The following is a 142,082-nucleotide window of genomic DNA, read 5'->3' on the forward strand; positions in this document are numbered from 1 at the left end:
GGCATGCGATATGCCGTACGAGGCAGGAGCATCATCGTCGTTCTTTACAACTATAGTTATATTCATTATAACACCATTATCCTAAAGTGCAAATGGAGAAAAACAAAAGCAAAAGCATGAAAGGTACATTTAGATGCATAAAAGTACATTTATATTCATTATAACACCATTATCCTATCTTTTTTTTGATCGGCCAGGAACTATCTATCTTCAGAGCCCATACTTTTCTTTTATCAAATGCCCCCCCGATTGCTCCTCTTTCTATACCATCCAAAAAGTATACCAAGCAGAAACTCCAATCTGATGCCGAAAACACTACTTTAACACTTCAAATTCTAGGACCAAAGCCAACTTCCCAACGAAACTAGGTGGCTAAGGCCAATATTGCTGAATTTTTTAAGCCACCACTGTAAGTCCCAACTGCCAAGCTTATGCAAAATACTTGAAAAAGTCTGCACCTTTTCGGATTGCACTTGGCCATGTGAACTCAACCGACCAAAAACCGTTGTGAGTAGTTATTCAGTCAAAACAGGTACTACAATTGCTTCCACCAACATCTTATGAATCCCACAACATGCACCATAATTTTATGTTTTCATCAAGGAATTTTCTAATGGAGAGAAAAACCATAAGACGCAGACAGAAAATCCAACGTGATAAACTCTGAGCCACCAATCCAAAAATCCTCCAAGTTCATAGCTGATCTTTGAAACTGATTTGTGTATCTCTGATTTATCTTATTCCACTGAAGGAGAGCCAAATAGCCAATCTCCAACAGTCCATTGGTGAAAATAATCAACTATTTTGGTGACTGAGATTTGCCATGTTTTCTGATTCTCTGGGGAAAACAGCGGCAGTTTCTTTCTTAGCGGTAACTATTTTTTGTGTTGTGCTTGCAATATTATGCCATACAGCTTGAGATTGTACCTTTCTAACGAGAACAATGAGGGAGAAAGCCATTTTGCCTTCAAATTCAGGATATGCTATATGCAAAATTTTCTCTGTGGTGATTAACTAGAGGCTTGTGTCCTCTCTCTCTCTCTCTCTCTCCACATCGAAAAGGATGATTGTGCTACAGTCTGAAAGCCAATATATGTGGAGGGCATATTTTGTCGAACATGTGGCGGGCGAAAGATTTCAATCAAGATGGGGAGGGGAGAGCGTTTTACACAGAAGTACATAGCAAATATAGGAGTAGTAGACTATTTATTACCTGTTCTGAGATTAGGATTGTTGGAGGCGGCTACTGGTCTAGTGACGCGTATTGATTCCTGTATTTGAATTTCTAGAGCAAGCAGAGGTGGCCGGAGATGGGGAACGCACCCTCACCACTCCAGTCGGCGAGTAAGTCGTGATGATTGATGGTCATCGGTTGGCAAGAGAGAGAAAGGAGGAGAGAGGAGCAACGAGATGGGTTTCAGAGAGCAACAGAGAGAGAAATAGGGGGGTTTCAGTTAGCTAGGGTTTCACAGAGTGATTTGGGTTGCGACGGAGGGAATAGAGTGAACGACGTCGTGTAAGAGAAAGGGTATTTTTGTCCAGGTCTGTTTTGAATTCCATGTCTTTGGAATTAATATTCTCCCTCCCATGATTTATGAATTTCGAAAAAGTAGTCCATGTGTTGGGCATTTTTTGCCCCTCTTCCCACTGTCCGGCAATTCTCCCTAAAAAGTAGTCAGACTTATTTGCCCCAACGGCACTGAACCGTAATTCCCCCAAAATTGCGAGTAAAGATGAAGAAGGCGGCCATTATCTCCGACAGTGGGACCATCGACGATCACCTTGGGAGTAACCTTCCACTGGAGATCGTAACCGACGTACTCTATCGATTACCGGTAAAGTCTCTCTGCCGATTCAAATGTGTTTCTCCCTCATGGAAAACCCTAATCTCTTCCCCCCATTTCGCTCAAACACACCTCCATCGAAGCAAAGCCAACCACCACCCACTTAAAGCCATTCTCTTCTACTGCCCTTTCGATCTCTACTCCGTAGATTTCGCCGATGTGAACCCGACTCCAAAAAAGCTTGATCATCCTTCGTTCAAACACATGAGCGTGTCCAGGTCATTGAGCTCTTGTAATGGCCTCGTTCTAGTTTCCGATAAAGGTTATGTCAATTTCTTGTTCAATCCATCCACTAATGAATACAAGGAACTGCCTGCCCCTTTTCCTGAATATTCTTCGGATGATGTCTTTTATCCACCCGGGTTGGGTTATGACTCTTACACTGATGATTACAAAGTTGTGATGCCCTTTTCTATTGAAGGGCGAGTACCCAATGATGCCGCTGTTATGGTTGTAGCTGTTTATTCCCTAAAAACTAATGCTTGGAGGACGATTCAGGATTTCCCTTATAGTCCAGTGGGATGTCGTAGGGTTTGCTTTAACGAGCGTCTCCATTGGCTATGTCGGAGGACTGGTGGTTCGGATTATTCTAAAGTTGTTGTTGCCTTCGATTTGGCAGATGAGATTTTCAGGGAAGTGCAGATGCCAGCCTCGTATGATCATGAGGAGTTTACGCATCATGACATGGTGGTTCTTGAGGGTTGTCTCTCTTTGCTTGTCTGGTCGCAAGCTGGCCGAATTGATGTTTGGATGATGATGGAGTATGGTTTGAGAGAGTCATGGACAAAATTTTTGAATGTTAATCTTGGGAGTGGGAGGTCTATATTGAATGTGTTGTGTTTGTCGGTGCAAGACGAACTTGTGTTCAGGTTGTGGGAAGAGAGATTCAGAGTTATCGGAGGAAGGGTAGAAGATGACGGGGAGAAACTAATTCTGTCCAATCTGAAAAAAGGAACACAGAGGGAAGTGGTGGTTCCTGGCATTCTAACTAAAAATGTAGTTGGGGACCACTACATCGAGACCCTCGTCTCTCCTAATCATGGAGGACGGATTTCGGAGACGATGTGAAGCTTCTTCAAGTAGAAGTTCAAAGAGTTATCAGGTATGTTTCCACTTTCCAACATAGAAATGACTCAAGTCACTTCTTTTGTGGATTAAGTATTGTATATATCATGTATTACGTGATCTTCTATGCTTGAAAGGTTTTTGGAGGTTGCAAATCAACATATTCTTTCTTGATACTTACAGAGATGAGTCTCAATTATACAAGGCGTTGGTTAGTGATACAAGTATTTTGATTAATGCTTGATCATACACAAGTTGCTAGGGAGCTCTAAAAAACCTAAATCGATGGAGTCTAATGTAGGAAGCATGGCTGAATGAGCACTCATAAAGGGGCGTCATGTCCGTATATGATGCAGATACTCCTTGGATACTCACTGGCATGTATTTGATACTCCGTACACGTATCCATAAATTGTAAATAAATTTTCTTTATTCTTAAAGAATTGAATACTCTTACGTCACGTTTCCGCCCTTCCATGATATAGAGCTATGCCATTTCTTACGCAATATTTTGTTTACTCTGTAGAGAAAGAGTAGTTTTTCACTAATTTATCATCCATTTGGGGATTATACAGACTGTTTGAGAATGTTTGGACACATGGGTTGCTGATATGATTGTTTGCCTTCTATTGGCACTTGGCACATCAAAATCTGAACTCGTTAACAGTCTTCCCCTCTGGACTCAATTGTGTTACCCAAATTATGCAACCTAGAGGGGGGGTGAATAGGATTGCTAGTAATAATTACCAATAAAAATTTATCTCTAACAATATATGCAAACAATAAGTATGCAATCAAAATAGAGAGAGAGAGAGATAGAACCCGTTTATAGTGGTTCGGTCCGGATTTGTCCACGGTCCGGCCCTACTCCACTTCTCCTCAAGCAATTACTTGAAGGTTAGACTAATCTTTAAAAGATTACAACTTGTAAGTCTTGCGGGTGCTTACAAGAACCGAATGCCTCTAGCTTTCCCGAGGAGCTAGCACAACCGCAAGAATTTTCTCCGAAAACTTCTCAAAAACAATAACACCCAAATTCCAACCCGAATTTGGTCTTCTAAGCTTTCAAGTGTTTGACTCAAACACTCACTTAGGAAATACAAGTATGTGAAGAAGGTATGAAAATTATCGCTCACGACTTGTACAAATTTTCTCTCAAGAATAATATGAAAGTGGAAGAACAATGAGAATTTTTGGCTTTGATCTTTTGAGAATTTGCTCTTGCAATAATATGGAATGTTGTAGCTTGTGTATCTTCTCATTAATGAGTTCTTGATGCCTTATATAGCCATCCATATGCTTCCTAGCCGTTGGAAACTAGCCGTTGGAACTAGCCGTTGGAAACTAGCCGTTTGAAACTAGCCGTTGGAAACTAGCCGTTGGAAACTAGCCGTTTGAAACTAGCCGTTGGAAACTAGCCGTTGGAAACTAGCCGTTTGAAACTAGCCGTTGGAAACTAGCCGTTTGAAACTAGCCGTTTGATAGAGTGGTCATCCGGGTGGTCGTCCGGTTGTCACAGCTTTCTGTTCAGACAGCCGGCTTGTCAGCCGGTTCGTCAACCTGTGGCTCACAATTTCATCTAAATAAACCGTTAAAGCATGTATTGAGCTCAATAAAGTCTTTGTAAATATAAATCATGAATCCAAGAGACTTTATGCTATATTTCAAGGTCACGAAAATATTTAATTCGGGAATCGACTTTTCGATAATTTTGTATTTGCCGAATAAAAATATCATTGAATTAATCATCAAAATAATTAATAGAGATGCATATAAATTTTCACAAATTATAATGCATACATTTTTCAACAATCTCCCCCTTTTTGATGATGACACAAAATGATAGTTTTTATTCAAGTAGGAGTTATGCCAATCTCCCCCTTAATACATGCACCAAAGCAGTTATCTATGATCAACGAGTAATAGCAATAATCATCAGATCATAGCAAGCAATTTTTTAAATTTGCCCAAAATGGCAAGATAGATCAATTAAAACTTAGCTTTTTCTCCCCCTGTGACATCATAAAAAAAAAACTAAAAATAGAAAAACAATAGGGCCATGGTTCCAGCACCATGCCGCTCTTGCCCTGTAGCACTCTATCTTCGTTCATTGAGAGCTTGGCGTCCTTGATTTTCGTATTCTCGAATAATGGCTGCTACAACGGCAGCTATAATGCCAATCCAATACCACAGAGTATCCACATTTACATTCCATCCGAACCATGGTGGTATTCTCATGGTAAGTAACGCACACAGCAGAATGAAGATAAAGAGTTGCATCCAAATGGTTTGGATAAACAACCTGAACTCTGCTCGTTCGGCATCTCTTTCGTAAAACTCAAACGGTAACGCTTGCGGTATGTTTGCCATTGCTTGATTTGGAAGGATAGAGATTTGGAGAGATTGATAGATGAGGAGATAGAGATTGTGTTGTTGAATTTATAGAGTATGAGATTGCCGAAATGTTTGAAATGCTGCGCCGAATTGTTTGAAATTTGAGATTGAGGATATCCGAATTGTTTGAAATTTGAGATTGAGGATAGGGGATGCGGTAGGCGCCGAAAGAGATAGGATAGGGGCGGTGGAGATGCGGCGCCGAAAGAGATAGGATAGGGGATGTGGCGCCGATTAGGACAAGAATAGGAGAAGAAAATTGTGTTCGGGTGTTTATTGTTGTGTCCCCTTAATACATGCTCCCCCTAAAAGAGAGTTTTTTAAAGAATGCGAGGGGTATTACCGAGAATGATTATCCCTGCAAGCTTAGAGACAAGAAATTCATATCGGCGAAGTATATAAGAGACAATTTAAGCACTAAGCCATGAAGTTCATACAAACTAAGTGTAACAGACTTAATAAATCAGAGTTAGCAACGCAAAAGCTTGAATAAGTCTCAACCTCACGGTTGTCCGGTTGGACATCCGCTTGGACATCCGACTGACAAATGCAGGTTAAGTCCAGAAATCGTTTAAGAGGAGTAACATTAAAGACCATAAAACTGATTTTCTTCATACCAAACACAGGAAAATGAAACATATGATAAAATGTTTGGAGGGTGATTTCTTTATCAAGATCATTTGTACTCTCCATCAAGTATGATATTTACGAATTCAATCAACTCAACATTGAATCCAAAAAAAAAACTTTTGACATCAAGAACACAACTTTTTCATAAATGATTAGACATGCCGAGTTCTCGTCGAATGAAACAAAATTGTTCTTCACCAAGGGGTTTTGTGAAAATGTCCGCCAATTGCTTGTCGGTACTAATAAAGTTAAGTTCAATATCCCCTTTTTGAACATGATCTCTTATAAAATGATGTCTAATCTCAATATGTTTTGTTCGAGAATGTTGAATCGGATTCTTGGTTAAGCTAATTGCACTGGTATTATCACATTTAATAGGAATATGATCATATTGCAAATTGAAATCCTCCATTTGTTGTTTGATCCACAATATTTGGGCACAACAACTTCCGGCCGCTACATATTCCGCCTCGGCGGTAGATAGAGCTACGGAATTTTGTTTCTTGCTATGCCAAGACACTAGAGAGTGCCCTAGAAATTGGCAAGTCCCACTTGTACTTTTACGATCAACTTTGAAACCTCCAAAATCCGCATCCGAATAACCAATTAAATCAAATGCAACTCCACGTGGATAAAACAATCCTAAGTCATGAGAACCGCCAACATATTTAAAGATACGTTTAATAGCTTTTAAATGCGATTCTTTAGGACATGATTGAAATCTAGCACACATGCAAACACTAAACATTATATCCGGTCTACTTGCAGTGAGATAAAGTAATGAGCCGATCATACCTCGATACATCTTTTCATTGACGGCCTTACCATTCTCATCTTTGTCTAGCTTAGTTGATGTGCTCATTGGTGTGCTCGTTGGCTTTGATCCTTCCATGCCAAACTTCTTAATAAGTTCTTTCGCATACTTGGCTTGGTTGATTAGGATCCCCTCATTAGTTTGCTTGATTTGAAGTCCGAGGAAGAAGTTAAGCTCCCCCATCATACTCATTTCAAATTCACCTTGCATACACTTAGCAAACTCTTTGCACATATTATCATTAGTGGCACCAAAGACAATATCATCAACATATATTTGAATAATGAGCATATCTTTACCTTTGGCTTTAATGAAAAGAGTAGTATCAATTTTTCCACGAGTAAAGCCATTGTCAAGCAAGAATGAACTAAGTCTATCATACCATGCACGTGGTGCTTGCTTCAAACCATATAAAGCTTTTGAGAGTTTAAAAACATAATCGGGGTATACATGATCTTCAAAGCCGGGAGGTTGTTTGACATAAACTTCTTCATTTATGAACCCATTCAAAAATGCACTTTTCACATCCATTTGATAAAGCTTGAAATTTTTGAAAGATGCAAAGGCAAGTAATATGCGAATAGCCTCTAATCTAGCTACCGGTGCAAAAGTTTCTTCAAAATCAATACCTTCTTCTTGATTATAACCTTGAGCAACAAGTCTAGCTTTATTCCTAACAATATTTCCGGATTCATCTAGCTTGTTACGAAAAACCCATTTAGTACCTATAATAGTGTGATCAAGAGGCTTAGGTACTAATGCCCAAACTTTATTCCTTTCAAATTGATTTAACTCATCTTGCATGGCCAAAATCCAATTTTCATCATCTTGAGCTTCCGGAAAGTTTTTAGGCTCAATTTGAGAAACAAAAGCTTGATTTTCACAAAAATTTCTATGAGACGAGCGAGTGGTTACCCCTTTCGAAACTTCTCCAAGAATCAAGTCCTTTGGATGGTTTTGCACGAATCTCCAATCCTTGGAAAGATCTTGGTTGTCTCCCATGGCATCTTGAGGTTGATTAATAACTTCATCTTCTTTGATTTGAAAGCTTTCTACTTGAGTATCACCATCAACTTTTTCTTGAATTGTCAAGTCATGAATCTCATGTGTAATTTCTAAGTCATCATTATCAACAACATCCTTAGTAGCACAAGGATTAGATTCATCAAAGGAAACGTGAATAGATTCTTCAACAAGATTAGTGCGCTTATTATAAATTCTATATGCTTTGCTAGTAAGAGAGTAACCGATAAAGATGCCTTCATCCGATTTTGAATCAAATTTACCCAAGTTATCTTTTCCATTGTTTAATACATAACATTTACAACCGAAGGCATGAAAGTAATTAATGTTGGGTATTCTACCATTCCAAAGCTCATAAGGAGTTTTCTTGAGGATAGGCCTAATTAAAACTCGATTCAAAATATAGCATGAGGTATTAACGGCTTCCGCCCAAAAATATTTTGGCAAAGAGTTTTCACAAAGCATAGTGCGGGCCATTTCTTCCAGAGTACGATTTTTTCTCTCTACTACTCCATTTTGTTGAGGAGTACGAGGTACGGAAAAGTTATGACCAATACCATGTTCATCACAAAACTTTTCATATAAAGAATTGTCAAGTTCTTTTCCATGATCCGTACGAATGTTAGAAATAACAAATCCTTTTTCATTTTGAACTCTTCTACAAAGTTTAGTGAAATTAGGATAAGCTTCATTCTTATGAGCTAGGAACATCACCCATGTATATCTAGAGAAATCATCAACAACAACAAGACAATAATAGTTTCCACAAAGACTTGGAGAGCGAGTTGGTCCAAACAAATCCATATGAAGTAATTGCAAAGGTCTAGTAGTTGAGACAACATTTTTGGACTTAAAAGAAACCTTGGTTTGTTTTCCTTGTTGGCAAGGACCACAAAGTCTATCTTTTTCAAATTTGATTTTAGGAAGACCTTTTACCAAATTTTTTCTAGAGAGTTTTGAAATAGCATCCATACTTGCATGTCCTAGGCGCCTATGCCAAAGCCAACTATTTTCACTCAAAGCGGAAAAACATTTTATATCACAATTACTTAAATCATTGAGATTAAAAACATATACATTTTCAAATCTTTGTCCAACGAAGAGTGTCTTGTTGCTTTTGTCATTTTCAATGATACATTTGGATTTTTCAAAGATAACACGATTTCCTCTATCACATAATTGACTTATGCTAAGAAGATTGTGTTTTAAACCATTAACAAGTAAAACATCTTCAATAATAGGAGAATTACCTATATTGCCGATTCCTATGATTTTACCTTTGTTGTTGTCTCCAAATGTGACATGTCCACCATCTTTAGGCGAAAGAGAATTGAAAGCCCTCTTGTCACCGGTCATGTGTCTTGAACATCCACTATCAAGGTACCAACTTCCTTCCTTGAGAGAACTTTTGAAGCATACCTACAATAGCACATCAATTCTTGACTTTTGGTACCCAAATCATCTTGGGTCCTTGAAGGTTAGCATTGATACGGTTCTTAGGAACCCAAACCTTTTTTGCATTAGAAGATGAGTATCCTTTCATAGGACATGTAGGAGAAATATGACCAATTTTACCACAATAATGACATGTCAATTTAGAATGGCTAGAAGGAGGAACATCTTTTCCAAAAAGATTTTTGTGTTGAGTGGGATTATAACCAATTCCGGCCTTGTGAAAAGAAACCATTTGTTTTCCAAGAAGAATGTCTAAACTTTCTTTTCCATTAGTGAGTTTTGAAAGAGAATTAGTTAAATCATCAATTTGTTTTTCTAAAGATTCGTTTTTGGAAGTATCCTTCAAATACTCTTTTTCTTTTTCCAAAGAGGTTCTTAAACTTTCATTTTCTTCCTCCAAAATATCTTTCTCTTCAATTAAATCATCTATTTCTAGTGAAAGATCTTTAGCAACCTTTTTAAGAAATTTGTTTTTAGAAACAACCTTTTCAAATTCTACTTTCAACTCTTTATAGGCAATAAGTAATTCATTAAAGGAATAGGATGAGTCGAGATCTACCTCGTTTTCTTCGATGGCCATGAAACACAAGTTAGCGACCTCTTGTTGCTCATCGTCCTCATCGGAGCTACTATCGTCACTATTGTCCCATGTGGCCATCATAGCTCTCCTTTTGTCCTTCTTTGAATATTTTTTGGCATATGGACATTCACTTTTGATGTGGCCGGGCTTCTTGCACTCGTAGCAAATGATTGGATCCTTTTTACTACTTTCTTCTTTGCCTCCATCTTTTCTTGAAAATCCTCTGCCTTTGTGAGATGCTCTATTTTTGAGGAGTTTCTTGAACGTTTTTGTGATGAGCGCCATTTCATCATCCTCACTTTCGTTGCTTGAATCCTCCTTGCTTTTTGATTTGCTTGTTGTACTTTTGAAGGCAAGATCCTTAACTTTCTTCTCTTTTTCACCCTTGAGGTTGTGATGCATTTCCTCCGTCATGAGAGATCCCATGAGCTTGTCCATCGTGTATGTTGAGAAATCTTTGGATTGTAGGATGATGGAGGTGGTAGTGTCCCAATTGGTTGGCATGGAACGGAGCACCTTCCTTGTCATTTCGGATTGACTGTAAATCTTTCCAAGAGCTTTTAAACCGTTAGTAATACTAGCAAATCTAGCAAACATTTGAGATATAGATTCATCCGGTTTCATTTTGAAGAGCTCATAGCTATGCACAAGAATATCAATTTTGGACTCCTTAACTTGACTATCTCCTTCATGTGACATTTCTAACTTATCCCATATTTCTTTAGCCGATTCACATGCGGAAACACAATCATATTCATTGGGAGTAATAGCACAAAAAAGAAGGTTCATAGCTCTATAGTTCTTTTCTATTGAAGCCTTTTCCAAATGACTCCACTCATAATCTGGTTTAGGCATAGTCTCTTCTCCAACTTTCTTAGTAGGAATAATGGGACCATTTTTGATAATTTTCCATAGATCATAATCCGTGGATTGAATAAAGATCATCATTCTATTTTTCCAATGAGAGTAATTTTCTCCGGTGAACAAGGGAGGTCTATTGGACGATTGACCTTCGATACAAGAAACATTACTAGTGGTTGCCATGGATCTTAACTCTTAGATGGTTAAATCTACAAACAAGAGCCGAGGCTCTGATACCAATTGTTACCCAAATTATGCAACCTAGAGGGGGGGTGAATAGGATTGCTAGTAATAATTACCAATAAAAATTTATCTCTAACAATATATGCAAACAATAAGTATGCAATCAAAATAGAGAGAGAGAGAGATAGAACCCGTTTATAGTGGTTCGGTCCGGATTTGTCCACGGTCCGGCCCTACTCCACTTCTCCTCAAGCAATTACTTGAAGGTTAGACTAATCTTTAAAAGATTACAACTTGTAAGTCTTGCGGGTGCTTACAAGAACCGAATGCCTCTAGCTTTCCCGAGGAGCTAGCACAACCGCAAGAATTTTCTCCGAAAACTTCTCAAAAACAATAACACCCAAATTCCAACCCGAATTTGGTCTTCTAAGCTTTCAAGTGTTTGACTCAAACACTCACTTAGGAAATACAAGTATGTGAAGAAGGTATGAAAATTATCGCTCACGACTTGTACAAATTTTCTCTCAAGAATAATATGAAAGTGGAAGAACAATGAGAATTTTTGGCTTTGATCTTTTGAGAATTTGCTCTTGCAATAATATGGAATGTTGTAGCTTGTGTATCTTCTCATTAATGAGTTCTTGATGCCTTATATAGCCATCCATATGCTTCCTAGCCGTTGGAAACTAGCCGTTGGAACTAGCCGTTGGAAACTAGCCGTTTGAAACTAGCCGTTGGAAACTAGCCGTTGGAAACTAGCCGTTTGAAACTAGCCGTTGGAAACTAGCCGTTGGAAACTAGCCGTTTGAAACTAGCCGTTGGAAACTAGCCGTTTGAAACTAGCCGTTTGATAGAGTGGTCATCCGGGTGGTCGTCCGGTTGTCACAGCTTTCTGTTCAGACAGCCGGCTTGTCAGCCGGTTCGTCAACCTGTGGCTCACAATTTCATCTAAATAAACCGTTAAAGCATGTATTGAGCTCAATAAAGTCTTTGTAAATATAAATCATGAATCCAAGAGACTTTATGCTATATTTCAAGGTCACGAAAATATTTAATTCGGGAATCGACTTTTCGATAATTTTGTATTTGCCGAATAAAAATATCATTGAATTAATCATCAAAATAATTAATAGAGATGCATATAAATTTTCACAAATTATAATGCATACATTTTTCAACAAATTGGAAGGAACCCAATTCGACCTATCTCTTTCCTACTTTCATTGCCTCGAGTTGAGGTGTTTTTTACTTGGCAATTATCTTTGCATCCCTAACCTCAATCCTCTGTCTTTTATTGCCAATCCTGCAAAGCTTGGTAAATCATTTTGGCTTTCATGAGTACTGGACTGAACTAGTACATCAAGAAAACCCGCTACCTCTTAGTCTTTAGGTTTAGCAACCCGGTTATGCATAATATCTAGGGCTCTATTTATGCAGTGCAACTTCTTGAGAAATTGAAGTCCTGTTGTGGAAGTGTGGAAGTTGTATTTGATTCTTCATGTGAGAATTAAGTCGGGGTGTGGAATGATTTAGGATAGGAATGGAATCTTCATTCCTTGGCTGAGCAAAGTAATGACCATTCCTTATAATTGTGCATGATAGTTCCATTCATATTGTCTGCCATTTTCTTTTAATGAACCCAATCACGGAATGGACATTATACTATAGTGAACCAAGCACAACCTTAAGTTCTTTATCTACTAGACTAGATTAACCTTGACAGGGAACGGGAAGGAGAATTCCATGGGCCCCACAAGTTGTTTGTATATGATTAGAGGATCTTAATTTTGTTATAGTTATTTATTTAGATTTTAGGATTTTCATGTGCAGTTTAAGTTGTTATTTATCCTATTTTGAGTCTAGGTTAGGTTTCTCATGCTTATCCTTTTGTTATCTTGGAAGAGCCTATTTAAGGACTCTACATATGATGTTTAAGTTAGTTTTATGAAATATATGAGTTTGATTATGATTTCAATACAGAGATATTATTACTTCCTTGGACACAGGGATGTCTAGGGGTCCTGAGGCAGAGGGATGCATAGTGTTTTATCTTTGTTTATTTATTTTCATTAATCGTCCTGCATCAAACCTTAATTTCTTACCTTTGCCCATTGTGTCCTAGAAAGGTGGAAAGGTTTTCCACTTGAAAAAGTGAATGATGATTCCATTCGTAATGTGTATTTTTTATCGTTTTCTTTGAATTAACCAAATGACGGAATCAACATTCCGTTCAAGTGAACCAAACACAACTTTATGTTATTTATCTACCCGATTAATCTCAATTTCTTACCTTCACCTTTTGTGTTCTAGTAAGGAGGAAAGGTTCAGCTACCTATCTTGTCATTTGTCAATGCCATTTATCTCAGCTTATTCAGTGTGACGCTTCCTTCGACTTCAGATTTGATGATACAGCCCTATTGAATGCCAGTGATTTATTGCTGCATTGGCTAATCTATTTAAACAATAATGGCAACTGGAAGTATTGAGTTAATGTTCAAGTTTCAGCTTTCTACTACTCACAGAGCTTCTAGCCATCTTTTTGCCATTTACCTGGCTATTACTCATTGCTTTTACAGCCCCTTTTGATGATGAGAAAGGATGAGAAAAGAAAACAGAAGAGAATCTTGCAACTTATTTGGATGGTTAAAAGAGATGAGAAATGGCGAAAAGGATGATAAGTAGGGGAAAAAAATGAAAAAAGACAAAGACAAAGAAAGATGAATCGTTATTGGTCCCATCTCACAATTCACCAAATTGCATCACTTTTGTTCAAGTTTCAGAAATTCTGCATTTTTATGATATAACTGTGATTTCCTTTGGTATTTTGTGTACACCTTGACTAAACCTTTGTAGTTGATAATGGAAATGTTAGACTGTAGGTCCTAGAATCCTTGACATCTTTATTTCAGTCACTTTAGAATTTTAGTTTTAACGTTCAAATGAATGTACGCTAGTAGCCTCAAGTCTGTCTGAGTATTTTTCGCTTTTGGGCCAACATGTTCGATTTAAGCCATGTTTCAGTTTATTCGCCAGAGTTTCGAATGAGTATTTTCGGGCATGTTCAGCTCTGTTATGAAATTGTTATGTAATGTACTTGCATTCAACCAGGATGGTGAGGGACGAACATGCAAAGTTGAACACATACCAGACGTCACCAATTCTCTCGAGCAGATTGAAGAGCTAGTGGAAGACTTTCCGGCTTGACATTTGAGACTCCTTTTTGGTTCTGGGACCACATTTGGGCTTGTCATTTCAGACTTGGATGAATGGATTGACTTAGCATGATTTGTGGTGATGTTGCTTTTGATTCTACACCAACTTTCTAAGCTAGTTCTATCATTATGCTTTTCTTTTTTAAATGTATCTGTTTCTTTCGTTAGTGAAATCTGTTAGAAAAGACTTGTCCCTGGACATTGAATAAGGCCGTCCTTGTCTGTTTGTGCAGAGGAAGTCTTTGTTTCCAGGTGAAATCAACAAGCGAAGCAATCTGTCCTTCCTGTTTACTAAGATCATATTTTGTAATGCACTTTGATTCTCTATGAACCAAAAGGAAGAGTGAAGAAGGAGAGTTTGCTATCTGGCGTAGGCATAACTTTCACTTGACATTCAGTCTTCTTTCTTTGGAATGCTGGAGCAGTCCAAGCTAGTCGAGATCTTCATAGCAGTTCTTTCAGTTCTGGGATATACTAGTTTCGGGGAAAGATTTAGATGAAATTAAAGGATTAAGTACAAGAAAATAAGGGCCAAGTACTAATATAGCAAGCAAGGTCATCTTTAGATAGAATAATACCCAGTCCCCCTGGTGGCTGACTTGTTCACAGAAAGTCATCCACAGGACACTCTCGATTGATCCGATCGAACCTACTTACGGCTTCTAACCCAATCAGAAACACAGTAGTTCTCCAGTGACCGATCTATCAAAGTTTCATTTCCCGGGAATTCGAATTGAACTTCTATTCATTCGTTCCAAGAAAGCGGCCGTTCATGTCAGGTTGTTGATGAAGTTCCTTGTACTTTTCTTTGTTGAGATTGGGTTGGTCTTCCATGTACCTGAGTACAAGATCGAAAATAGATAACCTTGCCTTCGAGGATTTTCAAAGGTATTCTCGCTCGAATCAAGTCAGTTGCGGAATCAGAACATATTAGCAGCCCTTCACATGTAAACTACGTTAGAAAAAAAAAAAAAAAAAAGGTGATGTAAACAAAAAGTTAAGCTGTTGTGCGCTGTTGGACGATTCTGCCAGTGCATTCTTGATTGTCGGGACTCGTTTTGGGGCTGCTGTCAGGTGGTTCATGCTCCCAGAATGGTTTGTATAAAAATTTCTACTTGGTGATAGTTATTAGAATGTCTTCTGTGGTCTTTACCTCTCTGTTTTTATTGTTCTCTGTTTTAGAAACCTTTGTATACATTAACAACGCATTATGTACCTAGTTGTGGGGTTCTCTTAAGTGTGTGTCTGCATTGCTGTTGTTGGAGGCCTGGTTTCTTCGCGGTTGTTGCTTTCGATTTGGTTCATTTGAGGGATCCCATGTCTGAGAGGTTCGTCTCTCCTAATCATGAAGGGATTGGGATTTGGGAGGCAATGTATGAGAAGCTTCGATAGGTATTTTAGGAAATATAAATGCAGTTTATATCCATGCAGTATACCTATACTCCCTGGGTACTCACAGGTGCACATGTGGTAGTTTCTAAATGTTCCCATAGACTAAAGAATCACATTTCTGGTTCTTGAAGAATCGAATCAAACACCCTTTATCGGGACACAGTTTCGGGACTAAAATGGTTCATGTCCCCGTTACCTCTTCTTCCCCATTTGGCCATCCGTTTTGTTGCCCAAGGATACAGATCCTCGCGGAAACAGATTGACCCCCGGTTCTAGGCAAAATGAAAAACAACTACTGGTTGAAACCTAAGAAGTACTCAATTCATGTTCGTCTACTAAGATTGAAACTTGTTCGTCCACCTATCTCAAAAGAAATCTGTTCCCAGTTCAATTTGCTCATCACTGAATTCCTAGTATGAAGCAAGCACTGTCCACATTCATAACAATAGAAGGCAAGCATTGCTGATAAAAAAATAAAAAAATAAAAAAAAATAGAAGGCAAGCATTTAATTTGTTAATTAAAAATGGAATCGAGTTTTCAAATCAATGGTTTCGATAATGAAGCTGAATGCGGGTCTTTGGTGAACAAAGGTATATTAGCCCATCTTTCGGCTCATCGTAGGCGACTGATGCTGGCAGCAAAGGAAGCTGCAATGAGGGAGGTGCATAAATGGCAGCCGGGGCTTTTGGGGAGAAAAGAATACGCACCTTTGACACTTGCTTTAGGTTGGAGATTTTGTTGTTTTCTCTTCAATCAAGACAGAACGCACCTTTTAATTTTATTGGCCAAAAGATTTTACTTAAAAGAACTCGACAAGGGTACACCGAGAAGAAAGGCAAAACACCTGTTTCATGATATTGATACATGAAGCAAAATGTTAAACAAAAAAAAAAAGCGCAAATAGTTGAATGAAGAGTTACAGAAATTAAAAAGGCCATGAAGCAGGGCTGAGATTTTGATGAAGACTTGGACCCCAAAACCGAAATCAAACAAGGCCCAAGACCTTGATGTATTGGTTCATCTCGAAAACCTCACTAAAAAGAACAAACATGCAAAAAGAAAATTAGCTTGATTGGCATCAACAGATATACTAACTAATCTTGTCTTGTCTTGTTTTATAAAATGGACGGGGGATATAATATAAAAGTAAGCATTAACTTAGTACCATAAGACTTGCATGATTAGTTGATATGCCTTTCGATGTTCCGGTCAATCTACCATAAAATATTTAATTTTTTTTGTCCTTTTATTCGAAAGATAGAAACTTATTCACTGTCCAACCGTGAATAAGCTATTTACAGCAGTAGTGAATTACGACCCTAGTTTGTGTCCCGCTAGCTGCTATGAGATACTCTCTGTCCTACAAATAAGTTCCGCTAGAGTGCTGGTCTATGGGCTGATGCTGTGCTGTGCTGTTGTAATGCTGCTACTCCTGGTTTTGGTTTTTCTGCTGATATACGTACTATGCCACTTTAGAACGATCCTTTGTGAAATAGAAACAGCTTATTATTTAAGAAATAGATATCTAGTTTTATTATTTTGGTAATAAATTATTTTTGAATATTTGGTAATTATTGGGTTAATTAGCGATTTACCAAGATTCAGCTTCCTGTTTTACTGATTCATTTTCAGTCTTAGTTTTCTCGTTCCAATCCTAACTATGGCCGGAGGATGTGCTGGAGGTCGAGGTGGAAGAGGAGGTCATACAGCTTATGTTGATGAAGTCTATGAGCGAGATGAAGTTGCTCGAGATGCTCGAATGGAGGAAGGGTTTCAATGGCTAAGAGTGAAACTTGAGACGGTTGTGCAATGTCTTGAGGCTCTAGAAGTTGCAAACTGGCTTCGCCGTCGTCCGGTTCAATCTCGGTTTTCGAAAGAGGAGGAGGTGTCGGATGATGTTTTTATCACCAAACCTTTGGCTGGTAATCATCAGACGATGAGGAGGACAATGGTAAATGAAATTACCATTGGCCATTCACATCAAATATTATTCAGGATCCAATTGTGGATTGGAGTAAACCACTAGTTTTTGACGAAGAACCGGTGGAGAAAATTACAAAAGGAGAAAATTAGAAAATATTGGGAAAAAAAATTGTTACCATGCTTGAAGGTGGTAAGATTGGTTTGGGTAATCAATTTGAGGATTCTTTTTGGGAATATGCTGAAGATGTTGTGAAGAAGAATATTTGGATTGCGTACTTAGTGCAAGTTGTGGCAAACAATATTGCTTTTATTTTTCCTGACTCATCTTTACAGTTTGGCGTCCGAAAAATTAATTTGAGGTATAAGATTGATGTGGACAAGTTACGCCAAATTCAACTTTATAAACTCGAGGATGAGTTTCTTCAAGACGGGGAGAATGATGCAAAATGGAAACAACTTATTATTTAAGAAATAGATATCTATTTTTATTATTTTGGTAATAAATTATTTTTGAATATTTGGTAATTATTGAGTCAATTAGCGATTTACCAAGATTCAGCTTCCTGTTTTGCTGATTCCTTTTCGGTCTTAGTTTTCTCGCATAAAATAAGTTGTAGGGTGACATTAAAAGTTGGTTGTTATTGAATTAATGAAAAATTGAGAGTTTTCTCATTATCATGTGTTCGAAGAGAGAGTACCTCTGGTTCATACCTATTTGTGTTTATGTTTCAAAGAAAGAATCTTTAACATAAGCAAGTTCGTGATCTCTTCTTGCAAAATAGTTTCGTAAAAGGAGGCTGCGTTGCATTACACACACACTCCCCCGCCCCCCCTTATACGCTTGTTGCTTGAGGAGGATGCGTTGCATCACACACACACTCCCCCGCCCCCCTTATAAACTTGTTGCTTGAGGAATCGTAACATAGTCCAGAAACTAATAGTTGTCCTGGTCACGAAAGGGTCGAAAATACGATAACACTTTCTTGAAGTGTATTATATCTAGTGAGTGGATTCTAGAGGAACAAGTCCTCCTCGTCAATTACCAAAAGCAACAAACCACTACATGAACAATTTATGTGCCGGTAAGACGAACTCTCTGTCCATGGTTTACGAGCCATTTTTTCATCCAGGAAAATGTGGGGAAACCTAATAAACGAAGTTGGACATGGTGAAAACTCTCAATCTTCTAGTTTTTTTTTTTTTTTTTAAATTACTCCTAATATTAAGTTGTTTTGGGTACCATTGCGTACCCAATGGAATTACACATAGCATAAAAAATTCCTGTTTTGAAACAACGGATGACTTGAACTAAAATATTAAGCAAGGTACTTCAAGTACTGACTCCTTAAAACCAACCACTTGTTTCTAGGTATATGGAATCAGTGAGAGAAACTCCCATGTGCTACTAATCCTTTAGTTTTGCAAAAATATTCTGTCAAATTTTGATAAAACTATCTCCAACGGGAAGTCAAATTTTGGCAAAGTCATTCTCCGTGCCAAATTTTGACGGGAAAATTGACTTCGCCAAACTTGCCATGTAACCTTTAAAAAGAGTTCCCGCAAAACCAATCCTCCAATTAATCCGACAGCCAAACTAGATTTGACGCCAAGAAGTGAACAACACAAGGGAAAAAAAAAAAAAACACATTTTCTTGTTTACCACACAAAAAAACCGTTGTTTAGCGATGTGAAGAAGCTTTGGTATGAATGGATTTTGGCATTGAATCTAAATTATTTTTCTATCTATTTTCTAAGAAACTTGAAATGGTTAAATCACTGAAATTCAATACATGTCCACGGCAACACCAGTTTATCTTTTCTATGTAAAATATAAACATTCAGGCTCCATTTGTTTCGAAGTAAAATAATTTACGATGTAAGACATTTTCCTTGAAAATGATTCCGTAGGCAATAATTTTTCCCATTTTTGTTTTGCGGCGTTTAGGTGTACATGAGAAATATTTTCTAGAAACAAATATTTCTATCACGTCCCCCGTTTTTTTCCTTAACGTGACTCGCTTTCAAATGAACTGGAATGTAAACAATAGAGGCCTCCCTATTGTAGAGAGTGAACATAAATGTTGAGAATTTGGGGTTTTGTTTGGGTGCGTAGGAATTTCTATTTTTCTTCTAAACCCCTCTCTCTCTCTCTCTCTCTCTCTCTAAAGGGAGCAAACTCTTAGAGGGGCGTTAAGAACAAAGTCAAAGTCTTTTGGTACGAAGTTGCCTCTGTTTCGAATTCATGTATATGCATAGTGCTCACCGGGAGCCATTAACCAAAAACGACTACAGAAATCTTGAAAATAAATCATTTTACATCCAAACAAACGTAGCCTAAATAGCACCGGTTCAAAGCAACAGAAGATCAGGTAAATATACTACACACCCGATCTCGAAAACAGTAGATGGACTCAGCCATTAATGCCCCAAGTATCCTGTGGTCCTGTTTTTCCTTCTTCTTCTTCTTCTTCTTTTTTTTTTTTCCTTCTTTTGCCTGCTTATACTTGACAATTGACTTCATTCTTTGAATGCTCTGCACCAAATGAAAGGACTGCATTTTTTCTCTGTTGTACAATTAGCAAGAGTTAGGTTTCTGAAAAGATTAATTGATGGATATAACCAATTGTTTTCGCCACACAAATAGAAGCATAGCAGTTCCATCTCAAGAAAACTAACCTTAGACGTCTGAAGACAATGTAAATGAAGCTAAAAACTAGAGAGCAAGGCAGGCAGAATACGACAAACACGTTTCACAACATTCTTCAGCTCCTCTTCCTTGTTATCGATTGTCTAATCCTCTTCATACTCCGAGTTTCTTCGGCTTCCTCTCCTTTAGGATCTTCTAACAAATGCCACTTACTATCCCCTTTTCCCTTGGTCATTATCGTTGGAGAGGCCGAAAGAAAATGTTCCTCATATGTTGCTATCCCTCTTCGCTCCTCGTTTTCCCACTTGTAGCCAGTAGGCTTAACCAAACTTTCCTCATAAGCAGCTGCCTTCCAAGAGCTTGCGTAATTGGACAGCTTAGGAACATTCCCATCCAAATCGCCATTAGAATTGTACACATTAACATGCCCACTATCACACCCAATGTGTTCTCTCATTAGAATTTTACCATCTTTTGTACAACATAGCGGCTCGAACGTACTACAAACCCTGAAGGTCTTATTAATGACGACTTAATGTTCCACGATTTTTGCACACCGTATGCCTCCCTCACCCATACTTCGGCATTGTTTTGGCGATGACGAATCATACAAAGGCATCCATCCAAAACCCCCAACCCAAGCAAAATAAATTCATCCCCATCATTAGGCGGGTTCGGCATTGGTGGAAATTTTGAACGAGGAAGATGTGGAAATGATAGAGGAAGAGGAAGAGAAAGGAACAATTTTCAAAAGTGGAAACAATTTTCAAAGGGGAAACAACTTTCAAGCAAGAGGGAATGATGAGACCACTCAACCAAGGTGTGGAATTTGTAAAAGGGGTAGTCATGTTGATAAAGATTGTTGGTTTCGAGGGAAGCCACAATGTTACAACTGCAACAAATTTGGGCATGTCAAAAAGGATTGCCGAGTTACAAACAATCAACAAGCTAATTACTCCGAAGAGCAAGAAGGTGGAGGGTGCATGTTTTATGCTTGTCAAGCGGCTTCCGAGCAAAAGAATGATGTGTGGTTCCTTGATAGTGGTTGTAGTAACCACATGATCGGAGATGAGAGTATCTTTGTGAAGATTGATACTTCCTCTAATTCTCAAGTAAAGATGGGGAATGGTGCCTTAGTCCAAGCAAAGGGAAAGGGTACTATTGCCGTGGAGACAAAGAATGGTACAAGGAATATATCGGATGTGCTACTTGTTCCGGACTTGGAGCAAAACTTGTTGAGTGTTGGGCAATTTATAGAGCATGGGTACACCGTTCAATTTGAAGGAGACTCTTGCAAGATTTATGACAAAGGGGGGAGAAATCAAGTTGTAGCAAAAGTCAAGATGGAGAAGAATATAAACTTCCCTCTCACTTTTCGCTACTCCAAAAATGTGGCCTTGAAGGTGGATGTGCTAGATGACTCATGACTTTGGCATAGAAGATTTGGCCATTTGAATTTCCAAAGCTTGAAGAACTTACAACAAAGGAACATGGTGTATGGCTTGCCAACTATTCATGAAGTCAAGCAAGTTTGTGAAGGTTGTGCACTTGGAAAGCATCACCATGAGTCATTTCCAAAAGACAAGGCGTGGAGGGCTCAAGCACTATTGGAGCTTGTTCGTACCGATGTGTGCGGGCCTATGGATACGCAAACTCATGGAGGTAACAAGTACTTTATCATTTTTATTGATGATTTTTCTAGAATGACATGGGTTTATTTCATGAGCCAAAAATCGGATGTTTTCTCAATTTTCAAAAAGTTTCAAAGCCTTATGGAAAGACAAAGTGGCCATCTAATGAAAGTTTTGAGAAGTGATAGGGGTGGTGAGTACACTTCAAATGAATTCCATAAATTTTGTGTAGACATTGGCATGGAAAGACAACTAACGGTTGGATACACTCCACAACAAAATGGAGTGGCCGAGAGGAAGAATAGAACCATAGAGGAGATGTCAAAATCCATGCTACATGAGAAGGGATTGCCCAAGACTTTTTGGGGTGAAGCTATCTATACGGCGGTCTATTTGATGAATCGATGCTCAACAAAGGCCATTGAAAACATTACTCTATTTCAAGCTTGGAGTGGGAGAAAGCCATCCGTGAATCACTTGAAGATTTTTGGGTCCATTTGATATGCTCATGTTCCAAAAGTAAAAAGGAGCAAGCTTGATGAAACTAGTCAAAAGTGTATCTTTGTGGGTTATAGCTCCCAATCAAAGGGCTATAGACTCTACAATTTGAACACAAACAATGTGATTATTTCTAGAGATGTTCTCTTTGATGAGAAGGCATATTGGGATTGGAAGGGGAATGTAGTGCAAAACCAAGTCCCTTTCAATTATGAAGAACCGGAGAGTCAAGAAGATGAAGAATGTGATGATCTTGAAGCTCCAAATCGAACTCCAACTTCTCCATCAAGCTTAAGTTCCTCATCTCCAAGTTCAACACCAAGAAGAATGAAAAGCCTTAGTGATGTGTATGCGAGTTGTAATTTTTGTGTTGTTGAACTGGAGACCTTTGAAGAAGCAATTAAGGAGGAAGCTTGGAAGAAAGCTATGGAAGAGGAAATTCATGTTATCGAGAAGAACAAAACTTGGGAGTTGGTGGAAAGGCCAAAAGACAAAGAAGTTATTGGTGTGAAGTGGATTTTCAAAACATAGCTCAACCCCGATGATTCCATTCAAAAGCACAAAGCAAGACTTGTTGCAAAAATGTATTCTCAACAACCCGAAATCGATTTTCAAGAGACATTTGCACTGGTGGCTCGACATGACACAATTAGATCTCTTGTTGCCATAGCGGCATCAAATGGATGGTTCTTGTATCAACTTGATGTGAAATCGGCCTTCTTGAATGGTGTCTTGGAGGAAGAAGTGTTTGTTAATCAACCTCAAGGCTTCATTGTCAAAGGCAATGAAGTGTACAAGTTGAAGAAGGCTTTATATGGGCTAAAACAAGCACCCCGGGCATGATATAGTGAGATTGACTCTTATTTCAATGAAAGAGGATTTCAAAAAAGCAAAAGCGAGCCAACCTTGTACATCAAGAGACAAGGTAACACCGGTATTCTCATTGTTTTTATCTATGTTGATGATTTGGTTTTTACCGGTAGCAATGTGAAAATGATTGAAGATTTTAAAAAAGACATGATGAAGAAGTATGAAATGAGTGATTTGGGTCTCTTGCATTATTTCTTGGGCATTGAAATTTATCAAAGCAAAGAGGATATTTTCATTTGTTAAAAAAAGTATGCAAGAACTCTTCTTGAGAAGTTCAAGATGAGAGAATGCAAGCCGGTTGCAACTCCTTTAATTGTGAATGAGAAATTGTCAAAAGAAGGAAGCAAAAAAGTGGATGAATCCCTTTGTAGAAGCTTGGTTGGAAGCTTGTTGTATTTGACTATCACAAGGCCGGATATTATGTATGCTACAAGCATGTTATCCCGATTCAAGCACAATGCAAGCCAAACTCATTTTGGAGTGGCTAAGAGGGTCTTGAGATACTTACAAGGTACAATTGATTATGGCATTTTATATGAGAAGAATGTTGATTTTGTGATAGTGATTGGGCCGGATGTGTCGATGATATGAAGAGCACTTCCGGATATGCTTTTTCTCTTGGCTCGGGTGTCTTCTCGAGGGCATCTAATAAGCAATAAACCGTGGCACAATCTACTGCTGAGGTTGAGTATTTGTCAGCATCATTGGCAACCTCTCAAGCAATATGGCTAAGGAGGATTTTGGAAGATGTTGGTGAAAAGCAAGGAGAGGCTACTCCAATTTTGTGTGACAACAAATTCGCAATTGTAATGACAAAGAATCCCATCTACCATAGCCGCACCAAACACATTGCCATCAAGCATCACTTCATTCGAGAGGCCGTGGAAGATGAAGAGATTCAACTCAAGTATTGTGCAACCGAAAGACCAAGTGGCGGATATTTTCACCAAAGCTCTTTCGAAGGAAAAGTTTCAATATTTTAGAGAAATGTTGGGTGTTATGTCAAAACATTAAGGGGGAGTGTTAAAATTAATGCGTTTGTCTTTTATTACAATGTTATATAATGCTTATGTTAGTTTTGTAATTGGTTAAAGTGTGGTGTCCATTTTAGTCTTTTACCTCTCCTCATGTAAAGGGCTTTGCCCTAGTATTTAAGTAATGAAAAAGGTGAGAAGCAACAAGAGAGAAAGCTGCCCCCATTTCGTGAGATACAGTGCCGTACATCTCTCCTCCCCTGTTCTTCTTTCCTACTGCTGCTGCTACTGTTTTTGGGCCAGCCATTATTTGTTCCCATTTTTGCTATTCTCTTCACTAAAATTCTAAGACTAGGCTAGGAAAATGCCGACAATAACGAGCCATGCGTGGCACCCTTTACATAATCTAAGAATTAAGGAACTAAAACCAGCGGGTCTAAAAAAAACTTTTGAATCATGTAAAATATGTAAATCGGTACTTATTTTTTACATGTAAATCGGTACTTATTTAAATCACGCAATGAAAAATACTAACGGGAACGGAAAGTACTATTTTGAGAACCAGAGTAACCTATAAAGATAGTCTTACTGTGAATCTTATTTTCTATATCCGGATCAACTATCAAGTGTCACTGGACCATGAAGTACCACTTAGACTTAATAGAGATTGGTTTCTTCTTCTTGTTTCCCTTAACTCACATTGTATAATTAGATGCAGATTCGGAGGCAATGCTGGGTGATACTGATATGTGTCACGGGGGAGTACATCTAGACACGCTTTTCTGATGAAATCTAAACTGAAATCTGAATTGGTTTTTTCCACCCTATAAAGGAATCTTTTGGGATGAGTACTTCCCCGAAAAATCAACGACAAATCAAATCAGTAAACAGGCAGGCCACGGCTACCTTCAAGTTCAACTTTGCAGTGCCGACCCACAAAATTGAACTAACCCGTGCTGACCGGCGCCAAAAATCATGGGTTAAAATTATGAGCGGGTTGGGTTGAACGGGTGAAACACAAATTATCAATGGGTCGGTTTGGGTGTGGGTAAAATTTCTCTATCCCACTTTCAACCTGACACAACCCTCCATATTTATTAGGTATATGAAAAAAAATACTCCCTCCGTCTGTTCTCCGGCGCGCAAACCTATGTCTTAAAAAAGATGCATGTTTTTCATTAAAAATCTAATAAAACTCCGTGCCATCTATTGATTTGTGAAGAAAGTTGGATTTTTTAAACGAAACAAATGCATCAATTTAAAGGCTTAGATTTATGCGTTGGACACTTATTTAAAGGCGGATGGAGTAACCAATAGGATACTATCATGTCAATGTTAAGGGTACACCCATTCAATTTATCCAACCGAATTATATGAAAATTTGATCCAGACCTACGGCCCCACATCTTTTTATTTTTCCACCTTTGCCAATATATAATGTTGGTGCCTAAGAAATGTCCAAGAGGTAGTTTCCCAAAAATGCTAAAAGTTTTGTAGATATTTTCTGAAGAAAAAAAGCTCCACTAGTGATGAAAAAAGCACTTTTAGTTAATTTGGAAAACTACCCCTAGCTAGTATTCTACGGAATTTCTAGTCACCGCCGCCCCAAAATACTCTCTCCGTCCCATTTTGTTAGCCTTTTTTTTGCACCAAAGTAAAAATCTTGATTAGTTCTTTAATTTGTTGCGAAGAAAATAACAAAATTGTGACCTAAAGTACTTTATGGTTTATCCAAAAATTTTACATATTTTTGTACAGGACTATCAAAATAGGCCTGAGGGAATGTAGAATGAACAAGTTATCTAACTATTTGATATATCTAAAAACTGAAATTAAATTAAGTACTAAAAACTGAATGTTGAATTTTTAAAGTTGAGAAGCTATTTGATATGGGCTGAATTTTAAGCACTGAATTACAGTAAATAAGCTGATCTATACAAGGAGCTAAAATCTTAAATTTACTAATCTTCCTACTTTGCCCTTTTTATATTTATGCTGAAATGCTAAAACGTAATCAATTAAAGAGAAAAACTTACATTTACCAAAATCACAACAAACATACACGAAAATATTGGCAAGATAATAAACAATTATTCAAAATATTGTTTGTTCATCGAGAGTTCGTCAACTATCAAAATAACAAAATTGCATTGGACACTCGATAGTGAAGTAGTTTATAGCTAGGGTTCAATTGCATTGCAAGTTGCTTTGTAGGTCAGCTTGGGTCGATCTTGGCCTCCTCCTGCTTCTAAATTATTCGCATGTCGTGGATCAACATTGCTATAAAAAGCATTTCGATCGTTGAATTCGTCAAAAAATGTATCTGAAATGCAAGTTCTTCGAATACGATTGGGCACGGTTATGCAAGCAATTACTACTATATTTCTTTGTACAACGAATTAGGGATATGATGACATCTTTTTTAGTATTAGAGATCAGAAAACAAGCCTTCTGAAATCCGAAAGCACGTTCAATCGAGTTTCGTAACCTACATATTCATGTGCTAAATCCATGAGTATGAGTAGGAACGGAGCCAGAATTTTACCCAAGCGGTGGCGAAACACATATTAAAAAAATAAAAAGATGAATTGCAATATGAATAAATTCTTGCATTGGCAAGTCTATTTATAAGTTGGGGATAATTTTTCTTCTACATATAATAATTGCATTTGCTAAAATTCTTGCAGCGATGGTCGCCTCTACTTGACCCTTTGGCTCCATCCTTGAAATGAGTATATGCCGCACCACATAAAAAATATTTTCATGCAAAAGAGAAGAAAATTTATGCTTCAAAGGAGAACCCTCAAAATTTGGGCCGTGTGGGCTACCCGGCTGGCGCGCCCGAAGAGTCTCCACCCGGATTTTTGAGATGGATGATCTGAGTAACTAATGGATTTTCATTTGAAAAAGAAGGCTTTTGGTCTAGCGAAAACATTGAAATTTTGGGTTCGGAAGTCACGTTACGAACAAAGAAGGTTTTGTTTAAAAGCACTCCATTCGTCTGGTAAGAACCTGTCTCTACTAGACATTTTTAAAGGGGAAACTTAAAACATCTTTCTAAAGATTAAACTCTTTAATAAGCAAATAAGGGAAAGGGACATGGATTGAATATATCACATTGGCGTGCTCGTGGTGCTCACTGTACAGGGAATGATAAATGAATGATGTGCAAAAACAGAATGACATATTAACAACAAACTGCCTTGATCACAAACAACACCGTGCAACTTACCAGGATACCACGCGCGATTTCTCTGATAAACCATACGGTATTCTAACTCACCATCAGTCTACTATTATTACTCAGAACCTCACACGGTATGCTGGCTGCATCGTACGATGTTCCTCAAAATATCGTACATTATAGCTCCTGACTCGTTTCAGAATGGTGCCATATCTTTAAACCATCAATCCAAAGCAGCTTTCTTATTGTTTTCATTGTTTATAAAACAGTTTGTAAGTTCTTCAAGAAAGCTTCTTTCGGAAAGTAAAAATATGTTTTTAAGATAAAACCTCTTTCTGAAATGCACCTGCAACGATATCTAAGCGAAATTAACAGACCTAACAATGAGTGGATGTGATCGAGACAGTCGGAATAGATAAACAATGAACATTAAAATAACGTACGCGTGGTGGGGTACACTACATCGTGCGGTGTATTATAACACCGCATTGTGTAGTGTCTCCAGTACAGTCACTGTTTTTGTTTTTGAAAATGATTTTTAAGTCAACACTTAACCAAAAGGATCAAGTGTGACTGCAGAAAGTCCCCTCAGGGCCAGAACAGAGCCTAGCCCAAGGAAACTTGCTTTATACCTTTGGCTTTGTGCTTGGATGAGGATGGATGAGCTTAGGTGAGTGTTGATGAGCGTGGGTGAGTATGGATGAGTGTGGGTTTAGAGTTTTGTATAGTGAGGTTCCAAAGCTAGTAGAGTATAAGCCTTGGAAGAGGAGAAGGATGAAATGTTTGTAGAGAGAGAAAGAATGTCAAGAGAATGTCAGAGTAACTTTCTCAAGACTTGGAGTAGAAAAAATGAGTGTAAGGGCCTTTTCACTTAAGATGAGGAGTGTATTTATAGGTAAAAGCCAAGGAGTATCAATGCAAATGGGGGAGGTATCTTCTAGGCCGGCTAGCAGTTTATCTCATGCTAAGCCGTGTTTGATCGTCTTTTTGAGTAGTTTCGAAAAATGCAATTTTCAGATAGAGAACAAAAATGGCGGTGGTGCTGTGTTTTGATAACCCTGAAGCTCTGATAACAATTGTTGCGGAAAAACGATCGAACCAAAATACACACGCACACCAAACAAACACAAATACAGAATATACGTGGTTCTTCAAAATCGGGTACATTCACGGACAGAAAAACACATTCATATTCTAATATGGAGACAAACTTTGCAAGGGAGTTCACTGAACTCACTACACTCTCTCTATTCATATCTAACCATTCTTATTCTTACTGATTCATATTCTCTCTCACAGCATACTCACTAGGGCTGCACAAGGTCCGGATCGGATTGGATTCCTATGAATTCAATCCTAATCTGAGAGTCACGGTTTTTTGAAAATGAAATCCGTGTCTGGACCAAAAGTCTCACAGTTCGGTCCCGATTTTTGTCTACGTACTGCATCAACCAACAATCAAAAACTGTTCAATAGTTCAATAAAAAAAAAAATTCCAGTAAGCTAAGACACGATTTCAAGTTCTAGCAAAGTCGCCAAAGTATATGATTCCAGGTTTTAGCAAACTAGCATAGTACTTGAATAACAAAACAGTTCCAGCAAACAACTTCAACAAAAAAAACAACAACCAAGTACTTCATTAAAAAAAATACAATTCCAGCAAAGTGCTTTAATAAAAAAAACATCAACGTATGTCTTCCATGCTCTAGCGTGGCGTGGTAACCGGCAAGATATGAAACTCATTCTAGAATTGGATTAAGAGAAACCTTTTCTAAAACTGCAATGATTGATACAAATGCGCTAAATTAGATCATAGTAAAATAAAATTCAAAGCTTTTAGAAGTTATAGACCTGAAATACAAAAAACAGAATGAAGTTCAAGTTACCACCTAATTCAAGCTCTTGCATTTCCTCCATATTCTCTTCCACTTCAAATGGCAATGGAATAACACGGAACCAATCTTGCATGCAAATTAAATAGTTAAAATTAATTTATAAAAATAGGTGTAACATTATAATTATTTACTTATATGTTACATATATATTATATTTTTTTATTTTTTTAAAATACCTCACAGTCTGGTTTGGATAATCCGCGATTTTTAAATAAAAATCCAATCCTAATTCGTATCTCACGGTTTTTTAATTTTTGAATTCATGTTCGGACCATTAATCCACGGACAAAATCCAAAAAACACGAATCAACTCGATCTGAACCAATTTCATAGTTCACCGAATTTTTTGTGCAGCCCTAATACTCACTAATGGGGAAAAACCCCAAAGGGGTTCGCACGTTTTTCTCTCTTCTCTCTGCTTTCTTTTCTTTCTTTTTCACACTTCAATCACAAAAACATACACATACATTTGCAGACAAGTTGGTGTGGCCCTCTCTCTCTTTTTCCATTTCACATGGCAAGCATCCCCACATGGGCAACCTAACACATGCAGTCAAGCTTTCCACATAATCCCATCTACGGCTGTCATATTCTTCTTCAAAGTCATGCAAAAATTCCAAAGGATATGATCCGATCAGATTTGGAAGACAAATCCTCCACATAGTCCAAAGCTTCATTTAAGAGGATGGGAGCCACCATGGCCCCAATAGTGAACATTGCATTATTGCGGGAGAGGGGAGGCCCATCTGGTGCAAATTTGTCAATTGGGCATTGATCTAGGGGATCTACATCTTCTGTCTCTAGCTACTTCCTCAAACTGGTGCCCATTTTCTCATCACTGTCTAATCTCTCGTAGTCTCTCTCTCTCCTTGCTGCTGAACTTGTTGTGCTCATTTTCCTTGCTTCGGTTTATCCCTGTGGTGATCCTTCTCTCTGTGTGTGTGTGTGTGTGTGTTCCTGCGTTAAATTGTTACTAGGCGTGCATTTGTTCTGTCTTTTTTGGCTATGAATCTTGCTTTCTTCTTTACTTTACAAACTCCTGTTCCATTCCGGTACCCTTCGCTTTGATTTTCAGCTTGCACTGTTATTTGGTTTCCTTCTTTGCTGTCTTTTGGCTTTCCATCTTTCGTTTATTTTCTTTGATTTCTTCCTATTACAAAAGGATAAAAAGCAAAACAAACAAATCAACAAAACCCAAAAAAAGAAGGCTAGAAAAATATCAAACTTAGTGAGAGATGTCTGCAGCACTAATTGCTATTACCGGTTTGGGGAAAATTGCGGGTAGTGTTTTGGTAAAAATCGGAGATTACGTTGGTGCTCCGATAGGCCGACAATTCACGTACATGTTTTGCTTCAATAGCAACATTACAGAAGTTGAAGCTCAATTGAAAGAGCTTGAAGTGACACGAGAAGGGGTACAAATGGGGGTGGATGATAACCGCAGAAAAGGGAGAGTTAATGGACCAAATGTTGAGGCTTGGCTGAAAAGTGCAAATGAGGTCACAATTGAGGTTGGGGGAATTATCAAAGAGAAGCCCAAAGTCAAGGAAGGGTGTTTGAATGGGTTGTGCCCCAATATCAAACTGCGTTACTCATTGAGCAGGAAAGCTGTGAAGACGACTGAGGTTGTCATTGACCTCCAGGCTCATGGTGTCCAGTATACACAGACATCCTACAGCCCGCCTCCTCCATGCTTGGAGACCATACTCAATAGAGATTTCACTGGGTTTGAGTCTCGAAGCATTACTATGGAAGAGATTATTAAGGCTCTAAAGCATGATCACTTCAACTTGATTGGGGTTTGCGGAATGGGAGGTGTGGGCAAGACAACAATGGTGAATGAAGTTGCAAAAAGAGCAAAAGAAGAGAATCACTTTGACGAAGTTGCAATGGCCGTTGTCAGCAAAGACCCAAACCTAACCAATGTTCAAGCTTGCGTTGCAGACATGCTTGGTTTGAAACTTGTTGACAGGGATAGCCCGATGGTACGAGCTGATCTCCTACGTAAGAGACTTCTACAGGATAACAAGAAAGTCCTTGTTATACTGGATGACATTTGGGAAGACTTTGATCTACAAGCCATGGGAATTCCTTTGGATTGTGCTAATAAGAATTTTAAACTGCTTTATACGTCGCGAACTCAAGATCTATGGCATGATGTACGAACTAAAAAGGAGATCACTCTTCAACTCTTGTCAGAAGACGAAGCATGGCAACTCTTTAGGGAGAAAGCGGGTGATTCAGCTGATGCTCGAGATTTGCATCCAATCGCTAAACAGATTGTGAATGAATGTGGAGGTTTACCGCTTGCTCTATTACTTATTGGTGGTGTACTTTCGAAAAAAAGTGGGAGACACCCCATTAAGGAGATATGGGAAGGTATGCTTGATCGGCTAATTTGTGCAAGCCGCACTCCTGCGAATGAGCATTTGTTTTCACGTCTAGAGCTGAGTTACAAATATTTGGAAGATGAGGAAGCCAAGCGCCTGTTTTTGCTTTGTTGTTTATTTAAAGAGGATGAAGATATCCGTATTAACAATTTGGCCATGTACGGATTGGGGCTATCACTTTTTGACAGAATAAATGAAATGGGAAATGCAAGGCGTCGAGTTTTTCTTATCGTTGATGATCTAAAGAGCCGTTATTTACTACTAGACAGTAAAAAAGAAGAATGTGTAAGAGTGCATGATGTAGTGCGCGATATGGGCGTATCTATTGCATCCAAAGATAAAGTTGCTCTAGTAAGCCATGGTGCATTGTCTGGGTGGCCAAAGACGGTCACATATGAGCCTTATACTGCCATCTCAGTGATATCGGACAAAATTACAAAGCTTCCTGAAGGATTGACATACCCAAACCTTGAGTTTCTAATTTTACGATGTAGGAAACTTAAGAAACTACCGCCCAATTTTTTCGACGGGATGGGGAAACTAAAAGTTTTGGAAATTGGTCATTTTGATGGCATCCTGACGCTTCAATCCTTGAGGAACCTTACTATGTTGTCACTTGAAGGATCTCATGGCATGTTGGATAATTTATCTATAATTGGAGATCTACTTAATCTAGAAACCCTCAACTTTCGTGATTCGCGGATCAGGGAACTACCAGAAGAAATAGGGAAACTAGTTAACTTGAGGTTTTTAGATCTGAGGGGCACTACTTGGCTGCGTAGAATACCGCCAGGTGTCATTTCATGCCTGGTTCGTTTAGAAGAACTATACATGAACTGGTTTGAGGGTTGGGAAGGAGAGGACAATGAAGCAGAAGGGAGAAATGCAAACCTAATAGAGTTTGAGTCCTTGTCCAATTTAAATACTTTAGAGATTGAGATAAGAAGAAGATCAGAATTTGCACGTGTTGCATGTATCCCAACAGTTCCAATATTTAGCAAACTGGAAATATACAAGGTATTCATAAATAATTGCCCTCCTGGTTATGACTATAAGGCTGACCGTGGTATCTATTATGGTCCATGCACAGACCACGTACCCAACTATTCCGAAAACTCCTCTCCTGAAAACTGCAAAAGGATGTTGGGGGTCAATGCGTACGATCTGATCCTTTCATATCGTGGAGGGATTGATTCACTCTTAAGGCGTAGTGATCTTCTATCGCTTCGAGGGAGTGGATGTGATGATCTGGTGCGGGAGTTACTATGCCAGGTTCTTGTTGATGGACTCCAACAATTGAAGTACCTGTATATCTCTTATTGTCACGTCAAACAAGAATGTCTTGTCAACGCAATGAATCCGGTCCAACTATCTCGCGCTCCTGCTGTTTTCCCTATCCTGAAGGTATTGTGGATCGATCGGCTTGCTAATGTAAGCGAGATATATCGTAGCCCAATCCCAGCGGGTTCCTTTGGGGAACTGACTTCCATCCAAGTCACAGAATGTAGACAATTGAGACATCTCTTCCCGCTACCAATTGTAGGATGTCTCCCTCAACTCACAGATCTTAAGATCCAATCCTGTGATATGATGGAAGAAGTTATTTGGAGGGAGCAACGAGAAGATGTGCATGTTGCAACCAACAGAATCGAGTTTCCGAAATTGGAATCCTTGTTTCTTTCGAGTCTACCAAGTCTCAAGGGTTTCTGCAGAGGGATTGATCATATTGATTTCCCTCAATTGAAACGTCTGGATCTCTATGAACTGGAACGGTTCAACTGCCTCTTCCACAACAGCAGTACTTCCCATTCAGAGGAAAACGACGATGCCGGCTTCCTTTCTCTTTTTCCCCAATTGGTATGGCTGCTTATCTTTTCTCTTTTTCAGATGTTAAAAATAGGAGAATGATTTTCACACTCCCATTTTAATCATCTACACTTCCTTTTTTGTTTTTATCCGTATAAATTTATAATATTGTCCTTGAATGTGTAAAAAAGTATACTGAATGGAGGGCAATATAGTAAATTCAAGTGGATAAAGACAAAAAAAGTGTGTGAATTGTAAAATGGGGAGTGCAAAAATCAATTAAAAAAAAAATACTAGAACAGTTAACCAAGAGCTTCATAGGAGTATCTTTTTTTTTCTACTTTTCCTATTGCGCAATTGGGATGTTAAAAGCTACACTTGAAATCCATTACTTTCAAGTTTTAGCCATGATTTCTGAGTTCGGAATCATGGTACAATTATTTGATTTTCAAACATGGGCGTTAAATTTCAGGGCAATTCATGAATCGGAAAAAAGAAGAGGCATTGATGATGATTTCATATTTCCATATGCTTTCTTGTTTGGATAGTCTTTGGCTTCAACAGAAGCAGAAAAGAAAAACAAAACTATTGATATAAATTGGAAGCATTATAATTGTAGTGACTAAATTGAGTTGTTCGCAGGTCTCATTACCGAACTTGGAGGTCCTAGGTTCACTTTCAACCAACCGAATCGAGTTTCAGAAATTGGAATCCTTGTATCTTTTGAGACTACCAAGTCTCAAGGGTTTCTGCAGAGGTATTGATCATATTGATTGCCCTCAATTGAAACATCTGGAACTCTATGGACTGGGACGGTTTAAATGCCTCTTCCACAACAACAGTACTTCCCATTCAGAGGAAAACAACGATGCCTTTTTTCCCCAAATGGTATGGCTGCTTATCTTTTCTCTTTTGTAGATGTAAAACAAAAGGAAAATAATTTTCACACTCTCCATTTAGTCATCCACACCTCCTTTTTATTTTTATCCAAATAAATTTACAATACTATCCTTGAATATGTGAAAAAGTATATTGAATAAAGGGCAAGATAGTAAATTCAAGTGGATAAAGATAAAAAAAAAATGTGAACTGTAAATTGGGAAGGGTGAAAATCAATTCAAAAAAATAAATAAATACCAGAACAGTTAACCAAGAGCTTCATAGGAGTATCTTTTTTTCTACTTTTCCTTTTGCGCAATTGTACATGTGGGATGTTAAAAGCTACACTTGAAATCCATTACTTTTGAGTTTTAGCCAAGATTTTTGAGTTTGGAATCATGGCACGCTTATTTGATTTTCAAACATATATAGGTGTTAAATTTCAAGGCCACAATCCATGAATTGGAAAAAAGAAGAGGCATTAAGATGATTTCATATTTCCATAAGCTTTCTTGTTTGGATAACTGTTCCCAACCCAATTGTACTCGATAAACTTGTATTTTATAATTCAACGACTGATATAGTCTTCGGCTTCAACAGAAACAGAAAAGAAAAACATAATTATTGATGAAATTCCAGGCATTATAATTGCAGTGACCAAATGAGTTGTTCGCAGGGCTCATTACCTAACCTGGAGGTCGTAAGAGTCGAACGTTTAAAGAATCTGGAAAGAATAGGACATGGTCCACTTTCAATGGGGTCATTGTCCAAACTGTTTCGATTGACCATGATAGACTGCAACAACCTACTTTGTGTATTTCCATCAGAATTGCTTCTGCTACTGCGAGATCTTGAGATGCTGGAAGTAGGAGAATGCAAGTTGCTGGAGGTAGTTTTTGAATTGGAAGCAGGGGTGCATTCTAATGAACCAAACCCAGAGATTCTGTCTCCACTCAAATTTGTCGAATTACATGATCTACCCAAATTGAGTTATATTTCAAAGAGAGATCCCATGGGCTTCCAGTACATTCAGACTTTAGAAATTTACAGTTGTGACTGGTTGAGATATGTATTCGCACCTACCATGACGAAGAGCATCCCACAACTCCGTACCCTTGAAATATCATCCTGTTGGATGCTATCAAGAATTGTTGCAGAGGAGAATGGACTGGGTGAAAGTTCAGTGGATGAAGTTGAGTTCCCCCGGTTGGAAAAATTAGTGCTTGGTGATCTACCAAACCTTGTGAATTTCTTCCCTAATGTGAATACTACTCTACCAAAATCAACAGACCACCCCCATACCCAAATGCAATCTGAACCTCTCTTCAACGAAAAGGTAAGTTGAAGAAGGCAGTCAATGCTGAGGACACTTTTTAGCTACTAAGTCTCCTAGATTTATACTATGTACTATGATTTTTTTTGAAACGCAGTGATTGTTAACAAAATCATACTACTTTGCAGGTTACATTTCCTAGCTTGAAGGTTTTGGTACTAGAAGAGTTGCCGTATGCAAGAGAGATATTTCGTAGCCCAATCCCAGAGGGTTCCTTTGGGGAACTGACTTCTATCGAAGTCACAAGATGTATACAATTGAGACATCTCTTCCCGCTACCAATTGTAGGATGTCTCCCTCAGCTCACAGATCTTAAGATCCAATCCTGTGATATGATGGAAAAAGTTATTTGGACGGAGCAACGAGAAGATGTGCATGTTGCAACCAACAGAATCGAGTTTCCGAAATTGGAATCCTTGTCTCTTTCGAGTCTACCAAGTCTCAGGTTTCTGTAGAGGGATCGATCATACTGATTTCCCTCAATTGAAACATCTGAATCTCTGTAAACTGGAACGGTTAAACTACCTCTTCCACAACAATAGTACTTTCCATTCGGAGGAAAACGACAATGCCGGTTTCCTTTCTCTTTTTCCCCACATGGTATGGCTGCTTATCTTTTGTCTCACTCTTTTAGATGTAAAAAAAAAAAAACCAAAACAGTTAACCAAAAGCTTCATAGGAGTATCTTTTTTTTTTTTCTACTTTTCCTTTTGCACGCGCATGTGGGATGTTAAAAGCTACACTTGAAATCCATTACTTTCGAGTTTTAGCCATGATTTTTGAGTTCGGAATCATGGTACAATTATTTGATTTTGAAACATGGGTGTTAATTTTCAAGGCCACAATCCATTAATTGGAAAAAAGAAGAGGCATTAAGATGATTTCATATTTCCATATGCTTTCTTGTTTGGATAACTGTTCCCGGCCAACCCAATTGTACTCGATAAACTTGTATTTACATAATTATTGATGTAAATTGGAGCATTATAATTGCAGTGACTAAATGAGTTGTTTCGCAGGTCTCATTACCGAACCTAGAGGTCCTATATGTCAGCCGTTTAAAGAATCTTGAAAGAATAGTACATGGTTCACTTTCAATGGGGCCATTGTCCAAACGAACAAAATTTACCGTTCATGACTGTAACAAACTGAGATGGGTTGGAAATGGAAGAGGCCGCGAGTTAGCAGAAAGGATCAATGCTCTTGATGATTCGGAGGAGGATGTCGACTTGGAGGAAGACGATGACTTTGAGGAAGGTGCTTCTCTTTCTATGAATTTTTAAATTCGAGGCTTGGTTTCTTTGGTTTCTCGATTCTCTTGGTTTTCCACTTATTCTTTTGAGGTTTAGGTTTCAGTTTATTTTTCTGGATTTAGGGTTTTTTGGGAGTAGGTTGTGCGGGTGTGAGGTTTTTGTTTAGTGGTGTTTTGGTTGGCTTATTGCCTTCCTTTGGATTTGGTCCTCGGATGGCGTAATGTCGGTGTTCCCGTGGTCCATTGAATCTTTGTAATCTTTTTTGAAGATTTATAAAATCTTTTTTGCCGATAAAAAAACAACCTGCTTTGTGTGTTTCCATCCGAATTGCTTCCAATACTGCGAGATCTCGATTCTTGAGACACTGAATGTAAGTTGTTGCGAGTTGCAGGAGGTAGTTTTTGAATTGGAAGGGGTGCATTCTAATGAACCAAACCCAGAGATTTTTCTCCACTCAAGCTTGTCGAATTACATGATCTAGCCAAATTGAGTTATGTTTCAAAGAGACATCCCACGGGCTTTCAGTACATTTAGACTTTAGATATTAACAGATGTCACTGGTTGAGATATGTATTCACACCTACTGTGACGAAGAGCATCCCACAACTCCGTACCCTTGAGATAATGCTATCAAGAATTGTTGCAGAGGAGAATGGACTAGGTGAGAGTTCAACGGATGAAGTTGAGTTCCCCTGGTTGGAAAAAAATTAGTGCTTTGTGGTCTACCAAATTAGCCTTGTGAATTCTTCCCAAATGTGAATACTACTCTACCAAAATCAACTGACCACCTCCACACCCCAATGCAATCTCAGCCTCTCTTGAACGAAAAAGTAAATTGAAGAAGGCAGTCAATGCTGAGGACACTTTCGAGCTACTAAGTCTCCAAAATTTATACTACTATGATTTTTTTTTTTGAAACACAGTGATTGTTAACAAAATCATACTACTTTGCAGGTTACATTTCCTAGCTTGGAGGTTTTGATACTAGAACAGTTGCCGAATGTGAGTGACATATGGAGTAGTGAACTTCCGGACTTCTTGTTCTTTAAGCTGAAAATACTCCTAATGAATGATATTAGGAGTTTGAGAAATATGTCCCATCCTTCTCTGGCTAGAGTTCTTTTGAATTAATCTCCAAACACTAAAGATTGACAATTGTTGGAAGATGGAAGCAGTAGTTGACCGGGAAGAAGAAATAGAAGATGGACAGAGTGGACAGTTTTGCAACTTTCTCAACTACCAAATCTGGGGAGGGTTTTGCAACTTCACTCATCCTATAGAATGTCACTGCCATGGTTCAATATGTCAGGATCGGCTAGTGTAATGGTTGCGGTCACAAGTAATGAAAATCAGGATCTGAATATCGGTCAATGTGTAATGGAATTTGGAAACCGCACTCGTGAATTTTTTTGAAGCACTAGCAAATGTTGAAAAAATCATTGATGTACTTTCTCTAACCTTATTCATGACACAATTGAATGTTTTTAAGCAATATTTGGTGTTTTGAATTTCTCCTAACAGTTATAATCTGTTTTCCTTTGTTTTTGACAGACGCAACGTTTCATTTTTTTTCCCCCCTATTCATTAATCCTAATCTATACTATCTTAGAGGACTTGGGGGAGGAGGGGGCTTACGGGGATGGAACCACAAACAGGCAGGCCACAGCTTCAAGTTAAACTTTGCAGTGCTGTCTAATGCAATGATCTAGATTCAAGTAGAAAGATATATACATAATCACTTCAGATTGTTGATTCGTGCGAGGTAAATAAGTCATCGTGCTTGTTTCACATGAAATCTGGTTCTGTCTTGTTCATTCTTACCTTGAAGTATAGAGTGTGATTGACTACTGCTGCAAGCGAATTTGCCATGTTAATTGTTGTCTATGGAAGTTGCAGGGTTCAAAGAACATCTATTGACCTGATGCGTATTGAATTCTTTGTGAAAATCGATATTTTTCGGGACAAAATTCCAGAGACTATTTAGGCAGCCTTTTGGCCGGATCTTTTTTTTGGGTTTTGTCCATATGTAGTCAAATTTTCAAGTTTTAACACTTTGGGGGGGGGGGGGGGGGGGGGGGGGGGGGGGGGGGTGGGGGGTGGGGCGGGTGTTGGGTGGGTTTGGTATGTGGTGGTTTGTACAAATGGTCAAGTTGAACTATTGTTGCTAATTCTACGCTTGCTAGAGCTCGTTGAGACCAAGTCGAAAATCATGTTGATTAGATACTGTTTTATATGATTTCAAAATGCTTATCCCCCAAATCCTTCGGATTCAAAATTAATTCAACTATTCACTACTATGGGTTTCCTCCATCCTAAGGTCTTAGAAACCTCTCAATCCCTATCAACTCTTTTGGGGCTAGTTGATACAAACTATTGCTCTATTTTTCCTAGCACTAGCGCGCTAGCGGATGGTGTGATCAATCCTCGAAAATCAGTCGAGGTGCGCCGAAGCTGATCCTGAGACTTGAGTTATCATAAAATTGTTGACACTACCAAAGCAAACTAGCATGTGTGCTAATCTCAACACTATTTCTAGCATTTTTGTTAAACAGAACAAGTTTTCTGAGTAAATGTTGCTCCTGTTTTTCATGTGCATTAGAGACAACCAAAACACAACCAACGAAAATTGGATGTGAAAATGTGACATTCCTCAATCTTCTTCTTTTTTTTTTTGGAACTGGAAATTCCTCAATCATTTTGAAGAAAATTAGCTGGCCAGAGAGAGAGAGTGAGAGAAAGATTAACAACACGAGCTTTCTCCCCTAACCCGCAATTATATATATCCCTCTTTATGCTGAATCTTCTATGTATTCCGTGGTCCAGTAACCATCCTTGCCCTTTTTCAATCTCCGCGAGTAATTACAGTGAAACACATATGACGCTTCCCCTTTCTGCTCTTCCTCTTCCCAATCATAGTCAGTAGGGATAATCAAACTTTCCTTATGCATAGTTAATGCATAACAATTGGGAACCTCTGGAATTGAAATTCTCCTATGGGAATTGTCATTCGGATTGAATGCCCATATTTGCCAACCGCATTCCATCCATGTCCAAACTCGAGTTAGGATTTCGCCATTCTTTGTATAACCTAATGGCTCCAACGACTCATTATAAGAACTAGAGGTCAAACAATCTGAAACCACGACCATAATAGTCCAAGATTCCTGCACACCATAATCTTTCATAACTAATAGCTCGACATTTTTTTCACTATTGCCTGAACGAAACATAAAAAGGCATCCATCCAAAGTTCCCAATCCGCAAATGATATCTCCGTCCTCACCTCCAGGATCTGGCATCGGTACCTCCTTGAATTCATCCATTCTTGCATCGAAGTAAATAATTTGGTGGGGCGAAAGGAAATAATTACCTGAATCATTGATCTTACAGTCATACCAATGAAGATTTTCATTGACTATAGGCCCCGATTCCACTGTAGGTACCCTATACGGGAAGTGAATTACTGCCCAACTTTTACTTTTGAGACTACCAACCACTACAAATTCGCCTCCGTAACTTGGAGTCTGGTGAGCAAAGGCAATAACAGGCTTGTACTCATCACTGGTGGAGTCATAGCAAAGCCCAGAACGAACTCGGTAGCTGACGTCACGCAATCGGTCAAATGCTAGCACTTTCTTGAAGAACCTAGTCAGTGGATTCCACAAGAACAAATCCTCGTCGGTATGCATTAGCAACAACCCGTTGCACGATCCCATGACGTACCCATGCATGTTGTCAGGAACACGAAAGCTTTTCATGTGTATGTGAAGTACTTCCTGTTGATGTTGGTCAATGGAGTGAGGTGAAAAGGAATATGCTCCCGAGTCGGACAGGACGAGACCCGCCAGTGAGCCGGTTTTTGCGACGGATATGTCGGATATCAAAGAACACCATTGCTTGGAAACGCTTGTGAATCGAGTAAGAGAATCGAGGGGTAACCTTGATAGTATTTCGACAATGATTTCTTCTGGAACAATAATATTAGGAAAACTTGATTCTGCTTTTGATGTACAGTTGTTCTTTTCCTTCCTTCTTCTCCTTCGTCGTGACCTTTTTTTCTTCCTTCCCATTCTCCCTTGGAATTATGGGGCTGGCTAGGGTTTTTTCTTTTCTGTTATTTAAGGAGGAGGAAGGTGGGCTTTCGTGCCTTGCTAACTTTTGGGCTAGAAGGTTATATATACCCTAACTATTGCTAGGGCTTTTTTTTTAACAGCGAAGCAAAAATTTTATTGATAAGAAAAAAAATTACAAAGCAAAATTCAAGTTGGCAGGAAACTATTGCTAGGGTTACCTTTACCATTTCTTTTCTCTTTTTTTTTTTGACCGGGAAAAAAATACAACTTATATTGATAATATCGTATACAAACCACGAGACCGAAAAACAACAGATACAACAAAACAATAATAGATACAATAAAACAAATAACAAATAACAAGAAACCACAAGAACAGAAGCCACTCAGCTCCGATGTCGGACCCCACTCTCCGCTCGTGGAGGTGGGTGGAGGATCGCACTTGATTACTTATTGAACTAATGTTTAAAGGTAAAATTATCAGGTGTTCCTAGACATGACCACGTGGTGTACTCAAGGGCTCCTAAGTTGGTGAAGCCAAAATTTTGGCCCGAGGGGGCCGACATAAAAGAAGTATTTTCATGCAAAAATATACTCAATATATGATATAGCTTTGTGGTACATTAATATATCATATATAATATCTTTTACATTATTGTCGACAATTGCAATGCACATGAGCTATTATTTTCCGTCTATGAAAGAATTTGAGAAAGTTTTACCTAACAATGTAAAATACCTTTAATTTTTGGCTCGATCAAATCCAAATAATCCATAATTTTAGCGATTGCTATACTAATTACGTCAATAATAACCAAATTACATGTAATATTAGTAAAATATTTTAAATGTTGGGAGGGGCCGGGGCCACCCGGACCCCTATATACCTCCGCTAGAGGGTCCAATAACCACCTGCAAATCGCAATCAAATAATTGTGTGGTGGTTAGGAATCCTTGAGTGCCACTTGAAGACCTCAATAATATAATTACTCAAAGCTTCATATATTAACCTTGGAGTATCTATCTGGTGGGTCAAGTTTGATTAGGGCCGGCCTTGGGCTTCAGCCCAAGGTGCCATGGCTTTAGGCCTTCAAAAAACACAAATTTTTAGGGCCTCAAAATATCTAGTGGTCCTATATAGTATTATACCCAAAAAATGACCCATTCCAAGTTAAAAAAAGCTCACACGGATACAATTCAGAGTTTGGCCCAAAAAAAAATCTCGGTGGCAGTTTTGTAAATAAGAAAACTAGATAGTCCATTTTCAAAGAAACAAAACCCAACTCTTTCACCTTTTTTTCCAAAAACAAATTGAAGCCAGAGGCCTCTAAAATTGAAAGAACTAACAAACAAGGGTTTTCATTTTTCCCTAAATTAATCGGCTCCCATCAATTGATCTCAAACGAAGAAATCTTTTTTTTTTTTTCCCTTTCTTTCTTACTCCACTTTATAACTGTTCTGTAGGAAAACTTAGGAATATAGAAGTCAGAATGATTTTTACGAATTCTTGGCTATAAAATAGAACGAAAAAGATTGATAAAAATAACAGGAGAAGACACCATATTTATAACAGGCCAAGAACAAAATCTCAGTCTGTGAAAGTTGTAAGTAACTGATATGGCTGCTTGATTTTACGCCGAAGACGAGAACTATTGACTATTGAGAATTTTATTTGTTTATATTGATGAGTTGTCAAGTCAAAGAGTGAGAATTAAAGCTGCACCGAAATAGTATATTACACTTTTGCTTCTTCTCTTGGAGAGTCGTTTGATAACATGGCTCTCGATAAACATTGATTTAGCCTCTTGGGCACCCATTATGGACTTCATCCGGCCAGAGTGCAGAAACAATATTCAAAATGGTTTTGTTTCTAAGATTCGCGAAGTATGAATTTTTCTTTGATGCTGCGTAAGAAATGCCATATTCTTTATATCATGGAAGGGCAGAAACGTGATGTAAGAGAATTCGATTCTTCATTAATAAAGAAAATTTAAGCGCAGTGAGTATCCAAGGAGCATGCGCATCATATATGGACATTACACGGTTTACACCCCTTTATGAGTGCTCATCCAATCATGCTTCATAGGATAGACTCCAACGATTTAGGTTTTTGAGCGCGCCCTAGCAACTTGTGTATGATCAAGCATTAATCAAATTTCAACTTATATAAGTAGCAAGAAAGAATATGTTAATTTGCAACCCCCAAAAACCTTTTTAAGTATAGAAGCTCGCGCAACACAGGATATATACAATACTTAATCAACAAAAGAAGTGATCGTTTCATTTCTATTTTGAAAGTGGAAGTATACTTGATCACGCTTTGAACTTTCACCTGAAGAAGCTTCATATTGTCTCCGGAGTCCGTCCTCCATGATTAGGAGAGCGAAGGGTCTCGATGTAGTGGTCCCCAAGTAGAGATGTAGTTGAAATGCCAGGAACCACCACTTCCCTTCGTGTTCCTTGCATTGGATTGCAAAGAATTAGTTTCTCCCCATCAAATTCATCTTCTACCCTTCCACTGATACTTGTAAATCTCTCTCTCCTCAACACAAGTTCCTCTTGAGTTGACAAACTCAACATAGTCCATCATCATCCAAACATCAATTCGGTCACTCTTCGACCAGACAAGCACACAGAGACAACCCTCAAGAACCACCATGTCATGACCCCTAAACTCGGTATCATCATACGAGGCAGGCAACTCCACTTCCCTGAAAATCTCATCCGCCAAATCGAAGGCAACAACAACTTCAGAATAATCCAAACCACCAGTCCTCCCACATAGGAAATGGAGATGCTCGTTAAAGCAAACCCCACGACCACGTCCCACAGGATCATAAGGGAAATCTTGAATCGTCCTCCAAGCATTATTTTTCAGTGAATAGACAGCCACAATCGTAACATCGTCATCATTAGCGTTTCGCTGTTGCTTAAAAAAGGGCATCACAACCTTGTAATCAAACGGGTACGAGACATAACCCAACCCAGGTGGATAAAAGACATCCACCGAAGAGTATTGTCTGTATTGAGGAAAAGGGGAAGGCAGTTCCTTCCATTCACTAGTGGATGGATTAAATAAGAAGTTGACAAAACCTTCATCAGAAACTAGAACGAGGCCATTACAAGAGCTCACTGACCTGGAGTCGACGCTCATGTGGTTGATGGGAGGATGATCGAGCATTTCAGGGGTCGGGTTCGCGTCGGAGAAATCTACCGAGTAGAGATCGAAAGAACTGGTAAAGAGAATGGCTTTACGTGGGTGGTGGGTGGCTTTGGTTCGATTGAGACGGGTTTGAGTAAAATCTTTGATTATACTCACTGCTGTTTTATATTGTTTGATCCTTGGTCCTTCTCATGAGTTGGTGCCATTAGGATACTCAAAGAATGGTGAAATCATAACTCGGGTTTGGGAACGCGGTTGGCATATAAGGGCATTCAATCGAACTGCCAATTCCCGTAGGAGAATTTCAAATCCAAAGGATTGCTATTTTACATAACTGCGCATGAGGAAAGTTTGATTAGACCTACCGATCGACTATGATTGAGAAGAGGAAGAGCTGAAAGGGGAAGCGACATACGTGGTACATAGTTATCACTCGCGGAAAATGAGAAAGGGCAAGGATGGTCACTGGACCATCGAATACATGGAGAGCCAAATTTGAAAGAATTGGAATCGATTCGGAATAAAGAGAGTGAATAATTGTTGGGTAGGGGAGGAGAAGCTAGTGATGGTAATCTCATTTTCTGTTCTTTAATCTTCACCATAATTTACAATGTTTTAGACAGAAAAAATGGGTTTTCCTTTCCTTTTTCTTTTATTTGAAGTCATGCTTATTTGATGGTTAATAACTTTTAATGAATTGAGCATTCTAGTTTAATTCCCTATGTATATGCTAGTGATTTTAAATGGCACAACACAGTGAGCATGCCATGCTTATCACTCGTATGTTTTTTCAAGTTAAATAAAAGTCAGAGTTGTTTCCAAGAATTTTACTGACAAAATTCGTCAGATCGAATAGTTCACGATCCGATTAACTTAAAGTGATCTTTTTGAAGACCCTTCAAGAACCGCCCACACAACTTCATCAAGGTGAGAGTCGTAGGACTTGAGCGAGCCCACAGACTGCCAAATTTGCTGCCTCGCCATCGTAAGCCAACACATGGGGTGATTAATTAACCTGATAGGGTCGGTTTTTTGGTAGTCGTTTGTCTTTGAATGTGACATTATCTCTTTCCTACTTTCACTGCCTCAAATTGAGGTGTTTAAGTTTCGGCGGTTATTTCTGCATGACACTGCATCCGTAGCCCTCTCTATGTCATAGCCAATCATGCAAAGGTTGCTAACATCATTTCGGCTGTTATTAGTACTGGAGTGAACTAATAAGTCTGGATATAGGTATTTGCATCAAGAGAACTCGCTGCCTCATAGTCCTCATGTTTGGCAACTGGTTGGGCATAACATCTAGGGTTTTGATTTATGGAATGCCAATTACTGAGGGGGCATTTGGTAACGTTTTTATTTTCAGTTTTCGGTTTTTACTTTTTTAAAAAACTGATAAAGAAAACTTGTTTGGTAGTACGTTTATATATACTAGAGGTCGGGGCGCACGCGATGCGTGTGCAAGTCGGATTTTCACAACATTTGTGAAAATTTGATCAAACAATAAGTGGGAAGTATTTTTACAAAATTATTGTGAAAATCCGATTTGCACATGCATCGAGTGTGCCCGACCTCCAGTCTGAATTAAAGGGGCCCAATCAAAAAGTAGGGAGTAGTATACTGCACAAAAATTTACCCGAAGTTAAGAACACTAAACATTGGCACCAGCGTCAAACTCAAATCCAATAACCTCTCTCTCTTCTCGCTGCCAACCGAATGCACCAAACTGGGCCGGTCCTCTGCCTTTCCGTCGGTGGTGGGACGGTGCCCAAGCGCCTGCCCTATCGCGAATTCCAGCCCGCAAATAGAGCACTCGTGCGTCTTTGGCTTTTCCGGCGCCTGAACATGGAGGAAGTCTCCGCCCATTGTCGAGCGCTTGGAAGGACGGGAACTTCCGGTTGCACATCTTGCAAGCGAACACGCCCGACTCGAGAGAGGAGCATGAGGCTGTTGGCCATGGCAAGGAATTGAATGACTTGCTGAGTGTGGGTCTGGGTGTGAAGGGCCGGAGCAGTTGAAGGGAAAAGGGATGTATCCAAACTTGGGCAGTCAGTGACGTGGGTATGGAAGATTGTTTAGAAAATTAGAGGCCGATCCTTTTTTTTAGGTTCGTTTTGATCCCAACCCTATATATTATTTTCGAACCAGATAGGCTCGGATATGTTGAGTACTGACTTTTTTACCCCGTTCCAACGGAAAGCGATCTCCAGAAATCGAAAACTCCCTCTACTTCCCCCCCCCCCTCTCTCTCTGTGTCTACTTCCCCCCCCCCCTCTCTCTCTCTCTCTCTGTGTCTCTCACACCACCACCAATGGCCGTTCCCCCGTTTTGGTTTTCGGTTGCGTTTTTCGAGTAAAGCATAATTTATTGGACAACTCCAACTCCAATTGGTTATCGATTGGTCTCTCTCCCATCGGTTCTATTCTGCGTAGTGAAGGAGATGGCTCGAGCGAGCTACGGCCTCAGGTACTCGGAGAATTTCGCCGCCGAAGCCGACGTATAGTGAAGGAGATGGCTCGAGCGAGCTCCGGCCTTCGGTGCTCGGAGAGGTTCGCCGCCTCCTACGTCGGCTTCCGCGAATCTCCAAATCTGCAATGACATCACTTTGCTCCTCTATGCCTTCTACCAGTAGGTCACAGCTTTCTAAGTAATTCTCAGAGTTTGATGTTTGAATTCAATTCATGGAAGAACGTATGTAAGATCTGAAGTCGGACCGTCGGTAAATGGCTAGAATTTTCGGTTCACTTGTATGTGGTGCTGTTTGACTATGTGTAACTTTGATCTCCTTGGGAAATCATAAAATAGTTGACCAAAAAATGGAAATACTCCAAAAAATAGGATTACTGTGCGGATTGATGATGGGCTCCGACCGATCAACGGCGGTGGTGATCAACTGACGCAGCGGTGGTGATCTATGTCGCTTAGAGAGAGGTTGTTGGCTGAACACAAAACTATTCTCATTTGCACTTCACAATTTGTTGGTAGATATTGAACATTCAGATATGTAAGTTGTAAATTAGAGAGGAGAAACAATTAGTTGTCGAATTAGAGGAGGCGAAACCTCATAAGCAAGACAAAAATAACTCAAATTTGAATATTTATAATTATATTTGATTTTGATTACTTTTTTTTTGTTCAAATTTTATTCGTGTGTGTATTCTCTATTAGAACTGTATATTTTTTATGAGAACTGTCTATGAGAATTGTGTTTTTTCTATGAGAACCGTGTATTTTTTATGAGAACTGTGTATTTTTTTATGAGAACTGTGTATTTTAATGTGTGGTAAAACTATGTGAACTGTGTATTTTCTATGAGAATTGTGCCCAGTTCTCATAGACACAATTTTCATAGACAATTCTCATAGCTAGTCTTATAGACAGTTCTCATAAAGACAATTTTCATAGACAGTTCTCATAAAAATAGTTCCCATGAAGGCATTTCTCATGGTGACAATTCTCATAAATACAGTTCTCATAGGGTCAATTCTCATAGAGTCAATTTTCAAAGAAACAATTTTCATAGAAACGGTTCTCATAGAAACAGTTCTCATAGCAAATGGTATTTTTTTAATCTTACATAATTTCATATACAATATAGATCTTGTTTAGTAAATATCGTCGAATAGGTTCTAAAAATGTAATTTTTTAAAAAATGAATACCTACAACAAAAATATAACTTCTTGAAATTTGAACAATGTTTTAATGGTGTACCAATGCATGGAATGGACACAAGTTATAAATTTGCATGGAATTATAAATTTTCATGGAATGGACACATATTAATCTTTCATTTTGGTTATAGCCATACATGGATTTGCATTAGTGTGTGGGCTAAATGTCAAAGAGTGTAAAACAAAAACCACAAAGAAAAGAAAAGAAAAGAAAGAGCAAAACAAAAACACATGCAAATAGGACAAAGTGTATAAAAAGACTAGGTGTCCTCACCACTGGAATGCATGAACAAGCGTATATAAGAGAGGTGAACATATGTGAAAGAGGGGCTAGGAAAGGAATAGGAAATTTTTTGAAAGAGGATAGGGGTGCTCGGTAAGAGTGGGAGTGGCCGAGTATTGGGCTATTAATTCGAGCTAGCTAGTTTGATGAGAGTGTGGTAACACCTTAATATCCTTGAGATTATATGGAATTCGATTTTGGGGTGTTACAAGTGAGGTTATGAGAAGTGCGTATTATTCAATTCACATAACTTAGTTCTCATAGAGACAGTTTTTATAGACAATTTTCTATGAGAATTGTGTATTTTCTATGAGAACTGTCTATGAGAACTATGTATTTTCTATGAGAACTGTGTATTTTTCTATGAGAACTGTGTATTAGCCAATTTTCATAGATAGTTCTCATAGTAGTTCTCATAGACAGTTCTCATAGAGATAGTTTTCATAGACAAGACAGTTCTCATAGCCAATTCTCATAGTCAATTTTCTATGAGAACTGTCTATGAGAACTGATTATTTTCTATGCGAGTTGTGTATTTTTTATAAAAACTGTGTATTTTTCTATGAGAACTGTGTATTGTCTATGAGAACTGTGTATTTTCTATGGGAACTGTGTATTAGCTAGTTCTCATAGATAAGATAATTTTCATAGACAATTCTCATAGATACAGTTCTCATGATAAACAGTTCTCATAGACACTTCTCATAGAGACAGTTCTCATAATTAAATGATATTATCTACTTTAAATAAATTTTTTTTATCTTCACATAACTTCATATTCAATATGGATCTTGTTAGATAGATCTCGACAAGTAGATTCTAAAAATGTAGTTTTTAAAAAAATTGAATATCTACAATAAAAGATATTATAATTTGAAATTTGAAGAATGTATTACTTACATAGATAGATATGTATACACGTGTCTCTTTATTTGTAAGACGTAAAAGTCAGGAGGGAAAAAAAAAGTAATCCTAAATGAATACAAGAAATTATTCAATGGTCTTGAGATATCTTGAAGTATTGTTCCAACTATTCGTCACATGCCACATATTAACTTGTTGCTCAAATAAATAAATAAAAGTAAAAGTTTCTAACATCAACCAATCCTACATTAATGGTGCACCATATGACAATGCTCTATGAGCATTGGATAACTTTCTAATATTTAGATGCGCCGTGCGCATGCGCGTGAGGAAGTTTATTGGGGCATATTTGGAATAATGATCATTTCAGGACTATTTCGAGGACGCAAATAATTGTGCGGTGTTGATTTCAGTCCGAGCCTAATTTTTGGGGCCGGCCTCTAAATCCCCCCAAGATTGTTTTTAGGTGGTTTTTTTGTGTTAAAATGTCTAATATATCCTCATAATTGTATTACGTTTTTTCTCTTAGGAGGGTATTTATGAAAAAGGAAAATACATGACACAAAAGGAGAGACACCAAAAGGGTGCTCTCCCTTTATATATTAAAATAGATAGATAGATATTTTTATTTTTTCATAAACGTTTTTAGAGTTTCTATAAATTATGGAAACTAAAAATAGGTGTTTTACCCCTGTTTTAGAAACAAGAGATCTCACTGTTTTCATTTCATCCCGCTCGTTTCCTTCCCTCGCGATGGCGTCCATACTTGAGAGATGGCCAACCAATCTCTGCAAAGTGCTTCATCCTCCACGGCCCTAAAGCATTTACCACGAAAGCGAGAATTTGGGGTTTCCATAGACGTCGTGGAAGATGGGGTTTCAATTTGAAACTCCATAAGTTTGCTCTAAGTTGAAAGAGTTCTCAAAAACTTCGTACTCATCCATCTGGTTTTTATCCCCTTTGATTGACGGAAGAAAGTTTAGAATGAAAAAAGACGGAGTGGAGTGGTTAAAGTGGTGACGGACGGACTGGGGGGCTCTGCTGTCACATGCTGTCCAGGACAACCAAGCCCGCTCCGGTCTCGCTCCGATGATTGAAAACGTTCACTTCGTAAAGCTTGTCGAGTAAAACAACTCTGCAAAAAATCAGCTCGATCGGATATCATTAAGTGTCTAATCGAAACATTTTTATCTTGAAAACAATGAATTCGATACACTAAAAATCAAATCCATTGGAACCCATTATTGGCAAGTTATAAGTGTTCCGATCAGGCACTTAATAATATCCGATCGAGCTAATTTTTTGCAAAGTTGTTCTACTCGACGAGCTCTACGAAATGAACGTTTCCGATCATCGGAGAGAGACTGGAGCGGCCCCCGCTCATCCAGGGCAGCACGTCCCTTAAGAGTAAGGGACAGCAGAGCCCCCCTTTCCGTGACGTACACGTGTTTATATATTAGTACACTAGGTGAAATTCAACTCAGGGGTCGGTGGAGGGAAGGAATTGAAGACAGAGTAGTTGGAATAGCAGGGGTGCATTCACTTGGAACGAATTGAAGAGAAGCTGGGGCGGTTGGGCTGGGGTCGTTGGAATTGCAAGGAAATTCAATACGTAGCTGATCAAGTACCTTGGCAGCGAGCAAAATGTTCAGGTGAACAGACCAGGTTTTCTTCCTGCGCTGCCAAATAGTTTTAGGAGATGGCCAAAGAGTATTCAAGCCTTCCAAATAGTTCTAGAGTTTGAAGGAAGAGCCATGAACAAGTTGAGATAAATGAAATTGAAAAAATAGGTGGCTAAAAAGCTCTTCTTTTAGGAAGAGCACAGTGGTCCAACCACTAACCTGTTCGTAATTTACATTTGTGCTCCATAAGAGATGCCACGATCTCAAGAACAGAGAAAACAAGTTTATCCAAAAAGCAATGTTCTTAAGTCACTAGGCGTTAGTCGGGCGGTCGACTATATTCGAGCGATTAATTGGTGCATATTAATAAGGGAAATAACTCCGGTACACACCCGGCATAACTAAATATGTTATGCTGGTTTTGGGTTATGACTCTCAATGATTCAAGTTATGCCATTGTCAAGTTATGCCTCTCAATGGTAAGGGTGCATATGGTATGCAAGGTTACGCCTAGGTTGTCTCTCAATGGTTTTGGTTACGCCCGTATGTTATGCTTGTTATTCCTATGTTACGCGTCTCAATGGTTTGTTTAGACGGGTGCATACCGTACGGGGGTGTGTACCAGAGACGTTCTCATTAATTAGTAATCTTTGTTTTAGAACACTGCCAAAAAATATCTGAAAAGTATCAGCGAGATTCAAATACGTTACATAACAGTATCCAAGAAGTATATGATACTTCAAGAAAGAGAATTAATTTTCAAACCACAGGTGCATTTAGGAAGTACCAAATAACACTTACCCGCAAGTATCCAAAGATTATCCGTATCGTTAGATAATTAACGAGCAAAAAAATGTCATTTTCTCTTTCTCTAACATACCTGAAGAAGCTTATCAAGTATCCAAAGATCATCCCTATGAGATACATGCATATGTATGGACATATGACAATTATTAACGAGCAAAACAAACAATATCATCTCTATTTCTCTAGCATACCTGAAGAAGATTGTCCTTGCTTCCCAATCCCTCCTCCATGATTACATAGATGAGGAGAGACAAGGCTCTCGACATAGGTGCCCCCAAATCTAAATATAGTTGGAATGCCACGAACCGGAATGCCCCTCAGCGTTCGTTGTGTGGGATTGTACACAACTAATTTATCTTGTATCATCTTTCCCGTTATGTTCAACACAAATTCCTCTTCCGCAAACAAACCCAACACATCCAGTAGACGCATATTATGTCTACAAATCAAAATTTTGGTCCACGACGCTCTAACCCCGTACTCCTTCATCATCCAAATGACACTTCTTGTTTTATCAACCAAACATAGACAATCCCCGACAATCACCACATCATAATACGCAAAGTCGTCATGAACAAATGAAGCAGGCAATGGCACTTCCCTAAAAATCTCATCCTCCCAATCGAAAGCAACCATCACATACGAATTACCCCTAAAAGAAAGCCAATGGAGACGCCCATTACAGTTAACACCAAACGAAGTCAAGCCAAGGATACAATGGATAACTTTTATTCTCCTCCAAGCATTAGTTTTGTGTGAGTAGACAGCCACAATCGTTGTACCACTCAGAGTAGAAGATTCAGATTGAGACTCAGACTTAGATCCAGATTCAGTATGACAAGACGAGAGCAACACGACCTTGTAATCATCCTTAGATGAATCATAACCCAAACCATATCCATACATGTAAAGATCGATGACAAAAGGCAACGGAGGCAGTTTCTTACATTCTCTAGTAGACGGATTCAACAAGAGGAAGTTGGAATTATTACCTTTATCGGAAGCAAGAAGCAAGCCGTTGCAAGAGCCCAATACATTGGCCCACTTGTTCTCGGGTGGTTGTTGGAGCGATTTAGAAAAATCAATCTTCGTGGCAAACGGAATATCAGCGGTGAGATTGACGGAGTAGAGATCGTGAGACCGGCAAAAGAAAATGATGTTGCGGACGAGGTGTTTAGGGTTACTGGCGTTGGTTCGATTGAGGTGGGTTTGGGCGAAATAGGGGGATGAGATTAGGAAATTCCACGAGGGAGAGACGCACTTGAATCGGCAAAGAGACTTCACCGGCAGTCGAGAGAGTATGTCGGCGATGATCTCCGGCGGAAAGATTGCCCAGTGGGAGAAGTCGTTGGTCTCTCCTTTGGACATACTACTATTTCTTCTTTAGAACTTGGGGTATTTCAGATTTGTGGATGCTTTCTTTACGGTTCTTCTGATTATTCCTCCGCCGGCGCCGGGGTGGAAGAAGTCGTTGGTCTCAACCCGCCGTGGTGGAACTCTTGTTTTGTCCAAGGTTTGTGTTAGGAAGTTCTGGATGAAATTAGAGAGAATATAAGAAAAGCCCTAGGTCCACCCATGCATAAAAGCCCTTTGGGTTAGGCTGGTGGGAGAAAAATAACATAGATGCAATGCCAATTCAGTGAACACACGTCATTGATGCAAGCTCACACACACTTTTGTAAAAGTATGCAATGAATTTCGAACCCATGAGATTAAAAGTCTCCCCAAGGTCGCCAGGTATTCTAACCTAATGCTCTGATACCAAGTTTTTACGCCCTCGATTTTCAACATAAATAACAATACCATTTTTAAATACAAACCCTCGCAATAGTACATACGATAGCCCCCAAATACATTACAGTTTCCGAATCCACAGGTTTGTCCAACCGATACAATATTCCAAAAATAAAGAAAACAATACAATGCAATTTGTTTTACGAAGATATGCAAGTACTTCCAAAAAATATATATATAACTTTAGCTTGTGATGTTTGCATGCACTTCACACCCTCCAAGACTGTGTCCCTGAAGTGTACTTGAAAATGGTAGGGTGAGCTACACTAACCCAGCAGGAAAATCTATACACAAGCTATATGAAAATGCGATGAATCATGCACCTAGAGTGAGTGAATACGATGAGATCTACAAAGAAACATGGGTCTTCCACCACAAACGAGCATACTACAACCAGGGAATCATGATTTCATAAAGATAACCCTAATAGCTCACACGTCAAACTAGAAGCAAAAATCGACTCGAATTATTCCAATTAGACCACAACTTGTCATCAATCGTCATTTGTCCATCACTACGCAATTACTCCATTCTGCCTTGATCTATACGAATATGTGATGATCATGCACCAACAGTGGTACGTGAGCAACATTATATATGTACAACAAACCCCAGGATGCTAATGACAATGAGTATATCTATCAGCAGAACAACTCGAACATATCATTGGATTTCCTTTTTGTACATAATTGATTTGTGTTTTATTTCTCAAGTATTAGCCATTCCATGCAACAAGAACTAGTTTTCTTGATTTGTTCCGAACAAGAGGCTCAATGAGGAAGGATAGTAATCCAAGATACAGTTCAAAGTCGAATGACAAGCCAAACATTAGATTAACAACTTTATCTCTCTTTTCATTTCTCAAGCAACACAGGTCATAGGTCTAGCTCAACCAATCAACAATGCGTGATATGTGATGCAAAGTAATGCACCGGGCAATGTTGGGCCCCGTAACCCTCACCAAGGTCCCACCAAGAAAGTGAACCGGGCTCCGTCCATATTGACCTGAATTCCGGGCGGTGTTGGGTCCCGTAACCCTCGCCATGGTCCCACCAAGAAGGTGAACCGGGCTCCGTCCATATTGACGTGAATTCCGGGCGGTGTTGGGTCCCGTAACCCTCGCCAAGGTCCCACCAAGAAGGTGAACCTGGTTCCGTCCATATTAACGTAAATTCCGAGCGATGTTGGGCCCCGTAACCCTCGTCGACATCCGAAGTTGGATACGACTTCATCCATTGTCCATATGCTATGACATGCCACTCCACGATACATACAAAGTTCGATATCACACATAGCCATAACACTGGAATCATAGGTCCATAAACATACTTCATTATGCACAATCAATCCATAATCAATCTCACACCCATTATCGAGTTAAAACGATTATACAATATCACTAAAAATTGAATACTCAATATTTTTCAATGATTCCAACGCCAAAATATCACCAACTTACCAATCTTTAAAACCCATAAGGACCCATAACCAATAGCATCATTTAACCATAACAAACGATGAAAAATGCAGCCCTGTACGCCGCTCAAATTTCCAGATTTCAGTTCAATTTTCTAAAAATCACTATAAATCGAGTTCTTAATACTTTTAAACGATTCCAGTCCCAAAAGTTGCGCGAGTGAACGAAGCTTAAAAGGTATGAAGGAACCCTAGTCAAATCTGAACTCCAAGTATGGTTAAACAGGCATTTATCGAACCAACACGAATCTGTCACGCATCAACGTGACAGATTGACACATCTCCACTCAAACGATCATAACTTTTGGCGTACTAAGAGTTTTAAGGCAATTCCGGTGGCAATACAAAGCTGACTTCAAGACCTCGAAATCGATATAAAGTTTACATGAATCGGACATCAGACGAGAAAGTTACAGCCATTTGAAGTTTGGCGCAAACCGAAAACGAGCAGAAACCGAGACAGATTCGTGACCAAACTTCTAAAATCCACCATTAATTCAATTCTGAACGGTTTCAAGTGATTCCAGCGGCATTAGAACGGGCTTTAAGTCTACTCTATTCCATACGAAGGAACCAAAATTAAATTCTAAGCTTAAGAAGGCGTAAAACCCCGAAAACAAAGACCCTGTTCTGCAGATTCTCAGAAATGGAAGAAACAACCTCAAACAACGAAACAAAGCACGATCTAAGTACATAAACATCGTATAAATGCATAACGAGGGTAAGAAATCTCTACCTCATGGGTTTTGAGCAAAACCCGACCCTTTGACCAAGTCAACCGAGCTCCCACGCGGTCCGATCAAGATTTTTCTTGGATATTCGGAAAGCCCATGCTCCGTATAGCAATTTTAATTCTTGGACTTCGTCCGGAATCACGCTCTAAGGTGTTGAGATTGAAGAGAGAAGGGAGGAGAGAGTTTCGGAGGAGAGGAGAGAGTTTGGCCGAGAGAGTGAGAAATGGGAGAAAGTAGTCTCCTGGGAAAATTATTGGCATGGAGAGTAATCCCATGCTCCCACCCCACACACACACATGCGCACCTCTCGCATAATTACCCTTATATCCTCCCACAAAGACATCACACCGAATATCTGAACCGTTTATCTCAACAGGCCGTACATTAACAAAGAAAAAAAAAATACAGCCTAAAAAAAAAAATTCACGGGTCTCTACACATGGAGTGTAGTTTTGTTTTAGGAGGTCTTAAATGTATTTATTTAAAGACAAATAGTATGTCATAATGTAATATATATGTAAGGGGAAAACTATGGTACACAAGGTATACCGTATATTTAAATTACGACAATTTGTGATTTTCATTATGCCGATTTTTGGTTTTTTAATGCATATTTATGGTGCTAGTTACGACTTGTACTTTAAAATTTACTTGTTGAACAAGTCATTAGCAAGTTATCCATAATTAAAAAATATTGTTATTATGTAACCATAATTATTCGTACCAAAATCTATAATATTTGTATCCCAACCAAATATATGCGTACAATATCAAAAATTAAATAATGATACCTATAAATGTTAAACACCACCATAAATTGGCATTATCTTACAACAATGAGTCGTACCAAAAATTATTTGACTTGTATGATATTCCGTAACAAAATCAAAAATTGTCGTACCAGAATCAACAATTGTTATACCCAAGCCAAAAATATTTGTAAAATACCATAAATTTTATAAAATAACCACAATTGTTATGACAATATCTAAAATTGTCATTTTCTTACCACAACATGTTGTATCAAAAGAAAATATATGTAAATACCACAAATTATGTAACAAACCACAATTATTATGACAATACCATAAATTGATGTTTTCTTACCACAATGTGTCGTACCAAAGGAAATTGATTAAAATATTTCTTAATAAGACATGTCTAAAATACCACAAATTCAGTAATATAACCAAATTTGTTATAACAACACCATAAATTGACGTTTTCATACCCACAACGTGTTATATAAAAAAATTTCAATTAGCTTGTTCAGTTAACGATAGTTATAATCGGCAAAATATCATTGAAAATAAACACAATTGTGGAGTAATTTTCTGATAATTCCATTCATCGTAGTTGTACAATATATATAGTACAAACATTAACAAGGAAAGAATACAAGATTACATGGAAATATTCTACACTTATGGCATAAAATAAGATTACACAATTAAGGATATTGACCAAATCAAATATTGACTAAATCATATCCTTAATTCTAGCACTCCCCCTCAAGTTGGAGCATGTATATCGCACATGCCTAACTTGTCTAAAGAGTGACTAAAAACACTGCTGGCAACAGCTTTGGTAAGGACATCGGCTAGTTGGTCTGCAGACTTCACAAACGGGAAAGCAATGATTCCGGCTTCAAGTTTTTCTTTAATGAAGTGCCTATCAATTTCCACATGCTTCGTCCGATCGTGTTGGACTGGATTACGAGCAATCTCTATAGCAGAAGTGTTGTCACAATACAGCTTCATTGTCTCCTGAGAGTGAATACCCAAATCCTTAAGCAAGTTCCTCAACCATAGTAACTCACATACTCCAAAAGCCATGCCTCTATATTCAGCTTCTGCACTTGACCTTGCTACCACCTGTTGTTTTTTACTTCTCCAAGTCACAAGGTTGCCCCCTACAAAAGTAAAGTATCCTGATGTAGATTTTCTGTCGTCAGATGAACCAGCCCAATCTGCATCAGTGTAACCTTCTACCTTCAAGTGATTATTCTTGCTGAACAATAACCCTTTACCCGGAGCAGACTTTAAATATCGCAATATGCGTTCCACAGCATCCATGTGAGGTTTACGAGGATCATGCATAGACTGGCTTACTACGCATACTGAATAAGCAATATCTGGCCTAGTATGGGACAAGTAAATTAATTTTCCCACAAGTCTCTGGTATCTTGCTTTATCAGTAGAAGTTGCATGTAAACAATTAAACAACTTGTGATTTTGTTCAATAGGGGTATTTGCATGCTTACATCCAAGCATACCTGTTTCAGTTAACAAGTCAAGAACGTATTTTCGTTGAGACAAGAAAATACCATTCTTTGAGCGGGCTACCTCGATTCCGAGAAAGTATTTTAAATCTCCAAGTTGTTTCATTTCAAACTCTAAGGCCAAGTGTCGTTGTAAGCTCTCAATTTCTTCTTGATCATCTCCTGTCACCACCATGTCATCAACATATATAATCAAAGCAGTAATTTTACCCATTCGATGCTTTAAAAACAACGTATGGTCTGAGTTGCTTTGTTTATATCCGAAGCTCTTCATAGACTTGGTAAATCTACCGAACCAAGCTCTTGGAGACTGTTTTAACCAATACAACGCCTTTTTAAGTTTGCATACCATTGTAATATCTGAGTATTTTTCCACACCTGGAGGGGGATCCATATACACTTCCTCTGTAAGATCTCCATGTAAAAAAGCATTTTTTACATCAAACTGAAGAAGTGGCCAATCTCGGTTCACCGCCAAAGACAGGAGCACTCTAACTGTATTAAGTTTGGCAACAGGTGCAAAAGTTTCCTGATAGTCAACCCCATAAGATTGCGTATATCCTTTCGCAACCAATCGAGCTTTATACCTCTCAATTGTCCCATCTGCTTTATGCTTGACCGCAAAGACCCATCTACATCCCACGGTCTTTTTTCCTTTCGGTAGAGTCACAAGCTCCCAAGTATCATTTTTCTCAAGCGCTGCCATTTCTTCTGCCATGGCTTGAGTCCATCTATCATCTGCTAGAGCCTCCTGCATTTTACTAGGAATAGGAACAGATGATAACTGTAGCACATAAGACGCATATGACTTGGACAGTTTTTGACAAGACACATAATTACTAATGGGGTATCTAACGTTGGATTTAGGATCAGGCTCATATTTAACAGGTGGTACACCACGATTAGAACGAGACGGAAGACGATTTTGAGACACTTGAGATTCAGAAAAAAGATCATCACTACCAGTGGAGTTAGGGTTAGTGGATACCTCTGGAGGAATCTCAGAAGAAGACTGGCTCAGTGGTTGTGTTGAATTGTTGGGAGGCATTGTACTATCATGAAGAGCATTATCTTCAGTATGAGACGTCTCTGGTTCAACAACCGATAACTCTTCCCTTTCATCTGAAAATTCACCCTGTCCTGAAGAATCTCCGGACGAAGAAATATTTTCTGAGGTAAAAAATGCTTCCAGTTCTGCATAATTTATCACTTCGTCTGAATTCTCCCCTGGAAATGATAAATTAGGAATTGGCGCCCTGTAAAAAAGTTCGGTCTCGTGGAAGGTAATATCCATGGAAACATAAAGCCTTCGAGTTTTTGGATCAAAACACTTGTAGCCTTTTTTATTGTTCCCATATCCCACAAAAACACACTTCAAAGCACGAGATTCAAGCTTAGTCCGTTGGCGCGGATGCAAATGAACATAAACCACACACCCAAAAATTCGTGGAGCCAGAAGTACTACCGGTGGGAGAGTGCAATGGTCAGAAAGGGCATCCAATGGTCTTCGAAAATTAAGAACACTGGATGGCGTACGGTTCATTAAATAGACCGCCGAATTCAAAGCTTCACCCCACAAGTAAATAGGAACATGACCCCCAATTAAAAGAGACCGAGTAATTTCCAATAAATGTCGATTTTTTCGCTCTGCGACACCATTTTGTTGAGGAGAATCTGTGCAAGATGTTTGGTGAATAATCCCTTCAGAGTGCATAAATTCCATCAATTCTTTCTTTTCGTACTCACCACCATTATCAGAACGAAAGACTTTTATTGGAACACCAAACTGAGTAGTTATCATTTGATGGAACATGCGAAAAATTGAACAAACATCACTCTTGTGTTTTATTTGATAAACCCAAGTCATGCGAGTGCAATCATCAACAAAAGTTATAAACCACCTCATCCCATTAAGAGTAGAAATTGGGGCCGGTCCCCAAACATCTGAATGAACTAATGAAAAAGGTAAATCTGTTTTATGATCACTCAAATGAAATTTAGTACGATGGCTTTTTGCTTTCACACAAGTTTCGCAAACAAAATCTGAAAGATTACATTCATGAAACAAGGATGGAAATAATTTCCTAAGATAGCCAAAGGAAGGATGTCCCAATCTCCTATGCCATAACCAAATTTCCTCCTTTTTTTTATTCATTGAATCTCCATTTACCACAAGAGCGTGCCCTTTTTTATCGGATTGTTGGAATCCATCTTCAAGATAGTACAATCCGCCCATTTGTCTACCACTGCCAATCTTCTCCCGAGTATGGATGTTCTGAAAGACACAGTGAGTAGGAAAAAATAAAGCAACACAATCATGAGATTTGGCTAATTGATTCACAGAGAGAATATTACAATTTAACGACGGCACAAATAAGACATCATGGATTTTTAACGTGGAAGATAATAGAACTGTACCAACTCCAATAACCGGAGATGATACATCATTAGCAGTGGTGATAGTGGCTTTGGAACATTTAGGAGATAAATGACTAAACTTATAACGATCACAAGTCATATGATCTGTTGCGCCAGAGTCAATTATCCAATTACTATTTCCAGTAAAAGACATACCAGACTTAGCAGTGAATGCAAGGGTTGTGGCTAGATTTGCTTTTGGAGTAAAGCCCCGAATATCCTTTGTCATCGCATCAAGAAGCCAAGATTTGACCAAACAGTTTTCATCCTCCCATTCTTCACACTCTTCAGACTTTTTATTTGATGGAGCAGCCTTGGTACCCGAAATATAACCCCAACGTTTTCTCCCACGGATTTTATTTCGGGCATTCAAAGACCACTCCACATAATTGGTACCGTCCAGCCGTTCCGGAGTGATGAGAGAGGATGTTTCCTGCATATGGAGACCAGACACAATAGTCGAAGATTCGTTCTTCTTTGGTGATTTAGCACCACTTACTTCAGCCATGACGGCACTAGAAGAAAATTTTGCAGCGGAATGATATGAACAGAAACACCAACAATTGTGAATACAGGACCTACTTCAATTCCTAGAGTTTAAGAAAAGGAGATTGAAGGTGGCTCTGATACCATGAAAATAAACACAATTGTGGAGTAATTTTCTGATAATTCCATTCATCGTAGTTGTACAATATATATAGTACAAACATTAACAAGGAAAGAATACAAGATTACATGGAAATATTCTACACTTATGGCATAAAATAAGATTACACAATTAAGAATATTGACCAAATCAAATATTGACTAAATCATATCCTTAATTCTAGCAATCATATCATAATTAAATAACATAACCACAACTGTTATAATAAAATCATAAAGTGGCGTTACCTTACCACAACTTGTCGTACATTTTTTTTTTGTGATGATATATTCCATAACAAAATAAAAATATGTCGTAAAAAATCCACAATAGTTATACTGAAGCAAAATATATACATAAATTAAATACCAAATATTGAAAAAAATAATCACAAATATTATAACAATACCATTGATTGTCGTTACCTTAGCACAATGTGTTGTACGAAGCTTAACCTAATTTTTTTCAATTCCCACCACATTGTTTTTTCAAAATTTGAAACATTTCACCATATTATCTTAATTTTCAATTCCCTCCACACTATTTTTTCAAATTTTAATTTTTCCTACACAATACCTCAATAATTTAAACTAAAAATGAAGTTCTCACACAAAATTTTTATCCAAAAAATGCACCAAAAAATAAGTACGATATTCAAATTTTCGAATACAACTACAAGTTCCTCTCAAAATATTAGTCTAAGTCAGATTCTTTCTCTACAAATAAGTACTATATCCAAATTTTCTAATAATGAATCATTTGAGCTCCACATAAGGTGTTTTTTTTATCGAAATCGTCTATCTTTTACAATTTACATAATATAAATTAGGTCATTCGTACCAAGAATGAAGTTGATGGCTTATAGCTAGACACTTAATTGAATGGAAAATATCATTCTATTATTCATTCTGCATGCCGATGATGGAGCTTCCAAAACCTGATCGAGGCAAAAATTTACGTAGGTGACTTAATCAACAAACATAAAAAATTCAACTGATTTAATTGTCATTATTGTGTCACGATTGCATGACTACCTTACATTCAACTACAACAGAGGACTAGGTTTCATATCAAATATAAATTGAATGTACAATCTAAAAGTCGTTAGTGAGTGTATTTTTAGAATGATCGATCAGGGCTGTTAGGATGTCAAGTTATACGATATTTTATTTGTAGTATTTTAGACATGTATCTTGCTTAAGTATAATAATTATTGATTGTGCTACGACATTTTGGTCTTGTATCTAGCATCTTTTGATCGATTTATTTTGGTACGACACATTGTGGAAAGAAAGTGCCAATTTTTTGTGTTGTCATAACAATTGTGGTTATGTTATATAATTTGTAGTATTTTACATATGAGGGAGAGGGAGAAAAAAATCAAAAGGAGAGAACAACCTGTTACCTGCTAGGTCTTTTTTTTATTTTATTAATTGATTTAATAAATGGGTGGTCCGAATTATTCCTTTTGAAATTCAAGAATTTAAAATCATGGTGAGTACGGTACACCCTCTGGTGATCCTCTCTCTCTCTCTCTCTCTCTCTCTATGTGCGCGTGAGTGTGTTCCTGCGTTAAATTGTAACTAGGCGTGCATTTGTTCTGTGTTTTTGGTTATGAATCTTGCTTTCTTCTTTACTTTACAAACTCCTGTTCCATTCTGGTACCCTTCGCTTTGATTTTCAGCTTGCACTGTTATTTGGTTTCCTTCTTTGCTGTCTTTTGGCTTTCCATCTTTCGTTTATTTTCTTTGATTTCTTCCTATTACAAAAGGATAAAAAGCAAAACAAACAAGTCAAGAAACCCCAAAAAAAGAAGTCTTGGAAAATATCAAACTTAGTGAGAGATGTCTGCAGCACAGATTGCTTTTACCTGTTTTGGTAAAATTGCCGGTAGTCTTCTGGTAAAAATCGGAGATTACGTTGTTGCTCCTATTGGCCGACAATTCACGTACATTTTTGCTTCAATAGCAACATTACAGAAGTTGAAGCTCAATTGAAAGAGCTTGAAGTGACACGAGAAGGGGTACAAATGGGGGTGGATGATAACCGCAGAAAAGTGAGAGTTATTGGACCAAATGTTGAGGCTTGGGTGAAAAGCGCAAATGAGGTCACAATTGAGGTTGGGGGAATTATCCAAGGGAAAAATTTCAAAAAAACCCCTGAACTTTCTGACAACTCGCAAAAAAACACCTGAACTTTCACTATTAACAAAAAAACACCTGAACTTTCTGACAACTCGCAAAAAAACACCTGAACTTTCACTATTAACAAAAAAACACCTAAACTTAGCATTCCGTTAACAATTAGACCCCTGCCGTCCAATTCCGTTAGTTTGTAACGGATGGAGATAACGGAAGGCGTTAACTTTTTTTTTTTACTTTTTACATTAAAAAATTACTTTTAACTCTTTTTTTTTATTGGTATATAAATATGCAATAAAGTTCTTTTTTTTTATTATTTATCGAAAATTACTTTAACCCTATTTTTTATTTTCAAATTTTACCTTTCCCCCCTCTCTCTCTCCCCCTTTTTTTCTTATTAGAATTGACTCCACACCACCAATTAACCCCACAACCATCCGCCTAAGCCTTAGCCACAATTTCAGAAATTCAAAAGTTTTTTTAACCTCCTCTTTGTAACCTTTTCGTTTTTTTACTACTTTTACTTCCAAAAATTACTTTTAACTCATTCATTTTTTAGTCATAAATAAATATGCAATAAAGTTCTTTTTTCCTTTCTCTTTTTCAAAAATTATTCACCCCCATTTTTTAACTATTACGAAAATTATTTTAACACCCCCTGCTTCCCTGCACCCCGCCCCATTTTTTTTTTTTTTACTTTCAAATTTAACCCCACAACCAACTGATAGATGAATTTTGGGTTTCTCCAAACTGATCGGTGGAGACAAGAGGAGGGAGGATTTTCATCAGTGGAGAGAGAGAGTATTTGAAAGTAAAAATGGGTCTTAAAGTTAAAGTTATTATTATTAATAGTAAAGATTACAGTTAAAGTAATTCTTGATAAATAATAAGAAAAAAAACTTTATTTCATATTTATTTACTACTAAAAATAAAGAGTTAAAAGTAATTTTGGAAGTAAAAAATATAAAAAACAAGAATGCTGAAAAAAAGGAGGTTAAAAGCAATTTTGAATTTCTAAAATTAGAGCTAGAGTTTTGGCAGTTGATTGGTGGAGTGGGGTTAAAGTTTTAAAAAAAAAAAGAGGGAGAGAGAGAGAGAGAGAGAGAGAGAGAGAAGGGGAAAGGTAAAATTTGAAAGTAACAAAAAAGATGATGGTTAAGGTTATTTTTGTAAATAGTAAAAAATAGAGTTAAAGTAATTTTTGATAAATAGTAAGAAAAAAAAAGGAACTTTATTGCATATTTATTTACCAATAAAAAAAGAAAGAGTTAAAAGTAATTTTTTAATGTAAAAAGTAAAAAAAAAAAAATTAACGCCTTCCGTTAGCCCCATCCATTACAAACTAACGGAATTGGACAGCGGGGGTCTAATTGTTTACGGAATGCTAAGTTCAGGTGTTTTTTTGTTAATAGTGAAAGTTCAGGTGTTTTTTTGCGAGTTGTCAGAAAGTTCAGGTGTTTTTTTGTTAATAGTGAAAGTTCAGGTGTTTTTTTGCAAATTGTCAGAAAGTTCAGGGGTTTTTTTGAAATTTTCCCTTATCCAAGAGAAGGCCAAAGTCAAGGAAGGGTGTTTGAATGGGTGGTGCCCCAATATCAAACTACGTTACTCACTTAGCAGGAAAGCCGTGAAGACGACTAAGGTTGTCATTGACCTCTAGGCTCGTGGTGTCCAGTATACACAGCCATCCTACAGCCCACCTCCTCCATGCTTGAAGACCATACTCAATCGAGATTTCACTGGGTTTGAGTCTCGAAGTGTTACTATGGAAGAGATTATTAAGGCTCTAAAGCATGATCACTTCAACTTGATTGGGGTTTGCGGAATGGGAGGTGTGGGCAAGACAACAATGGTGAATGAAGTTGCAAAAAGAGCAAAAGAAGAGAATCACTTTGACGAAGTTGCAATGGCCGTTGTCAGCAAAGACCCAAACCTAACCAATGTTCAAGCTTGCATTGCAGAAATGCTTGGTTTGAAACTTGTTGACAGGGTTAGCCCGATGGTCCGAGCTGATCTCCTACGTAAGAGACTTCTACAGGATAACAAGAAAGTCCTTGTTATACTGGATGACATTTGGGAAGACTTTGATCTACATGACATGGGAATTCCTTTGGAATGTGCTAATAAGAATTTCAAACTGCTTTATACGTCGCAAACTCGAGATCTATGGCCTGATGTACTAACTAAAAAGGAGATCCCTCTTCAACTCTTGTCAGAAGATGAAGCATGGCAACTATTCAGGGAGAAAGCAGGTGATTCAGTTGATACTCGAGATTTGCATCCGATTGCCAAACAGATTGTGAATGAATGTGGAGGTTTACCACTTGCTCTAGTACTTATTGGTGGTGTACTTTCGACCAAAAGTGGGAGAGAGATATGGGAAGGTATGCTTGATATGCTAATTTGTGCAAGCCGCACTCCTGCGAATGACCGTTTGTTTTCACGTCTAGAGCTGAGTTACAAATATTTGGAAGGTGAGGAAGCCAAGCGCCTATTATTGCTTTGTTGTTTATTTAAAGAAGATGAAGATATCCGTATTAACAATTTGGCCATGTACGGATTGGGGCTATCACTTTTTGACGGAATAAATGAAATGGGAAAAGCAAGGCGTCGAGCTTTTCTTATCGTTGATGATCTAAAGAGCCGTTCTTTACTGCTAGACAGTAAAAAAGAAGGGTGTGTAAGAGTGCATGATGTAGTGCGTGATATGGGCATATCTATTGCATCCAAAGATAAAGTTGCTCTAGTAAGCCATGGTACATTGTCTGAGTGGCCAAAGACGGTCACATATGAGCCTTATGCCATCTCGGTGATATCAGACAAAATTACAAAGCTTCCTGAAGGATTGACATACCCAAACCTTGAGTTTCTAATTTTACGATGCAGGAAACTTAAGAAACTATCGCCCAATTTTTTCGAGGGGATGGGGAAACTAAAAGTTTTAGAAATTGGTCATTTTGATGGCATCCTGACGCTTCAATCCTTGAGGAACCTTACTACGTTGTCACTTGAAGGATTTCGTGGCATGTTGGATAATTTATCTATAATTGGAGATCTACTGAATCTAGAAACCCTCAACTTTCGCGATTCGAGGATCGAGGAGCTACCAGAAGAAATAGGGAAACTAGTTAACTTGAGGTTGTTAGATCTGAGGGGCACTACTTGGCTGCGTAGAATACCGCCAGGTGTCATTTCACGCCTGGTTCGTTTAGAAGAACTATACATGGACTGGTTTGAGCATGGGGGAGGAGAGGACAATGAAGCAGAAGGGAGAAATGCAAACCTAATAGAGTTTGAGTCCTTGTCCAATTTAAATACTTTAGAGATTGAGATAAGAAGAAGATCAAAGTTTGCACGTGTTGCATGTATCCCAACAGTTCCAATACTTAGCAAACTGGAAATATACAAGGTATTTATAAATAATCGCTTTGATTTGGGGAATGATTGCCCTCCTGGTTATGACTATAAAGCTGAACATGGTAGCTATTATGGTAAATACAGATTTCCCAAAAACTGCAAAAGGATGTTGGGGGTCAATGCTTACGATCTGATCCTTTCATATCATGGAGGGATTGATTCACTCTTAAGGCGTAGTGATCTTCTATCGCTTCAAGGGAGTGGATGTGATGATCTGGTGCGGGAGTTACTATGCCAGCTTCTTGTTGATGGACTCCAACAATTGAAGTACCTGTATATCTCTGATTGTCACTTCACACAAGAATGTCTTGTCAAAGCAATGAATCCAGTCCAACTATCTCGCGCTCCTGCTGTTTTCCCTATCCTGGAGGTATTGTGGATCGATCAGCTTGCTAATGTAAGAGAGATATCTCATAGCCCAATCCCAGCGCGTTCCTTTGGGGAACTGACTTCCATCAAAGTCGCAGAATGTAAACAATTGAGACATCTCTTCCCGCTACCAATTGTAGGATGTCTCCCTCAACTCACAGGTCTTATGATCAAATCCTGTGGTATGATGGAAGAAGTTATTTGGAGGGAGCAACGAGGAGATGTGCATGTTGCAACCAACAGAATCGAGTTTCCGAAATTGGAATCCTTGTCACTTTCGAGTTTACCAAGTCTCAAGGGTTTCTGCAGAGGGATTGATCATATTGATTTCCCTCAATTGAAACGTCTGGATCTCTATAGACTGGAACGGTTAAACTGCCTCTTCCACAACAACAGTACTTCCCATTCCGAGGAAAACGACGATGCCGGCTTCCTTTCTCTTTTTCCCCAAATGGTATGGCTGCTTATCTTTTCTCTCACTCTTTTAGATGTAAAAAAGAAAAGAAAAAAAAGAATGATTTTCACACTCCCCTTAAAAACAATCCTCACTTCCTTTTTTGTTTTTATCCTCATAAATTTACAATATTGTCCTTGAATGTGTGAAAAAATGTATTGGATAAAAGGCAAGATAATAAATTCAAGTGGATAAAAACAAAAAAGGGAGTGTGAATTGTAGAACGGGAAGTTTGAAAATAATTCCCCCAAAAAATACCAGAACAATTAACCAAGAGCTTCATAGGAGTATCTTTTTTTCTACTTTTCCTTTTGCGCAATTGCGCATGTGGGATGTTAAAAGCTACATTTGAAATCCATTACTTTTGAGTTTTAGCCATGATTTTGAGTTCGGAATCATGGTACAATTATTTGATTTTCAAATATGGGTGTTAATTTTCAAGGCCACAATCCATGAATTGGAAAAAAGAAGAGGCATTAAGATGATTTCATATTTCCATATGCTTTCTTGTTTGGATAACTGTTCCCGGCCAACCCAATTGTACTCGATAAACTTGTATTTTATAATTCAAGGACTGTTATAGTCTTTGGCTTCAACAGAAACAGAAAAGAAAAACATAATTATTGATGAAATTGCAGGCTTTATAATTGCAGTGACCAAATGAGTTGTTCGCAGGTCTCATTACCTAACCTGGAGGTCCTAGAAGTCGGCAAGTTAAAGAATCTGGAAAGAATAGGATATGGTCCACTTTCAATGGGTTCATTGTCCAAACTGATAAAATTTACCATGAGTGACTGCAACAACCTGCTTTGTGTATTTCCATCAGAATTGCTTCATATACTGGGAGATCTTGAGACACTGGATGTAAGTTGGTGCGAGTTGCTGGAGGTTTTTTTTGAATTGGAAGCAGGGGTGCATTCTAATGAACCAATCCCAGAGATTTTATCTTCACTCAAAATCGTCAAATTATATCGTCTACCCAAATTGAGTTATATTTCAAAGAGAGATCCCACGGGCTTCCAGTACATTCAGACTTTACAGATTCACACATGTGACTGGTTGAGATATGTATTCGCACCTACCGTGACGAAAGCATTCCACAACTCCGTACCCTTGAGATATCGTTCTGTACGATGCTATCAAGAATAGTTGCATAGGAGAATGGACTGGGTGAAAGTTTAGTGGATGAAGTTGAGTTCCTGCGGTTGGAAAAACTAGTGCTTCGTGGTCTACCAAACCTTGTGAATTTCTTCTCGAATGTGAATGCTACTCTACCAAAATCAACAGACCACCTCCATACCCCAATGCAATCTCAACCTCTCTTCAACGAAAAGGTAAATTGAAGAAGGCAGTCAATGCTGATGACACTTTTTAGCTACTTAGTCTCCCAGATTTATCCGACGTGCTATGATATTTTTTGAAACACAGTGATTGTTAACAAAATCATACTACTTTGCAGGTTACATTTCCTAGCTTGGAGGTTTTGATACTAGACGAGTTGCCGAATGTGAGTGACATATGGAGTAGTGAACTTCCGGACTTCTCGTTCTTTAAGCTGAAAAGACTCGAAATGAATGATATTAGGAGTTTGAGAAATATGTCCCATCCTTCTCTTGCTAGAGTTCTTTTGAATCTCCGAAAACTAGAGATTGACAATTGTTGGAAGATGGAAGCAGTAGTTGACCGGGAAGAAGAAATAGAAGATGGACAGAGAATAAAAATAGAGAAAACTCTATTCCCTGAGTTGACACAATTGGAACTTTCTAAACTACCAAATCTGAGGTTTTGCAACTTCACTCATCCTATAGAATGTCACTGCCATGGTTCAATATGTCAGTATCGGACAGTGTAATGGTCGCAGTCACGAGTAACGGAAATCAAGATCCGAGTATCGGTCAATGTGTTATGGAATTTGGAAACCGCACTCGTGAATACTTCCCAGACTAATCAACAACAAATGAAATCAGAAAACAGGCAGGCCACAGCTTCAAGCTTCAAGTTCAACTTTGAAGTGCTGTCTAGCAATGCAATGATCAGACTTAAGGAGAAGATATATAGACACACATTTAAACAGGCAGGCCACATACTCACTTCGGATTGTTGATTCATGCGAGGTAAATAAGTCATTGTGCTTGTATCACATGAAAAATGGTTCTGTCTTGTTCATTCTTACCTTGTAGTATAGACTCTAGAGTTTGATTTGACTACTGCTACGAGCGAATTTGCCATGTTATTTGTTGTGTGTGGAAGCTGCAGGGTTCAAAGAACATCTATTGACCTGATGCGTATTGAATTCTTTGCGAAAAGCAATATTTTTCAGGACAAAATTCCAGATAGTATTAAGTGCTGGCTTTTGGCCGGATCTTTTTTTTGGGTTTTGCCTATATGCAATTCAAATTTCCAAGTTTTAACACTTTCTGGGGGGTACAAATGGTCAAGTGCAACTTTTTTTTTCTAGAGCTCGCGGAGAACATCAACCAGGTCGAAAAATCACGTTCATCAAATACCGTTTGATATGAGTTTATGCCCAAAATCCTTCGGATTCAAAATTCAGCTAATCATTGCTATGCGTTTCCTCCCTCCTAAGGTCTTAGAAACTTGTCAAGCCCTATCAACTCTTTTGGGCCAGTTGATACAAACTATTGCTCTATTTTTCCCAGCATTAGCACGCTAGCAGATTGTGTGTCAGTCCTCTAAAATTAGTCAAGGTGCGCCTAAGATGATCCCGAGACCTGAGTTATCAAAAAATTGTTCACACTACCATAGCACACTAGCATGAGTGCTAATTGCAACACTATTTGGAGGGTCTAGCATTTTTGCTAAACAAAACATGTTTTCTGAGTAAATGTTGCTCCGGTTTTTCATGCGCATTAGAGACAAAACCAAAACACAAACAACGAAAATTGGATGTGAAAATGTGACATTCCTCAATCAATTTTCTTGGAACTGCAAATTCCTCAATCATTTTGAAGAAAATTAGCCTGCCAGAGCACGGCACTTGCCGCAACTCTAATATTGACTTCAAATTTGAAGATCTCACATTTATATGACAGCTTATGTGGTAATTTGACATCTCTAAAGTCGGCATCACACAGTTTTTTTATTGAATTCAACACTGCAATGGTTGTTTTTGACAGTATCAATCAAATTTGAAAGCCATTTCCTCCCGTCAAATTGTTTGAAAGTCAAGATTGGAGATATCTGCGGCGCCAATTCTCTTACCTTTGGAAGCTCTTCAGAAGATTCGACTCCACATTGATTATGCTCTAGTACTAAAACAAGAAAAGAATTCCAGAAGAAAAAAGGATTTATACTTGAACTCTTCTACTGTAACTAAAACCTCAATTATGTCTCCATGTATGGAGTTTCTCTTTGTACGGTTCACATGCCTTCAATCTGTTGTGTGTGCCCCTCTAAATTCAACAACATATACATAGAGAAACTTGGATTGCTCAATTCATTCAAACTTATTAACCAACAAATAAACATATCTCAGAAGAAACGAAAATGGAATGGAAAAAAAACCAATTTAGCTGTCTAAAACAATCCAAGTTATGGCGAAGATTAAAGAAGAGAGAGAGAGAGAGAGAGAGAGAGAGAGAGAGAGAGAGAGAGAGAGAGAGAGAGAGAGAGAGACAACACCAGCTTTCTCCCCTAACCAGCAATTATCCCTCTTTATTCTGAATCTTTTATGTATTCCGTGGTCCAGTTACCATCCTTGCCCTTTTTCAATCTCCGCGAGTAATCACAGCGAAACACATATGACGCTTCCCCTTTCTGCTCTTCTTCTTCCCAATCATATTCGGTAGGGATAATCAAACTTTCCTTATGCATAATTAATGCATAACAATTGGGATCCTCTGGAATTGAAATCCTCCTATGGGAATTGTCATTCGGATTGAATGCCCATATTTGCCAACCTTGTTCCTTCCATGCCCAAACTCGAGTCAGGATTTCGCCATTCTTTGTATAACCTAATAGCTCGAACGACTCATTATAAGGACCAGTGGTCAAAGAATTTGAAACCACAACCATAATAGTCCAAGATTCTTGCACACCGTAATCTTTCATTACTAATAGCTCAACATTGTTTTCACTATTGCCTGAACGAAACATACAAAGGCATCCATCCAAAGTTCCTAATCCGCAAATGATATCTCCGTCTTCACCTCTAGGATATGGCATCGGTACCTCCTCGAATTCATCCATTCGTGCATCGAAGTAAATAATTTGGTAAGGCGAAAGGAAATAATTACCTGAATCATTGATCTTACAGGCATACCAATGAAGATTTTCATTGACTATAGGCCCCGATTCCACTGTAGGTACCCTATACGGGAAGTGAATTACTGCCCAACTTTTACTTTTGAGACTACCAACCACTACAAATTCACCCCCGTAACTTGGAGTCTGGTGAGCAAAGGCAATAACAGGCTTGTACTCACCACTGGTGGAGTCATAGCAAAGCCCAGAACGAACTCGGTAGCCCGCGTCACACAATCGGTCAAATGCTAGCACTTTCTTGAAGAACTTAGTCAGTGGATTCCACAAGTACAAATCCTCGTCGGTATGCATAAGCAACAACCCGTTGCACGATCCCATGACGTACCCATGCATGTTGTCAGGAACACGAACGCTTTTCATGTGAATGTGAAGTACTTCCTGTTGGTGTTGGTCAATGGAGTGAGGTGAAAAGGAATATGCTCCCGAGTCGGACAGGATGAGAACCGTTGGTGAGCCGGTTTTTGCGACGGATATGTCGGATATCAAAGAATGCCATTGCTTGGAAACGCTTGTGAATCGAGTAAGAGAATCGAGGGGTAACCTTGATAGTATTTCGACAATGATTTCTTCTGGAACAATAATATTAGGAAAACTTGATTCTGCTTTTGATGTACAGTTGTTCTTTTCCTTCCTTCTTCTCCTTCGTCGTGACCTTTTTTTCTTCCTTCCCATTCTCCCTTGGAAGTTGTTTATGGGGGCTGGCTAGGGTTTTTTCTTCTCTGTTATTTAACGAGGAGGAAGGTGGGCTTTCGTGCCTTGCTAACTTTTGGGCTAGAAGGTTATATATACCCTAACTATTGCTAGGGTTTTTTTTTTTTGGAAAATGACTTTCAATGACGTGTTTTTTTTTCTTTTAAATGGCTTTCAATGACGTGTTTGATAATTAATATTCGCCAATGACATTTTTAGCATTAAAAAATGTTCTCAGTATGTTCTTGGCAGGTATTAATTATCAAAATACGTCCTATGTCGTCATTTTCCCTCTTTTTTTTTGAAACAGTGAAGCAAAAATTTTATTGATGACAAAAAAGATTACAAAGCAAAGTTCAAGTTGGCAAGAAACTATTGCCAGGTTTACCTTTACCATTAGTTTTTTTTTTTTGGACCGGGAAAAAAATGCAAACATATATTGATAATATCATATACAAATTGCGCGGCTGAAAAACAACAAATACAAAATATCATATACAATAAAACAAAAAACAAAAAACAAGAAACCACAAGAGCAAAAAACGAAAGGAGAAGCCACTCAGCTCCGATGTCGGACCCAACGGATCCAACTCTCCGCTCGTGGAGGTGGGTGGAGGATCGCACTTGATTAATTGTTGAACTAATGTTTTAAGGTAAAATTATTAGGTGTTCCTAGACATGACCACGTGGTGTACTCAAGGGCTCCTGAGTTGGTGGAGCCAGAATTTTGGCCCGAGGGGGCTGACATAAAAGAAGTATTTTCATGCAACAATGTACTCAATATATGATATAGCTTTGTGGTACATTAATATATCAAATATAATATCTTTTGCATTATTGTCTGACAATTGCAATGCACATGAGCTATTATTTTCCGTCTATGAAAGAATTTGAAAAAGTTTTACCTAACAATGTAAAATACCTTTAATTTTTGGCTAGATCAAATCAAAATAATTCATAATTTTAGCGATTGCTATACTAATTACATCAATAATAGCCATATTACATGTAATATTAGTAAAATATTTTAAATGTTGGAAAGGGCCGGGGCCACCCTGGGCCCCTACATACCTCCGTCAAGAGGGTTCAGTAACCACCTGCAAATCGAAATCAAATAATTGTGTAGTGGTTAGGAATCCTTGAGTGCCACTAGAAGACCTCAATAACATAATTACTCAAAGCTTCATATATTAACCTTGGGTGCTTGACCTCTGGTGCAGGTCCCTTGGGCCCTCTGTCGTGGTGCCACTCTTTAGTGGCGAGGCTCTTGGGCCGCGTCAGCTGGGCTGGCTCCCACATCGGGAGTTTGGATATTGTGTGTGTGTGTGTGTTTAAAGGGTCCATTATGCCTCTCCCTAGTCAGCAATTGCCTAGATGAGTTGGTATGTTGAATTACCCTCTTGCCCTCCTTCAAAGAAACCTTGGAGTATCTATTTGGTGGGTCAAGTTTAATCTCAAACGAAGGAAAAAAAACTTTCTTACTCCACTTTATAACTGTTCTGTAGGAAACCTTAGGAATATAGAAGTCAGAATGATTTTTGCGAATTCTTGGCTATAAAATAGAACGAAAGAGATTGATAAAAATAATAGGAGAAGACACCATATTTACAGGCCAAGAACAAAATCTCAGTCTGTGAAAGTTGTAAGTAACCGATGGATATGGCCGCTTGATTTTACGCCGATGACAAGAACTATTGACCATTGAGAATTTTATTTGTTTATATTGATGAGTTGTCAAGTCGAAGAGTTTCTTGATTTTAAGCCGAAGACGAGAACTATTGACCATTGAGAATTTTATTTGTTTATATTGATGAGTTGTCAAATAGAAAAGTGAGAAAGCTGCACCGAAATAGTATAACACTTTTGCTTCTTCTCTCAGAGAGTCATTTGATAACATGGCTCTCGATAAACAGTGATTTAGCCAATACGGACTTTATCCAGAGTGCAGAAACAATAGTCAACATGGTTTTGTTTCTAAGATTCGCGAAGTATGAAACTTCTTTTGAAAGTGTATTCCCAAAATGTAATGTATTTTGGTCGCCGATCATAAAAAGTATTTTGGTCACTAGGATATTTGTGTCGTACTACCTTGAAACTGCACAAATAGTTTACTCGTCAAGATTTACAAAATACACGATGCGAATCATCGTAAAGGTCGCATTCCGCATACATTGTTTTGCCTCTCAACGCTTCCTCATCATAGTTGTAGCCTAGGCATAACCAAACTTTGTTCATACATGATTGCATACGTACCAAAGCAAAATCAGGGTCGTTTATTATCATTAGGTTCATTGTCATCAGGATCATATTTTTTCATCAAATCACAACGACCACTTAAAAGACAACTTTGACTATTAGCGCTTCACCATATTATTTGTGCAGCCCAATGGCACCAAAATCCTTCGCTAAGTCCTCTGGAAAATCCGTATAATTACTTGGTCTCAAATCCGTACCATACTGTTTCATTGACTAAGACATCAATATTAATTGCTTCTTCTTTGGGTTCCTGAATTGATCCAACGAGACATGCAAAGACATCCACCTAAAACTCCTAATCCGAGTATGATTCCGTGGCATTGGGACTTTCTTAGAATTTACTAACCCACAGGTTGAAGTAAATAATTTGGTGGGAAGAGATGAACTCGTCCTCGATCTCCGAAATTTTGAATACAAGCAAACCAATGCAAATGATCAGTCACCATAGGCCTCGGATTCACCGCACCAACATCGTATGGAAAACGAACAGTACTTGTCCAAGTGTTGCTTCTAAGACCTACCAACAACGGCCGATTCACCGGCCCAATCTGGGGGCTATGAGAAAGTGCCATAACAACCTGTTGAAGAGTCGAAGGTACGATAACACTTTCTTGATCTACATAGTGACTGGATTTCATACATAGGAACAAGTCATTCTCGTCAATTCCCAAAAGCAACAACCCGTTACACGAACCAAATAACTCTTTTTCCATGGTTTGTGGTGTGCTGAAATTGACACGTGAATTGGGCTGACCCGTATTGGGCAGAGACAAGCGAGTGGGTAGATCGAACCCACCAGAGACGAGATGGGCCGAGCGGTGGTGAGCCGTGCCTAATGGACCACCTATGGGCGGCCTAGGTTAAAGCCCATGATCCGCTTCACGGCGGGCCGGTCGGTGCCAACAGTCGACCGGATTTGGAGTGCCGATGTTCGTGGTGACCATTCCAGATGGCTCTGGATGATTCTAGAAGCCTCACGAATGGGTGCACATGGAGGCCATGCGATGGCTGGCCGTCGTACAACTAAGGCAGTAATGAGTGACGTCATGGACATGTGCCGTGCACACTTAACTTGGGGAGCACCGTTCCTAGCTATAGTACTTTTCCCTTTTTCTCCACTCACTAACTTAAGTGTCGGAGGGTTGTTTGGCTGGTCATAACCCTACGACTTGTTTTGCACGTCATTTGGTTGGGGAGGAAGATGAACGGAGTTAGCCCGAGAAGAGAATTGAGAACCACCACGCACGAACCATTTTATCATAACCTTCTTCATCCATGGAAACAAATTTGGGGAGACCTGATCCACGGCGAAAATTTTGTCTTCGGTTTTTTTTTTTTTTCCGGTGGTAACGTCCGAGATCAAAGAATACCAATTGTGATATTCATTTGAGATGATATGTTCTGGAATGTGGTGTTCTGCTTTTTTTTTTTTGGCAGTAATGTCGGAGATCAAAGAATACCAGAAATCATGTGATTAATTAGGTTAACGAAAAAAATGAAATGGAACAATGGGTGGGTAAGGTATATATAGGATTAAGTTTTTCTTTAGTTCCAGAAATGCAAATGTAAATATACTACCCCATATGCTTCGCGAAGGAGCATCGTCGGCTTCAACAACAAACAACCATCTGCAGAAGGCTCACCGCATCTAATTTGTGGTCAATGCTTACACCTTGCCGTGTAGTCAGTGCGACAAAAAGTAGATTTAGCCCAATGATGTATCAATTTGGATTTCATGAATGTCATTCATACAATTACACTCTCGTCATGGGTTTTGTTTCACGTTAAAAAGAATAAAAATTTGGTCCAAAGTATAAGATAGTAAACTGGTCAGATATCAAGAAGTATGTCTACATTTGGCTTCACCACTGATTGAAAAACGAAGATTTGAACTCAAAACGGTGAGCAATAAAAGTCAAATAGTTACTCTTTAAACTAACCAATTGTTGCCAATGGACCATAACTCAGTTGGCATCTTTTGGTTCTTCCCTTGTGTGAGACCATAATTCGAGTCCCGTTGTGGACGTTTGTTGTTTCAGGGGGACAATATCTGAATTTCTTGTAGACTAACTTACTAAACTCCTCCTAACGTATAACGTGTGACCACAAAAAAACAAACCAATTGTCAACTGTAGCGTGGGATAACTGGAAACACAAGTGAGAGAAACTCCATGGGGCTGCTAAATCCTTTATTTTCGGCAAATTTGCTGCCATATTTTGACAAAGCCATGCCTGTGGCCCAGTTTTTCATTTTTCTTCTATTGTCTGGTTATACAAGACAATTGACTTCATTCTTGCATGGTTTGCCACCAAATGAAAGGAGCGCATTTTTCGGCTTTGGGTAACTGAACCCAGTTCTGTCTGCATACGCATCGAACACAAATATCAAACTGAGTCTGCAGGCAAATTCCAGCTCCTTGAAAAGGCCTCAAACTCTTTAAGTGGCTCTTGCTCTAGCCTTTATGTTGTAAATTTAGCAACAGTGAGATTCTTGAAAAGAACAACTAATTTATTGATGGATATAATGATATATATTAGCCACAAAATAATTAGCATAGCATTCCCATCTCAAAAAGGACTAAACTTAGATGTCTGAAGACAATGTAAATAAAGCTAAAAACTAGATAGGAAGACGGACTGAATCCGATAACCTCGCATCACAATATTCTCCCGCTTCTCCTCTTCCTTGCTATCTATTGTCTAATCCTCTTCTTTAGGATCTAAGTAATCCCACTTACTTCCGTGTTTTGACTCTTTTCCCTTTATTATTTTTCGTGGAGATGCCGAAAGAAAGTGTTCCACATATGTTGGTATCCCTCTTCGCTCCTCGTTTTCCCACATTTAATCTGTAGGCTCAACTGAACTTTCCTCATACGCCATTGCCATCTTAGGGAATTGGCAAATGGATGGACGTTGAACTACCCTACAGAAATCACCATTAGAATTATACAAGCTAAAAAAGCCCACCATCAGAGCCAATGGGTTCTCTCATTAGAACTTCACCATCTTTTGTACAACATAACGGCTGCAATATACTACAATCCATGAAGGTCGAACTAATGAAAAACCTAATATTCCACGATTTTTGCAGACCGTATGCCTCCATCACCCATACTTGGGTACTGCGCTGGCGATCACGAATCATACAGAGGCATCCATCTAAAACCCCCAACCCAAGCAAAATAAATTTATTCCGATCCTTAGGCAACTTTGGCATTGGTATCTTTTTGAATTCATCCACCCGGGGATCAAAGGAAAAGATACAATGGTTCAAAACAGAGTGAGCATTATAGGCAAATCAATGAACTTGTCCATTCACAACAGGCCCTGAATGGATTGCGCGAGTATTAGAAAGGAAGCATATCTCTTTCCAGCATTTTCTTTGAAAATTCCCAACCATTACGAATTTACCATCACAAGGATTGGAAGGAGTAAAAGCCATGACGGCCTTGTACCCATTAGTAGAGGAATCATAACAAAGCCCAGAAGTAATTGAATAAGGAAGCGTCAACGATGGTACGACAAGACTTTCTTGAAATACCCATTTAGTGGATTCCATAAATACAAATCCACCTTAACCCCCAAAAGAAGCAACCCATTACACGAACCGTAGAGGTGAACTTCTTTATAATGGAGATCCAGATTTTATTCCCATGGTGTTTGAACCTTTTCCACATAGCATTGTTGGTCTATGGATTGAAAGGTAAAGGACCTAGACTCATACATCTGGTACATAACAATTATCTTTTGTCTTTTTGACAGGTTTATTAGGTTTGAGTCAGATATCAAAGAAGACCACTATTTGGAAATGCACCTTAATCGACAGAAAAAATCATGGGGTAATCTTATTCTTGAGAGAATATCAATGATGATTTCTTCTGGGATGTTCGGGAAATTGTTGGGATCTGATTTTGATCTGATCTCCAAGTGCCTTTTCTTACTTCTTCTTCCTCTTCCTACGTGCTCCATTCTGGTTGGGAACTGTCAAGGGAGACTTGGGTTTTCAAATGTCTTCACTTCTCTCTATATATAGGTAGCCGGATTCGTAATCTAAACTCTTCACAAATGAAAAATTATTCCATGTGGTGCCCCAATAATGCACTAAGCGGTAAAGTAGAAAAATTATTCCAGAATTTATGTTGAATGTTCACACTAGACATAGCATATATATTTTTCAAAAGCACACAAATCATAAAGTGCATCTATCAAAAAGTGAAGTATCAAAATCATTTTTCCGGTAAAGTATTGTGATGTTAATAGGAGATCTTAGGGAGAATTTCAAAAAAAATATCCCCTCCATCCATCTACTACGCGAAAGCGAAATCAACAAACCCCTTTCTTTTTTTTGAAGTTTCAATGTCCATCCCCATTTTATAGATAAGGTTGCTTTTTTCACGTACCCTCCTTAAAAGAGGTTTCTGTGCCGCCCCATTTCACCGTTCGTCTCGGTAATCGACGGTCCGGATTTTAAATAAACTATTTGTGCGAATAGTTTAAATATATATATAGTTCAACTATCCGCGCAAATAGTTCATTTAAAATCTAGACCGCCCAAAATACTTTTGGACGGGTGAGATTGTTCACACTTTATTTTGGTTTGATTGTTTGTTATTCTATGACTTTTCTATTCGTTTATTGAGGATCCTTTTTTGGGATGTAAGTAAACGGCTAGATTTACTCTTCACTATTAAGTGATGTACCTAAATTGAGCCCAATTCTGTTACATTTCTCAAAGATGATTTCTGAAGAAATTGAGCCCAATTCTGTTACGTTTATAGTGGTGTTGAGTCTGGTTCAAAAATAAAAATAAAAAATTAATTACTTCAAGTCCATGAATGATGTTCATGGCATTAGTGCTAAACTTCAACATTAAGGATGCATGGTAGATATTTTGGGAAGAGCAGGGCAACTTCAAGAGGTCAGAAAACTTATTAGAAGTATGCCATTTGCACCAGATGCCTATACGTTAGCTATTAAGCTTTTATGAACTATCGCAGTGTGTGAACATATTCGCTTTTGTGAACTATGGGGACGCTCGTTAAAGCAAACCCCATGATCACGTCCCACTGGACGATAATGGAAATCTTGAATCGTCCTCCAAGCATTATTTTTCAGTGAATAGACTGCCACGATCGTAACAGCGGCATCATTTCCCCACCCTTCCTTAAAAAAGGGCATCACAGCCTTGTAATCATCCGAGGACGCGACATAACCCAACCCAGGTGGATAAAAGATATCCATCGAAGAGTACGTATCAAAAGGCTCTTGCAGTTCCTTCCATTCACTAGTGGATGGATTCAAGAAGAAGTTGACATAACCTTGATCAGAAACTAGAACCAGGCCATTACAAGAGCTCACTGACCTGGAGTCGCTCATGTGGTTGAACGGAGGATGATCAAGCTTTTTGGGGATCGGGTTCGCGTCGGCGAAATCGACGGAGTAGAGGTCGAAAGATCTGGTAAAGAGAATGGCTTTAAGCGGGCGGTAGTAGAGGCAGGTTTGGACGAAATGGGGAAAGAGATTAGGGTTTTCCAAGAGGGAGAAACACATTTTAATCGGGAAAGAGATTTGTAGGTTAGTCGAGAGAGTATGGCGGTGATGATTTCCTGAGGAAGGTCTCCGCCGTCGGACATGGCTGCCGGATGTGAGGTTTTTGGGTGGTTGCGTAAAGCTATGGCAGAAGAGAAGGGAAGGATGTGTGGCTTGTGAGGTTCTTGGGTACTGGATATTAGTACAGTAATTTTTTTGTTCGTTTGTTTGATCATGCAAGTGGAAAGTAGTGAAGTTTAGTAGTGTAATTATTACTCCGTAGACCCAACGGAGGGAACGCAAGTGGATACGGAGTCAGTTTGATGCTCGTTAGGGTTGTAAACGAGCCAAAAACTTAACGACTCGAGTTCTTAATGAATTAAACTTAGTAATTTATCAAAGTTTCTTTAATCGAGTTGAGCCTCTTTTAACGAGCTAAGCTTTTGTCAAACGAGTCGAGTTGACTCGTTTACTTTAATATCCCGGATTTTTCTTTCTAGATAAAAAAAAAAGATAGGTGCTAGGGACACATCAGGTGTGGCATACCTCAGCCACACTCCTCTCACATACAGGTGGGCCCCGTTCCAATGGATCCAATCTGTATATGAGAGGGATGTGACTGAGGTGTGTTACACTGATGTGCCTCTAGCATTTTTATTTTAGTATATAAATTGTAACTTTGGAGTGGTGTACACGTACAGTGGTTGTGGGGTGGTGGTGGATTTATGAATTTGGTTGTTGGTAGTAAAGGAGGAGGCAATTACTTATCTCTGGAGATGCATGGGGCAAGTTTGACCAGAAAGAGATTATCATGGAAAAATTCACTTTAATTGGATATCGTCAGGTATCAAACAACAGTGCTATGTTTGGTTGGATGACAACTATGAAAAATTTGAAAAGAATTTTTGGAGTAATGATGAAGAGAGAAAGTAGAGTAATAATTAAAAATATGAGTAATGAGTAGAGAGATAAATAAGTGTAATGATAAGAAGTAAAGGAAAATGATTATTTTTTAGTTAAGAAAATTTTACAGAGTATCAAGTTATGATCCAAACAGAGTATCAAGTTATGATCCAAACAGGACAAAAAATTTAAATATTTTTTTGTTACATTTTTATAGATGTTTAAAGATGATAATCTTTTTTCGTGAATAAACTCCTAAACAAGCCCTATAAAATGACCCATTTAGATTACTCCATTATGAGATTGGTGCATGCTTTGAGGTTTTTTTTAAAATGCTTGAAACTTTTTTTACCATTTTGATTCATTTTTATACGTTTTTCGAATTCTTCTCACCGAAATGAACTAAAAAGATTAAAAAAAAAAAAAAAAGTTCGATAGCACATTGGTGGTAACTAAAGAAATAAAATTCTGAACATCTATTTTACCTCTTCATAATTCCGTTAAACTTTGGGTAAATAACCTTTTAATTATTTTGTTCTTGCTATTATTGAAAGTAAATTAACAACGTATTGCCAATCAAAAAAAATTAACGACGAATTTTTCAAGAACCATGTTGTTTCCTTTCTAGTGCACTTGTGAGAATAATAGGGAGCATGAGAAATGGAAGTTGAAAAGATTGAGAGAAAAGTCAAAGGGTATGTTGGTCTCACAGTTCACTTTAGTTGTTTTACCGGGCGGATATTTGTCTGCCGCAACTAGTTTCACTTTTTTCCATAGGAATGGCGTTAGGCCGTCCACAGTGGTATAATCAAATGTTAATTGTTTTTAAAGTTAACAATATTTGTGCAAAAGATTACTCACAATGTTATAATCAAACTTATTAACATCTTTAGAAATAATCAAATTTTGGGCTTTGGATAACCAAAATTAACAACTTTTTCCAATAATCAAAATTTATGGATCCTACATCACATAAGTTAACTACTTCCAAAATTTGTATGCATACGTGTTTCAATTAGTATTTTCTTCTTCCCTTCTTCGCCCACTTTTTTTTTTTGGTTAAAAAAATAAAATTGAAGAATAAAAATTTTATGTAGCCAAGCTTTTTCGCTACTCTATATCTTTTTCACTTCACCAACAAATTATTTCTCTTTCTTTTCCTCCAAAAGTGAAACTCATATCTCTCGATCATCTACAATTCAATCCATCGTCACCGAATTAAGGTGTTTCACTCTTCTTTCCTGTTTCTACTACCCACCCCCGAAAAAAAGAGAGGAAAAAAGCATAATAGGAGGGAAGGAAGTCACCGATTTTTTTTTTCAAAATTAAGATAGGGAATCGATATATTTTAACTCATAAAAAACGTAAATGGAGGGAAGTGAATGACGGAAAACAGGGGGGAGAGAGAATGAAATAATAGTGGACTCCATATTTTGATTATGGACTAGAAGTGACCATAGTGAAGCTTAACATTGTTAAGCTTAGCAACCTCTGAAGTGAATAATCAAAAGTTGATGTGTCAACTTTTGACTATCCTTTTTTGATTATACTGCTGTGAATGGCCTTATGTGGTCTCTTAATTCCCCGTTCGGTTAAATAAGCCAAGTAGTTTATTTTTGTGTCCTTATTTAAATTTTTTTCGTATTTATTAATTTTTTTTTAATTTTTGGGAGATTATTGCATCGTCATAACGAGAGGAATCTAAAAAGTAAAAAATTATGATCGAAATCAATTTTTTTTTGAATAAAGACGAAAATAAGCCAATAAGCCAATTTTTTCAGTTTTATTCAAAATTTTTTTGATTTCGATCATAATTTTTTACTTTTTAGATTTCTCTCGTCATGACGATGCAATAATTCTCAAAAAATTGACGAAAAACTAACAAATACTCCGTACGAAAAAAATTTGAATAAAGACAAAAAAATAAATCATTTGGCTTATTTAGCCAAACAGGGACATTATCTTTGGGCACATATATTAACAAAAAACATGATTTCCCATGCATTAATTTTGAACACTTTTCAAGGCACTTCAACACCAGAAAGTCTACTGCCACCGTACCAAAATATGATTGTCGACCACCGCACAACATATGGGGCCCACTCTGGACCCCACACGAATAATCCGAGCCGTTCAATAATTTGGAAAATGATTTTGCCACACTATTTTTTGATAATGCCACACCTTGCAAGTGTATTTTTGCACCAAAAAAATACACTTGCAGGGTGTGGCATTATCAAAAAAAGGTGTGGCAAAATCACTACCCAATAATTTTTTTTTTAAAAACCGAGGGGGCATCGCAGAACATTAGCTCAATCCGATATGTGTAGGTGCTCGGATCAAGCTTCTCATCTTTTTGTACACCAGAAAACCAATCTTTCCATTTTTTTTGATTTTCCAAAGATGAGAAGCTTGATCCAAGCATCTACGCATATCGGATCAAGCTAATGTTACACAATGCCCACTCAATATTTTTTTTAAATTATTGAACGACCTGGATCATCCGTGCGGGGCCCGTAGTGGGCCCCACACGGTGTGCGGTGGCTGTAGCACTGCTCCTTCAACACCTAGAAAGCAAAATCAAAGTTCATCCAGAGCCCAATCATCAAATGGCACTCCATGAGAAGCAGCCAACAAAAAAAAGTACTTCAAGTGAAAAGCGTTTATGTTCCTTGGAACATGAATGCATCCATTAATACGTACGATCAAGATTCGAATTTTGGGACCTTGTAACAGGCTGTTGCTTATGTATGCCTATGAGGATTTGTTCTTGTGGAATCCAATTACTAGATTCTTCAAGAAAGTACTAGCATTTGACCGATTACATGACGGGTACTATCGAGTTCGTTCTAGACTTTGCTATGACTCCACCAGTGATGAGTACAAGGCCATTCTTGCGCTTACTCATTAGACTCCTGGTTACGGAGGTAAATTTGTTGTGGTTGCACTACAAGAAAAATTAAAATTGGTGACGAAAAAGTGACGACGGAATTTAATTTCGTCACTAAATGAGTATATTTGGCAACGAAAAAATAAATTCGTCACTATTTTGATAACTTCCGTGGCGAAATAATTTCGTCACCAATTATATTTGTTTAGCGACGAAAAAAATATTTTCGTCACAAAAGGTACCCATTTGGTGACGAAATACATTTTTTGTTGCCGAAAGCTTAAAAAAGGTGACAAAATTATTTTTTGTCGCCAAAGATAATCATTTGGTGACAAAAAATATATTTCGTCGCCAAATGAGAGCAATTTAGTAACGAAACATTTATTTCGTCATCATTTTATCGCTTTCAGCGACGAAAAATATATTTCGTCGTCAAATGGGCACCTTTCATGACGAAATTTATAAATTGCGCTTTGTCACTAAATGTATTTCAGACGTAACTCTTTCCTAAAAACTCCGATTGAGATAATTCAAATTGGGTTTGAACAATAATTCAATTGCCTACAACTTTTATGTTTATCAAATTTGCTAATTTTAATGTTTAAAGGTTCAAAATTACATTCGAAATATATTTTCATGTCAAACATATGTATTATATATTAGATATTTCAAATGTTTACTGAAAAGTGTGTGTAGTGTAGTAGGTTGGAACTTGCGCGAAAAACTCAATGGACTCGTGTTCGAAACCTAGCAGGAGCAAGAAAGAATGATTTTTTTTTCCATATGAAAACATTTTTTGCAACGAAAAATTTCGTCACCGATGTGACACATCGGTGATGAATTTTTTTGTTGCTAAAAGGAATAATTGATGACAAAAAATTTCGTAATCAAAAAGTACAATAAGCGAGGAAAAAGATTTTGTCACCAATTATTCACTTTTTGATGACAAAATATTTCGTCATCAAAAGGCGCTATAGGTGACGAAAAATATATTTCGTCACTAGGTAGGAATCCTCGACAACCTTTAGTCGACAAATTTTTTTTCGTCACCTATATTATTTGTGACGAAAAACATGCAATTTGTGATGATTTTCATTCGTCACCCAATTAAATTTTTCTGGTAGTGTTGGTAGTCTCAAGAGGAAAAGTTGGACAGAGATTCACTTCCCGTATAGGGTACATACACTGAATTCGGGGCCCATAGTCAATGAAAATCTTCACGAGTATACCTCTAAGAATGATTCAGGTAATTATTTCCTTTCACCCCACAAAATTATTTACTTCGATGCACAAAGGGATATATTTGAGGCGGTACCGACGCTAGATCTTAGAGGTGAGGAAGGAGATATCATTTGTGGATTGAAAGCTTAGGATGGATGCCTTTGTATGTTTCGCTGGGGCCGTTCACACAGTAGTGAAAACTATTTGGAGCTATTAGTAATGAAAGAATATGGTGTGCAAAAATCTTGGACTATACTGACCATTGTTTTAGATTGTTTGATCCTTGGTCCTTCTCATGAGTTGGTGCCATTAGGATACACAAAGAATGGTGAAATCCTGACCCGGGTTTGGGAACGCGGTTGGCATAAAAGGGCATTAAATCAATTTCAATTCCATGGCACCCCTATTTTTATGTAACTGCGCATGATCAGGAAAGTTTGATTACACCTACCGACTAGGATTGGGAAGAGGAAGAGCTGAAAGGGGAAGCGACATATGTGGTACATAATTATCACTCGCATAAAATGAAAAAGGGCAAGGGTGGTTACTGGACCACGGAGTACATGAAATCTTAAAGGGAAACGCATGCTCAACAGCTTTTCCATACCATAAAAGAAATTTAGACTATTCCAAAGCATACAACCTTCTTCTGAAATTGAAATCCCAAATTCATCTTACATGCGTATCTCCATGTCAAAAACATGAAAAAGACTCTTCCCCCCTTAGTCGAAGACAACAAGTATAATCTGGCAACAACGACTGTATAGAATCTCTTATAACATGAATCTACAATTCGTCATTGACAAAAGAAGGCATATAGTCATTTACAGTTCACATAACACTTTAAGAAACTACTTGTTCAATACCTCCCAATCCCACCTTGATGATTAGGAGAGACGAGGCTCTCGACATATGTGCCCCCAAATCTAAATTCAGTCGGAATGCCATGAACTACCATGTCCCTCGGTGTTTATCTTTTCGGATTGTACACAACCAAGTTCTCTACATGCAATATACCAGGTTTGTTTCCCCTGATGTGCAACAAAAATTCATCATCTGCTAACAAACACGAAACTGCTGATATAGACTTCTCAGGCACCTCAATTCTAAATGTGGTCCAAGATTCTCTTATCCCGTACTCCTCCATCATCCAAACCTCAACTTGGTCACATCTTTGGTTTTTCCGCATACCGACCACACACAGACGACCCCCAAGAACTGCCATGTGAAGATGCGAATACTTGCATTCATGAAACAAAGCAGGAAGCGGCACTTCCCTGAAAATCTCGTCCGCCAAATCGAAAGCAACAATCACATAGGAACCAGTCCCACGACAAACGCAATGGAGACACCCATTAAGAACCCCACAACTAGTCGACTCAAGCGTACAAGGGAAATCTTGAATTCTCCTCCAAGCATCAATTTTCAGTGAATAGACGGCTACAATCATCTCATCACGATCAGATTCAGATTTAGAATAAATATGATAGTAACATTAGGTTCATTCGAATGGTATGTTCCTTCCGTCATTAGTTCATTCAACGAAAATGATAAAAAGACGTGGGAAATCCTCCAAAATTGTTTCAGAGGAGTTGATAAAGTGAAGAAAATACGACTTCAAACTCTTAGAGGAGAGTTTGAAGCCCTTCACATGAAGGAATCTGAGTCTATTTCAGATTATTTCACAAGAATGTTGGTCATTGTGAATCAGATGAAGCGATATGGTGAAAGCTTGCCAGATGTTTGCGTGGTGGAGAAAATTTTTCGCTTATTGCAACCAAAGTTTCTGCCTATTGTGGTGGTTGAAGAGTCAAAAGACTTAGACTCTATGACTATTGACCAACTCTTGGGATCTTTGCAAGCTCATGAGGAAAGACTCAAGACAAATGGAAATGAAGCAGTGGAACAAGTTTTGCAAGCAAAACTCTCCTTACGAGGTAATGGAGGGAGAAATGATAGAGGTGGAAGCACCCAAAGAGGCCGAGGATGAGGACGAGGACATGGACGTGGTCGTGGACAAGGAGAAGGAGAAAGAGATAACAATGGCTCTTTCAATAATGACTTTGTACAAAGTAGTCAATTTTCAACATCAAGGTCGCGTGGAAGAGGAAGAAGCCGCGGTCGTGGAAGAGATAATCATTCAAACCCAAGAAGGTATGACAAGTCTCGAATAGAATGTTACAGCTGCCACAAATATGGACATTTTTCTTGGAAATGTGAAGATGCCAATAACCAAGTTGAAGAGCAAGCTCATTTTGTTGAAGAAAAAGAGATTGAAGTAGGACCCACTTTGTTGCTTGCGGTCAAGCAAAATGAAGAGCTGGGAGAAACTTTCTGGTATCTTGACAATGGTGCTAGTAATCATATGTGCGGCGACAAAAGGAAATTTGTAGAGCTTGATGAGACATGGAAAGGATATGTCACTTTTGGCGACTCCTCAAACGTTCCAATCATGGGAAAAGGTACAATTCTAATTCATTTGAAGAATGGTGATCATCGAATCATATCAGACGTATATTTTGTGCCAAAAATGAAGAGCAATATTTTGAGCTTGGGTCAATTTTTGGAAAGAGGTTATGAAATTCTCATAAAAGATCGTTGTCTTTCTTTAAAGGATGAAAGAAATAATTTGGTTGCAAAAGTTTCAATGACAAAGAATCGAATGTTTCTGTTAAATATTCAAACTAATGTGGCCAAGTGCTTGAAAGCAAGTGTGAAAGATATGTCATGGTGATGGCACATGAGGCTTGGACACTTGAACTTTGGAGGATTAAAAATGATGGCTCAAAAGAATATGGTACATGGCTTGCCTTCTATCAACCATCCAGATCAATTGTACGAAGAATGTTAATACGGCAAGTAGTCTCGGAAGCCCTTTCCAAAAGAATCCATTTCGAGAGCTATGGAGCCGCTTCAACTTGTTCATACCGACATTTGTGGTCCAATTAAACCAGCATCATTTGGTAAGAACAAATATTTTTTGCTTTTCATTGATGACTTTAGCAGAAAAAGTTGGGTCTATTCTTTTAAAGAAAATTCAAAAGCTTTAGGAACTTTTAAGAAATTTAAAGCTTTGGTTGAGAAGCAAAGTGGCTATGAAGTTAAAGCTTTGAGATCCGATAGAGGAGGCAAATTCACATCTAATGAATTTAAGAATTTTTGTGAAGTAATTGGAATTCGTCGTCCTTTAACGGTACCTAGATTGCCATAGCAAAATGGTGTTGCCGAGAGAAAAAGTAGATCAATTTTAAATATGGCGCGGAGGATGCTGAGGAGTAAAAGAATGCCTAAGGAATTTTGGGTAGAAGCTGTTATTATGCTGTGTATTTGTCAAATCGATGTCCTACAAGAAGTGTGAAGAACATGACACCGCAAGAAGCTTGGAGTGGAATAAAGCCCAATACATCACATATGCGAGTTTTTGGAAGTATTGCATATGTTCATGTTCCAGATCAAAAAAGGTCCAAGCTGGATTCAAAGAGAGAGAAATTCATTTTTATCGGCTATGATTCAAGCTCCAAAGGTTACAAGCTCTACCACCCAATCACTCAGAATATTGTGATTATAGAGACGTGGAATTTGACGAAGAAAGCACTTGGGAGTGAGAAAATTATGATTTTTTCCCCTATTTTGAGGAGGAGCAATCAGTTTGTGAAGCACCACAAAAGCCAATTACACCTCCAATTTCTCCTCGCATTGAACCACCATCACTTGGAGAAAGCTCAAATGAGAGAACGCCACACATGCAGAATCTCGGTGATCATTATGAAGCAACTGAACCACTGGATCTGTTTTGTATTTTTGCAGAAAGTGAGCCTTTGAACTTTGAAGAGGCTATGGAAGATGAGAAGCGGAGAAGTGCTATGCATGAAGAGATCAATGCCATAAAAAAGAATGACACGTGGGAGTTTGCTACTCTTTCAAAAGGGCAAAAAGCTATTGGGGTGAAATGGGTATACAAAGAAAAGAAGAACGAAAAAGGAGAGGTCGAAAGGTATAAAGCAAGATTGGTGGCTAAGGGATATAGTCAACGTGCTGGAATTGAATACGAAGAGGTATTTGCTCCTGTTGCCCGTTTACTATAAGGTTGTTGATTTCTCGAGCTGCTTACAATAAATGGAAGATTTATCAAATGGATGTCAACTATGCGTTCTTAAATGGGTTGCTTGAGGAAGAGGTGTACGTTGAACAACCTTTGGGGCATGTGGTCAAAGGCCATGAGGATAAAGTTCTGAGGCTTAAGAAGGCATTGTATGGATTGAAACAAGCGCCGAGAGCATGGAATACTAGAATTGATAAGTATTTCATTGTTAATGGTTTCACCAAATGTCCACACGAGCATGCTCTTTATGCTAAGGCGATGGTTCGAGAATTCGAGATGACTGATATAGGAATTATGGCCTACTACCTTGGGACTGAAGTGAAACAACAGGAGGATGGCATTTTTATTTCTCAAGAAGGATATGCAAGAAACCTACTCCATAAATTTGAGATGGCTAATTGCAATCCAGTAAACACCCCCATGGAGTGTGGAATGAAGTTGTCAAAGCATGACGATGGAGAAAAGGTAAATACAACAGCTTTCTCGAAAGTTTGGTTGGTAGTTTGCGGTATTTGACATGTACAAGGCCTGATATTTTGTTTGGAGTTGGGCTCATTAGTCGTTTTACGGGAACACCCACCACTGTTCAGCTGAAAGCTGCAAAAAGAATTCTTCGTTATGTTAAAGGCACGCTGGATTTTGGGTTGCTTTATTCATCTTCTAAGGAATTGAAGCTCGTGGGATATTGCGACAGTGATTGGGCTGGAAATCTAGATGACAGTAAAAGCACTACAGGTTTGGTATTTTTCTTGGGAGATGCTGCTTTCACATGGAGATCAAAGAAACAAACCATTGTAGCACTTTCTACTTGTGAGGCAGAGTATGTTGCTACTTCATCATGCACATGTCATGCAGTTTGGCTTCGGAACTTATTAAAGGATTTGTTTTTCGTGCAAGAGGAAGCTACAGAAATTTTTGTTGATAACAAGTCTGCAATTGCTTTGTCGAGGAATCCCGTTTTTCATGATCGGAGTAAACATATTGATACAAGGTATCATTACCATAGAGAATGCATTACAAATAAGGAGGTGGAGCTCAAGTACGTAAAGTCTCATGATCAGCTTGCAGACATTTTTACAAAGCCGCTGAAGTACGAGGACATTGGAAGGCTTCGGGCACTACTTGGAGTTACTAAGAAAGTCAAGTTTAAAGGGGAGTGTTGAAAAGATAAACTTGACTTAACTTAAAAAAAAAAAAAAAAGAAGATAAACTTGACTTGTGACTGTTGGAATTTTCTACACAGTTTCTAGAATGGTTCATGTATTTGGAAGTTCATGTATTCCTAGGATCATGAATCTAGGAAGGTTCATGTATGATGCTTGGGAAGTAGAAGCCTATTAATTTTAGTCTTATCTATTAGAGCCTATAAATACCTGATGTACCACCTGGTTTTATGCAAGTGGAATACAAGAATTGAGTTCCGAGTATATTCCTCTTCCCTTCTCTCGAACATCTTGTAGACCATTTTGGATAATTTTCCAACAGGGCAAAGGTAAGCAATTGAGGTCAATAAGGTAGATAAAGAACTTAACGTTGTGCTTGGTTCACAATAGTATAGCGTTCATTCCGTCAATTGGTTCGTTAAAAGATAACGGTAGACATTATCCATGGAACCATCATCCACAAGAGTGAAATGGTCCTTCCATTGCCAAACCAAGGAATGAAGATTCCAGCCTTTGCTAAATCATTCAACACCCCGACTTTATTCTCACAGAAAGAACTAAATACCACTAACACATTTCAACTAGAAGACTTCAATTTCTCAAGAAGCTGCATTCCATAACTAAAACCCAGATATTATGCACAACGGGTTGCTAAACTAAAGAGTAAAGACTACGAGCGAGTTCTCATGATGTATTAGTTCAGTCCAGTACTAATGAAAGCCCAAATGATTTAGTAAGCTTTGCAGGATTGGCAATAAAAGAGAGGATTGAGGCTTGGGAAGCAACACAAATAATCGACAAGCTAAAAAGACCTCAACTCGTGGCAATGAAAGTAATGAATTGAGATAGGTCGCATTGGATTCCTTCCAACTAAGTCCAGAGGGGAAGACTAGTAATGAATTGAGATTTTTATGTTGTCACTGCCAAGTGCCAATAAAAGGCAAACAATCATACCAGGTACCCCTTTGTCCAAACATTCTCAAACTGTCTATGTACGCTCCCAAAATGAATGATACTAGTTTAGGGAAAAAAAAACTACTCTTTCTCTACGGAATAAACAAAATATTGGAAAACTATTCATGTACTTATTGCTAATAATTTTTCTTTGATGTTGCGTAAGAAATGCCATATTCTTTATATCATGGAAGGGCAGAAACGTGACGTAAGAGTATTCAATTCTTCATTAATAAAAAAAATTTACGTGCAGTGAGTATCCAAGGAGCATGCGCATCATATATGGACATTACACCCCTTTATGAGTGCTCATCCGGTCATACTTCATAGGTTAGACTCCAACGATTTAGGTTTTTGAGTGCGCCCTAGCAACTTGTGTATGATCAACATTCATCAAATTTCAACTTATATAAGCAGCAAGAAAGAATATGTTAATTTGCAACCTCCAAAAACCTTTTTAAGTATAGAAGCTCGCGCAACACACGATATATACAATACTTAATCAACAAAAGAAGTGATCGATTCATTTCTATTTTGGAAAGTGGAAACATACTTGATCACGCTTTGAACTTTCACCTGAAGAACCTTCATATTGTCTCCGGAATCCGTCCTCCATGATTAGGAGAGCGGAGGGTCTCGATGTAGTGGTTCCCAACCAGAGATGTAGTTGGAATGCCAGGAACCACCACTTCCCTTCGTGTTCCTTGCGTTTGATTGCAAAGAATTAGTTTCTCCCCGTCAAATTCATCTTCCACCCTTCCACTGATACTTGTAAATCTCTCTCTCCTCAACACAAGTTCCTCTTGCGTTGACAAACACAACACTGCCACTATAGAACTCCCAGGATTAGCGATCGAAAAAAAATCCATCCATGACTCTTTTACACCATAATCCATCATCATCCAAACATCAATTCAGTCACTCTTCGACCAAACAAGCAAACAGAGACAACCCTCAAGAACCACCATGTCATGCCCCCGATACTCGGTATCATCATACGAGGCAGGCAACTCCACTTCCCTGAAAATCTCATCCGCCAAATCGAAGGCAACAACTTCAGAATAATCCAAACCACCAGTCCTCCCACATAGCAAATGGAGATGCTCGTTAAAGCAAACCCCACGACCACGTCCCACAGGATCATAAGGGAAATCTTGAATTGTCCTCCAAGCATTATTTTTCAGTGAATAGACAGCCACAATCGTAGTGTCGGCATCATTAGCGTTTCGCCGTTGCTTAAAAAAGGGCATCACAACCTTGTAATCAACCGGATACGAGACATAACCCAACCCAGGTGGATAAAAGACATCCACCGAAGAGTATTGAGGAAAAGGGGAAGGAAAAGCGGAAGGCAGTTCTTTCCATTCACTAGTAGATGGATTAAATAAGAAGTTGACAAAACCTTCATCGGAAACTAGAACCAGACCATTACAAGAGCTCACTGACCTAGAGTCGACGCTCATGTGGTTGAAGGGAGGATGATCAAGCCTTTCAGGGGTCAGGTTCGCGTCGGAGAAATCTAGGGAGTAGAGATCGAAAGAGCTGGTAAAGAGAATGGCTTTACGTGGGCGGTGGGTGGCTTTGGTTCGATTGAGACGGGTTTGAGCGAAATGAGGGGAAGAAATTAGGGTTTTCCATGAGGGAGAAACGCATTTGAATCGGGAGAGAGATTTGAAGGGTAGTCGAGAGAGTATGACGGTGATGATTTCCTGGGGAAGGGCTCCGCCGTCGGACATGGTCTCCGGACGTGAGGTTTTTGGGTGATTGCGTAAAGCTATGGCAGAAGAGAAGGGAAGGATGTGTGGCTAGTGACGTTTTTGGGTAATGGAGACTTTTTGTTTTTTTGTTTTTTGTTTGATCATGCAAAGAAGTGGAGTTTGCTAGTGTAATTATTATCAAAAATATACTCATACAACAATTCAAAAACAATACTAAACATAACCTCTCACATACATGTGGGCTCCACATACTATTATGTGTGGGCTCCACATGTATGTGAGAGGTTGTGTGAGTTGTTGCGTTTGGATCGTTGTGTGAGTAACATTGTTGAATTATTGTTCCGTAGACCCATCGCATCGTGAAATTAATGATCGTGCACGTTAGGGCTGTAAACCGGCCAAAAATTTGAGTTTGAGCCCGGCTCGAATTTTAACGAGCTGAGCTTAGTCATTTACTAAATGAGTTTTTTTAATCGAGCCGAATTTTTGTCAAACGAGTCAAGTTGACTCGTTTACTAGATGAGCCAAAAATTGAAGCTCGAGCTCGACTCGTTTACTTAATGAGTCAAGCTGAGCCAAGAGTTAACCATCCGACTGAGCTTGCGAACTGTTCATGTGGACTCAAGTGCAATCTGAACGAAATTGTGTCTGGAATTATGTTTAACGATTGTGTTGATAGCATTGCTATTTTTTTTTTTTTTGGTTACTTGCCAAGTAGTGCTCCAAGACTCTACTACGGGCGCTATGTAAATACAGAGTATGTGGTTTTGGGGAGCTATGAGATACCAATGCCAAAGAGTATTGGATAATTTTTCTTTATGAGATTCAAAGTGATCATGTCCGACGACAATTAAACAATAACCCCTTCTTCCTTGTTGGAAAAAAAAAAAAGGGAGATTTTCATTTTAAATAAAATCAAATTGGAGACTCGCCTTACATCCATTAGCACCAACAATTTGGAAACTCCTTTTGACTTTACCGAAAACTAGGAAAGATAAATAAAAAAATTCATTGTCGAACTACTATCATCGATTACCCCTCGATTCACATTCGTTTACAAGCAATGGCGATCTTTGATCTCAAACATATCTGCCACAAAAACCGGCTCACTGGACAGTTCTTGTCCTATCCGACTCAGGAGCATATTCTTTTTCTCCTCACTCCATTGACCAACACCAACAAGAAGAACTTCAAGTGAAAAGTGTTTATATTCCTTGGAACATGAATGCATCCGTTAATCCTTACAAGATTTGATTCTTGAGATCTTGTAACAGGTTGTTACTTATGCATGCCTATGAGGATTTGTTCTTGTCAAATGATGAATTTTGTTGGGTGTCTTTCTCCTTGATTGCCTCTTCCATTTATAGACGATGGGTCTATCTTCAACTTGTATTCTCCACGTTTTCTTTTAGCGCCCAAGTCTTCATTCAAATTTGATTTAAAATGCTCTCCATTCCCTCTAAAAACGGTTGCAAAGGTCTTCAAACTGCCACTTGACTTGGTCTTCTCGGAAAACTTTTCTCCTTCCACGTTTGACGTTTGTTGATGTAGATTGTGGCTAACTTCTGGATAATGGGCTCCTGCTTTTGTGCAACATGAATTAGTGCTTCGGAATAATTTACTCAGATGATTCATTGAAAACATAACCAATTTCTCTCATGAAACGGGACTCTAATGACACCATTCGATGGTTTTAAGAGTTAATTAGCTGTTGTGCTTAATTATCATCTTAATACCTATCATTTGATGACCAAACATGGTTGTTTCCAATCTAAACGATGCCGTATAGTACTGAAATAACATCGTAATTAAACCCTTCGATTCTCTGTTTCTTAAGCTTAATTACGACGTGTTTTGATTGGATCATGCACTATTTATTGTCAAGTGTAATTTTCTTATTGGGTGGTATATTTTAGGATGTAAACAAGTGTGAATTTAGAATTGGTTAATAATTCATCAATCTCAATATTAAGGTTTATTTAGATTTATGCATTTTTATAGGGCAATGCCCATGGCCGCAACTGATAGTTTCAACCATCATTAGAAGTTTGGAAGAGATTGACACGAGATGGAAATATCAATGGAGCAATCGAAGGCAGTGCAGATTGTCCTATATGTAGTTTGGCAACGTTTATGTAATTGATAGTTTAGTTATTGTAAGATGATTTTCTACTTCTTGTTTTGGAAAACATGGTCTTTTTGTTGAATTCTCTATGCAAGAAGGTATTTTCTCTTCAGTTTCTGTAGGTTGAGCACTATTTTCAAGAAAATATAGAATAACAGGAACATTTAACAATTTTGAAAACAAACCAAGAAAGAGAATATCGAGAACTCTCTAAGAGCAAGCAGGAAAAAAAGATACTTTTGTCGTGTTGGTACTTAACTGTAAAAATGGTTCCTCCATCGCTCTTGCAGCATGCCCCCGTTCGGGCTATACGGCTTTCGTAATACATGAAGCAGCTGAGCGATAGATCTTCGATCGCTATATTCTTGCGATAGCGAGACCTTTTAGTCTTATTCTTTTGTTTTCAAACAGTGATCATTCATTAGGCCGGCCCGACCAAACATGGAAAGGCCGGTCCAGGCAAGCTAGATTATGGAACTATTCTGACCGAATTGGGTCTAATGGAACAAGATCTTGATCTCAATAAGGAATTGGAATCTGGAATGTGGTGACGACGGAGATCAAAGAATACCAATCGTAATATTGATTTGAGATGGTATCTTCTGGAATGTGGTGTTGTGCTATTGCTATTGTGATGGTGATTATCTTCCGTCTCCCTCCCCTGTTTTTTTTCTTTCCTATCTTAAGCAATTTATGAAGTATTAAAGATTTAATTCTAATTGGACACGAATTCCAATTACCAAAAAAGAGTTGGGCTCTGCTTATGAGTAGCTGGAAAAGACGATTTTCTATATTTTGAGATTTATCATATCATAATTAAGTATAGAAATCATGCGATCGTTAAAATGAAACTAAAGATAATTATATGCAACAATGGGTGGGTAAGGTATAGGATAAATTTTTCTTTAGTTCCTGAAATGCAAATGTAAATAATACTACTCCATATGCTTTGCCAAGGAGCATCGGCTTCAGCAACAAACAACCATCTATAGAAGGCTCACTGTATCTAATTTGTGGTCAATGCTTAGATCTTGCCGTGTGCTCGGTGAGACAAAAAGTAGATTTAGCCCAATGGTAGAGTGATTTGGATCTCGTAGTTGCGTTATTTGATGGGAGTCTACTTATCTTTTAAAGTATCTATTTTGCGTGAAAATATGAAGAGGAAGGTTAAATGTCATTCATACAATTACACTTTTGTCATGGGTCTTGTTTTCTCCCGTTAAAAAGAATAAAAATTTGGCCCAACTCTCATGTGGTATTCAAATGAAAGGCTATGAGATAATAAACTGTTCCGATACCAATAAGTATCTATCGGCCGGATTACATTAGCCCTCCACCACTGATTTAACTACCAAGATTTGAACCCAAACATTGAGCAATAAAAGTCTAATAGTTACTCTCTAAACTAACCAATTGTCAATTTGTCATCGGTATGTGGGATTAATGGAAACATAAGTGAGAGAAACTCCACTGGGCTGGTAGCTAAATCCTCTAATTTCGCCAAAGTTTGATGTCAAATTTTGACAAAGCCATTCCTGTGGTCCAGTTTTTCATTTTTTTTCTTCTTTTGTCTAGTTTACAAGACAATTGACTTCATTCTTTGAATGGTTTGCCACCAAATCAAAGGAATATATGCATCAAACTAATTCTGCAGTCAAATTCAAGCTCCTTGAAAAGGCCTCAAAGTGGCTCTTGCTCTGGCCTTTATGTTGTAAATTTAGCAACAATAAGATAAGATTCTTGAAAAGAACAACCAATTTATTGATGGATATAATTTTGTGGCTAATATATATCATTATAGGAAATTGATATTCGCGGTTCACTTTTTACCGATGGCGCTTCAATTTAACGTGAAGTTAGTAGTAACTTCATAAACAAAGTATAACACCATCAGTAAAAAATGAGCGCGAATATCAATTTCCTATAATGATATATATTAGCCACAAAATTAGAAGCATAGGATTCCAATCTCAAGAAAACTAAACTTAGATGTCTAAAGACAATGTAATAAATGAAGCTAAAAACTAGATAGAAAGATGGACTAAATCATCACAACATTCTCCAGCTTCTTCTCTCTTCCTTGCTATCTACTGCCTATTCCTCTTCAAACTTCGCTTCTTTTGTGTTCCTTGAGCTCCCTTTGCTTCAGGATCTAAGTAATCCCATGTACTATCCTCTTTTCCCTTTATCATTTTCCGTGGAGAGGCTGAAAGAAAGTGTTCCACATATGTTGCTATCCCACTTCGCTCCTCGTTTTCCCACGTGTAGTCTTTAGGCTCAACTAAACTTTCCTCATACGCCATTGCTGCCATTGTGCAACTGGATGGATCTCTTGGAACAGCCCTGCAGAAATCACCATTAGAATTGTACGCGTTAACACGTCCCCCACCATACCCAGTGTGTTCGCTCATTAGAACTTCACCATCTTTTGTACAACATAACAGCTGGATTATACTACTAACCCTGAAGGTCGAACTAATGACAAACCTAACATTCCATGATTTTTGCACACCGTATGCCTCCATCACCCATACTTGGGTTTTGCGTTGGCGATGACGAATCATACAGAGGCATCCATCCAAAACTCCCAACCCAAGCAAAATAAATTTATTCCGATCCTCAGGCAGCTTTGGCATTGGTACCTTCTTGAATTCATCCACCCGGGGATCAAAGGAAATGATACAATGGGTCAAAACATAGTCAGTGTTACGGGCAAACCAATGAAGTTGTCCATTCAAAATTGGGCCTGAATGGACTGCGCCAGTATTAGAAGGGAAGCATACCTCTTTCCAATATTTTCGTCGAAAATTCCCTACCATTGTGAATTTACCGTCACTGGGATCAAAAGGACATAAAGCCATGATGGCCTTGTACCCATTAGTAGAGGAATCATAACAAAGCCCAGAAGTAATTGGAGAACGAACCGTCAACTGATGGTACGACAAGACCTTCTTGAAATACCCATTTAGTGGATTCCATAAATACAAATCCACCTTAATCCCCAAAAGAAACAACCCATTACACGAACCATAGATGTGAACTAAACCATGACGGACATCCAGATTTTCCCATGGTGTTTGAACCTTTTCCACCGAGCATTGTTGGGCTATGGATTGAAAGGACAAGGATCTATCATACAAGTGGGACATAACAAGAACCTTTTGCCTTTTTGATAGGGTTATTAAGTTTGAGTCGGAGATCAAAGAAGACCACTCTTTGGAAACGCACCTTAATCGACAGAGAGAATCATGGGTTAGTCTTGATAGAATTTCGAGGATGATTTCTTGTGGGATGTTTGGAAAATTGTTTGGTTCTGATTTTGATCTGATCTCCAAGTGCCTTTTCTTACGTCTTCTTCCTCTTCCTCCGCGCTCCATTCTCGTCGGGAACTGTTAAGGGAGACTAGGATTTTCAATGCTTGTGTTCGCTTCAATTATAGGTTTCCGGATCCGTCGTCTAAATTCCTCACAAATGAAAAATTATTCCATGTGGTGTGCCAATACACTAAGCGGTAAAATCATTTTGCGGTAAAGCATTGTGATGCTTGTTCTCTTATATCGTGATTATTCAAATAAGTTAATAGGAGGTCTTAGGGAAAATTTCAAAAAAAAAACTCCTACATCTACCTCGCGAAATCTACAAACCCCCTCCATCTTTTTTGAAGTTTTGATGTCTCCCATTTTTAAGATTAACGGAAAAACTCCTACAAAAAATTGATCTGTCATTGGGTGGGAACAACTCCTCCATATCCGCCCATTGGATGGGTTGTATCAAATGGAGCTTTTTACTCAAACGACTAAAATTATGAGGGCGGGCTAGGGCTCTATGGCCTTGGGATTGGGGTTCGATCTCTTCTGTCTCAAAATTTTTTTGTGCTTCTGTGCTGCGGGATTTTTCGATCGTTTGATTGAGTTATTATTATTATTTTTTATATTTTGAAACTAACGGCCTAAAAATTCCTTGGCATAGAGGATCAAATGGCCAGAAAATCCCTAGACACATGAATTTTCGGCACGGATGATTGTGGCTTGGGGCTGGAGAGTGGAGATGATGTTACCTTCTTTTTAAATAGAACGCCAACCCAATACGAGGCATGAGGTGATGAGGGGCCATGGCCAAAGCACCACCACTGAAACATCCAAGCTCCCATCAACCACTTAAAACATCATCACCACCGTGGCGGCAGCCATGTCCAACGACAGAACCCTTCCCCAGGAGATCCTCACCGATGTGCTCTCTCAGCTACCCGCCAAATCCCTTTGCCGATTCAACTCTGTTTCTCCCTCCTGGAATTTCCTAATCTTTGCCACACAACCCACCTCAATTGAACCAACATCGAAAACACTCAATATCTCTATCCGAATAAGATCATTATGTCCACCTATCACGATCGCCGACATAAATCAAACAGCTACAAAGCTTGATTTTTCTACGGCGAAACAACATGACACCGTTGAGTGGGTCAGGGTATGGGGCTCCTGTGATGATTTGCTTCTCGTTTCCGATGAAGGTAACTCCAACTTCATCTTGTTGAATCCATCCACCAGAGAATGCAAGAAACTGCTGACATGTCCTTTCTTCCACGCTCTGGTTGGTGTTGGTGAGTTCGTCGCTTACACTTATGGCGTTGGTTACTATTCCTTTATCGATGGTTACGATTCCTGTACGGATGGTTACGAGGTTGTGATGCTTTCTTACTCTAGTCTGAGTGACATAACGATTGTTGCTGTTTATTCACTGAGAAATGATGCTTGGAGGAGACTTCGAGATTTCCCTTCTATGCTCATGCGGTATACTTGTGGGGTTCTATTTAATGGGTGTCTCCATTGGCTTGGTTGGAGGGCTGGTTCCTTTGCGATTGTAGCTATCGATTTGTCCGATGAGTTTTTCAGGAAAGTGCCGCTGCATGTTGCGTTGGATGCTTGCAAGATCGGTTTATTCTATGAGTTGGTTGTTCTCGGGGATTGTCTCTGTTTGGTTTATAGGCAGCTTAGTTACTAAGTTGAAGTTCAGATGATGAAGGAATACGGGCTAAGAGAATCTTGGAAAAAAATTACGATTGAGATGCCTGAGAGGCCTACATTGATATTGTTGGGGTTGTTAGCCGAAGACAAATTGTTGTTCAAACCCAATGAAGTGATGCTAGATGGAGATAAAACAGAGAAACTGGTTGTGTACAATCCGAAAACCGAATAATAAAGGACGTTGTGATTTGTGGCATTCCGTTTGAATTTACATTTGGGGGCACCTACATTGAGAGCCTCGTCTCTTCTCATCATGGAGGAGGGATTGGGAGGCAATGAATGAGAAGCTTCTTCTGGTACTTTTTTTCATGTAGAAATGATTAATCTATGCTATCTTTTGTTGATGAATACTTCTAGAGGCATAATCTCAAGGCATTTCGAAGTCATAAACGCACTTTCAAACGTCAAACATCAGTTGCGGTCACGCATTGCCCTATAAAAATGAAGAGATCTAAATTAAATTTGCCATAAAACCTTCATAAAGAGATTGGTGAAGTATTAGTCAATTCTTAATTCGAGCCATGAAGTCCACCACCAGGTATAAGACCCTTGCACGAGTTACAGATCAATGGCTGAGCTTCCGCGTCATTCTCCGCCTTAGCTTCCCTAAGCTTCACCATTTTCTTCTGATTTCAAATCTTACTCAAATTCTGGTTAAAATTTTCAAAAATTGATTTCATTTAAATTGAATTTTTCTCAGATTTACAAGGTCATTTTTTTCTTCTCATACTTGTAACAATGTCATTAATGAACTATTTACACAAATTTATGCTTAGATTTGAATTTACCAACTCCAATGTGGCCTGTTTCCAATCCGAACACTGCCATTGTTAACTTAATTGGTCAGTGTTTGCAATATTTATCCAACCCAGTGCAAACTGCGCAAGGCTTTTGCTCTGTTAACAACGGTAAACGATGCCGTGTCAAGTCGTCAGCTTGCAGCATCTACTGCTGTGAACCCCTCCTACTTTTACATATGCTCAAACTATTACTCGAGGATGAGCTAATTAATAAATCTATGAGAAGGCCCTTTTGTTTCTTTGTTTCATTTCTACTCCCAAGTTAGACAAAGAAATAAAGCATCCACAATGCCCCAAAACTCCCCAAACCACACACTAAAACTATGCTAAATGGAATATTAATTAGAGACTGCACAATCTTGTGCATTCAGGTGCCCCCTATGAAAAGAACTGTTGCAACTCCACCTGCAAACACAATGTTGCACAAGTCATGTTGTACGCTATAGAAAACTACCCCATGCACTCCAAGTAGTTGAGTTCACCCACATAAATGAAACAACTTGAAAACATTCAGTATTTTCATCCACAAAACTCGAGATCCTGGTGGACAAATTTAAGATTGAAACACGTGAGGTTTGCTTTTAGAGGTTTTCTGCTAGTCCGGCCAAATTCACACCCCTTTACAAAGTCACTTGTGAGAGCATCACTCTGAGTAAAAATATGAGTAAAAACTCCATTTAATATCATTGGAGTAGGTAGAATCTAAGCATAAATTTTAGGAAATAGTTCATTGACACTGTTGTAAATACAAGAAGAAAAATATGACCTAGTAAATAAAAGAATAAAATTCACTTTATTTGAAATGGATTTTAGAAAATTCTAACCAGAATATATTATGAGTTAGATCTGAATCGGAAGAAATGGCGAAGTATAAGCTTTCTAAGGACGCTAAAGGCGAAGAATGACGCAGGAGCTCAGCCCTTGATGTGTAACTTGTGCAAGGGGCTCTTCTACCTGCTGGTGAACTTCATGGCTCAGAAAAACCACATGGACATTGCAATGGGAAGCCGGCCTCATGTGTTAATTTAGAATTGATTAATACTTGATCAATCTCAATATTAAGGTTTATTTAGATTTCTGCATTGTTATAGGGCAATGCCCATGGCCGCAATTGATAGTTTCAACCATCGTTAGAAGTTTGGAAGAGATTGACACGAGATGGTAATATCAATGGAGCAATTGAAGCTAGTGCAGATTGTCCTATATGTAGTTTGGCAAAGTTTATGTAATTGATAGGTAAGTTATTCTAAGATGATTTTCTACTGCCTGTTCTGGAAAACATGGCCTTCTGCAAGTGGTTGAATTCTCTATGCAAGAAGGCATTTTCTCTTCAGTTTCTGTAGATTGAGCACCCTTTTCAAGGAAATATAGAATAGCAAGAACAGTTAACAAGTCAAGAAAGAGAACATCGAGAACTCTCTAAGAGCGAGCAGGAAAAAAGACACTTTTGCCACGTTGGTACTAAACCGTAAAAGTGGTTCCTCCATCGCTCTTGCAGCATGCCCCGTTTGGGCAATATAGCTTTCGTAATATGCGAAGCAGCTGAGTGGTAGCTCTTCGATCGCTATATTCTTGCGATAGCGAAACCCTTTAGTCTTATTCTTTTGATCCCGAACAATGATCATTCATTAGGCTGGCCCGACCAAACACAGAAAATCTGGTCCGGGCAAGCTAGATTATGGAACTAATCTGACCGAATTGGGTCTAGTGGAACAAGATCTTGATCTCGCTAAGGAATTTGAATCTGGAAGGGCCGGATAAGGCTTACATCCAGGCTCTATCTGCCACGGATACCTTTGTCTTCTCTTTTATCTATGGCTGTTGTATTCTAAGTAGACTCCGCATTCATTCTGGCTATCACGGGGCCTTTCGCCATCAAAGATTCGAGAAGGTTTTCGGCTGCTCAAGCCGGTACAGTTACAGAAGTGGCTACAATAGAGCAGCTTGCACCGAGCCTCTCTCCGAGACAGTGCCCAGATTGTTACGCCTTTCGTGCAGGTCGGAACTTACCCGACACTATATCATTTCAAAATGAGAGATCTAATTTACAGGTATTGGGTACACAAGGCAAAGATAATGCCTTGGATCTCTTTGTATTTGGAATTTTGGATATTGAGTTCTTCAGGAAGCTACTATTACACACTTTGATCGGCAAGCTGCCTAGGTACTGCAAATTTTGAACGACTTTGGTGGTGCTTAAGGACTCATGTGAGTTTTGTTTATTAAGGTCAGCCCTGAACATAATGCTCCGAATGAAAGTTTCTGGGCATTGAATTGCAGCAAAGACAAACCGGGGATAGGATAAATCATTGGAGGAAGAATAGGAAAAAAATCGACCCAAGAATATTAAGAGGACGGAATTGTTTTGGCAGAGTGAGGTTTCGATGATGAGCAAATGTACCTGGAGGCGGAGATCAATGTTTTCCGCTCTAATTTCTCCACCAATTATTTAAATTGCTGCAATTAAATTCAAAAAATGAAACACAATAACAGGAAACACAATAACTGAATATGAAAAATTATGGAAGGAATGGAGTTTTTTTTTTTCCTTCTTGACGAAGTTAGGCACATCATTGATAGAAGAGTAAATCTAGCAGTTTAGTTACATGCCAAAAAAGAAAACAATCCACGGCAAACTACTAGAACAGTCATGGAATAACAAACAACCAAACCACAACAAAGGGCGCCGCAGCTCCAAGCCAAGAAATGAAACTAAAGTTACAAAAATACAAAAAAAGCTTCAGTTGGAGTCAAGCGGCATAAGTGTCTTCAAAAGGGCTAAAGAGATGAAGGGCTGAAGAGCACATCTAGCTAGATCATATTCACTGCAAAAAGTTGAGAGGGCTGCTGCACATAGTTAATTTGCTGGACTAGAGCTTGGATGTTCCTTCCCTATCAGTTGCAAAATAAATTGGGCAAAGTATAGATTACCACCCTGTGGTTTAGGGTTTTGGCACATTACCTCCCTCACATTTGGAAATGACCATTTCACCTCATGGTTTTGGTCTAAAGTGTTGGAAATTTTATGGAATTTCAGATGAATGAAATCGAGGCTACCGGAGGGTCTCTCGAGGCAACCGAGCATGTACCGGGTTCGTTGTATCTGGACGCCTCATAATCAATAGAAGTATTGATATGTGGGATTTCGTAACTCCCGTAACCCCTGCCCATGATGGTGTATTCATTCCCGTAACCTCCCTCCTTGATGGCAGAAATCAATTTCTGAATTCATTGTGCAGAATTCATTACAGGAGTTATTACCAATGGTCTTTTGCTATATATATGGTGTATCCCATTTTGTTCAAAGCACAAGTAAATTCACAATCTTCCAGCATATTCTGATATACGTTTTGAGAGAGAGAGACAGGCGTAGTCAGTTCGCCAAGGCGGTCGATGGCGGTGTTCCGACGGCTTGCGGTTTAGCCGAGCCAACCCTGGGAGGAAGACGCCGAACAAGAACCTAGAACACCGACGGTAGGCGGCGAATCTTTCTTAAGGAGACTGTGGTATCACACAGGACTCGGTTTGATTTTTCCTGGAAATTCAATTTGTATCTCGACTTTTTATTCTGCTCTGCATTTGTATTTTTGTTTCGATTATGTAATTGTTACAATATTAATGAAATTGTTCTCTGGAATTATATGTTATGCCGAAATTTTCCCAACATAAAGTGCTACCATTATCTTTTCCTTCCAAATTGATGGAAGGTGTAGTACACATGCCTATTATGAGAGTTGGTTTGAGAAAAGCAAATAAATAAAGTTGAACTTTATGAGTGCTCATCCAGCCATGCTTCATAGGTTAGACTCCAACGATTTAGGTTTTTGAGTGCGCCCTAGCAACTCGTGTATACCTAGGACTACCAATGTCAACTTATATCACTAACCAATGCCGTGTATACCTAGGACTACCAAATCTATTTAAGTAGCAAGAAAGAATATGTTGATTTGCTACCTCGAAAAACCTTTTAAGTATAGAAGCTTACTTAATCAGCAAAAGAAGTGATCGATTCATTTCTATGTTGGAAAGTGGAAACATACCTGACCACGCTTTGAACTTTCACCTGAAGAAGCTTCACATTGTCTCCGAAATCCGTCCTCCATGATTAGGAGAGCCGAGTGTCTCAGTGTAGTGGTTCCCAACTAGAGATGTAGTTGGAATGCCAGGAACCACCACTTCCTTATGTGTTCCTTGCTTTGGATTGCAAATAATTAGTTTCTCCCCATCAAATTCATCTTCTACCCTTCCACCGATATCTATAAATCTCTCTCTCCTCAACACAAGTTCGTCTTGCGCTGACAAACACTACAGATCCACTATAGATCCCCCGGGATTAGCAATCGAATTTTTTTTTGTCCACGACTCTCTCACACCATACTCCATCATCATCCAAACATCAATTCGGTCACCCTGCGACTTGACAAGCAAACGAGACAACCCTCTTCGTGACCCCTAAACTCATTATCATCATACGAGGCAGGCAACTCCACTTCCCTGAAAATCTCATCCGCCAAATCGAAGGCAACAACAACCTTAGAATTGTTAGATCCAAAAAGCGGTACTATTTTTTAGTTGGCAATTCCATTGACAAAACGCATTCTTCTTTGTATCCCATTCTTAATTTATCGAGTTGTATTTTCTTTTTATTTTTCTAAGCGTAACGAGTCTGCATAGGACTAGAGTGGAAGGAATCATTGTTTGCAATTAAAACAAATGGATCGAGCACCGGCTGACTAAATGAGCCACAAGTGGGAATTGGACAAGATAGATCGAGCCATTGATCGGGTATTAACTAATATATAAAAAGGGGACTTTTCTTCACTGCTAGGGTATGGAGAATACACGCAGCAGCAGCAAATAGAAAAGGAAGGAGGGTTTTGGTTAAAGAAAAGCAGAGGAGATTTCTCCCTTGGATGATTGGAGTTCTCACCCAGTTTCCGAAGTTACAGTCGAACTCCAATAGGTGTTCTCAACTTTCTTTCAACAAACATAGAGTTGCTCTTCGGTGCATTTCCGAAGTATTGTGGAAGGCTTGAGGAGTCAAGGCAGCGACAATCAAATACTGGGTGTGGTGAACGAGGATTCGGCAATAGATCTTGTGTCAATTGGTGAGGATTCACAATTGTGTAGTAAGGTCTTTTTTAACCGCACAACGGTTTTTATAGTGTTTGATTCCTTCCCGTGGTTTTTTGCCCATTTAGGATTTTTCCATGTATATCCGGTGTTCATCGTTTATTTTCAAATTCCTATTGCTTACTTGGTGATTGGTTGGATAACGAAATAGGAATTTCAAGAATAATCCAAACCACCAGTCCTCCGACATAGCCAATGGCGATGCTCGTTAAAGCAAACCCCACGACAACGTCCCACAGGACGATAATGGAAATCTTGAATCGTCCTCCAAGCATCATTTTTCAGTGAATAGACAGCCACAATCGTAACAGCAACATGATTAGGTTCTCGTCCTTCCTTAAAAAAGGGCATCGCAACCTTGTAATCATCCGTGGATGAGACATAACCCAACCCAGGTGGATAAAAACCATCCATTGAAGAGTATTGACGAAAAGGGGAAGGCAGGTGCTTCCATTCACCTGTGGATGGATTCAACAAGAAGTTAACATACCCTTTATCGGAAACTAGAATGAGGCCATTACAAGAGCTCACTGACCCGGAGCCACTCATGTGGTTGAACGGAGGATGATCAAGCTTTTCAGGGGTCGGGCTCTCGTCGGAGAAATCTACGGAGTAGAGATCGAAAGAGCTGGTAAAGAGAATGGCTTTGGTTCGATTGAGACGGATTTGAGCGAAATGGGAGGAAGAGATTAGGGTTTTCCATGAGGGAGAAACACATTTGAATTGGGAAAGAGATTTGAAGGGTAGTCGAGAGAGTATGACGGTGATGATTTCCATGGGAAGAGTTCCGCCGTCGGACATGATCGCCGGATGTGAGGTTTTTGGGGGGTTGCGTAAAGCTATGGCAGAAGAGGAGGGAAGGATGTGTGGCTTGTGAGGTTTTTGGGTACTGGGGTAATTTTTTTTGGTTTGATCATGCGAGTAGAAAGTACTTTAGGCTCCGTTCCGATTTACCTTCTTTTTCTAAAAGTTCATGTTTTTTTAATTTTCAAATTTAAATATAATTAATAAAAATTTATTTATTTATTTATTTTCACCATATAAAAGATCTCAACGAGATTTATCAAACAAGATCCATATTGATAGAAAAATTATTTACGTAAACACATAATTTTTGAGCTTAAAATTGCCTTCTTTTTCAAAAAGTTCTTTTTCCAAGAACGTGGAACACCCCCTAACTATTACTCCGTAGAACCAACGGAGTGAAATTATGATCGTGCAAGTGGATTCGGAGTGTTTGATGCACGTTAGGGTTATAAACGAGCCAAAAATTTAACAAATTGATCCCTCAATGAGCCGAGTTTATTCATTTACTAAAAGAGCTTCTTTAATTGAGCTGAGTCGCCTTTTGGGTATTTTTGCATATCAAAACAAAAAATCGAGCAAAGCCTCTTTAACGAGCTGAGCTTTTATCGAACGAGTCGAGTGGAATAGTTTACATTAATATCCCGGATTTTTCTCTTTATATATATATATATATATATTAAAAAAAGGGAATCCGAGATTTATACGGAGTATTAATTTCTTTATTTTTTATATAAATTGTAACTTTGAAGTGGTGTACGTCGAGAGAGATAGTGTACACAGGGCTTGTGGGGTGGTGGTGGATTTATGGATTTGGTTGTTGGTAGTCAAGGAGGATGCAGTTACTTCTCTCCGTAGATGCATGGGAGCAAGTTTGACCCCACAGAGAGGAATTTTTCTTTGGGAGTTAAAGTCACTTGGCCAAGTATATAACAATGCGCTTGGCCATGGGGGCATAGATAGTGCACAGATCTCGATGTGGGGCTCATTACGGGTCCCACACAAATGATCCGAGTCGTTCATTAAATTTCAAACATTTTTTCAAGGGCCCCTACAAAAAATCAGTTCAATCCAATACGTAGAAATATTCGATCTAATCATCTACCTTTTCATTCAACTTTGAACCTGAATGAAAACTTATATGATTAGATTGAGTACTTATAGCAATTTCCTAGGTGAGTTTGGTAGGTGAAATTACCCTATTGTCCTCCCTCAAAAAAAGATTGAGTACTTATAGGTATCGGATTGAACTGATTTTTTACGGGAGCCTTTGAAAAAATGTTTTAAATCTAATGAACGGCTCGAATTTTTTGTGTGAGACCCGTAGTGGGCCCCACATTGAAATCTGTGCACTATCTGTGCACACTTTGTCTGTGTCAACAGACTTACACGCCTGAAAATTACACAATTCCAAGAAAAGCTCTAAAAATTCTGGCATCTTGTGCAAACGGCGTACTTCTAATAAGTTCTGTGGCGGTCTAGCTGTTAGATAAGCTTGATATACATTATTGAGACCCTTTCCTAACAGCTTAAGCTTTTGGGAGAGTTGGTAACTTAATATGGTATCAGAGCTCAGGTTACATGAGGTCTTGAGTTCAAGTCTCTCTGTCTATATTTGTTCCCCGGTTGCATTATGCTTCTCCCCTTCGTATTCTATTTCCTTTGGTCTATGAAAATTTGCATCTCCATGTGCAAAACGGGATTGCATGTGAGGGTGGGTGTTAGATAAGCTTGATATATATTGTTGGACTATTTCCTAACAGCTTAAGCTTTTGGGAAAGTTGGTATCTTAACACTAGCCTCTTGAAGTCGCCCTGCCCTTCCCAAAATATCAACCATTCACCGGTAATACCCAAGTCTAGGAATAATGCCATGAACATCAGTCGTGGACTCGAAGTTTTTCAGCCCCTTAAACAACCAAACCAATTGGGCTTTATTTTTTTAGAAATCATCCTGGAGAAATGATCAAGAGCTAACTCACCAAATCCATGGTTGGCAAGGCCCACGTCCTTTATATCCATTGCAATGAAAATTTTGTAATGGAGTTGCATAAATGTTAACAAGAGCAGCTTTGGAATTAATTAATTGGTTTCACCGTCTCATAGGTTACATTGTCCTCCTCTTGAGCTTTGCCAACATATGGATAGGCTTCTACCTTCTAAAGCTTGCAAAAACATGGAGTATAGTTTCAACCATCGTATTAGAAGTTTGGAAGAGATTGACAATACATGGAAATATCAATTTGGAAATATCAATGAAGCAATCGAAGCCAGTGCAGCCAATGCTAGAGAAGATAATAAAGTGTAGGTCATATTAATGGTCCTATATGTAGTTTGGCAAGGTTTATTAAGAAAGTCTATGCCGACCACCACCGCGTCAGGTCTTCTTCTTCCTTGGAACTGGCACGTGACAATCACTGTCGAGAGTAGATCTCACTTTCGGAAACTCCCCAAAAATGGGTGGCGCATGAGGCCTTGACGACCTCCATTGGCGATGGGTCGTTGTACCATTCAAATCGTCTTGACACGACGAACAATACTCTGGTATCATAAAAATTTACTGATCAATTTTCGAGATCTGCAATACTCGGACAGAACACAGAACAGAGAACAAAAATGGCGTTTTTGTGTTTTGAGTTTTCGAATCACAACCGAGAGGAAAAACAAATGATATCAGAGAACAAAAATGGCCATTTGTAAATTGTAATGCCCAGGTATCAAACCGAACAAACACACAACCCAATGAGAGGAAGTTTCAGATTATTATTCTACAAGTTAGAGGTAAAAATCTCTAAAATCAATCATACAAAACCACTCTGAATCCTCACCACTCTCTGTATCTCTCTCTGTTATTGTTTAGGATAACATGGTCTATACAAGAAGGCATTTTTTCTTCTATATCATTTCAAAATGAGATATCTAATTTTACAGGTATCGGGTAAACAAGGTAAAATAATGCCTTGGATCTCTTTGTATTTGGAATTTTGGATAGGAAATTGATATTCGCGCAAAATTAGAGCGTCGTCAATAAAAAGTGAAGTGCGAAAATCAATTTCCTTTTGGATACTGATTTCTTCGGGGAGCTACTATTACACACTTTGATCAGCAAGCTGCCTGGGTACTGCAAATTTTTTAACATACCACGCAAGCACCAGATATATGCAGATGAGTATGATCTAACAAACGACTTTGGTGGTACTTAAGGACTCATGTGGGTTTTGTTTATTAAGGTAAGCCCAATCATAATGCTCCGAATGAAAGTTTCTGGGCATTGAATTGCAGCAAAGACAGACCGGGGATAGGATAAATCATTGGAGGAAGAACAGGAAAAAAAATCGGCCCAAGAATATTAAAAGGACGGAATTGTTTCGATGGAGTGGTTTTTTTTTTTCCCTTCTTGCGAAGCTGGGTACATCATTAATTGAAGAGTAAATCTAGCAGTTTAGTTACATGCCAAAAAAGAAAAAAAAACCCGCAGCAAACTACTAAAACAGTCATGGAATAACAAACAACCAAACCACAACAAAGGGCGCCGCAGCTCCAAGCCAAGAAATGAAACTGAAGTTACAAAAATACAAAAGAAGAAGAAGCTTGAGTTGGAGTCAAGCCGCGTAAGTGTCTTCAAAAGGGCTAAAGAGATGAAGTGCTGAAGAGCACATCTAGCTAGATCACGTTCACTGCAAAAAGTTGAGAGGCTGCTGCACAGTGTTAATTTGCTGGACTAGAGCTTGGATGTTCCTTCCCTATCAGCTGCAAAATAAATTAAACTATCAGTGAGTAAGTATGCATATACAACACACTAATGGCCTTTGTATGGTGAGAAATGAAGAGAGAAACCGAAAATCCTATATGTACCGGCCATTTTTGTAGGGAAACCGTACCGACGGCCGCGCGCGGCCGTCGGTATGCTCCGGTCGGTGTAAATAGCAGTACTCGAGAGAAACATAAAATAGATAAGAGATTTTTTTCACCAAAATTGATGCAATTTGGTGAATTATGAGATGGGAACAATAAAGACTCATTGTTTTTTTTCTCTATGTCATCCTTTTCACCATTTCTCATCTCCTTTAACAATCCAAATAAGTAACAAGATTCTCTCCCGTCCATACCCCAATGATTAGATCATTGGGGCTAGATGGGGTCTGTTGTTGTTGTTGTATTCTCCTTTGTTTTCTTTTCTTATCCTTCTCATCATCCAAAGGGCTGTAAAAGCAATGAGTACTAGCCAAGTAAATGGCAAAAGAGATAGCTAAAAGCTCTGTGCGTATACTCCGTAGATAAGAGTTGTTGCAAGAACCCGACTTCCAGTTGCAATTATTGTTTAAATGGATTTCTAGTCGCCATTATTGTTTAAATGGATCAGCCAATGCAGCAATAAATCACTGGTATTCAATAGGGCCGTATCACCAAATCTGGAGTCGAAGGAAGCGTCACACAAAATAAGTTGAGATAAATGGCATTGACAAAATAGGTGGCTGAACATTTCCTCCTAACTAGAACACAGAAGGTGGGTTAATCAGGTAGATAAAGAACATAAGTTTGTGTTTGGTTCATTCGAATGGTATGTTCATTCCGTCATTAGTTCATTCAACGAAAATGATAAAATGCACATTACGAATAGAATCATCATCCACTATTTCAAGTGGCAAAGCGTTTCCACTTTTCTAGGCCGGACACAATGGGCAAAGGTAAGCAATTGAGGTCAATCTGGTAGATAAAGAACTTAACGCTGTGCTTGGTTCACAATAGTATAGTGTTCATTCCGTCAATTGGTTCGATAAAAGAAAATGGTAGACATTATCAATGGAACCGTCATCCACAAGAGTGAAATGGTCCTTCCATTGCCAAACCAAGGAATGAAGATTCCATCCTTACCTAAATCATTCCACACCCCGACTTAATTCTCACCGGAAGAATCAAATACCACTCACACATTTCCATTGTAAGACTTCAATTTCTCAAGAAGTTGCATTCCATAACTAAAACCATAAGATATTATGCACAACGGGTTGCTAAACCTAAAGAGTAAAGACTACGAGCGAGTTCTCTTGATGTATAAGTTCAGTCCAGTACTAATGAAAGCCCAAATGATTTAGCAAGCTTTGCAGGATTGACAATAAAAGAGAGGATTGAGGCTTGGGAAGCAACAAAAATAATCGACAAGCTAAAAAGATCTCAACTTGTGGCAATGAAGGTAGGAAAGATATAGGTCGCATTGGGTTCCTTCCAATTAAGTCCGGAGTGGAAGACTAGTAATGAATTGAGATTTTTATGTTGTCACTGCCAAGTGCCAATAAAAGGCGAACAATCATACCAGGAACCCATTTGTCCAAAAATTCTCAAACTGTCTATGTATGCTCCTGTCTATGTACGCTCCCAAAATGGATGATACTAGTTTAGGGGAAAAAACTACTCTTTCTTTACGGAATAAACAAAATATTGGAAACCTATTCATGTACTTATTGCTAATAATTTTTCTTTGATGTTGCGTAAGAAATGCCATATTCTTTATATCATGGAAGGGCAGAAATGTGACGTAAGAGTATTCGATTCTTCATGAATAAAGAAAATTTATGTGCAGTGAGTATGCAAGGAGCATGCACATCATATATGGACATTACACCTCTTTATGAGTGCTCATCCAGTCATGCTTCATAGGTTAGACTCCAACGATTTAGGTTTTTGAGTCCGCCCATGATCAAGCATTAATCAAATTTCAACTTATATAAGTAGCAAGAAAGAATATTAATTTGCAACCTCCAAAAACCTTTTTAAGTATAGAAGCTCGCGCAACACACGATATATACAATACTTAATCAACAAAAGAAGTGATCGATTCATTTCTATTTCGGAAAGTGGAAACATACGTGATCACGTTTTGAACTTTCACCTGAAGAAGCTTCACATTGTCTCTGGAATCCGTCCTCCATGATTAGGACAGCGGAGGGTCTCAATGTAGTGGTCCCCCCCAACTAGAGATGTAGTTGGAATGCCAGGAACCACCACTTCCCTTCGTGTTCCTTGCATTGGATTGCAAAGAATTAGTTTATCCCCGTCAAATTCATCTTCTACCGAATCTACCCTTCCTCTGATACCTGTAAATCTCTCTCTCCTCAGCACAAGTTCGTCTTGCACTGACAAACACAACACATCCACTATAGACCTCCCAGGATTAGCAATCGAAAAAAAATTCATCCACGGCTCTTTCACACCATAATCCATCATCATCCAAACATCAATTCGGTCACTCATCGACCAGACAAGCAAACAGAGACAACCCTCAAGAACCACCATCTCAACCACCATCTCATGATCCCTAGACACGTTATAATCGTACGAGGCAGGCAACTGCACTTCCCTGAAAATCTCATCCACCAAATCGAAGGCAACAACAACGTCAGAATAATCCAAATCATCAGTCCTCCAACATAGCCAATGGAGACGCCCGTTAAAGCAAACCCCACGGCGATGTTCCGCAAGATGATAATGGAAATCTTGAATCATCCTCCAAGCATTAGTTGTCAGTGAATAGACAGCCACAATCCTAACAGCCGCATGATCAGGTTGTCGAAATGCCTTAAAAAGGGGCATCACAACCTTGTAATCATCAGCGGACGCGACATAACCCAACCAAGGTGGATAAAAGACATCCATCGAAATGTATCGAGGAAAAGGGAAAGGCAGTTCCTTCCATTCACTAGTGGATGGATTCCCCAAGAAGTTGTCATAACCATCAAACGAAACTAAAACTAGGCCATCACAAGAGCTCACTGACATGGAGTCGCTAATGACGTGGTCGAACGAAGGAGGATCAAGCTTTTTAGGAGTCGGGTTCGCGTCGGCGAAATCAACGGAGTAGAGATCGAAAGATCTGGTGAAGAGAATGGCTTTAAGTGGGTGGTAGTTGGCTTTGGTTCGATTAAGACGGGTTTCGGCGAAATGGGGGGAAGAGATTAGGGCTTTCCATGAGGGAGAAACGCATTTGAATCGGGAGAGAGATTTGAAGGGTAGTCGAGAGAGTATGACGGTGATGATTTCCTGGGGAAGGGCTCCGGCGTCGGACATGGTCGCCGGATGTGAGGTTTTTGGGTGGTTGCGTCAAGCTATCAGCTATGGCAAAAGATGCGGGAGTTGCGGCCTGCAAGTGGAAAGTAGCGAAGTTTGGTGGTGTAATTATTAGTCCCTTGGCCCAACGGAGTTAAATTATGACCATGCAAATGAATTCAGAGTAGTTTGATGCACGTAACGGCCGTAAACAAGCCGAATCCAGTTTTGTTGAGTTCGAGTTCTGCTCGTCTATTAAAATAGCCAAAAAACTTAACGAGTTGAGCCCTTAATAAGTCGAACTTAGTCATTTACTAAAGAAGTCTCTTTAATCGAACTGAGCCTCCTTTAACAAAACGAGCTTTTGTCGAGCGAGTTGAGTGGACTCATTTACTTTAATATCCCAAATTTTTCTTTATTGTAGAAAAAAAGGGAATTCGAGATTTATATTAGTTTCTTTATTTTTGGATAGTGATAATGTCAAATTGTTTTTGTTGGTGTCAAAATTTCAGTGCATAAAAATATTGTACACTGCACATGATACGAACTTTACCTCCTGATATTGTTTTTTACGGGGATCCTCATAAATGGCACGTGTGAAGCTAGGAAACTTGAAGATGCTCGAAAAGTTTTTAGTTCCATTTATGCTAAAGGTTTGAAACCCAATGTTAGATCATGTACACCAATACTAGCTGTAATACCTATTCAAAAAGGTACAATTTTTATTTTACCTACGCATTTTTTACTTCCACACTGCACTTCCTCTCTATCCATTTAAATATTAGAAAATAATACAAATTGCAGTATATATATATATATATATATATATATATATATGTATATATTTTACGGTTGTAGTAGATATATAGATCGAGTTCGCCGAACCCAAGCCTTTCTCCGTTGAAGACCTCCGTCGAGATTGATTCCGACGAACAATATAGAGAAAAATTGAACCACTGTTTGCATAGATTGAGGTCGCCGGACCCAAGCTTTCTTCTTTTGAAGACTTTCGTCAAAGATCGATTCCGGCGAATAGTAGAGAGAGAAATCTAACCACTATTTCGTGAATCGTTCTTTCGTCGCAAATCGTTCGAAAACCATGTTTCGAAATCAAAATCGATCTTTGCAGGCGTATTTCTCTGAAACAACTGGGTGTTGTAGTTGTGTGTTTGTGCACCACTCGGTCGCTGAGGAAATCATAGGCCTCTGTGATTTTCTTGAACCAGGCGTGAAGGGTTTCGACGAATTCTGTCGACGACGGACGAGCTGAAGGGTTTCGACTTTCGACGATGATGGGTTTCACCGGATAAAAAAAAGAGAGGAGAAAGGAGGGAGGTGAGAGAGAGAGAAACAATAAAAAAAAAAGAAAGGTATGTGAACAGTGCGTAGGTAAAAGTGGCGAAGCACTGTTCAAAAACGTATTTTGCCTCCCCTTTTACTTCAGCTGCTGCAGGCTAATTTTTTGTGTTTTCTACTCCAAAATAGCTAAAAATGCATTTTACATCAACTGATGTACATGCTCTTAAGTTTTACACCGCAATGATTGGTGGACTTTGTAAGGAGGCCTTGCTTAATGATGCTGAGGAGTTACTCTTGCAAGTGGAGAGACATGGGTGCCCACCTAATTATGTGACTTATAATATTGTGGTTCGGGCATTCCTGGAGAGAGATGACAAAAACAAGGTTAAGATGCTTCTACAAGAAACGATCGCCAAGAATTTCTCACCAGATGCATTGATCTACCATGTTCACGTACGTTTCTCTCAGTTGGTGGTGGGGATTGCGATTATCTCAAAATGATCCACAGAATCTTGTGCCGAGGGATAGAAAATCTATGTCCTAGATTGTAAGGGAATTACTTGATCTCATCGAAGTATGGATGCTTACGTGTGTGTCATTCTAGGAATGCTAAGGTTCTATGTTCTATTTTAACTTTTTGATAATTCTCCTTCTAAATTGTGTTTTTACCTCTGAGATATTCTAAACTGCTATCAAATGATCAAAAGATTGTAGAAAGAGAAGCATGGTAATCACTTTTGACAGGTGATCTTTGAACTGTGAGAGTTATATTACCACAAGAAGCAGACGATCGAATAATGTCTTTTTCTGCATAGAAGACCTGCCTTTCTAAACTTTTTTTTAGACTTCCTAAAGTCAATTTCTAGGGTTTGCCAGTGCCTGAAGGCACGGTGCAATGCGTTTTGAACGCAACTAAAATTAATTATGAAACTATTAATCACCCCGCCTAAGAAGCTGATTTATGCACTTTCTCATAATTAGTGCATTTCTTAGGTAACAGAATTTCTTTGATATGTTTAGTCTTCTCTCATATCAGGAAAACGTGTAAAACTTAAAAGGAATGTAGAATGAATGGTGAAGATTTATCTAGATGGGATAAAGCTAGACTGTTGGATTTATGTAGGATATAAGATGTGAAAACTGAGCTCTCTTATTATATAGATGATGACATGTATATGATTGGGTGCTGCTGTGAAATTCAATCTGCTGGCTTTATAACCAAGAATTTGTAGCCAAAGGATAAGTTATTTCAACTTGTCAAAATAATATACCAAATAGTTTACATGCTTGATGGATGGACAAGGAAAAGAACGCAAAACAAAACAAAAGGGATTGAAAGAACACGGTGTAGTGTATCTTTTGCAAGTTTACTATGGCAATGCAGAGAGTTATCTGCCTTTTCTTTGTAGAAGTTCATGGATTCAATAGTCGTAGGTTTTTCTTCCATGCCTTCGCTATTTAATCAGAAGCGAAAAAGGTACTGCTATTGCAGAAATTGACATATTACTGTAGATGAAGTTTATCTTAGTAAGATTCAAAACTTTCCCTTTTTCCTGATAGATCATATGGTATACGTAGCACAATCAATTACACTTGTGGAGTTTAGTCATTGCATGGGATATTGGTAGTTTGTTTCTCCTGAAACAAGGAATTATGGTATCATTATAAAACCAAAGTTTAAATTAGTACCATTCTAGTGTTTTGTTCAATATATATGGTGTTTGTCATCACTAGGATGCATAGCTGCGGTTACAAGTTTTGTTGTCTATCTAAAAGGAGGCAGGGGGCATCCGTGGGGGACCGGGGGTCATGCATTTGTCTCAGATGGTGCAGAATCAGGTTCTTTTTTCTATGATGCTTCGAGTCATTAAAAGCGAACGGTGGCAGAGCAAACTTTTTAAGTTTCGTTTCCTAGTAACTGAAACAACAGACCAAAACAAAGTTTTGATCATTGATTATGGGCATTATTTACTTCTGCGTCAATTTTTTTTTTCATTCTCGTTTGGGGGCATCTTAATTTGGCCTTTTATGTTAGTTAGCATACTTTGCTTTTTGGTGTGATAGGAAGAAGGCGGCGTAAGTCTGCAAAGAGGACTGACTGACTAAGCGTTAAAGATCAAGCTGATACAGATAGACCTCCCAAACAAAAATCAACAGGAATGCCTTCTTCCTCTTCTATCAGCCCTGCCAAATTCCCCCTTCTCCTATTCAGATGAAGTCAGAATCAAGGATTGCCGGTTGGCATCGATCCCGTTTTGGTTAAAAACCCATCTCCAGATAACTACAAACCTATTAATTTAGCTGATGCGCATGACCCTGGTCCTCTTATGCCAACTGAAAAGCCCTCTGTTCAACAAGTGTCTGCCACATCTAGCCCCTTAAGTGCTCCAGTTGTTCATGGACCTAAACTAACTCCCCCTGTTGTTTCCACGGTTCAAACCCCCAGTGCTATTGTGTTCAGTAAGTGCAGCTGGGTCTTGAACCTTCAACTTCCTCAACCTGCAGTAGTTATGTTGTTCCTCAACCCTGTGAATAAGAGATCTCAAGATCACTTCGTTTCTGAATTTCCAGCCTCTAAGTCAGGGTGTCAGAACCACAGTGCAGTGACCGATGACTTTCCTCACCTTGATATTATCACTGACCTCTTTGACGATGAAATGCCAAGGCAACTAGGGCAAACAAAAGCTTCCACCAAAGTTTTAGCAATCCTCACCATCTGTACCGTCAGTTCTCTTTTATCTACGATATGCCTCCACCATGCGACTACAAAGTTCTCATGGGCAAGGGTTTCGCAGAATGTGTTGGAATTGGGATTGGACTTGTTGAGGATCATGGTACCACTCCACCTAACAAGTAAAAACCAGAGCCAGCCATTTGAAACTGCAACTGCAAAGTTCGCAAGGGCAAGGGTTCCGCAGAATGTGTTGGAATTGGGATTGGACTTGTTGAGGGTCATGGTGGTCGAGACAAGGGAGCAACAAAAGGTCGAGATGGTGACTGCAGTTTCGCATTGGAAGAAGAGATGAAAAGGGAGGTGTAGCAGGATTTTTCACGGAATTCAAAGGCCCTGCTCCCGACCTGTGATATTGTGAGGAGTCGCCAAGCTCATTAAAGCCTTATTTATTGTGTAGAGAGTGGGCATGGCTGAGCATGACATTAGGTATCATCAGTGTTCTAAAAAACGGGATTAATCTCTGGCAGGACCTATCGGATTAGATTCGAATAATTGCTATGCGCCGATTAACCGCCGATTACTAATTGATATGGGCCGATTACTACGCCTCGAAGCTTGAAGGGGGCTAACCGCTCTACTAGAGCCTAGCGACTTTTAGAACATTGGGCATCGTAGTGCTATGTTTTGGAGCTTCTCGTGGAGGAGGTCCATGAAGCCTAGAGTGCTTGCATGGTATGCGGAGTCATGAAACCAGAGGAGCTCGCTTGCCTTACCCCGAGGTATTGGGCCCGCCAGTAAGTGCCACGTGGCGATGCTCTTCCAGTACCCACACTCCCATCCTCAATTTTCTGTGAAAAAGAAATTCATTGAAGCTGTAGGTTATCAAGGACTTGTGGAGGTTCTCGTATCGTGTTATACATGAAACGTGCATATTGTGCATTCTTTCGCTCCAGTGTTCATGAGTTATTTACACATTCAGTTTACTGAGTTATTTGAGTCATCTATAGATGCAAGCACCATGTCAATCAAAAAAAGAAAAAGATGCAAGCACTTTCTAGGAGTGTCTCAACTTTTAAGGAGATAAAAATAATGCAGCAAGGAGTTCAAAAGAATCAAAACTACTCTTGTGTCTTACCATTGTGTGTTTCGACATTGTGGGAGTTTAACTAATACATCAAGGAGTTCAATTTCCTCCCTTTATGTGTTTCGACATTGTGGGAGCTGGGGCCTAAGGTAAATTTTGTTTTTGTACGGCATCAGTTGAAGAAGTGATGTTTACACAGCTACGAGACGATGTGCTATGTATAACAGTCATACCCAAGAAATGAAACCCGGAGGATGTAATATTGAAGTCACCCTAATCTTCAACCGTTTCCAACACACTCCGCACTTCAATAAAGCATGTCCTTTGGGTTAGCAAGACCTTCTGCACCCAAACACATTTTCATACTATTCAAGTGATCAAACCAAATTTGAAACCCCCATTGCTCGAATCAACTAGTCTCATTACAGCATATTTGAATCTAATGTTAAAAGTGAAAGCATATATAAAGACTAGAAGGGACACAACTAAAGAAAGCCAGGCTAGAAAAAGTGAGTGAAACACTCAGATAAGCAAAGAATGTCTAACCTGAAATCAAGACTAACAAGTTTTCATGAGCTCTCAACACTACACATGAGGGATATAGAAGGTACGTTTACTTGATTCAGTCACCAAAAGGGCATACAAAACACATGTTTGTGGAAAGAGAGATTGAATAGCAATGTCAATGGTACAAATGGTTCGAAAGTGTAAGATTCATAGCAGTTCTACAAATGATATAGTGGTTTGCAACAATCACAAGTTTTACAAATCCGATCTGTGGTCAACCAGGAGAGGGGTGAAGAGGTCTTTAAGAACATCAGTCCGGAGAGGGACACTATTAAGGAGATGAGTATTTGATAGTGTCATTGCCAAAAAAGGCGAACAATCATACCCAGAACCCATATGACCAACTATCCTCAGATTTTTTGTCCCCGACAAAAGGATGATACTAGCATAACCTCACTATTTCCTATTCTTTGAGAAGAAAGCAAACGTAAGAAATGGCAATTAATATGAATTGCACGCAAGATCAGATACAAGAGTAGGTATAGGACACTTCCGAAAAAGTAAAAGTTAACTTTCAAATTATCAGATCATTTAGCAAGTATGAGATACGTGCTCATCATATCCAGTGTCCAAAAAATATCCAAGTTTTATCAATATCCCATCAATACGGATATGAACCCAATCTAAAAGTAGTACTCATGCTTCATAGGTTAAGACTCCAACCATTTTAAGTGGGCACTAGCCGCTTGTAAACCATGTCTTCAATTGAAGTTCACTATTCATCACTTACCAATGCCCTTTGTACTCAAACTAGTAAATCTACTTAAATATCGATAAGGGATATGCATGTTCAACATCAAAAAACCTTGAAATATAGAAGTTCTTATTGTTGTAGAAGTTAATCTTAATTTTACAGGTCAAAGTGGTTGGGAAGGTGAGGTATTCACCAAACTAGAAGTCTTTATGATGTATAAGAGAGAAATTCACACACTCAAAACACAGACTACGTTTTATTGATCACAACACAAAACTCTCTCTCAACATACACGTCCCTACTCTATCTCCCTCTCTTCACTCTAACCTCCTCTATGTCACTCAACAAACACACACATGCATGGTCCACCCACATGCAAGATTACACTCCAGTTTAATGGGGCTGTGAATTGCAGGTATGAGAGGTTTTACATATGAACGTGTCATGTTTATTGCAACTGTGTGGAAGAGATGTGAAAGAGAGACAAAGGAATCCCACACGGGGATAGGGATAGCCCATCCTGTGATCTTCTGCAGTTTCATTCTCTGTCAGTTTGAGTTCTTCAACCATTTCAATGCTCGGGAGCTGGAGGAAAACTTTTTCAGCATGCATCACAATCAGTGCGCCGGGGTCTGCTCATTATGGTGCAAGTCGCCTATGTCTTGATTGAGCCTGATCTAGTCAGCAGTGCAAATTTGAACTGGAAGCTGTGGGTTACCTCTTTTCTGGGACTGGGAACTATGACTCCGATTTTGTCAGAGAAGACTTGTTTACAGGGTAGAAACCAATCCAGATTTCAGCAGAAAAGGTTGGACAATCAGTTCAATATTTCATCAAGAATGGTTGGCTTGCTCCCATGCCGACACACCGAACCAGGGAGCATTCCCTCAGAATCTGCATGAAATCTTCACCGTGTGAGTTCTTGAAAAAAAAATGAAGAGACTAACCTCTTTCAACTGCAATACTTCAGGATCTAGTGATACTTAAGACGGATAAAAAGATATATTTACAACAAGAGTTCAGATTTCCATCTTTATAGCTTGTTGTGGTTCTCCAAATGAAAATTTCAGTTAGTACTTACAAGTACTTTATTCGACAAATTTACAAGTTTACTTGATTCAAAAGCTTCTATGAACCCTGTGAGTTGGGTTTCTTTTCTTTTCATACAAAATGTTGACAAAATGTAGTCAATGTAAGGCGTAAATGGCTCAAATTACAAAAACGTTGCCTTTCATACACTTGGAAATGGACAGCGTAATTAGGCAATCAGACCATAGAAGCATATTTTCTTGTGATAAGGCATATTATATAATCGTATACAATTCAAAGGTTCAGCCAAGCACTCAGTTTTGATCAAAAAATGTCCTAGATGGCACTACCTTGGACTGCTGTTCCATTACAAGAGTCTGAAGGATGGCTTCTGAGGTTGCCATTGAGGAAAAGAGGAGATTGACAGGCAAACACAAGGACAAGTCAAGGACCTAACTGTAAAACCATGAAAATCGAGTCATGTCCCTCACAATGATCTCACATCCGACAATCCTTGATTCATGATCAATGGTTGCGACAATCATCACACACTTAAATTCGTTTAGAGTATACTGGAGCTGAGCTAAGAAGGCCAAATTTGAATGTCAAGGTCTCGTTAACATGAACTCACGCGGTGTTTTTCTTTTGCCCATCAAAACTATGCAACATGGAGGATGTCTGTGGTAGATGTCCAGCATGTCTCAATCTCACACTCATCTCAGCTAAAACTCTCTAAATTTCCTCTAATTGTGAAAGTGATCTATCACCAGCCACAAATTGCTGAAGCGCATATGAACCTAAGTTGAGCTGCTTCCGGGGCCATTTCGAATAGTCGTACTTTTCATCATTCTCCTAAATAAATAACTTCCATACTGTGGGAACATTGAGAAAGTATAACATATGTACTCGTGAGAATCCAAGGAGAAATGGTATTCTATTGAGACGGGTGTGAACCCCATCCATAAGTACTCATGTTTCATAGATTAGACTCCAACCATTTTTAGTGGGCCTGAGCTACCTGTATTTGAATATTTTCTAAGTTCAGCATTCATCACTAACACATATAAGTATCAACAAGGGATATATGAATGTGCAACCTCAAAAAAATTTGAAATAAAGAAGCTCTCGTAATATGCATCTACAATTAAACATCAACAAAAGAAGCAGAGTCGTTTACATTTCACAAAATACCTGAAGAAGCTTCTCATTCATTGCCTCCCAATCTCTCCTCTATGATAAGCAGAGACTAGGCTCTCGACATAGGTGCTTCCAAACGTAAATCCAGTGGGAGAGCCATGAACCACCATGTCGCTCAATGTTTCATTTTTAAAATTGTACACAACCAGTTTATCTCCATACGATCTATCATGTATCTTTTCCCTTGTTTTCAACAAATATTCATCTTCCCTTAGCAAACACAACAATTCCACTACATACCTCTTAGGCACATCAATCGGAAATTTGGTCCAAGACTCTCTTACCCCATACTCCTTCATCATCCAACCACCACCAGTAGTCTCAATTACATAACTCATCCCCAGATTAGCCAAACAGAGACAACCCCCGACAACTGCCACACGATAATCCAATATCTCAACTTCGCAAAACGAAGCAGGCAGCAGCACTTCCCTGAAAATCTCATCCGACAAATTGAAAGCAACAATCACAAAGGAACCAGTCCTTTTCCAACAAAGGAAATGAAGACACCCACTAAAGAAAACCCCACAAGAGGTTGTCCAAAGAGGGACATAATCGATAGTATCGTGAATTTTCCTCCAAGCATTAGTTTTCAGTGAATAAATAGCCCCAATGGTAATACCACGCTCGGTAGGAGAATCAGTTTCAGTTTCATTATAAACAATTTTCAAAACCTTGTAATCATCAGTAGAAGAATCGTAACCAACGCCATAAACATCATGGAAGACACCACGAACTGGACCGAGTGCAGAAGGACATGTGGCCAGTACCTTATACTCTCTAGTGGATGGATTCCACAAGAAGTTGGAATTATCCACTAGGGAAACTAGAAGCAAACCATCGCAGGAACTCAGAACCCTAATTCTGACTGAAGAAAAATCAGCCAGTGTTTTGATCGTCGGGTTTACGTCCGCGAAATCTACCGAATAGAGATTGTGATGGGTGGAAATGATAATGATTTTCTGATCAAGATTTTTGGGGTTTTGGGTCTTGGCTCGATTGAGGTGGGCTTTTGCGAAATAGGGGTCGGAGATTAGGGAATTCCATGAGGGAGAAACAGACTTGAATCGGCAAAGGGATTTGACGGATAGTCGAGAGAGTATGTCGATGACGATATCCGGGGGAAGGGTTCCGTCATTGGACATGGCTGCCGCCTTCGGAGCCGTTTGGGTGGTTGCTGAGGATGGTGGTAAGTGGTGGAGATGGTGTGCTGACAAAAGACCAAAGCGGTGGAGATGGACTTTTAGTAATCCCTCCGACCCTTTTATTAGAGTCAGTATTCCATTTTGAATTGTCACTTCATAGGTGTTCATTTTGTAAACTTAGTATATAAAAATTGATGCATTTTTTATTTTGTGCTTAAAAGTATATTATATTTTGAAAAGTTAGTAAATACAAGTGTAATGATGATATATTCATAGAGAATAAGTAAGGATAATGGAAATAAAAATTGATATAAAATGTGTAATGATAATGTTTCTTTAATAAGTTGAAGTTATGAATTAAAACGCTTAAAAAAGAGCGGAGGGAGTATCTCCGACCAATAAGCCAAATCTGACTAGGCATGACGAGCATTTTTATTGACAGATGCCAAATTTGGGCCGGAGATTGTAACGGTTAATTTGATACCCGTTTGGAATCCAATCCAGATGAATCACGTGGCTTTGAAGGGACATGAAAACATGTTAATTTTCAATCCTCTGTACGCATGCCAAATTAAAATAATGTGCCTGTTTGATTTTTTTTTTTTTCCTTTAAAAGTTTGACATTAGAGTTGGCATAAGGGTTAGAGAATGATAACTTGACATCAAATATATAGAATTTTATTTAATTGGCATAAGGGTTAGAGAGGAGGCTTGATGTCAAATTGGAGGTGCCAAAATGCAGTATAAGTTTTCAAAACAAATTTGGCATCTTCAATTTGAAATCAAGTGTGGGGATGCTCTAAAAACGCTTCCAATAAACATGTCAAATCTGACGTGTCAAGTGAAAGAACTGGCATGTGAAGTAATTCCAACTCAAATATCAAATTCTTAGGGTGAAGTTACCTTCTTGAGCTCCAAAAAAAAAAAAAAAAAAAACGTGTCATTTGTCAATTGTCACATGTAACATTTTCTTATTACCACTCTTAAGATTTATCCATATATAGGTTTTATTCATACATGAGATAGTTTTTTTCACGGAAGCTCAGTGAACAGGTTGTTCACAGAGCAACGCAATCTCAACTGTCTATTCGCGTAATTAATGGTTGAAATTCAATTTTAATTATGACCGGTTACAATTAACTCTTTCCCGAAAAAATTTCATTAACATTCAAATCGTCCAAAAACACTTTGGACGATCGCGATTGGATTCCGTAACTTCTTCTTTACAGAACAACAGTAAAGAAGATTTTCTCTTCACATTCATATATATGTCCTTCCAATTTCCATACATAAATAATCCTAGTATTTGAATTAAGGATTGTGACAACCATAATTGGATTCCCCGACTTCATGAAGTCACGTCTACATATTGACATATTGTAAAACCCACTGGATTTATCAGTAAACCGAACTGACTTCATTAGGTTTTTTTTTATTTATTTTTGCTTCATACCAAATTTGTGTTTCAATCATAATTTTTTATTTTTTAAATTTCTCTTATCAAGATGAACGAATAATCTTGCGAACCCACAAATTTATGTGTTCAGGAAATAATTTGTGGTTGCCCAAGCCCAAGGGCTTGCTGGGCTGCCGCATACCATGTTGTTCAATTTTCCACCGTTGAATGAGGAGTTTGATTACTATCTGATTTTCATAGTTGAATGGGGAGCTTTGATTTTTTTTTTTTGAACCAGAAAGAAAGAAACGTATGATATATAAATGGGGCGGTTCCAGAAACACCTAAAAAAACACTTTAAATCTCAATCTCATAGTTTCCGATCAAATTTTGATGATCTGAGCCGCTCAATATGTTCAGCATGTGATTTTAAGAGTTCTGGTAAGAAATTGAAAAAAAAAATTGACCGGAAATGACTTGATTTGAGCATTTTTTTTATTGAACCGTTCAATAAAAAACTATTTGGATGAAGTTTTTCCCGGTTATTTTTTTTTTTTTGCTAATTTCTCACAAGGTACCCTTAAAATCATGTTCTGATTACATTAACTGGCTTGGATCATTGAAATTCGATCGAAAACTTTGGGGTGTTTTTTTAGGTGTTTCCGGAACTATCCCGATATGTAAATATAAAAAAGGACACTACCAATCCAAAATAAAACAAACCCCAAAAAAAAAAAAAAAAAAAGACTCTGACAAGTTCAAGTGGGTGCCAAATAAATTTGAAGCAATTGAAGTCGTACTACGACAAGTTAAAGTTTAGAGGGTGAACGAGAACAGCACATCTAGCAGTTTAGGACAAATAACTAAAATTTCCCAGATTTCTGGTTCAATATGCTGGATAACTATAGGAGACGTAACTTTCCCCTACCCGGCAGTATCTATCTGGATACTTTAGGTCTTTAGGTGTGTATTGAGCTTTTCTCCTATCCGGCTGTATCTATCTGGATACTTTAGGCATTCAGGTGTGTATTGAGCTTTATTCTTTTAGCTGCTGTATTTTTCAACTTTTGGTTGTATTCCTTTTCTCTATTCCTAATAAATTATTAAATTTGCCGATTAAAAAAAAACTAAACATAAGCCCAACCATAAAACTTATGTAACAAGTGCAAGTATACAATTCCTTCCAACCATAAACCTTCTGTTGCACAAACAAAAGAGAAGAGGAAGAATATTTCAAGAAAAAAGGGCATAGGGTCACTCATATTTCACAAAAACAATAACTGAACAAGCTTCTCATTTACTGCCTCTCAATCCCTCCTCCATGATTAGGAGAGACGAGGCTTTCGACGTAGGTGCTTCCGAACCTAAATTTAGTGGGAAACCCACGAACAACCATGTCCCTCAGTGTTTCTTTTTTCAAGCTGTACACAACCAATTTTTCCGTACAAAACCAGTTTTTCAACAAAAATTCGTCTTCCGCTAACATACACAACAAGTCCACTGTAGACATCTCGGGCATACCAATTGTAAATTTCAACCAAGACTCTCTCACTCCGTAATCCTTCATCATCCAAAACTCGGTTTTACGGCTCCGTTCATCAACCAAACAGAGACAACCCCCAAGGACTGCAAGGCGATAATATAAACTATCGTTTGCACCAAACAAAACAGGCAGCTGCAACTCCCTGAAACTCTCTTCCGACAAATCGAAGGCAACAATCACACAGGATTCATTCCTCCGGCAAACGAAATGGAGACGCCCATTAACGAAAACCCCACAAGAGGTTTTCTGAAGGACATAATCATGGGAATCTTGAATTCTCCTCCAAGCATTAGTTTTCAGTGAATAGACAGCTACAATGATAGTATCACGCTCAGCTGAAGATAGAGTACGAAAGTAAGAGAATATCACGACCTTGTAATCATCCGTAAAGGAATCGTAACCAACCCCATAAACGTTAGCCGAGTACAAACGAACCCGCGGGAGCGCAAAAGGAAATGGGGGCAGTTCTTTACATTCTCTAGTGGATGGATTCAACAAGAAGTTGGAATCGTCGTAACGGTTGACTAGAAGCAGACCCTCGCAGGAGCTCAAGACCTTGATTTCGGAACTATTTTCAGGTAAATCAACAATCACAATCGTCGGATTTACGCCAGCGAAATCGATAGAGTGGAGGTTGTAAGCGGTTTAACTGGAAGTGATGATAATTATTTTCTGCTCGTCATAGTTGGTTTTCTTGGTTCGATTGAGGTGGGCTTTGACAAATTCGGAGCCGGAGATTAGGGAATTCCAGGAGGGAGAAACAGACTTGAATCGGCAAAGGGATTGCACAGGTAGTCGAGAGAGTATGTAGTCGAGAGAGTATGTCAGTGAGGATCTCTTGGGGAAGGATTTCATAGTTGGACATGGCCGCCGCTTTCGGAACGAGTTCCTATAGATGGAAAAGAAAGGAGAATATATTGATCGGAGTTGTTTGGGTAGTGGTAAGTGGTGAACTGTAAGGGTGGTTGCCGGAGGGTTGTGGTAAGTCGTGGTGATTGGTGGTTGTGGAGAGGTCTTTATAGGCAATGGTCGACTGGAGATGCTTACACTCAAACAAAACATAGAGAGAGAGAGAGAGAGAGAGAGAGACGGGTCAGCTCAACTGGTCGATCAGAAGTTCCATTTCCTACGATCCGTCGTGGTTCGGACTCTGGCCAATTTTATGAAATCAAAACAGGGGATTTTTAGAAAGCGACCAATCATTACAAAAAAAAAAAACATTTTGGTGTTATTATTTTTTGTTGCAGGAAGTCTACTTTTATGTTAAAGTCTTTCCCGTTGGAACTCCGGGGCATCTATCCACGATTATGCTATTTACTGAAAACTTTTTACTCAAATAATATCGGATGAATACTCGGAATGGTTAGAAATAGAAAGAGGAAGGAACGCACCTTTCCTATAGAGAGAAAGATGCTTTCATATTTTCTTAAACCTAAATTGAAATGACTCAGGGGAGGAAAGGTCCACTTTATCTTTTCTTTTTTAATGACGTTTGATTTCCCATCTTACCACAGAAATGGATAAGAAAAAAGAGGGGGACTTCAGCAACCCATCTTACTTCAGAAATGGATTAAAAAAAAAGGGGGACTTCTGACTTCTCCAATGGGAGATCAGTTTATAGATTTTTATCTTCGAAACTCATTCATTCCAAGGGACAATGCGTGAGAAATCAGCCATCTCAAGATTGTTTTGTCTCTGGCCAGATTTTACAGCTAATTTTTAGAAATTTATTTAGATATTTGTCCGACATAGCCGCTACTGTATATGAACTGAGCCGTTTGTGAACTGTTCAAGATTCGACTCGGTAAAGGCTCGTTCGAGGTCGATTCGTCTACTAAATGAACTGAACTTAAACCTCAATTTTAGGCTCGTTTCATAAATGAACCGAACATGAACGTAACAGTATTCGGCTCAATTAGGCTCGCGAGCCTAGAGTATATGTATATCATGGAGATTTTGTATAGTGAAATAGTGAAAATTTTAAAACTTGTACAAGTCTGAACGTTTCCAATTACTAAAAACTTACTTATGTATATGTTTTTATCATTTTACTTGTATATGAACATATTAAAAATTTTATTTGCAGTTTCAGATCTATATAAGAGCATAAATATATGATATTATTGGGTCGTTAATGCTTGTGAACAAACTCAAATTCGACTCAAACCCAGGCAAGTTCAGTTCGAGTTCGGCTTGTCAAAATTTTTATTGAGTTCGGCTTGAGCTCGAGTTCATTAAAAAACTTAATGAACTATGACGACCCGAATTTTTATATTACCTCAAAATTAATACATCTCCAATAATTACAAGTCCTCAAGATAAATATACATGGTGGGCCCTAAAAACCTCCAAAATGATACGGATTTTCTAAACAATCTCTAAAAGTAAGTCTTTCAATACTTCAACTCGGGTTCCCACTAACTTACTTTGCACCTGAAAAATATAAAATGCCCTGGTAGTATATGCAATACGAGGACAATAAACATGACTATCGTTAAGAATATGCTCAATAAACGAGGATAACAAATCAAGTAAAATCATTCTGAACGTTTTCATTTGTAGCCTCATACCCGGCTCATCTTGATAACATAGCAAGCACAGCCCAGGTCAAACTCTGTATTGGGCACATGGGCCCCATAAACATTCTGGACTCCCCATTGGGCAGTTCATCATACATCTTTCATAACTCTGTAACCCGGTGGGCTTAAACATGTACCAATCTGTTTCATGGCTTTCAGCCAAATACTTTATGTGTCACAATACAAGAAGTGATAATAACTGAATCAATAAGCTTAGACAAATGATTACAAATATGAGAGAATCAAAGAACACTATTTGCAAAAAAATTTAGCTAAGAATTAATGTATTTCACACTATCCGGTACCTCAAAATTATCATATGAGATGTGAACACCGCCTCAAGAATCGGCACTCTAATTTGTACTTCAACCAGACCCCAAACCACCCATGATTTTCTTGCTCCAAAAGATGGATAACTCAACGGCTTGCATGTATTTGAAAAACTCAGAGTAAAATGGAGAAGTATCAATTACTTATACATATGAAGAGGACAAGTTTCTTCACCATTCTTAATTATGCACATAAAGCACGCTCCTGTTTGGATGTAGCAATGTGAAGGGGATTATGATATCCCCCTCCTAATACGTGGACCTATGCATAGGGCGTGGTTTGGAAAGTCCAAAACTAGGGTGGATATCTTAATACCCTTGCTCCATAACTCCTCCTAATACCCCCTGAGGGGGGACTTACACATGGCTAGGGTGAGAGCCGGCTACGTGGAATCCCCCCTTATAATATCCCCTCTTTTCCATTCAACTACAAAACAATCTTATCCTCCCATTTTATACCTCTTCCAAACCATGTATTATTTAATCCCCCCGTCACATCAATGTAGACCCACCCTTCTTACATAATACCCCCTACTATCCAATCACCCCTTCTTACATAATACCTCCAAACCTAATACATCATCCAAACGAGCCCTTATAGCCAGAAAGGTGTGCCACCTGCCCATTAATTCTATACATTTACCATGTGTTCACACACTCACACAAAACTCCTCTCACCACCACCGAATGCCTCTATCATTTTTTTTAGTCCTATATTGTCTAAATTTAAAACTCAAGCAAAAAAACCATTTAGGAAAAATACGGGATTTTACATGAACGAATCTGAACATTTTAATATTCGGTTCGATTCGGTTCATTTACAGCCCTAGCCGCTAGACTAGAATCTATGGAAAATCGATTATTCTATTAAATTGCTTTCGTCCTTTCTCGACGGGTGGGTCTTGCAGTAAAGCTCCCTCCTGCCTTCACACTTGCAGGCCGATCTCCTTCCGGACTGGGAAAGTTTAAAAATCATCAAAATTAGTAAAGCTGAAGTCAACGAGGGTACTACTGTAAAGAAATGAAAACCTCGAGCTAAGTCTTCTATTGTTTCTCAACGGTGAAGTAAGACCAAGTCATGAGCTTATCATCTTATGTTGGAACAAGTTGACAGGATCCCTTTATCATTAATTTATGATGACCTCTCCAAACAAGCACAAGATTATCGCTAAATGTCCCTGGAGACTCTCATGAGGCTATATTTATATTGCAGCCCTTCTCTCCCTAGAATCTTTTCTTGCATCTAGGATTCAGGGATTTACAATCCTTCTAGTTCCTTCGTTCTCTAGTTGTATTTGAAAGAATTTGAAGGAAAAGAACTTTGTTTCCACCGAGCTATTTATATAAATGCTATTTATTCAACAACTTTGATTGGTTAATACGAGTTAATTTTCTGTTACAACAATATAGAGATCAAGTATATCTTAACAACGAATGAGTGAAAGTGGATTCTTTTCTAACGGACAAATCACTCCCGGAAAGAATCCCATCTTTCGTATTCTTTCCATTTTTTTATCGCAATTAAATAGAATAATCCATTAATAGAATAATGGATTTTCATAAATTCTAGATATTAAATTTGTATATTAATATTTCTATATGGCGATTAGATTCCTTAGTCCCTTAGTTCCTTATCCCTTTAGAAAGAAGCTTCGGAAAGACCTGTCGCTCTTGAGATCAGTTCCATTCTTATTTGACACACCAATCTATCGAAGTTACAATATAATAAGGCCGTTAAAATCCACGAATTATTAACAAATTCGTTCATTTTTCGAACAATTTCCTCTTTATCTTTCTTCTCTAACCGGTGTAGGATTAAAGATCATGTCCAGGATTCGAGTCAAATCAACCTTCCCTCTCATCTCGGGGTGAGGTAAGGACTACAATTAGATGTTCGTTGTTCAATATCTCATTCGTTTTTCGAACAACTTCCTCTTTATCTTTCTTCTCTAATTAACTAGTGTAGGATTAAAGATCATGTCCAGGATTCGAGTCAAATCAACCTTCCCTCTCATCTCAGGATGAGGTAAGGACTACAATTAGATGTTCGTTGTTCAATATCTTGACTGCTCAAAAAGTTGGACTAGCTGCTCCTCCAACCCAGAGTGGATTCTAGGGCAACGGCCGACCTCACTTTTCACTTTTCAGCCTTGGCATTAGCATAAAGAAACTAATGAGAAATTTAATACTATTATATCCTCTATGGGGTAAAAAACACATCAAAATAACACAGTACCCAACTGCTTGGACACTTTTCAAAGCTAGTAGTAATAAGGGAGTTATAATCCAATCCATTATAGTAACATAATACAGTAACAATTTAGGTATGTCCCAAATGAAGATAACTACCACAGAACGATCTAAACAGTCAAGGAAAAACTCATTAACAGCAATAATGCAATTAAACTCCAAGTCAAGCAATGAAACTAAAGCTAAACAAAATACAAAAAAGCTACAGAAATTTTTGTTGATAACAAGTCTGCAATTGCTTTGTTCGAGGAATCCCGTTTTTCATGATCGGAGTAAACATATTGATACAAGGTGTCATTACCATAGAGAATGCATTACAAATAAGGAGGTGGAGCTCAAGTACGTAAAGTCTCATGATCAGATTGCAGACATTTTTACAAAGCAACTCAAGTACGAGGACTTTGGAAGGCTTCGGGCACTACTTGGAGTTACTAAGAAAGTCAAGTTTAAAGGGGAGTGTTGAAAAGATAAACTTGACTTGTGTCTTTTGGAATTTTCTACAGTTTCTAGAATGTTTTTTATGTGCTAGGTTCATTCATGTATTTGGAAGTTCATGTATTCCTAGGATCATGAATCTAGGAAGGTTCATGTATGATGCTTGGGAAGTAGAAGCCTATTAATTTTAGTCTTATCTATTAGAGCCTATAAATACCTCTTCCCATCTCTCGAACATCTTATAGACCGTTTTGGATTTTTTTTCCAACAGGGCAAAGGTAAGCAATTGAGGTCAATATGGTAGATAAAGAACTTAACATTGTGCTTGGTTCACAACAGTATAGTGTTCATTCCGTCAACTGGTTTGTACGTTAAAAGAAAATGGTAGACATTATCAATGGAACCATCATCCACAAGAATGAGATTGAGATGGTCCTTCCATTGCCAAACCAAGGAATGAAGATTCCATCCTGTCCTAAATCATTCCACACCCCGACTTAATTCTCACAGGAAGAATCAAATACCACTAACACATTTCCACTATAAGACTTCAATTTCTCAAGAAGTTGCATTCCATAACTAAACCCTAGATATTATGCACAACGGGTTGCTAAACTAAAGAGTAAAGACTGCGAGCGAGTTCTATTGATGTATTAGTTCAGTCCAGTACAAATGAAAGCCCAAATGATTTAGTAAACTTTGCAGGATTGACAATAAAAGAGAGGATTGAGGCTTGGGAAGCAACAAAAATAATTGAGAAGCTAAAAAGACCTCAACTCGTGGCAATGAAAGTAATGAATTGAGATAGGTCGCATTGGGTTCCTTCCAGCTAAGTCCAGAGGGGAAGACTAGTAATGAATAGAGATTTTTATGTTGTCACTACCAAGTGCCAATAAAAGGCAAACTATCATACCAGGAATCCCTTTGTCCAAACATTCTCAAACTGTCTATGTACGCTCCCAAAATGGATGATACTAGTTTAGGGAAAAAAAAGCTACTCTTTCTCTACGGAATAAACAAAATATTGGAAAACTATTCATGTACTTATTGCTAATAATTTTTCTTTGATGCTGCATAAGAAATGCCATTTTCTTTATATCATGGAAGGGCAGAAACGCGACGTAAGAGTATTCGATTCTTAATTAATAAAGAAAATTTATGTGCAGTGAGTATCCAAGGAGCATGCGCATCATATATGGACATTACACCCCTTTATGAGTGCTCATCCAGTCATGCTTCATGGGTTGGACTCCGACGATTTAGGTTTTTTAGTGCGCCCTAGCAACTTGTGTATGATCAAGCATTAATTAAATTTCAACTTAAATAAGTAGCAAGAAAGAATATGTTAATTTGCAACCTCCAAAAACCTTTTTAAGTATAGAAGCTCGTGCAACGCACGATAAATACAATACTTAATCAACAAAAGAAGTGATCGATTCATTTCTATTTTGGAAAGTGGAAACATACTTTATCACGCTTTGAACTTTCACCTGAAGAAGCTTCATATTGTCTCCGGAATCCGTCCTCCATGATTAGGAGAGAGGAGGGTCTCCATGCAGTGGTCCCCAACTAGAGATGTAGTTGGAATGCCAGGAACCACCACTTCCCTTCGTATGCCTTGCATTGGATTGCAAAGAATTAGTTTTTTCCCGTCAAATTCATCTTCTACCCTTCCACTGATACTTGTAAATCTCTCTCTCCTCAACACAAGTTCCTCTTGTGTTGACAAACACAACACAGCCACTATAGACCTCCCAGGATTAGCGATCGAAAAAAAAATCCATCCACGACTCTTTCACACCATAATCCATTATCAACCAAACATCAATTCGATCACTCTTCGACCAGACAAGCAAACAAAGACAACCCTCAAGAACCGCCATGTCATGACCCCTAAACTCGGTAACATCATACGAGGCAGGCCACTCCACTTCCCTGAAAATCTCATCCACCAAATCGAAGGCAACAACAACTTCAGAATAATCCAAACCACCAGTCCTCCCACATAGGAAATGGAGATGCTCGTTAAAGCAAACCCCACGACCACGTCCCACAGGATCATAAGGGAAATCTTGAATCGTCCTCCAAGCATTATTTTTCAGTGAATAGACAGCCACAATCGTAACATCGGCATCATTAGCGTTTCGCCGTTGCTTAAAAACGGGCATCACGACCTTGTAATCAACCGGGTACGAGACATAACCCAACCCAGGTGGATAAAAGACATCCACCGAAGAGTATTGTCTGTATTGAGGAAAAGGGGAAGGCAGTTCCTTCCATTCACTAGTGGATGGATTAAATAAGAAGTTGACAAAATCTTCATTGGAAACTAGAACCAGGCCATTACAAGAGCTCACTGACCTGGAGTCGACGCTCATGAGGTTGAAGGGCGGATGATCAAGCATTTCAGGGGTCGGGTTCGCGTTGGAGATATCTACGGAGTAGAGGTCGAAAGAACTGGTAAAGAGTATGGCTTTACTTGGGTGGTGGGTGGCTTTGGTTCGATTGATGATAAGCACCCGAGAATGTAATGTAGGGTGCGCTAGTATCTAGTTTTAGTCTAATTTAATTACTTATCAGTTATTATTAACGTGTTTGCTCGTATAGTGCTTTGGTTATGTTTTGTAGATAAATCGCCAAATAAAGGAGTCTTTGAGGCCTAAGGCATGTCAAGGTGGAAACAGCCCGAGCAGAAGTTGTTTTGCCCGAGCAGAAGTTGTTTCGCCCGAGCAGAACCAGAAATGGCCAAGGCAGAAGAAGTTTCGCCCGAGCAAAACAAGACTTGCCCGAGCAAGAGGCAGAGAGAGGCAGCCAAGCGTCGAGTTAACGACCTCGGCATCGATGCCAAGCGATAAGTCCCATCGATGCCGAGCCCCTTAGTGATCAAGACTCTTATCCACTTCGGCATCGATGGGATGAAATGCTTTACATCGATGCCGAGCCCCATAGCAGAGCTTCCTAAGGCCGTTGCCATCGATGCCGAGGGGCTTAGGAGGGGATTTTCGGAGCATCTAGGGAATATTCCAGGCACGGAGCTTAGAAGTATAAAAGCTTATTTCATTATTTTGTACCAGTGTGTAGACTTAGATTTGCTTACCTAATTTTAGATCTAGATCTAGATTCAAATTGTTCTTGAGTGTTCTTGTTGTTCTTCATTTTTCCAGCTCTTAACTTTTAATTTTTTGCCATTAGTTGTTACTTTTTATTATTGTCTCCTTTATTAAAGTTGTTTATCTTCTCCCGATCTATCTTAATCTCTAATTTTCTTCTAGTGTTGCTTTTCAATTATGCTAAGTAGTTTTTCACTTGCTTTTATCTCCCTAGATATGAGTGAGTAGTTTTAAGGGTTAGGTCATGGGGTGATTAGCATCTCATGACTCGGGCGAAAATTGCATTTTGCACCCAATAAAGCTTTAAACTTTGATTTGAAAATTGATGTGGGGTTCGGGTTTGTTTGTCAAATCACCGAGGTGTTAACCTCTTTGATCATGTGTAGGTGGGAGCTTCGCCTATCCACCACACATGATGCTTAGAGCTCTTTCGCACGAGGTATTTGCCAAATGAACTCTAGAGCTAGCTTGGTTCTCAAATCATTTTATTTTCCGATTTGAGAACTTTAACCGAGTATCTTAAATTGTGTAGTTGGGTGAAAAGTGTGATCTAGCTCGAGTCTTGGGTGTTAATAATTCCTAGACCTAGCCTATCTTTTCTCTAGTTAATTCCGTTTTAATTTAGCCCTTTTATTACCACCATAAAAGTAAAACAAAGTTGGCTGTCTTAAAGCCGAAAGCCCGTACTTCCATCTACAAATCCGAGCAAGCCATATAATTATTCCCTTGGGTACGATCCCGGATTTCAGGTTTATTATGCTTCAAACGACGTGTTAAACCCTACGCTTGGGGTATTATTCCGCATTATTATTATCATCGGAGCGAACGAAGCAATTGAGAAGGGTTTGAGCAGGGAAGGATATGTGGCAAGTGAGATTTTTGGGTAATGGAGACTTTTTGTTTTTTGTTTTTTTTTTGTGTTTGATCATGCAAGTGCAGTTGCAAAGAAGTGGAGTTTGCTAGTGTAATCATTTTTCCGTAGACCCAACGGATCGTGAAATTAATGATCGTGCTAGTGCATTCGGAGTCATGTGATGCACATTAAGATTGTAAACGAGTCAAAAATTTGAGTTTGAACTCTGCTCGAACCTTAACGAGTCGAGTTTAGTCATTTACTGAATGAGCTTTTTTAATCGAGCTGAGTTTTTGTCAAACGAATCGAGTTGACTCGTTTACTAAATGAGCCAAAAATCAAAGGTCGAGCTCGACTCGTTTACTTAACGAGACAATCTGAGCCAAGCGTTAGCCAGCCAACTGAGCTCACAAATTGCTCAAGTGGACTCAAGTGCAATCCGAACGAAATTGTGTCCGGAATTGTGTTTAACGATTGTGTTGATAGCATTGCTATGTAAATACGGAGTAGAGTCTACTGTTGATAGCATTGTGTTGATAGCATGTATGATTATTCATTTTTTTTGGTTACTTGCCAAGTAGTGCTCCAAGACTCTACTACCCCACACATCTACATGGGAAATATTTTAGTCACGGGCGCTATGTAAATACGGAGTATGTGGTCGATTACCCCTCAATTCACATGCGTTTACAAGCAATGGCGATCTTTGATCTTTAAAATATCCGTCACAAAAATCGGCTCATTGACAGTTCTTGTCCTATCCGACTCAAGAGCATAGTCTTTTTCTCCTCACTCCATTGACCAACACCAACAAGAAGTACTTCAAGTGAAAAGCGTTTATATTCCTTGGAACATGAATGCATCCGTTAATACTTACAAGATTCGATTCTTGAGATCTTGTAACAGGTTGTTGCTTATGCATGCCTATGAGGATTTGTTCCTGTGGAATTCAATTACTAGATTCTTCAAGAAAGTACTAGCATTTGACCGATTGCGTGATAGGGACTACCGAGCTCGTTCTGGACTTTGCTATGACTCCACCATTGACAAGTACAAGGCCATTCTTGTGCTTGCTCATCAGACTCCAGGTCACGGAGGTAAATTTGCTATGGTTGGTAGTCATAGGAGGAAAAGTTGGATAGGGATTCACTTCCTGTATAGAGTACGTAAACTGATTTTAGGGCTCATAGTCAATGAAAATCTTCACTGGTTTGCCTCGAAGAACGATTCAGGTAATTATTTACTTTCACCCCACAAAATTATTTACTTTGATGCACAAAGGGATAAATTTGAGGAGGTACTGATGCTAGATCTTAGAGGTGAGCACGGAGATCGATATCATTTGTGGATTGAAAGTTTTGGATGGATGCCTTTGTATGTTTCGCTGGGGCCGTTCACGCAGTCAGGGACGGATTCAGAAATATCATTTAGTAGGGGTACCTTGTTAATCATAGTGACGAAAATTTAATTTTTTTAGTTAACCACAATAAGATCGTTACATAATTAAGGTATGCAATACAAACTACAAAAATATATAACACATATTTTCACTTAAATTATGTAAAAATAAGCACAAAATCTCTGACAAAATTTGAGAGTATGGTTTACATGAACACCGACAAGTTTTAGAATGATCGATATAGTTTTATTAATGATATTATTTTAAAATATTGCTCTTAGACAGTTAAAAATAAGTACAATTAAAAAAGAATCGATCAAAGTAGACAAATAGTTCAAAAATCAACAAGTATAAATGAACCATATGACGAAATTGAAACATAAAACTAATTTTATATGTATATTTTCAAGATATATGCACTTGTTTATGTGTAGTAGAACACTTAATTTCATAATTATACAAAATATAAAAAAATATAACAAAATTATTTTAATTTTGAGCGGGGGCACGTACCCCCACGTGCCCCCCTTTCCCTCCGTCCCTGCACGCAGTAGTGAAAACTATTTGGAGCTATTAGTAACTAAAGAATCTGGTGTGCAAAAATCTTGGTCCTTCTCATGAGTTGGTGCCATTAGGATACACATAGAATGGTGAAATCCTGACCCGGGTTTGGGAACGTGGTTGGCATAAAAGGGCATTCAATCCCTATTCCTATAGGAGAATTTCAATTCAATGGGACCCTTATTTTTATGTAACTGCGCATGATCAGGAAAGTTTGATTACGGAGGAAGAGCTGAAAGGGGAAGCGACATATGTGGTGGTATATAATTATCACTCGCGGAAAATGAAAAGGGCAAGGATGGTTACTGGACCAAGGAGTACATGAAATCTTGAAGGGGAACGATATGCACGGAGAGCCAAATTTGAAAGAATTGGAATCGATTCGGAATAAGGAGAGTGAATAATTGTTGGGTAGGTGAGAAGCTAGTGATGTTAACCTCATTTTCTATTCTTTAATTGTTAAATGAATGATTTCCAGGCTTGATCTCAGCCTTTGACTCTTTTGATTTCTTTCCTTATTTACCTCATTTATTCTCTAGATGTTGTTACTGTAAATTAGGGACTGACTGTAGGGATTTCTTTTGACCTTTCCATTCAGGTTTTCCATAGTTGTCTTATAAATAGATGTACACAATGTATATACATTATCTGTCAATATACAAAGCTTTTCTCTTCATGGTATCAAAGCTCTAAAAGAACAAACGTTCACTTGTTTTCTTCATCTTGACTTCTCCTATGGCTTCTTCTGCTGGATCTTCCTCTTCTATGTTAAATTCTACTCCTATGTCTCTCTCTTTGGGCACTATTATCAACTATGTGTCCATAAGATTAGACGAAACTAATTATCTCCTATGGAGAAGTCAATTTGTTCCTATTCTCATAGCCAATGATCTGTATGGCTATGTTGATGGATCTATCTCGCCACCTTCGCGTACCATCCAATCCTCAGAAGGGAAAAATATTCCTAATGCTGAATTCCTCTCATGGCGCAAGACTGATCAATTTGTCTTGAGCTGCATCAATGCAACTCTCACACAAGGCCTTCTCGCGCAAGTTCTAGGTGGCTCCACTGCGCATGAGGTTTGGGAAAGCCTTCACTCCATGTTTTTGGAACAAAGCCAGGCCCGCTTTGATCTTCTTAAAGGGGACATTCAATCAATTCAGAAGGGCACATCATCTATATCAGATTACCTTAATCGGCTCAAGCATCTCGCCGATTCACTGGCTGCACTCCAACATCCAGTCCCTGACTACGAACTGGTTGGGCATGCTCTCAATGGTCTTGGAACAGATTATACAAATTTTGTGGTGATGATGGAAAATCGAGAACCCCCACCAACTTTTGCCGAACTCCGATCTCGGCTATTCAATCATGAACAACGCTTGAAACGTTCCGTTCAGCATGCTGCATCCAGCGAAAACACAGCTCTAATGTCCACACATGGATCTAACGCACACCAAATTCCATACGGACATTCCAACGGTCACTCGAACGAGCTACATCACAATTCTAGTTTTCGTTCCCATCAAACTAGATTTAATCAACCCCGCCAAAATCAGGGAAATAACAGATATCCCCAATCTCAATCTCAATCTCAGAATCGTGGTCGTGGACAAGGTTTCAGAGGAAAACCTTACTTGGGTAAATGTCAGATTTGTCGGGAACAAGGCCATAGCGCTTTCAAGTGCCCACATCGTTTCAAGCAAGGCTATAATCCACAGCAAGTTCAACAATCCTTTGCAGCCATGAACATCTATGAAACTCCCTCAGTAGCTCAACCTCAAAATTCTGATCCATGTTGGTATCCAGATACCGGTGCCACTAGTCATATGACAGCAGAGATGCCACTCCTTCAAAATCCACAAGAATATTCAGGTTCTGATTCGGTCATGGTTGGAAACGGAGCTGGTCTTCGTATCTCTCACACTGGTAATATCTATTTTCACGAATTCGGTTCTAGATTTCAACTTGAAGATGTTCTTTGTGTTCCAGCAATAAAGAAAAACCTTTTATCAGTGGGTCGGTTTACTATCGATAATAATTGCTCATTTCATTTTTTTCCATGGGGTTATTGTGTCAAGGATTTGGCTACGGGGAAAATTCTTCTCAAGGGACCAATTAAAGACAACCTCTATCCACTCCATCTTTTTAGTGGAAAACCAAGGAATGCAGATGGTGCAATGGCAAAGGAAACGGCCTTTCTCAGCTCCAAAGCCACTCCTGAAGTGTGGCATAATCGTTTGGGCCATCCCAACTTTCAAGTTGTTTCTTCTTTATCTTCAAATAAATGTCTAGAGGTCTCTGGAACTCTGAATAAAATTTTCATTTGTGCTGCTTGTCAATTGGGAAAAAGTAAGAAATTACCATTTAGTTCATCCTCAAGATGTTCTCCTCATCCTCTTTTTCTCGTTCATTGTGATATTTGGGGTGCTGCTCCAGTTTCATCCATTTCAGGGTACAACTATTACATTGTCTTCATAGATGATTACAGTCGCTTTGCATGGCTTTATCCTATGAAATTCAAAAGTGATAGTGTTACATGCTTTCTTCACTTCAAAAAGACGATGGAAAATCTCTTTTCTACAAAGATCAAGTATTTTCAAAGTGATGGAGCCTTGGAGTTAACTAGAGGTAAATTTAAATCTGTATTGGATGATTGTGGTATTAGTCCTCGCATCTCATGCCCTCACACCCAACAACAAAATGGCATTGCTGAAAGGAAACATCGTCATATCACTGAATTAGGACTTTCCTTGATGTTTCACTGCTCTATGCCTAAAAGGTACTGGTTAGAAGCATTTTGTACTGCTGCACATCTTATTAACCGGCTGCCTACACCACTTTTGAAGTCCAAGTCTCCATATGAAGTTCTTTTCAAGAAGCCTCCTGATTACCACAGTCTTCGCACTTTTGGATGCTTGTGCTACCCTTATTTGGGACCATATAGACAAGACAAGTTAAGGCCCAAATCAATGAAATGTGTGTTCTTGGGATACGACAATCAATACAAGGGCTATCGCTGCTTGGATCCAAATACAGGTCGTGTTTACACTTCCAGGCATGTTGTTTTTGATGAGTCTAACTTTCCATTCGCAGCCATGAAAGTTGATTCACCTACCTTGGAAACTCATCAACAATGGGTTAACCTACCCATTCCATTTCCAACATCAGGTCAAGATTTGTCCCTTCCTATTTCCGTGCCGACTCCACCATCACCTCCCTCAATACCTCCGATATTGATGGACCTGATCCTACATCATCATACCAAGCTCTTGATATTTCTACATGTGATCCTCCCATTACCTCTAGTCCAGCGCTAGAACCTCCTTCCACTCAAGATCCCTTACCAGCCAACAATGCAACATCTGCACCATTGCCTCTCCAACCGGTTCCTACACATCCCATGGTGACACGACTTAAGGATGGTATTGTGAAACCAAAGCATCACTCCTACTTGACCACAAAATATCCCATTCCCGAAGCCTTTGTTGCCCTTTTACCCTCTCATGAAATAGTGGAGCCTTCAACCTTTAATCAAGCCTCCAAACATCCAAATTGGTGTGCTGCTATGCAAGATGAGTTCAATGCACTTATGTCCAATGGGACTTGGTCTCTTGTCCCTCGTGATCCCTCCATGAATGTCATAGGCTCAAAATGGGTTTACAAGATAAAGGAGAAACCAGATGGTTCAATTGAAAGGTATAAAGCTCGTCTCGTTGCCAAAGGTTACAATCAACAAGAGGGTGTAGACTTCACCGAGACATTCAGCCCTGTTGTGAAACCTGCCACTATTCGCACGGTTCTATCACTTGCTCTTGCTAATCATTGGACCATTCGACAACTTGATGTGAAAAATGCCTTCCTTCATGGAGTTCTTTCCGAAGAGGTTTATATGGAGCAACCTCCGGGGTTTCATGACCCATCTTTTCCCACACATGTTTGTCGTCTTCACAAGGCTATTTACGGTCTTAAGCAAGCACCACGTGCTTGGTTTCAACGGTTTAGTGGATTTCTCCTTCAGTATGGATTTCTATGCAGTAGGGCTGTATGTTTGTTTTTCGGTCCTCGGCTGGTATCATGGTTCTTCTTCTCTATGTTGATGATATTATCTTAACAGGCACTTGTTCTTCTCTTCTTCACTCGTTGATTAATATCCTCAACACCGAGTTTGCCATGAAAGACTTGGGTGATTTGCATTATTTCTTGGGAATTGAAGCGAAGCGTACTCCTCAAGGACTTCATCTCTCTCAGTCCAAGTATGCACTTTCCCTTCTCTCCCGTACAACCATGTTAGAAGCCAAACCTTGCTCCACACCTGTCCCGGCTGGCTCTAAGCTTTCTCTCCATGATGGT

General features: G+C 38.7%; 17 protein-coding genes across 35 annotated transcripts in view; 6 read left to right on the forward strand and 11 right to left on the reverse strand.

Annotated features, from left to right (window-relative positions):
* Window positions 1-960, reverse strand: part of LOC131317180 (zinc finger BED domain-containing protein RICESLEEPER 2-like) — a 10,243-nt gene extending 9,283 nt beyond the window's left edge. Inside the window, exons 1-2 of the mRNA XM_058346753.1 lie at window positions 928-960; window positions 1-81 (exon numbers count right to left, since the gene is read on the reverse strand). The exon at window positions 1-81 is cut by the window's left edge and continues 58 nt beyond it. Coding sequence (XP_058202736.1) covers window positions 1-81; window positions 928-960 — 114 coding nt within the window. The remainder of the gene's footprint in view (window positions 82-927) is intronic.
* Window positions 961-1,667: 707 nt separating this feature from the next.
* Window positions 1,668-15,295, forward strand: LOC131313720 (F-box/kelch-repeat protein At3g06240-like). Of its 3 annotated transcripts, XR_009196284.1 has the most exons (3): window positions 1,668-2,946; window positions 13,958-14,140; window positions 14,230-15,295. XR_009196284.1 is itself a non-coding variant. In XM_058342185.1 (2 exons), the coding sequence occupies exon 1, from the start codon at window positions 1,734-1,736 to the stop codon at window positions 2,910-2,912; it is 1,179 nt and encodes a 392-aa protein (XP_058198168.1). In that variant the 5' UTR covers window positions 1,668-1,733; the 3' UTR covers window positions 2,913-2,946; window positions 13,958-15,295. The 3 variants fall into 3 exon arrangements, 2 of the variants coding, with proteins under 2 accessions (XP_058198168.1, XP_058198180.1); XM_058342185.1 differs by having other exon boundaries at window positions 13,958-15,295; XM_058342197.1 differs by lacking the exons at window positions 13,958-14,140; window positions 14,230-15,295 and adding an exon at window positions 13,160-13,931.
* An 8,007-nt stretch (window positions 15,296-23,302) lies between these two features.
* Window positions 23,303-24,006, forward strand: LOC131317181 (uncharacterized). The gene is made up of 2 exons (XM_058346754.1): window positions 23,303-23,534; window positions 23,723-24,006. The coding sequence occupies exons 1-2, from the start codon at window positions 23,303-23,305 to the stop codon at window positions 24,004-24,006; spliced, it is 516 nt and encodes a 171-aa protein (XP_058202737.1).
* Window positions 24,007-29,794: 5,788 nt separating this feature from the next.
* Window positions 29,795-66,706, forward strand: LOC131313631 (probable disease resistance protein At4g27220). Of its 10 annotated transcripts, XM_058342065.1 has the most exons (5): window positions 29,797-33,323; window positions 33,915-33,935; window positions 34,849-35,487; window positions 35,613-36,084; window positions 66,493-66,706. In XM_058342065.1, exons 1-4 carry the CDS (start codon window positions 30,312-30,314, stop codon window positions 35,937-35,939), a joined length of 3,999 nt encoding a protein of 1,332 aa, XP_058198048.1. In that variant the 5' UTR covers window positions 29,797-30,311; the 3' UTR covers window positions 35,940-36,084; window positions 66,493-66,706. The 10 variants fall into 10 exon arrangements, with proteins under 10 accessions (XP_058198062.1, XP_058198085.1, XP_058198093.1 ...); XM_058342048.1 differs by lacking the exon at window positions 33,915-33,935 and having other exon boundaries at window positions 34,828-35,487; XM_058342056.1 differs by lacking the exons at window positions 33,915-33,935; window positions 66,493-66,706 and adding an exon at window positions 36,504-36,640 and having other exon boundaries at window positions 34,828-35,487.
* LOC131313689 (F-box/kelch-repeat protein At3g23880-like) lies at window positions 39,463-40,870 on the reverse strand. The gene has a single exon (XM_058342138.1). The coding sequence runs from the start codon at window positions 40,805-40,807 to the stop codon at window positions 39,527-39,529; it is 1,281 nt and encodes a 426-aa protein (XP_058198121.1). The 5' UTR covers window positions 40,808-40,870; the 3' UTR covers window positions 39,463-39,526.
* Window positions 51,164-55,464, reverse strand: LOC131313711 (F-box/kelch-repeat protein At3g06240-like). 3 transcript variants are annotated; one of them, XM_058342166.1, is made up of 2 exons: window positions 55,225-55,464; window positions 51,164-52,748 (listed from the first exon to the last, which is right to left on the reverse strand). In XM_058342166.1, exon 2 carries the CDS (start codon window positions 52,584-52,586, stop codon window positions 51,393-51,395), a length of 1,194 nt encoding a protein of 397 aa, XP_058198149.1. In that variant the 5' UTR covers window positions 52,587-52,748; window positions 55,225-55,464; the 3' UTR covers window positions 51,164-51,392. The 3 variants fall into 3 exon arrangements, 1 of the variants encoding a protein (XP_058198149.1); XR_009196283.1 differs by lacking the exon at window positions 51,164-52,748 and adding an exon at window positions 53,024-53,253 and having other exon boundaries at window positions 55,225-55,446; XR_009196277.1 differs by lacking the exon at window positions 51,164-52,748 and adding an exon at window positions 53,024-53,243 and having other exon boundaries at window positions 55,225-55,431.
* LOC131313680 (probable disease resistance protein At4g27220) lies at window positions 64,250-68,876 on the forward strand. Its single transcript, XM_058342125.1, has 3 exons — window positions 64,250-66,945; window positions 67,621-68,279; window positions 68,405-68,876. Exons 1-2 carry the CDS (start codon window positions 64,471-64,473, stop codon window positions 68,092-68,094), a joined length of 2,949 nt encoding a protein of 982 aa, XP_058198108.1. The 5' UTR covers window positions 64,250-64,470; the 3' UTR covers window positions 68,095-68,279; window positions 68,405-68,876.
* Window positions 68,877-70,620: 1,744 nt separating this feature from the next.
* LOC131317182 (F-box/kelch-repeat protein At3g23880-like) lies at window positions 70,621-73,218 on the reverse strand. The gene is made up of 4 exons (XM_058346755.1): window positions 73,115-73,218; window positions 72,991-73,016; window positions 71,202-71,798; window positions 70,621-71,048 (listed from the first exon to the last, which is right to left on the reverse strand). Exons 1-4 carry the CDS (start codon window positions 73,216-73,218, stop codon window positions 70,621-70,623), a joined length of 1,155 nt encoding a protein of 384 aa, XP_058202738.1.
* Window positions 73,219-85,438: 12,220 nt separating this feature from the next.
* On the reverse strand, window positions 85,439-92,784 carry LOC131313802 (F-box/kelch-repeat protein At3g06240-like). The gene is made up of 2 exons (XM_058342313.1): window positions 91,491-92,784; window positions 85,439-86,158 (listed from the first exon to the last, which is right to left on the reverse strand). Exon 1 carries the CDS (start codon window positions 92,671-92,673, stop codon window positions 91,852-91,854), a length of 822 nt encoding a protein of 273 aa, XP_058198296.1. The 5' UTR covers window positions 92,674-92,784; the 3' UTR covers window positions 85,439-86,158; window positions 91,491-91,851.
* LOC131317183 (uncharacterized) lies at window positions 86,719-87,452 on the forward strand. Its single transcript, XM_058346756.1, has 2 exons — window positions 86,719-86,872; window positions 86,941-87,452. Exons 1-2 carry the CDS (start codon window positions 86,719-86,721, stop codon window positions 87,450-87,452), a joined length of 666 nt encoding a protein of 221 aa, XP_058202739.1.
* A 4,083-nt stretch (window positions 92,785-96,867) lies between the features above and the next one.
* LOC131317184 (F-box/kelch-repeat protein At3g23880-like) lies at window positions 96,868-98,157 on the reverse strand. The gene has a single exon (XM_058346758.1). It carries the CDS (start codon window positions 98,155-98,157, stop codon window positions 96,868-96,870), a length of 1,290 nt encoding a protein of 429 aa, XP_058202741.1.
* An 811-nt stretch (window positions 98,158-98,968) lies between these two features.
* Window positions 98,969-99,781, forward strand: LOC131317185 (F-box/kelch-repeat protein At3g06240-like). Its single transcript, XM_058346759.1, has one exon. The coding sequence runs from the start codon at window positions 98,969-98,971 to the stop codon at window positions 99,779-99,781; it is 813 nt and encodes a 270-aa protein (XP_058202742.1).
* A 6,112-nt stretch (window positions 99,782-105,893) lies between these two features.
* On the reverse strand, window positions 105,894-106,538 carry LOC131317186 (F-box/kelch-repeat protein At3g06240-like). The gene has a single exon (XM_058346760.1). The coding sequence runs from the start codon at window positions 106,536-106,538 to the stop codon at window positions 105,894-105,896; it is 645 nt and encodes a 214-aa protein (XP_058202743.1).
* Window positions 106,539-109,884: 3,346 nt separating this feature from the next.
* On the reverse strand, window positions 109,885-113,685 carry LOC131313821 (F-box/kelch-repeat protein At3g06240-like). Of its 5 annotated transcripts, none has more exons than XM_058342332.1 (2): window positions 112,431-113,685; window positions 109,885-110,290 (listed from the first exon to the last, which is right to left on the reverse strand). In XM_058342332.1, the coding sequence occupies exon 1, from the start codon at window positions 113,603-113,605 to the stop codon at window positions 112,442-112,444; it is 1,164 nt and encodes a 387-aa protein (XP_058198315.1). In that variant the 5' UTR covers window positions 113,606-113,685; the 3' UTR covers window positions 109,885-110,290; window positions 112,431-112,441. The 5 variants fall into 5 exon arrangements, with proteins under 5 accessions (XP_058198315.1, XP_058198309.1, XP_058198329.1 ...); XM_058342326.1 differs by having other exon boundaries at window positions 112,408-113,685; XM_058342346.1 differs by lacking the exon at window positions 109,885-110,290 and adding an exon at window positions 110,494-110,743 and having other exon boundaries at window positions 112,431-113,644.
* Window positions 113,686-120,134: 6,449 nt separating this feature from the next.
* On the reverse strand, window positions 120,135-123,341 carry LOC131313853 (F-box/kelch-repeat protein At3g06240-like). Of its 2 annotated transcripts, none has more exons than XM_058342358.1 (2): window positions 122,369-123,341; window positions 120,135-120,796 (listed from the first exon to the last, which is right to left on the reverse strand). In XM_058342358.1, exons 1-2 carry the CDS (start codon window positions 123,271-123,273, stop codon window positions 120,790-120,792), a joined length of 912 nt encoding a protein of 303 aa, XP_058198341.1. In that variant the 5' UTR covers window positions 123,274-123,341; the 3' UTR covers window positions 120,135-120,789. The 2 variants fall into 2 exon arrangements, with proteins under 2 accessions (XP_058198341.1, XP_058198337.1); XM_058342354.1 differs by having other exon boundaries at window positions 122,109-123,341.
* Window positions 123,342-125,966: 2,625 nt separating this feature from the next.
* Window positions 125,967-127,067, reverse strand: LOC131317187 (F-box/kelch-repeat protein At3g06240-like). The gene is made up of 2 exons (XM_058346761.1): window positions 126,979-127,067; window positions 125,967-126,780 (listed from the first exon to the last, which is right to left on the reverse strand). Exons 1-2 carry the CDS (start codon window positions 127,065-127,067, stop codon window positions 125,967-125,969), a joined length of 903 nt encoding a protein of 300 aa, XP_058202744.1.
* A 6,239-nt stretch (window positions 127,068-133,306) lies between these two features.
* LOC131317188 (F-box protein At4g22390-like) lies at window positions 133,307-134,183 on the reverse strand. Its single transcript, XM_058346762.1, has 2 exons — window positions 133,607-134,183; window positions 133,307-133,521 (listed from the first exon to the last, which is right to left on the reverse strand). The coding sequence occupies exons 1-2, from the start codon at window positions 134,181-134,183 to the stop codon at window positions 133,307-133,309; spliced, it is 792 nt and encodes a 263-aa protein (XP_058202745.1).
* Window positions 134,184-142,082: the final 7,899 nt, after the last annotated feature.

The sequence above is a fragment of the Rhododendron vialii genome, chromosome 2a (assembly GCF_030253575.1).
Source record: "Rhododendron vialii isolate Sample 1 chromosome 2a, ASM3025357v1".
NCBI lineage: Eukaryota > Viridiplantae > Streptophyta > Magnoliopsida > Ericales > Ericaceae > Rhododendron > Rhododendron vialii.

Coding starts and splice junctions, on each gene's coding strand:
- LOC131317187 (XM_058346761.1), bottom strand. CDS start 127,067: ATGAAATCCTTCCCCAAGAGATCCTCACTGACATACTCTCTCGACTAC. Junction 126,781..126,978: donor CAATCCCTTTGCCGATTCAA/GTCTGTTTCTCC, acceptor ACCTGAAAATAG/TTCCGAAATCAAGGTCTTGA.
- LOC131313802 (XM_058342313.1), bottom strand. CDS start 92,673: ATGTCCGACGGCGGAGCCCTTCCCCAGGAAATCATCACCGTCATACTC.
- LOC131313689 (XM_058342138.1), bottom strand. CDS start 40,807: ATGGGAAGGAAGAAAAAAAGGTCACGACGAAGGAGAAGAAGGAAGGAA.
- LOC131317182 (XM_058346755.1), bottom strand. CDS start 73,218: ATGTGGGAGCCAGCCCAGCTGACGCGGCCCAAGAGCCTCGCCACTAAA. Junction 71,799..72,990: donor ACTGAACCCTCTTGACGGAG/GTATGTAGGGGC, acceptor TTATTGTTCCAG/AAGAAATCATTGTCGAAATA. Junction 71,049..71,201: donor CTGTAAGATCAATGATTCAG/GTAATTATTTCC, acceptor TGTTTCGTTCAG/GCAATAGTGAAAACAATGTT.
- LOC131317186 (XM_058346760.1), bottom strand. CDS start 106,538: ATGTCCGACGGCGGAACTCTTCCCATGGAAATCATCACCGTCATACTC.
- LOC131313853 (XM_058342354.1), bottom strand. CDS start 123,273: ATGTCCAATGACGGAACCCTTCCCCCGGATATCGTCATCGACATACTC.
- LOC131313720 (XM_058342185.1), top strand. CDS start 1,734: ATGAAGAAGGCGGCCATTATCTCCGACAGTGGGACCATCGACGATCAC.
- LOC131313711 (XM_058342166.1), bottom strand. CDS start 52,586: ATGTCCAAAGGAGAGACCAACGACTTCTCCCACTGGGCAATCTTTCCG.
- LOC131313680 (XM_058342125.1), top strand. CDS start 64,471: ATGGAAGAGATTATTAAGGCTCTAAAGCATGATCACTTCAACTTGATT. Junction 66,946..67,620: donor TTTCTCTTTTTCCCCAAATG/GTATGGCTGCTT, acceptor AGTTGTTCGCAG/GTCTCATTACCTAACCTGGA.
- LOC131317188 (XM_058346762.1), bottom strand. CDS start 134,183: ATGAGCGTCGACTCCAGGTCAGTGAGCTCTTGTAATGGCCTGGTTCTA. Junction 133,522..133,606: donor TTGGTTGATAATGGATTATG/GTGTGAAAGAGT, acceptor TGTCAACACAAG/AGGAACTTGTGTTGAGGAGA.
- LOC131317185 (XM_058346759.1), top strand. CDS start 98,969: ATGTCCAACGACAGAACCCTTCCCCAGGAGATCCTCACCGATGTGCTC.
- LOC131313631 (XM_058342065.1), top strand. CDS start 30,312: ATGTCTGCAGCACTAATTGCTATTACCGGTTTGGGGAAAATTGCGGGT. Junction 33,324..33,914: donor TTTCTCTTTTTCCCCAATTG/GTATGGCTGCTT, acceptor AGTTGTTCGCAG/GTCTCATTACCGAACTTGGA. Junction 33,936..34,848: donor TCTCATTACCGAACTTGGAG/GTCCTAGGTTCA, acceptor CCTAACCTGGAG/GTCGTAAGAGTCGAACGTTT.
- LOC131317183 (XM_058346756.1), top strand. CDS start 86,719: ATGGACGTGGTCGTGGACAAGGAGAAGGAGAAAGAGATAACAATGGCT. Junction 86,873..86,940: donor AATCATTCAAACCCAAGAAG/GTATGACAAGTC, acceptor GGAAATGTGAAG/ATGCCAATAACCAAGTTGAA.
- LOC131317181 (XM_058346754.1), top strand. CDS start 23,303: ATGAGAGAATGCAAGCCGGTTGCAACTCCTTTAATTGTGAATGAGAAA. Junction 23,535..23,722: donor GGTCTTGAGATACTTACAAG/GTACAATTGATT, acceptor AGTATTTGTCAG/CATCATTGGCAACCTCTCAA.
- LOC131317184 (XM_058346758.1), bottom strand. CDS start 98,157: ATGGAGCGCGGAGGAAGAGGAAGAAGACGTAAGAAAAGGCACTTGGAG.
- LOC131313821 (XM_058342332.1), bottom strand. CDS start 113,605: ATGTCCGACGCCGGAGCCCTTCCCCAGGAAATCATCACCGTCATACTC.